Below are 121,896 nucleotides of genomic sequence, written 5' to 3' on the forward strand. Positions count from 1 at the left end.
AGAGCCACCATCATAGACCATGTGATAAACCATGGTCTATCACGGAGAGAGGCTGGTTAAAGAGTCCAGCCTAATCTCAGACGGTCAACCGTGGCTTCCATTATCCGGAATTTTCAACAAACCAACAGGTAAGTAATGCATTTCACAAGGGCTTCTTCTATCATTACTGTTGCTATGTCCCACAGTAACTGTAGGCCACCAGTCCCAATGCAGATACATCTGTATTTTTGTTCCTCTAAAGGATGCAACATCTTCCTCCCTCTGGGGGAAGAGGAAAGCTCCTCAGTGAAGACCAAGAGCATGCCATTGTAGGATTGGTCATTGCTGATAATGCAATAAAGCTGAGAGAAATTCAGACCAGAATTGTAGAGGACAACCTGGCATTTCACAATGTGGAAAGCATCAGCCTGACTACCATTGTTCGGACTGTGACCAAACACAGAGTTCGAATGAAACAGTTGTACACAGTTCCTTTTGATAGGAACAGTGAGCGGGTCGAGGAACTCCGGCACCAATACGTCCAGGTATGGTGTCTATCCAATATGTCTTGTTCTATAGTGAGTTTTACACTATGCTCCTCTACATGTTAACATGGGTTACAGTCCTTTTTATCACCTTTATTTAACCAGGTAGGCAAGTTGAGAACAAGTTCTCATTTACAATTGCAACCTGGCCAAGAAAAAGCAAAGCAGTTCGACACATACAACAACACAGTTACACATGGAGTAAAACAAACATACAGTCAATAAAACAGTAGAAAAAAAATAAGTATATACAATGTGAGCAAATGAGGTGAGATAAGGGAGGTAAAGGCAAAAAAGGCCATGGTGGCGAAGTAAATACAATATAACAAGTAAAACACTAGAATGGTAGATTTGCAGTGGAAAAATGTGCAAAGTAAAGATAGAAATAATGGGGTGCAAAGGAGCAAAATAAATAAATAATTAAATACAGTAGGGGAGAGGTAGTTGTTTGGGCTAAATTATAGATGGGCTATGTACAGGTGCAGTAATCTGTGTGTGTGTGTGTGTGTGTGTGTGTTTGGCAGCCCAAATTTACTTTCATTAATGAATTGAAAATAATCTGTAGTCCGACTACAAAGTGCATAGTATCCACCTCATGGAAATTATAACTCCGGTTTCGAGTGGTTTGCTGTGTGTTGGATTCAATGTATTGGACGAGAAAGGTTGTTAACCTCACTAGGGTATGTGGGACGGTAGCGTCCCACCTCGTCAACAGCCAGTGAAACCGCAGGGCGCCAAATTGAAAACAACAGAAATCCCATAATTTAAATTCCTCAAACATACAAGTATTTTACACCATTTTAAAAATACACTTGTTGTAAATCCAGCCAAAGTGTCCGATTTCAAAAGGGTTTTACGAGGAAAGCACACCAAATGATTATGTTAGGTTAGAGCCAAGTCACAGAAAAAGACAGCCGTTTTTCCAGCCAAAGAGAGGAGTAACAAAAAGCAGAAATAGAGATAAAATTAATCACTAACCTTTTATGATCTTCATCAGATGACACTCATAGGACTTCATGTTACACAATACATGTATGTTTTGTTCGGTAAAGTTCATATTTATATGCGTTACTGTCTCACTTGGCAAAAAGCCAGAGAAAATGCAGAGCTCCAAATTCAAATTTCAAATGAATTACTATAAAATTACTATGAAAATTAAACTTTCAATAAATCACACATGAAAGATACCAAATTAAAGCTACACTGGTTGTGAATCCAGCCAACATGTCAGAATTCAAATAGGCTTTTCGGCGAAAGCAAACAAAGCTATTATCTGAGGATAGCACCATTGTAAACAAAGAGAGAGAAGCATATTTCAACCCTGCAGGCGCGACACAAAACGCAGAAATAAAAATATAATTCATGCCTTACCTTTGACGAGCTTCTGTTGTTGGCACTCCAATATGTCCCATAAACATCACAAATGGTCCTTTTGTTCAATTAATCCCGTCGATGTATATCCAAAATGTCCATTTCTTTGGCGCGTTTTATCCAGAAAAACACTGGTTCCAAATTGTGAAACGTGACTACAAAATGTCTCAAAGGTTACCTGTAAACTTTGCCAAAAAATGTCGAACTACTTTTGTAATACAACTTAAGGTATTTTTTTACGTAAATAGTTGATAAAATTGAAGACGGGATGATCTGTGTTCGATACAGGATTAAAACCAACTGTAGCTAGCTTTCTGGTCCCGCGCTTCTAACAAACAGGACACTTCGAGTGACCCTCCTTCAAAATGGCCGTACTTCTTCATTACACAAAGGAATAACCTCAAACAATTTCTAAAGACTGTTGACATTCAGTGGAAGCGGTAGGAACTGCAAGAAGGTCCCTTAGAAATCTGGTTTCCCAATGAAAATCCATTGAAAAGAGAGTGACCTCAAAAAAATAAAATCTGAATGGTTTGTCCTCGGGGTTTTGCCTGCTAAATAAGTTCTGTTAAACTCACAGACATGATTCAAACAGTTTTAGAAGCTTCAGGGTGTTTACTATCCAAATCTACTAATAATATGCATATCTTATCTTCTGGGGATGAGTAGCTGGCAGTTTAATTTGGGAATGCTTTTCATCCAAAATTCAGAATGCTGCCCCCTACCCAAGAGAAGTTAAGGTAACAATATGCTGGCATTGTGTCATTTTGAAGAAATCATCAGTTCAATTGTGCATGTCAAATGTGTGTGGGCGGGATTGAAGACTTTTATAGTTTCCTACGAGGCAGGAAAGTTCTGGAGGAGATTATAAGAAATATGGAGAAAGAGAAGTCCAGATAGTGTTTACCTGTAATCAAGCTATTTTGAGCAGCAGTGCTGATCCTAATCACAGGAAGAGTTCATTCAATACAATTTGACTGGGTCAAATTACATGTATACTGAGCAAAAATATAAACGCAACATGCAACAATTTTAGAGTTTACTTCATATAAGAGTTACAGTTCATATAAGGAAATCAGTCAGTCCAAATTAATTAATTAGGCCCTAATCTATGTATTTCACATGACTGAGAATACAGATATGCATCTGTTGGTCAAAGATAACACCAGTCAGTATCTGGTGTGACCACCATTTGCCTCATGCAGCGCAACACATCTCCTTCGTATAGAGTTGATCAGGCTGTTGATTGAGGCCTGTGGAATGTTGTCCCACTCCTCTTCAATGGCTGAGCGAAGTTGCTGGATATTGGCGGGAACTGGAACTCGCTGTTGTACACGTTGATCCAGAGCATCCCAAACATTCTCAATGGGTGAGATGTATTTGTATTTATTATGGATCCCCATTAGCTGCTGCCAAGGCAGGGGTCCAGCAAAATTAAGGCAGTTTATACAATTTTAAAAACATTACAATACATTCACAGATTTCACAACACACAACACAGATTTCAGGCCCCTACTACACAACTACCACATATCTACAGTATAAAATCCATGTGTACGTGTGTGTATAGTGCGTATTTTATCATGTGTGTGTGCATGCGCCTGTGCCTATGTTTGTGTTGCTTCACAGTCCCCGCTGTTCTATAAAGTGTTTTTTATATCTAATTTTACTGCTTGCATGAGTTACTTGATGTGGAATAGAGTTCCATGTAGTCATGGCTCTATGTAGTACTGTGCGCCTTCCATAGTCTGTTCTGGACTTGGGGACATGTCTGGTGAGTATGCAGGCCATGGAAGAACTGGGACATTTTCAGCTTCCAGGAATTGTGTACAGATCCTTGTAACATGGAGCCGTGCATTATCATGCTGACACGAGGTGATGGGGGTAGATGAATGGCACGACAATGGGCCTCTGGATCTTGTCACGGTGTCTCTGTGCATTGTGTTTGTTGTCCGTAGCTTATGCCTGCCCATAGCATAACCCCACCGCCACCATGGGGCCATAGGCGCGGGAAGTAGGGGTGCTGAGGGTGCTGCAGCAGTATTAACAAACCGAAAGCAGTCCGAAAGAAGAAAAAAACCTGTCCTCAAACATTTACATCAAAAGGTGCAAAGTCATGGGCAAAGACACCATACATCCACATCAAATAAAGTATTTTTCTAGATCAAATCACTAGGAAAACAACCACTTTTTGTGCAGTATTAATTTATCATCCTTACAAACCATTTCATGTAAATGTACATTAAAGTATTGTACATAGGTTGGTCATCTAGGTTTGTACCTGTAGACTTTCAATCGCCATGAGGAAAAACAATGCACAAAACAGTACAATACAGTAATTGATGATGTGATGTGATGATGCGGCTCAGTTGGAAGAGCATAGCGCTTGCTAATGCTAGGGTTGTGGGTTCGATTCCCATGGGGGACCAGTATAAAACTGTATGCACTCACTACTGTAAGTTGCTCTGGATATATCCCTTCACTTCCGGCGCCGAAACGAGATGGCCGCCTCGCTTCGCGTTCCTTGGAAAATATGCAGTATTTTGTTTTTTTATGTGTTATTTCTTACATCGGTACCCCAGGTAATCTTAGGTTTCATTACATACAGTCGGGAGGAACTACTGAATATACGATTAACGTCAACTCATCATCGTTCCTACCAGGAATATGACTTTCCCGAAACGGATCCAGTGTTTTGCCTTCCACCCAATACAAAGGATCTGATCCCAGCCGGTGACCCTGTGCGACGCCGTAAAAGGGGCAAACGAGGCGGTCTCCTGGTCAGGCTTCGGAGACGGGCACATCGCGCTCCACTCCCTAGCATACTACTCGCCAATGTCCAGTCTCTTGACAATAAGGTTGATGAAATCCGAGCACGGGTAGCATTCCAGAGAGACATCAGGGATTGCAACGTGCTCTGCTTCACGGAAACATGGCTAACTCAAGAGACGCTAACGGAGTCGGTGCAGCCAGCTGGTTTCTTCATGCATCGCGCCGACAGAAACAAACATCTTTCTGGTAAGAAGAGGGGCGGGGGGGTATGCCTTATGATTAACGAGACGTGGTGTGATCATCATAACAACACACAGGAACTCAAGTCATTCTGTTCACCTGATCTAGAACTCCTCACAATCAAATGTCGACCGCATTATCTACCAAGGGAATTCTCTTCGATCATAATCACAGCCGTATATATTCCCCCCCAAGCAGACACATCGATGGCCCTGAACGAACTTTATCTGACTCTTTGTAAACTGGAAACCACACACCCTGAGGCTGCATTCATCGTAGCTGGGGATTTTAACAAGGCTAATCTAAAAACAAAACTCCCTAAATTCTATCAGCATATCGATTGTGCTACCAGGGCTGGTAAAACCCTAGACCATTGTTATACTAATTTCCGCGACGCATATAAGGCCCTCCCCCGCCCCCCTTTCGGAAAAGCTGACCACGACTCCATTTTGTTGATTCCAGCCTACAAACAGAAACTAAAACAACAAGCTCCCGCGCTCAGGTCTGTTCAACGCTGGTCCGACCAATCTGATTCCACGCTTCAAGACTGCTTCGATCACGCGGATTGGAATATGTTCCGCATTGCGTCCAATAACAATATTGACGAATATGCTGATTCGGTGAGCGAGTTCATTAGGAAGTGCATTGACGATGTCGTACCCACAGCAACGATTAAAACATTCCCAAACCAGAAACCGTGGATTGACGGCAGCATTCGCGTGAAACTGAAAGCGCGAACCACTGCTTTTAACCAGGGCAAGGTGACCGGAAGCATGACCGAATACAAACAGTGTAGCTACTCTCTCCGCAAGGCAATCAAACAGGCTAAGTCCCAGTACAGAGACAAAATCGAGTCGCAATTCAACAGCTCAGACACAAGAGGTATGTGGCAGGGTCTACAGTCAATCACGGATTACAAAAAGAAAACCAGCCCCGTCGCGGACCAGGATGTCTTGCTCCCAGACAGGCTAAACAACTTTTTTGCCCGCTTTGAGGACAATACAGTGCCACTGACACGGCCCCCTACCAAAACCTGCGGGCTCTCCTTCACTGCAGCCGAGGTGAGTAAAACATTTAAACGTGTTAACCCTCGCAAGGCTGCAGGCCCAGACGGCATTCCCAGCCGCGTCCTCAGAGCATGCGCAGACCAGCTGGCTGGTGTGTTTACGGACATATTCAATCAATCCTTATCCCAGTCTGCTGTTCCCACATGCTTCAAGAGGGCCACCATTGTTCCTGTTCCCAAGAAAGCTAAGGTAACTGAGCTAAACGACTACCGCCCCGTAGCACTCACTTCCGTCATCATGAAGTGCTTTGAGAGACTAGTCAAGGACCATATCACCTCCACCCTACCGGACACCCTAGACCCACTCCAATTTGCTTACCGACCCAATAGGTCCACAGACGACGCAATCGCAACCACACTGCACACTGCCCTAACCCATCTGGACAAGAGGAACACCCATGTGAGAATGCTGTTCATCGATTACAGCTCAGCATTTAACACCATAGTACCCTCCAAACTCGTCATCAAGCTCGAGACCCTGGGTCTCGACCCCGCCCTGTGCAACTGGGTCCTGGACTTCCTGACGGGCCGCCCCCAGGTGGTGAGGGTAGGTAACAACATCTCCACCCCGCTGATCCTCAACACTGGGGCCCCACAAGGGTGCGTTCTGAGCCCTCTCCTGTACTCCCTGTTCACCCACGACTGCGTGGCCATGCACGCCTCCAACTCAATCATCAAGTTTGCGGATGACACTACAGTGGTAGGCTTGATTACCAACAACGACGAGACGGCCTACAGGGAGGAGGTGAGGGCCCTCGGAGTGTGGTGTCAGGAAAATAACCTCACACTCAACGTCAACAAAACAAAGGAGATGATTGTGGACTTCAGGAAACAGCAGAGGGAGCACCCCCCTATCCACATCGACGGGTCAGTAGTGGAGAAGGTGGAAAGTTTTAAGTTCCTCGGTGTACACATCACGGACAAACTGAATTGGTCCACCCACACAGACAGCGTCGTGAAGAAGGCGCAGCAGCGCCTCTTCAACCTCAGGAGGCTGAAGAAATTCGGCTTGTCACCAAAAGCACTCACAAACTTCTACAGATGCACAATCGAGAGCATCCTGTCGGGCTGTATCACCGCCTGGTACGGCAACTGCTCCGCCCACAACCGTAAGGCTCTCCAGAGGGTAGTGAGGTCTGCAGAACGCATCACCGGGGGCAAACTACCTGCCCTCCAGGACACCTACACCACCCGATGTCACAGGAAGGCCATAAAGATCATCAAGGACAACAACCACCCAAGCCACTGCCTGTTCACCCCGCTATCATCCAGAAGGCGAGGTCAGTACAGGTGCATCAAAGCAGGGACCGAGAGACTGAAAAACAGCTTCTATCTCAAGGCCATCAGACTGTTAAACAGCCACCACTAACATTTAGCGGCCGCTGCCAACATACTGACTCAACTCCAGCCACTTAAAAATGGGAATTGATGGAAATTATGTAAAAATGTACCACTAGCCACTTTAAACTATGCCACTTTATGTTTACATACCCTACAGTACTCATCTCATATGTATATACCGTACTCTATACCATCTACTGCATCTTGCCTATGCCGTTCTGTACCACCACTCATTCATATATCTTTATGTACATATTCTTTATCCCTTTACACTTGTGTGTGTATAAGGTAGTAGTTGTGGAATTGTTAGGTTAGATTACTTGTTGGTTATTACTGCATTGTCGGAACTAGAAGCACAAGCATTTCGCTACACTCGCATTAACATCTGCTAACCATGTGTATGTGACTAATAAAATTTGATTTGATTTGATTTGATATAATCGTCTACTAAAATGGAAAAATAATGAATAGACCATTTCAGTTCTCACATAGAAATGGAAGGGGGTGGGGAAAGAAAAAGCGGGACAGACAAAGAGAGTGGGCTTATCGTACATACATGTGGAAGCTATGCTCATGGGAATATGAGTACTTTGCACATGAACAAACGCTCATTTGAAAATAATTGCAATTTATGTGTGGATGTCTTTGTCTTCTCTCTATTGAACTCAATTTGTCTATGGAAGTGGATGTAAGTCTCTGGTTGTCCACCAGAGGTCACAATGTCCCTAGTTGTAGACTTCTTCGTTAGCTGCAGGCGGTGCATGTTTTAGTCTAGTCTTCACCTTCGTCACTCGTCGAGAGTTTCAGAGGGTCTTACCATTTTCTGATCTTGTAGTTTTAACCTTTTCCAGCCATGTAGCCACCGCTCTACGCTGTCTGGTCTCAATGGTTGATTATTCAGGGTGCAGCTAGGACCACTTTACCCACCGGCAGCAACCAGGCATGTTTTGATCTTGTTTTCATAGGTTCCCAACATTTTGTAACATTCAGCTTACGCTGTCTGTCACGCTGGTCTAATGTAAATTGCGTTATGAGTCCTTTAATTATGGTTGCAATCCCGCTAACGGGATGATATGACAACAGCCAGTGAAAGTGCAGGGCGCCAAATTCAAAAAACAGAAATCTCATAATTAAAATTCCTCAGTCAATCATGTGTCTTATACCATTTTAAAGGTAATCTTGTTGTTAATCCCTCCAAAGTGTCCGATTTCAAATATGCTTTTCAGCGAAAGCACTACAAACGATTATGTTAGGTCACACCAAACCACAATAAGCACAGCCGTTTTTCCAGCGAAAGACAGCTTTCACAAAAAGCAGAAATAGAGATAAAATTAGTCACTAACCTTTGATTATCTTCATCAGATGACACTCATAGGACTTCATGTTACACAATACATGCATGTTTTGTTTGATAAAGTTCATATTTATATAAAAAAATCTGAGTTTACATTGGCGCGTTACATTCACTAGTTCCAAAAACATCCAGTGATAGTGCATAGCCACATCGTTTCAACAGAAATACTCATCATAAATGTCGATGATAATACAAGTTATACACATGGAATTATAGATATACCTCTCCTTAATGCAACCGCTGTGTCAGATTTCAAAAAAACTTTACGGAAAAAGCAAACCATGCAATAATCTGAGACGGAGCTCAGAACATTGGTAAAATTAGCCGCCATGTTGGATTCAACAGAAATCTGAAAATACATGATAAATGTTTCCTTACCTTTGATGAACTTCATCAGAATGCAGTCCTAGGAATCCCAGGTCCACAATAAATACTTGATTTGTTCGATAATGTCCGTTATTTATGTCCAATTAGCTACTTTGGTTAGCGCGTTTGGTAAACAATTCCAAAGTCACAAAGCGCGTCCACTCTAACGTGACGAAATGTCCAAAAGTTCCGTAACAGTCAGTAGAAACATGTCAAACGATGTATTGAATCAATCTTTAGAATGTTGTTAACATACATCTTGAATAACGTTCCAACCGGAGAATTATATTGACTTCAGTTGAGCGATGGAACGGAGCTGCCTCTCACGTGAACGCGCGTGTTCAATGCGTGGTCACCCCATGGCAGTGGTGAATCATTCCTGTCTCCTTCGGCCCCCCTTCACATTAGAGTCATCAGACAAAGTTCTATTGACTGTTGACATCTAGTGGAAGCCGTAGGAAGTGAAAACTCATCCATATCTCGTTGTAATTTCATTGGGAGCTTGGTTGAAAATATACCAGCCTCAGAAAAAATCCAAACAGGAAGTGGAACTTCTCAGATTTTTGTCTGCCATATGAGTTCTGTTCAGAGTGTTTTCTATCCAATACTAATAATAATATGCATATATTAGCAACTATGACTGAGGAGCAGGCCGTTTACTCTGTGCACCTCTGTGCACCTTTCATCCAAGCTACTCAATACTGCCCCTGCAGCCATAAGAAGTTAATTATTGGGTAAAAAGGGGGCATTCCATCACGTTGACACGAAATCTGTGCTCACGTGGGCTTGGTTATTGACTTAGCAAAAGTTTATGAAAAACAATTCTCATTTAGAAGGCTAAAATCACATTTTATTTTCAATAAAGGTTCTTAAACGAATCATTTATTTTATTCAACATTTAGATGCAAACATGATAACTAGAATGTGTACACCCTCAAAGATACAGTTATAAAGTTATACCATCCTTAATGATATCACAAAATAATACACTTTTGACATGATTACTGTTTGGATCCCCACCAACCCTTTCCCACATTCTTTATGTTAGAAATATTGTTTCATTATCCGCTTTTGGATGTTGGAATTTTGGCAGCAAATTCTCTCTCTGTTGTAACAAAGGGATTTTTAACTTCTCCATGCTGCAAAGGCAAGAGAGAAAGTTTACGACCAGTCGTTAAGTCATAAAACCGGCCCAACTCCTACAACGTAACCTACATTTTGGTAGGTTACAGACTTATTCTAAAATAGATGAAATCGTTTTCCCCCCTCATCAATCTACACACAATACCCCATAACAAAAAAGCAAAAACTGGATTTTAGAAATGTTTGCTAATTTATTACAAATAAAAAACGGACATATCATATATACGTAAGTATTCAAACCCTTTACTTAGCACCTTCGGCAGTGATTACCGTCTCGAGTCTTCTTGGGAATGACATTACAAGCTTGGCACACGTGTATTTGGGGAGTTTCTCCCATTCTTCTCTGCAGATCCTCTCAAGCTATGTCAGGTTGGATGGGGAGTGTTGCTGCACAGCTATTTTCAGGTCTCTCCAGAGATGTCCGGGCTCTGGCTGGGCCACTCAAGGACATTCAGAGACTTGTCCCGAAGCCACTCTTGCATTGTCTTGGCTGTGTGTTTAGGGCCGTTGTCCTGTTGAAAGGGAAACCTTCTTCCCAGTCTGAGGTCCTGAGCGCTCTGGAGCAGGTTTTCATCAAGGATTTCTCTGTACTTTGCTCTGTTCATCTTTCCCTCGATCCTGACTAGTCTCCCAGTCCATGACGCTGAAAAGCATCCCCCAGAGCATGATGCTTTCCACAACCTTGCTTCACCGTAGGGATGCTGCCAGGTTTCATCCAGACATGACGCTTGGCATTCAGGACAAAGAGTTCAATCTTGGTTTCATTAGACCAGAGAATCTTGTTTCTCATGGTCTGAGAGTGCTTTAGGTGCCTTTTGGCAAACTGTGCCTTTTAATGAGGACTGGCTTCCGTCTGGCCACCCTACCATAAAGACCTGATTGGTTGAGTGAAGGTTCTCCCATCTCCACAGAGGAACTTTGGCGCTCTGTCAGAGTGACCATCGGGGCCAAAGAGTTCGAACTTGGTTTCATCAGACAAGAGAATATTGTTTCTTATGGTCTGAGAGTCTTTAGGTGCCTTTTACTGAAGAGTGGCTCCTGTCTGGCCACTCTACCATAAAGGCCTGATTGGTAGAGTGCTGCAGAGATGGTCGTCCTTCTGGAAGGTTCTCCCATATCCACAGAGGAACTCTAGAGCTCTGTCATAGTGACCATCTGGTTCTTGGTCACCTCCCTGACCAAGGCCCTTTTCCCCTGATTGCTCAGTTAGGCCGAGCAGAGTAGAGTCTTGGTGGTTCCAAACTTCTTCCATTCTGCAATGCTGCAGAAATGTTTTGGTACCCTTCCCCAGATCTGTGCCTCGACACAATCCTTTCTAAAATCAAATCAAATCAAATTGTATTTGTCACATGTGCCCGAACACAACAGGTATAGTAGACCTTACAGTGAAATGCAAGCCCTTAACTTACAAGCCCTTAACCAACAATGCAGTTAAGAAAATACCTAAAAAAAAAAGTAAGAGATAAGAATAACTAATTATTAAAATAACAATAGCGGGGCTATATAAAGAGGGTACCGGTACAGAGTAAATTTGTGGGTGCACCAGTGTCGAGGCTCTACATCTCGGAGCTCTATGAACAATTCCTTCGATCTCATGGCTTAGTTTTTGCTCTGACATCCACTGTCAACTGTGGGACCTTATATAGACAGGTGTGTGCCTTTCCAAATCATGTCCAATCAATTGAATTGACCACAGGTGGACTCCAATCAAGTTGTAGAAACATCTCAATGATTATCAATAGAAACAAGATGCACCTGAACTCTACTTCGAGTCTCATAGCAAAGGGTCCGAATACTTATATAAATAAGGTATTTCAGTTTTTTTTTTTTATACATTTTGGGGGTGGGGTGGGAATTGGCTTCCATAATTACCTATCCAGTTTCTCTGAAGACTACAGCTACAGCTGCTTCATCAGCACGTCCCGTTTACACTTAAGTGATAATGCCCGAGAAGCCAGTGTTTGGAGGATATATTGGCTTTGACTCGGGCCTAACAACACCCGTGCCAATATATCCTCCACACCAGGGGCATAGCCAGAAATGTTTTCTTTTTTGGGGATAGGCCTAGAAAAATTTGTTAAGGCATTTTTTCTACTTGTTTATCACATTTATTTTGTGATGTGCACCGTATATTATTTCGTAATACAATCGTTTTATACTAGTGCATAGTACTTGGAGCAACCTCGTTACATATACAAATAATTACTTATCCCAGCATATTAAACAAGACAGTAACTTTAGACCAGTTGCCAACAACATAAAACTCATTTTCAGGCACACTTTAATCTCGATGGGCAAACAAGCCTATATTTGATGTTACCATTTATACCATGGCAAGCAGTAGTACTATAAAAAGGTACCTTACCTTTAGTAGACATATCATAAGGCGTGACCTACATCACAAGGTGCAGACGGCAAGGCTTTGAGTTGAATGTGGTGATGATTTCATCATAATCCAATGTATCTGTCTGTTCACGCTCAAAAGACAGCAAACTGAAGTGGTTCAGCCGGGCGCTTGTCATTGATGTGCGAAGACAATTTTTTATCCTAGTTGTTGTTGAGAAAAGTCTCTCCACACTGCATGATGTTATTGGAAGAGTGACAATGATCCTTAACAGAGAGTTTATATTAGGGGAAATATAATCAGGGCAGCTGTCAAGTGCACTCATTATGGAGGAAAAGTCACTCTTTCCCATGTTCATTGTGCGACTCAACTGCTGAATAAAAACAGTGAATTCAGCATCCTCAATTTATATTGCATAATCATTGCATGTGATCTTCAGCTGCTCTTTAAGGCCACAGGTTTGAGATTCTTTGAAAAAGGAGGCTGCCGCTTGCAGAGGTGTGGACTCGAGTCACATGACTTGGACTCGAGTCACAAATATGATGACTTGCAACTCGACTTTGACTTTAACACCAATGACTCGTGACTCGACCTGACTTGATACCCTCCCCAAGCCCAAATATGAAAAATGATGCTATTAAAAAAGTGTGCAGTGCATCAACTCTTCCTTTAACGGATTAAAGTTTGAATCGGACAGCAGCCAATCAAATTGTGTCAGCGGAGAAAAAGTTGCGTGTGGCAGTGCAGAGGAACGTCAGCGGGTGAATTCAGATTGAGCCATTGGAAACATGATACCCAAATTATTATTTTCGGATATACAGACTACGCTGTAGTCAACAAAAAACGGATTGTAACTTGCAAAACATGCAGGAAGAAAATTACAGATGGAGGCGCAACAACTTCCAACTTTGTTCGACATTTGAAGCTGCACAAAGAACGGTAAGTCGTGGCTAATATAGCTGACAGCTATATATATAACCTTGCTAGTATAACATGTAGGCTAACATAACGTTAAATCAATGAGCCTCCACACAGTCAGCCAATGCTGGAACTTGATCATTGCACCCAAGATTGAGACCAGGCAAGATTGTGCTACTGCCACGCTCAATTATTTTTTTATATGGTTACAGATTTGAACAATACCAGATGAACAAAAGTGTCACAAGTGAAACACAACAGTCTCCAATCTCACAGTTCATGGAGACCCGTGTAGGGCAGTACAGTATGAATCATCCACAGCAGAAAGCTATCAACAATACAATACTGTCCGACCTGGTTATCGATTGCAACTTGCCTCTGTCTATTGTGGAAAACAAGAGTTTTCATCACTTTCTGTCAGTGGTTGACAGTATGTACAGCCCAGTGTGTCGTAGAACATTGACATCAAAAGTAGAGAACCTCGCTACAGAGAGACGTTCAAAACTGAAAACTCAGTTGAGCAACACAGACCATGTTTCAGTCACAGTGAACATTTGGTCTGACCCGAAAGATGAGGGGTTTCCTTGGTGTCACTGTGCACTGTATGGAGAAAGATGGAGAGAGGATTCAGCTCAAGTCCTATCTCTTGGCCTGTGACCGCTTCAAAGGCCCACACATGGCCAAAATAATCTGTGAGTAATTTGAAGCCATATGTGGTGAGTACAGCATTAAAGATAAATTGTCATTAGTGACAATGCTGCCAAAATGAGAAAAGCATTCACGGTGTGCTTCCCCATTGAACAAGAAGATGAAGTACATGACGAAGATCACCTTGATGACCCAGAGCTCTGGAATGACCTAACCCTGGAAGACCAGCAAACAGTGGATGCTGCTATTGCAAAAAAGCAGCGCTTGCAGTGTTTTGCCCACACTCTCCAGCTGGTGGTGGGAGATGGCTTGAAAGAAACAAAAATCAGCTCACTGCTACATACAAGCACAACATTCAAAGAGTTGTTTGAGGCTGAATTTGGGGAAAGAGGCACCCCAGCTGCTGTCAACACAAGATGAAACTCAACACTGAGACAAGTGAAGGCAGTTATCCAATGTGATCATTGAAAGCTCAGTTATGTTCTAGAAAAGGCTGGGTACACGGAGTTGTTATTCACAGTACGGGAGTGGAATAAGTTGAAGGAGTTGGTGGACATCCTGAGGCCATTTGGAGAAGCAACAGATATAACACAGGGAGGAAAGATAGTCACAATCAGTTCTGTTGTTCCCTCGGTCCTGTCCTTGAATCACCACCTGGAGCAGCGGAAGCCTCAAGTCCATTTCTTGAGCGGCCTGGTCAGAAGTCTCCAGGCATCCCTGAACAAAAGATTTCTTGGAATCTTCATCAATGTGAAGATGGCCAGGACACAAGATGGAATCACTGCCCCCTTTTAAGATCCAGTCTACCTCAAAGCAGCTGCCTTGGATCTGGATTTTTCTCTGATGTGGGTGGAGCACCTTGTGCTGGTCAAGGAGGAGTTGGCACAAAGAGTGAAAGGTAAATATTATTGAGTTTAATGTAACTTTTTCTCATAATTTAATCCAATTGACTGCAACAATAATATTTTTTCAGTTTAACCCACTGCATCACCAATGCTCTAATACCGGCCTTTTTGTTTCTGCTATGCTTTTACATGTTTTGCCAGAACTGATTCTGCAAGATGCTACAGGGACTGAGCAAGCTGTGCCTCTTGTTGATGAGGAAGAGCGAGAGGACCATAGTCTTGGACAAGAAGAAGGGCTGTGTGTCTTTCTCATGGCTACCCATGTACTTCCATGGAAATATAAAGTTTATTTGGAAAGTAATGAATATATATAATTTTAAAAGCATTTATGATTTGCGTAAATTTAATATACTATTATACTATTGTTAAATATGAAATGGTATTACATTTGGTGAAGAGCAAATTATGACTTGTTTAGGACTCTAAACTCAAAGTTTAGGACTTGATACTTGACAGTCTTGACTTGAGACTTGACTCGGACTTGCCTGTTTTGACTTGGGACTTGAGTGCTAAGACTTGAGACTTACTTGTGACTTGTAAAACAATGACTTGGTCCCATCTCTGGCCACTTGCATGATCCCATGTGTGTCTTCTTGAAATATTGAGTTTAACTCAGTAATCTGTCTGTCTAGAATATTGTTCCAATGTTGCCTCAGGTACCTGTCACTCTTTGATGCTGGATGTTTTCCCTAATGAAGTTGTGACTACACTGTCTGCCAATTTTACAGGCAGTGAAAACTGCCGTGATGGCCTCGCATCCCAATTATTAATATAATGCTTAATCATCATCTCTTCAGTTAGCTTGAGAACTTTACCAAAGTCTCCCTGAGTTATCTCTGAACATAGAAAAGCTGCTTTTGAGGATTTCAATTAAACCAATACAGTCCGTCACAGATAATGTAGAGCTTTGTAATCCCTTCGTAGCAAAATCCCTAGTGTCAAACAATTGACTAAACGTGACTAACAGGAATAAAAACGTATTGTTCTGGATTTGTTGTAAGAGGGCATCGGCTTCCAATTTGGTTTGTCCACAAGCCTCTTAAAAATCTGCAAGAACTTCTAAAATGACATCTAGCAGTAACAGCCCTTTACTCACTGACCCTGATTTTGAACTCCAACGTACATCCATGGATCTTTCTAGCTCGATACATGGTCTACCGGGATGCAACTCTTTCTGTACTTCTATGAATAGAGCATGTCTGTGGGAGCCACTCAAATGTGTGTAGCTGGTTTACTGTGTCAAAAAAAGTATTGACATGTCCCGACACTTTTTCCACGGTGCACAGAACCAAATTCAAACGGTGGGAGTTGCAATGCACATATACTGCTTGCTTAAATGTTTGCTTTAGTAGGACATGTATTCCTCATCTGTTCCCTGACATGACTGAAGCGCCATCGAAACAAAAACCCAGACACCGAGTGGGATCCAACTCCAGGGGTTGCAACACTTCCAGAGGAGAGGAGACGGTGGGGTAGGCAAGCATGCCTGGATCAACATGGAATTGGCGGTTGTGATTGCGGTTGTTTCTATCCTGGCGCCACCTGTTAATGTCTCATTCTGGAAGCTATCGGTAGATTGATCCAAATTATTTTCTGCCATTATTTTTCCTCCAAACCTAGCGATTGACATTTGGTTTGCCATTGCTAGAACTACTAAATGACCTTAGCTGGTAAGTCAATTCTAGTAAACTAGGCTGGTAGAGCTTGCTAGTTTATGTGCTACAAAGTTTATCCACGTGGCGTTGTTCAGGTAAACCACCATATGATTTTTTTTAATGTAACCAATAGTCGGAAGCCAACTTGATTGTCGTGGACTAGTTCTTTGTTACGTTATATTAAAATTACCCATAGAAAATAAATCTCACATGCATTTCTTTAAAAAAATGTATTTAAAAAATACATAAAAATGTATATTGAATAATAATAACATTAACTTTTTGGGGGTAGGCCTGAGATTAAACTTGGTAAACCCGTGGCTACGATGCTGCTCCAAACACCAGCTTCTCGGGCATTATCACTTTTATACAATGGGTTACCAACATATTCAAATAATGACTTACATATTTTCATTAACTTTATTTTGATGAATGTATCAATACAATTTCATCCCTCCACAAGATATCGTCCCGAAACAAATCTAGGGTTTGCTACCCAAGCCGGCTGGTCGTTCGTTCTATTGGTTCGGTTGCCAGAGACGCGACCCAATCGTTCAGTCTTTTTGTTCTATATCTATAGTTCTACATTTCCATTGCCATACTGGCTGGCAACGTTATTATCCCTTGCTTGCTAGCTAGCCAACTACGGCTAATTTACAGTCACGTCAAACAGAATAACAACAGTAGCTGCATTTGTTTAACCTGTCTAGCCCCGGGGTGCCGCTAGCGGCACACCCCCCCCCCCCCCCCCCCCCCACCCCCCACCCCCACTGAAAAGGCAGAGCTGCGAAATTCAAAAAAAGAAAAAATAAATTAATATTTAACTTTCACACATTAAGGTCCAATACAGCTAATGAAAGACACAGATCTTGTGAATCCAGCCAACATGTCCGATTTTTAAAATGTTTTACAGGGAAGACACAATATGTAAAGATGTAAATCTATTAGCTAAACACATTAGCATAATCCACCATTTTTTCTTTGTCCACCAACACCAGTAGCTATCACCAATTCGGCTAAACTAAGATATTGATAGCCACCAACCAAGAAAAAACCTCCTCAGATGACAGTCTGATAACATATTTATGGTATAGGATAGGTTTTGTTAGAAAAATGTGCATATTTCAGGTAGATGTCATAGTTTACAATTGCACCCACCGTCACAAATGGACTAGAATAATTACAATGAGCAACGTGTTTACCTAACTACTAATCAAACATTTCGTAAAAATACACAGCATACACTAATCGAAAGACACAGATCCTGTGAATACAGACAATATTTCTGATTTTCTAAGTGTCTTACAGCGAAAACACAATAAATCGTTATATTAGCATAGCACATGTGCAAACATTACCCCAGCATTGATTCTAGCCAAAGAGAGCGATAACGTAAACATCGCCAAAATATATTAATTTTTTCACTAACCTTCTCAGAATTCTTCAGATGACACTCCTGTAACATCACATTACAACATACATATACAGTTTGTTCGAAAATGTGCATATTTAGCCACCAAAATCATGGTTAGACAATGAGAAAAGTAGCCCAGCTGGTCAGAAAATGTCGTGCGCCATATTAGACAGTGATCTAGTCGTATACATAAATACTCATAAACGTGACTAAAAAATATAGGGTGGACAGCGATTGATAGACAATTTAATTCTTAATACAATCGCGGAATTACATTTTTTAAATTATCCTTACTTTTCAATACAGTTTGCGCCAAGCGAAGCTAAGTCCAAAAAAATGGCATCCTAAGCCACTAACATTTTTCGACAGAAACACGATTTATCATAATAAATTGTTCCTACTTTGAGCTGTTCTTCCATCAGAATCTTGGTCAAAGAATCCTTTCTTGGGTCTAATCGTCTTTTGGTCGAAAGCTGTCCTCTTGCCATGCAGAAATGCACATTGCGTTCGGCATGAACTGGAACGGTGCCCAGAGATTCACAGTGGCTCAGAAATAAATGTCCCAAAATCGCACTAAACGGATATAAATTGCTATAAAACGCTTTAAATTAACTACCTTATGATGTTTTTAACTCCTATAACGAGTAAAAATATGACCGGAGAAATATAACTGGCTACACTAATGCTTGGAAAAACAGTAGGTCGGTATCCTCCGCGCGCATGACGCACCAAGAAAAGAGTTTCTACCTACAGGATTTTTTCATTTATAGTGGCTGTGATTGGGCAATCGATACCATTCAAAGCATCATCGCGTAAAGGCATCCAGGGGAAGACGTAAGCAGTGTCCGTATACTCATAGGAATAACAGTGGCCTTAAAACTGACTCCAGAACAGGGGCCAAAATGTGTGAAATCTGACTCCATGTCAGGGAAATTGCTGTAGAATGAGTTCTGTTCCACTTAGAGACAAAATTTCAACGCCTATAGAAACTATAGACTGTTTTCTATCCAATAATAATAATAATTTGCATATTGTACGATCAAGAATTTTGTAGGAAGCCGTTTCAAAAATTACACGATTTCCATAAATAGTGACAACAGCACCCCCTAGCCTTAACAGGTTTTAAACTGATTTCGCCTGGCATAGAAAAAGGTGCTCTCTCATTAGGACACTGTTGTTCAGAGGAGCTAGCCAACAAAACAGCGAACACAATGGCTGCAAACTAGCTGCACTTCGTTTCGTTTGACCTTTTTTCAATGTACATGTCTTTGTGTATAGCCATGAAAATGATGCCAGCTGATTCATGACTTCGACTGGCTGAGAAACGCTGCCTGCCTCTCTCTCTCTCGTCCGGACTCGCGACCCCTACACGTGCATTGCAATGGGACAGCTGGAGATCGATTTTGAATATTGAAACAATGTTGCAAATGTCGGAGAGACAGACTGCGAGGTTTGTATAAATCTCCGCTGTGAAAAACTAAATGTTAGTCTAAAAGAATTGTGAAATAATGTCTAGATGCTTTTTATAGTGAAGATCAAGTTCATAACTTCCCTGCCCGGGTTGATGAGACAGGGGATTGCGCATTCAAATGGAACAGAATAAATAGGCATTTTAGCGCCATAGATTTAGCAGGTGGTAATTTGTGGAATAGACACCGGCTGGAATGCCTTTTTCACCAATCAGCATTCAGGATTAGACAAACCCATTGTATAACACTCAATATTTCACTTAATAAGGGAGCACAGATTTCACCTGTATTCACCTGGACAGTCTATGTCATGGAAAGTGCAGGTGTGCTTAATGTTTTATTTACTTAGTGTATGTCGAATAAAAAAATATCACGACAGGGTTGATGGAAACAGCACATTTGTCGGTAAACTTTCAAATGTCGACAAAACAAAACGTTAGACAAGGTGGGACCTTTTTGTGTCAGTAAAATGTATTATTCGAGAAATGTTGGTGCGCAAGTATTGATAAAACAACCATCATATCGAAGTCAATTTAAAGTCACGCGATAAGATATTGTGTTGTCGTCCCACTACGACTCGGGAGAGCATGCAGTTTATTAAACTCTAGATAAAATACATTATAATTAATTTGACAGGGTAGTGAAAGTGCAGGGTGATGAGCTTTGATGCTCATTTTCCAATAAATGGCGAGGGTCTTATTCTGGTGACATGATGATTGATGATGGCGGCCGTTTGACAAATAAAAATAATCTCGTTTTAGGGGATACCTAGTCAGTTGTACAACTGAATGCCTTCAACTGAAATGTGTCTTCCGCATTTAACCCAACCTCTGAATCGGAGAGGTGCGGGGGGCTGCCTTAATCGACATCCACGTCTTCGGCGCCCGGGAGCAGAACGGCAGATTTTTACCTTGTCAACTCGGGGAGTCGAGTTGACAAGGTAAGGCCAGCAATCTTTTGGTTACTGGCCCAACGCTATAACCGCTAGGCTACCTGCCGCCACTTTAGCCATAATAATCTCATCATGTTGGCTGGCCTACCTGCACTATATCTGCGAGCCGGGGCGAGATGTTGGCTAGAGAGAATGTGCCAAAACCAGTGTGGGCACAATTACTATTTCACGACAAAACTATCAGTGGAGTTGAAAATGCGATGGAAAAACATTGAACTTCAGATTTTCATTCAGTACATGAAAATGTAAACGATGAGGTACATTTTATGTTCACTAAATCATCACGCACTTCATTTTATCTGCAACAAATCAGTCTTTATGCGGAATAGAGAATATTAACATGAAAATCTGTCACCAACTGGGTGAAAAACCTAACTTTTATTGAGAACTGTATTTGTATGTTGAATTTGTGGACATTTTTATGAGTAGTAACAAAGATTCAGACACCCAGTCTACCTCTCAGCATGCATGTATACAGAACCACAGATTAAAATGACATGCCGTACGAAGCCAAAACCTGATGGTTTAGCATTCACCACTATAGCTTTACAATTTTTACATACATAAATAATCACATTCAACAGCACCATCTTGTGGATGTCAGAAATGTTTAGGTAGCAACAGGAATGAGAAACGGCAGTGTGTATAGTGTGTGTGTGTGTGTGTCAGTGCCAGGGAGGATTATTTTTATTTTTTATGAGCATGGCTTTATTTCTATTACAGCATATTGGATGACTGTCATTCATATTCCAATTACCCAGCTCAATGTAACATCGATAGGTTTAGGCTACTAACATGATACTCACATTTTCCCTGTACCCATCATCAGGTTGATACAACCAAGCCAAACCTTCATATCATGACTGCTATAATTGCTACGCACAGCCTACATTGTTGTCACGTCATAGTCAACATAGCTACTAGAACTAACTCGTTAGTAAACCCGCTAGCTACAATCATGCAGTACAGTGTACAGTCAGAAAGCATTTTATTAGTTACACTGGTGGGCCCCAGTGGCAATAAATTGATAAAACCAAAAGCTTACCTTGACATGGAAGAGTTCCAGTGTTGGATAGCCATAGCCAGATAGCTTACATAGCATCCATCTCTGTTTGAGCCGGGTGTTTGAGTAGGCTAAACTAGATAGCTGCATTCGCAAGTGAAAGTTTTTTAATCTACCAAATACAGCTATCCAGCTCTATCTCTCTCACTCTCTTTTGCTTCTCCTTAATTTTGGAAAAATTTATTTGTTCAAAACTGTTCAACTATTGTATTTCTCTCTCTTTGAGTCAACTACTCACCACATTTTATGCACTGCAGTGCTAGCTAGCTGTAGTTTATGCTTTCAGTACTAGATTCGTTCTTGGATCTTTTGATTTTGATTGGGTGGACAACATTGTCAGTTCATGCTGCAATAGCTCTGATAGGTTAGAGGATGTCCTCCAGAAGTTGTCATAATTAGGGTAAGCCAATGGAAGGGGGTGAGAACCATTAGCCTCCTAGGTTTTGTATTGAAGTCAATGTACCTAGAGGAGGACAGAAGCCAACTGGCCTCTGGCTACACCATGGTGCTCACCTACAGTGCTGCTGAGGCTACTGTAGACCTTCATTGCAAAACAGTGTGTTTTAATAATTTTTTGGGTGACATGAATATATTTGGTATAGTTTTATCTAAAAAGGATAACTTTTTTAATGTTTCACTATTTACATTTTATGAAATTCACTGAGGAGGATGGTCCTCCCCTTCCGCCTCCGAGGAGCCTCCACTGGTGTGTGTGTGTGTGTGTGTGTGTGTGTGTGTGTGTGTGTGTGTGTGTGTGTGTGTGTGTGTGTGTGTGTGTGTGTGTGTGTGTGTGTGTGTGTGTGTGTGTGTGTGTGTGTGTGTACGGGTGTGTCTTGTCAAACCAAGGACCAAAACATACTGCATCTGGCAAATGTGACACAGCAGTTTATATTTTCATATACACAGTGGTGTAGGGCAGTTTCGCGGTACCCCGCCGCAAGGTCCATGCCTAAATGTTTGCCTATATTTTTACTACAAGCCAATGTCATTATTCTGCATGAAACAGAACCAGCTGAATGTATCATGTTGCAGCAGAAGCAGCAATCTTTGTCTGTGTATGCACTAAGTGGCACCATATTCCTTTTGTAGTGCACTACTTTTGACCATGACACATAGGGCTCTAGTCAAAAGTAGTGCACTATATGAGAATAGTGCCATTTCGGTCGCACACTGTCTTGCACGCCAGTCCCCAAGGCCATGCTTTGCAGCTGAAAACCAGTGGAGTTATGTTATTTATACAATGTCAAGAGAAGGCAATTTAGCCTACTCAAGAAAGGCCACTTATTTGTGTTTACATTCAAACATGACCCATGAATGACACATCAGTTTCCAAACTGAACAGTGAAAAGTCAGGGGTGTGTGAGACAGTTTAAGACTGCCGGCATCTGTCTGAACATTGGAAGAAGAGGAGTCAAATACAACACAGGAAAATGTCATAACTACACTGTCTGTCTGTATCCAGGGACAGTCAGGCACTCAGTTGAAAAATCTCTGTCGGCATATGCTGGCTGTTTGAGAGCAACTGGCACAAGTTGAACCATCTGGCCGAAGTTCAAGAGGCATTTGAATCCAGACCATTCTCCTAACCCTCCTCCCATGCACCCCCCTAAAATTTGCTTTGGAGTAAGGCAGGAAGGTTACCAGAATCTGTGAATCATTGCAGTATGCCACTTGTAGAGAAATGAATGGTGGAAGTGTGTTGTTATTTCCATAGGAATGCATTGTTGTACTACTTCAGTTCCTTTATGGGCAGTGGAGAGAATGGCAATGGGGTGGCTGCATAAAAATACAAATGTCAAACTCACTCCCACAACACGGGATCCCCTCTATGTTAAAACATCCATGTTTAAACTCTTAGGCAGGCAGACACAGAACCATCTATATCAAACTCTCGTTTATTCTCTAATTCAACTTTACATACGAATGCCATTATAGCATGAGAAATTACTATCTGCTAATTCATAATGGCTCTGCATTGTTTGTGTCCTGGCTAGAGAATGGGCCCTCTGTGGCCTTACACAGTGGTCCTGTTCAGGGGTCAGCTGCCTCTCGCCCTGCGCTGCTCCTGCCACCGGTCGCAGTGTGAGGGAGAATAATACAGTCACAGGGACAAGCTAGTCATCGTTAACCATGTGAGTCAGCCATTCAGCACAGCCATGTTAGTCAGGAAGGATTGTAGGAACAGCATAGCAATGCACAGAAGCTGAATGTTACAGCAAAATCTCTTGTCTTTTTGTATCATGAAAATGTATACATTGCTTTTGATATTTCACAGTTCATATTTTTCTTACTTTTTAACTCTGCATTGTTGGGTAGGGCTTGTAAGTAAGCATTTCACGGTAAAGTCTACACCTGTTGTGTTTGGCACGTGACAAATAAAATGTGATTTGAAATCATTATGTAGGATATGTGACTGCCATTTTTCCCACCATAAATCAACACCACTCCTTTACAGTAATACAACAACATTATACTATGCTTGGCCTACTATTTTGTGTTATTGGTAAAACTATACAGACTTGTGTTTAACTGAAGCGTTGAACAATCAACAACTTATTTTGCATTTAACATGGGGATAAAGTTGTTCAAAAAAGTTTACTTTTCGAATTTGGTTTTCTTCGGGAGAGTAGGGGGGGCTAAAGCTTCCTCAGACTTTTCCGGGTTTCGCTGGTTGAGAAGTTTCCTGGGGCGTATTCATTACGCCGATTCTGTTTCAAAACATTTCTAAATTTAAGCAAACGGAACGAAACGGGGAGGAACCTACCTGAATTTGCCCAATAGAAACCAACTGTTTGTACTAATGATTTTACCCCTGTTTTGGTTGCCAGTGAGAGACGCTGCAGAAACAGTACAGTATGGACTGACACGCCGAAACCGTTAACTTTTGCAAAATCAAGTACATGTACTCTTTATAGGTGCATTAGTCGGACAAAGTCATAGCTATGGCGCGAGACTGCACAACACGAAGTCTGGACAATATTGATCTCTCTGCTTTGAGGGTGAGTTCTGGATATGCCAGAGTCGAATTAATTGAAATGTAGACAGAGACCTTTGTGTAAACATTGTTGCAGCAGATGTGGGTTACAAAGTTTCAATCTCTATTCAAGTCATTTCAGGAAACGTTACGTAAAATTAAGTTAGCTAGCTACTTTGTTTCAAAAAGTTAGAGCTTTCATGTCACAGTAGGCTTTTAAGAAACCATGAATCTTACAGTTTTCGGGTTCGTTTTGCTTTCAGAAGTTAATATGTTTTTGGTTTACCGGATTTACAGCTGTTTCAGAAACAACTGAATAGTTTAAAAATATATTTTTAAAGTAAGCTTTAGTAATATGACATGTCGGCATGTTACAAGTGTTAACAAATGGAACATACTTGTAGCCAGCTATGCCATGCAATATTCAATTTTAAGTGATGACCTAAAGGTCAGATATTATTCTGAACTGTGAATAAACAAGGTTAATTCAAAATGATTTTATTTGTATATTTTTGTGCTCTTCCATTTCATTTGAGATAATGTAATGTTGTCGTCTTGTTTCAGGATCCTGCCGGGATATTTGAGCTGATAGAAGTGGTTGGAAATGGAACATATGGGCAAGTCTACAAGGTTTGTAGTTTGTGTCAGACCCACTCTCCTATTCTTGTCTTTGACCATGATTACAATTGCAGATGTGTTGTCAGTTGCAATGATTTGCATTTTAGGAGCATATAGCAATATATACTATGCAAACATTGTATGGCACCCTCTTAATCTTTAAGTAAAAATAAAGAAAATGAATATAGCAATACTACTCATAATACTATAGCTGTCAGCAGTTGATTCCATGAAACTTGGTGTAGTTCCCATGAAAGCACTTACTAAGTGAGAAGAAACAGTGAGAGAAACTGTGACCTAAATTGGCTTACCAACACAAGCATCTTCAACACTCTTGGGTGGAGTCAACTTCCTTATCGAAATCAGCTTAACTGAACGCTTCAGGGATGGTTTGTGGTTCTTTAAAAAAAACATTGAGGTGTTTTAAATTATCTTGACAAAGCTGGGCCTTTCGAGTAGTTCTTGCCACGTTCTCACATATGTGTCAACTCAGAGCGTAAGGTAGCAGTTGGGTGGATACCTTAGGTTGCACAAGCCTTTTATTTACAAGAAAGGAACCTGTTCAAGATCCAGTGCAAATAACATAAAGAATATCTATCATTATCAAGTGGACATTACTTTAATATCACTGGAGAATATTACATTTCGTCTAGTTATATTCAAAATTGCAAGAAAGTCCCTACACATTAGTTAATATAGTACCAATAAATAGACTGTGAAATGTTTTGTTGATGTAGTACACAGCCTGTCAGTTTCTGCAGGTATCTCAGCTGAATTAAATACATCTCCTGTCATGTGGATCAATGTCAGAGTTGGCCATTAGTGTACAGAAGACTTCCTTTTCCACTTCTGTGTGCAGTGCACAGTTTCAGCCCCATGCTAACAGGAACAGTGACTTTACACAGAGCAATAGCCTATCCTCCCCTCAAACTACACGAAAAGTACTTTCCAAATTCCTAGCCATTCTTTAGGTTATATAACATCCAAGAAGTGTGTTTACTAGTACGGTGCACTTTAATTACCCAGCCAAACACTTTCCCTCTAATGTGTTTATTAAGTCAAGGTCGTACATTCTGTATTGTTTACATGTATGAGAAATATTGCAGATAGTTTCTTGGATTTTAATCTCTGAATCATTTTGTTTCACTAGAATAATCTAAAGAAAGCGGTGGGCCTAACTCAAAAACAATCATATTAAGTTCTTACGAATTTTATTGGCCACATGCGCCAAATACAACAGGTGTAGACTTTACAGTGAAATGCTTACTTACGAGGCCATTCCCAACAATGCAGAGTTAAAAAGTAAGCCAAATATTTGCTAAATAAAAAAGGAAATAGTGACACAATAAAAACAATAACGAGGCTATATACATGGAGTACCAGTACCAAGTCAATGTGCAGGGGTACGAGGTAGTTGAGCTAATTGAGATAATATATTATGTACATGTGGGTAGGGGTAAAAGTGACTAGGCAATGAGGATATAGAATAAACAGAGTAACAGCAGCGTATGTGAAGTGTGTCAATGTGTCATTGTGTGTGTGTGGTGTCAATATGCAAGTGTGTGTGTGTGTGTGTTTTGTGTGTGTGTGTGTGTGTGTGTGTGTGTGTGTGTGTGTGTGTGTGTGTGTGTGTGTGTGTGTGTGTGTGTGTGTGTGTGTGTGTGTGTGTGTGTGTGTGTGTGTTGGAGTGTCAGTGTAGTATGTGTGACTGTGGGTAGAGTATATTGAGTGTGCATAGAGCCAGTGTAAGGGACTCAGTGCAAAACAATTAAGGTAAATAAATAATAAAGGGGTCAATGTAAATAGTCCGGGTAGCCATTTGATCAACTGTTCAGCAGTCTTATGGCTTGGGGATAGAAGCTGTTCAGGTGCCTTTTGGTCCCAGACATGGCACTCTGGTACTGCTTTCCGTGTGGAAGCAGAGAGAACAGTCTATGACTTCGGTCGCTGGAGTCTTTGACAATTTTTAGGGCCTTCCTCTGACACCGCCTGGTATAGAGGTCCTTGATGGTATGGATTTTGACCCCAGTGTTGTACTGGGCCGTACGCACTACCCTCTGTAGTGCCTTGCGGTCGGATGCCGAGCAGTTGCCTTGCCAAGCGGTGATGCAGCCAGTCAAGATGTGTCTCAATGGTGCAGCTGTAGAATCATTTTGAGGATCTGTGAAACCATAAATAATAACACATTTATTGAAGTGGTGTAACACATCTAAGTGGTTTATAACACCTTGTGTACTTCCAAAAAGTGCATCAGATTTTGTCTGTAGCTAGGTTTCTATCCAATTTGTGACAGATTTTCATGTGAATATTCTGAAATCTGCATAAAAACAACATGCGCATTTTATCACCAGAGCTGTTTTTCCATAAAATTGACTTGTTGCGGATAAAAGACTGCGTGATTGTGATGTCCTAGTGCATATAAAAACAACTTTTGCTGTTACTGAATAAGAAATACAAGTTAAATGGGTTTCCATCGCATTTTCAACTTTACCAATTGTTTTGTCACAAAAAAAATTGTTTTAAAAGCTAAATGTGCCCACGGGTGGTCTCGGCACTTGCGTGCTAGCCAACAGCTCGCAGATACAATTCGTGGCATAGCCTACATGGTGAGATCATTATTTTTATTGGTCAAACGGCAGCCAAGCATCGATCATCATGTCACCAGAATAAGACCCTCTGTATTTATTGGAAAGGAGCATCAAGCTCCTCACAGTGCACTTTCACCACCCTATGAAGTTCATCATAACTTATTTAATCTGTAGCTTAATAAACTGTATGCTTTCCCGAGTCGTAGTGGAAGGACCAGACAACATATCATCGCATGGCTCCCAAGTTTACTTCGAAATGATGGTTATTATATCAATATTTTGGCACATAAAAGCATTTCCACCACCATTTCTCACATATAATTTTTTTCTGGCACAAAAAGATCCCACCTTGTCTAGCGTATTTTGTTTTGTCGACATTTGGAAAGTTTACCGGCATGTACTTTACTTGCATAAAGATGTTGGATGGAAACCTGGTTATTGTTGAGAAACATGAGGTTGTGGGTGTTTTCTGCAGGCAGCATAGATTCATTACATTAGTAGAGTAGTGGTTGTTGGCTACAGACAGGTAGAGGGCATTGGTCACAGTATACAGATGTAGGATCTTAATTGGATCACCCTGTTGAAATGCAGGAAATGTAAAATTTGTAGTGTATTTGAGGTTTCAAAAGGCTTCTGAAGTTTGTAATTTCTACTTAGAAATTTCAGACTTGATTTTCCCATATGAAAAATGTATCAACCCCTTACAAGAATATACATTAATTATGATCCACATAATAATTCACATTTCCAGTTGCTCAAGGATTATTTTCCTGTTGTAGCAAACTGGCTCAAATTAAGATCCTACATATGTAAAAGGAAATTCTATTTTTGAAGCCACTACATCAGGGCATCTGTGGCTTTCCTCTCCTCTCAGAATCTTGTTCTTTTTCTTTTCTCCTGCCAATTTACCCGTTCTGAAAATAGAACATCACAGGGAATGCGCGTCTGTGGAAAAGTATCGATTTTGAAATTGTTTACTGGGCTTGTTCTGAAGGCAGCGAGTCTTGTTTTTCAGTACAGTCTGAAGTCTTGGTTTTAATCATCCGTCCCCTTGGGATTTCAGTGTAGATGTCTGATCGATGCCACAGTTTTGTTCCATGTTGAATGTATAAGACGTGACAATTACTGTCAGGCTGAGAAAACAAAGAACAGTCTAGTTTGCTTCTCTGCTTCTTCGAAGGCCTTAATAAAGGACTATCACTTTATCTGTGTCCCAAAGCAATACACTGGTAAAATTAGCATCTCATTTTCTTCAGTCTTACAATACACTTCATGGTAGATCTTCAGCAGTTTGCAATGCAAAGCAATGTTGTTGTTAGCATGATGTGTGGTGTGATCTTTGGTGAGAGCAGTGGAAATAGCAGAGGTCATGCCAAGAGAAACACTGATGAGACTGTCCACCCAGTAAACTCTCTCAGATGGGTGACCTTTGTCAAATTATGTGCAATGTCTGTTCTTCAACACTCCAGTCCATAATACGTCATGAAAGATGAGACAGTATGTATCCAAATCAAATAATGAATAGCAATTGCAAGCAACACAAAATACAAACAACATATTACTTACTATTCTTTGATTATTTCTCGCTCATGGTATCTGTTAGAAAATAATATGACTTCAGTTCACAGGAGGTTGGTGGCACATTAATTGGGGAGGACTAGCTCGTGGAAACGTCTGGAGCAGAATAGGTGGAATGGTATCAAATTCGTCCAACACGTGGTTTCCATGTGTTTGATGCCATTCCATTTGCACCATTCCAGCCATTATTATGAGCGGTCTTCCCCTCAGCAGCCTCCACTGCTTCAGTTCAGATAATACTGATAATACCATGCGGTTTTATTATTCTAAGGTAGCTGGTTTGTTGTTATGCTCAGAAGAAGCTGACTTGGCACCAGTGTTGATCTATTGTTTTCAGTCTGCTATTTTCTACCCTGTCCTGTTTTGCTATTTAACACAGCATTGTTATCATCTCATTGTTAAACGCTGAATACTCTTGTTTTCTCTTGTAAGTATTTTGGATCATCTTGTTCTTATCTTGTGTCTCGCTGGTTTCATTTTTAGATCCCCCAACTCCCCTAAACTCTTCAGCCTTTAGGGTGTTGCAACTTGTATGTCAGAACGCTTTCTTAACATAGTAAATCTTACAGAGACACATCCATGCTGGTTAAAAGGGTGGATTGTAAGCAAGGGGTCACATGATGAGCGTAGTTTCCCTGAGGTCGTTTATCCTCTGGGATCTTCATGTTTTTTGGCAGCAAAATAGGATGGTCCATTTAGAGATACCTCATATTAAAAGAGGATCTTGTGTGATAGGATCTTTCTCACTTATTCCAGGGTGAACCTTATCATGTGACCTTCCTGTGTTAGTATGAGTGGGAGATGGATTGTGATTTGTTGCACCAGTGATCTTATCTGTGTCTTCTGGGGATACTGTAATCAAGGGTGTGGAATTATTATCTGTACAGTAAATGGTTTAATCCGTGCCATTTCAATTTTCAAAAGTTGCATTTTGTTTAGTTTTGTAGGGTTCAAAGATACATTCCTATTGTAATATGACTGCCTCATTGCATATAGCAATATCTCATCCTTTTGTTCTTAGGGTGGCTTCATCTAGGGCGTATTCCTCTTTGAAATGGGTACTTCCCTATCTTGCGAGATGCAAACTCATGAAGTGTGAAAAATTGGGTCAGGCCAGGCTTGCACTGCAGTGACAGAGCAAGACAGTGATGCAACGCTGGAGAGCTGTCGTCACTTGCATGCCTCCAAGGTCTGATATTGAGAAAGTCCCAGTATGTCGGGAATCATCACGAAGCAGGCAGGCTCCACTTTGACCCACAGAGAGGAAGCGTCTTTCTCAACACACACTTCCTGAACCGCAGTCGCTGTTCAAACCACTTGGACGCCTGCCTGGATCTGGTGACGTTATCCCAGTGCCCTCAGCTCTGGAAGGGCCATGAAAGGGCCCCGTCGTGGTGTTGAGATGTGGGCTCATTGTATGCGTCCCAAATGGCACCCCTTTCCCTATTTAGTGCACTAGGTTTGACCAGTTCCCATAGGGCAAAAGTAGTGCACTACATAAGGAATAGGGTGCCATTCGAGATGTGACCACCAAGTAGACCTTTGTTTTGGTTGGGAAAGATGAAGAATGCCCTCCATGCGCACGGGGTAGGAACTGTGGTAGTGGGTGATAACCCCTGCACCCTGGAGACTGGGGAGGGCAGCCTGTCTCTGGTGGAGATATTTCTGTCCAAAAGGGGATTTCCTCATTATTCCTTAACCCAACTGTGGAGCTCATAATCTCCCATCGCATTGTATCTAATGACCAAGCAGAAAAACAGGAAGTAGTGAATGAGAAAAAGCAGATTTCCATCAGAAGAAAGGCAGTGGCACTTCCATCAACACTACTGAGGTGTGATAAGAAGTGTATTGTGATGAGAGGTTCATTGCACAAGATTAGGTCTTTACCATGCAGATTGAGTTTCAGTGTTGATAGAACCCAGAAAATATCGACAGTGAAAAGATAATATAGATGGATACTTTCCATATGCCAGTAGTTAAAGTGAGCCCTTCACATTTGGTTTAGGAGCCGATCAATTTCTCTTTGTTGGATGACTTACTCGAGTGTCTCTTTATTAGAATGGGGAATGTGATTTATGCAATGCGTCCCCCCCCCCACAAATTGAATGTGTTTCAGAGAGAGCATGCTGTGACTGTGTGTTGTGTGGAATGCTGAAGAGGTTGTAGGGGTTTGAGCCGCGGGCCGATTAGTGGACAGTTTGCTCTTTTCTCTCTCCTCTCCTTTGATCAGCAGTAGGAATGTGCTCTCATGCAGTCTCTTTATGGCCTGCTTTGGATCATGTGCACATGCTTGCAATCATTATTTGTCAAATACTAATGACTCTGGGGCAGCATGCATACAATGCCAGTGAAGTTTATTTTAACAACATGAATAAATAGTTGACTATGGTAGCTTCATGTATTATTATTGAACATTAATCTGACATGTTTGGCAAAGGTTTTGCTGGCAATGCAACAAGAAGCATTTTGTAAATGGGAAATCAAATGATCTGCTACTTCTACAGTCATTTTGTGAGCTTGAGACCTAGCTATTATCCTACTGTATAATGCATGTTCAAGGTCTCAATGTCTCATATCACACTAACACAAGGAATTATTCCTCTATATTGTAAAAAAGAGTCTACTCTGCAGTGCCCACAACTGATGGTGAATTGTCTGACCACCAAAAGCATTTTTCAACCGTTTATTAACCAACTTCATTTTTTGTTTCCCTTTGAAATAGCCTCTGTAAAAGCGTGGCTTTGTATTTGGAGAGTTTGCCTGTGGCAATGGAACACAGCCAGCTTGAATGTTTAAGAATCATTTTGATCAATGCAAGACTGTGGGCCACAATCCCTCTTGTGACTAACATGTTTTTCTACAGAAGTAAAATACATCTGTAGTTATGTAAAGCATTTGTAAAAAATCCTATTTTGATCAGACTATTATCAAAGTAAATATTAGTGACTTTGCCTAGAAGTCTATTGTTAGTATTTGGTCATTAGCCCAAACAGTTTTCAGCTCATTGTTATTGTTAAAGAGAATCATATTTTAATCATATTTGATTATGGGGCTCTTGTTATTTTCCCATATGTGCTTGCTCTCTCACTCTGCTAGTCTGGCACAGGAAGTTGTGTCCATTTTAACTCCTGCCTGTGCTTTTGGGGAACACTGGCCCACATCCTAATTGAACCTTGTGCTGAGTGTCTGCTTCAGAAATCTGTTCACATGGTGTGGCCTGCTGCTGTCTGCCCAACCGCCAAACAGCAGTCTGCACAGACCGCTCTCTAGTATCTTCTCACATTGATGTCCTACAGTACACACAACTATCACAGATAAACATGGGCAGTTAATGGCAGGAAATAGCAATGAACATGCTATCACTCAAAGGCACTCAAAGGTTTGCATGTGTATTTAATTTTTATTGCAAACTGTACAGAAATGAAATAGGGGTTTATTTCAAGGCAATCTGTGAATCGGATCATTATCACATATGTGAGTGATTAGTGATCCCTCATTTCTGTTGATGTGCAAGACTGTGGTTACGTAGACGAGCATATTGTGCAACAGTGCAGCTGCACAATACTATCCCACTGGGCACAGACATCAGTTCAACATCTAGTTTTGAATTACATTAGGTTGAGTTGTCTAACGTGAATTCATTGTTAAATCAACAAAAAAAGCCACCATGTCATTAGATTTAGGTTACAAGTTGGGTGAAAAAAAAATGTAAAAATCCCTTAGGCTGATGACTTTTTGCAAATCCAAACAGTTTCCACGTTGACTCAACTTCATCACATTTCATTATTGTTGTTGAAATGACGTGGAAACAATGTTATTCAATCAGTTTTTGCCCAGTGGAATGTGATTGATACTAGACCCCAAGTTTGCATTTGTGGAACGAGTAGGTGTCCTGTCAATTGCCATTGGGATATATTGGAACAATACTGGCAAGCTACCAACAGAGAAACTCTCTAGGTTTTCCCTGATGTGTTCATGGTTTTCAAAGTTGAGTTAGAAACTCAGCTTTAGATGGGTAGCTTGGATCTAAATGGATAGCTACATCTCCTGCCTATACTCGTAATATCCATATATTAGAGTACAGAAAGCATCTTGGGAATTAAAAGACAATCAGTGTTTTCTCTCATGCATTTCACTCCCTTTTTCCTGTTTTGTTAAGGTACTCTACAGTGCCTTCGGAAAGTATTCAGACCCCTTGACTTGTTCCACATTTTGTTACGTTACAGCCGTATTCTAAAATGGATGAAATAAAACAATCTACACACAATACCCCATAATGTCAAAAGCTAAAACAAGTTTTTAGAAATGTTTGAAAATGTATTACAAATAAAAAACAGAAATACCTTATTGACATAAGTATTCAGACCCTTTACTATGAGACGTGAAATTGAGCTCAGGTGCATCCTATTTCCATTGATCATCCTTGAAATGTTTCTACAACTTGATTGGAGTCTACCTGTGGTAAATTAAATTGATTGGACATGATTTGGAAAGGCACACGCCTGTCTATATAAGGTCCCACAGTTGACTGTTCATTTCAGAGCTAAAACCAAGCCACAAGCCAAGCCGTGTCGATGCACAGATCTGGGGAAGGGTACCAAAACATTTCTGCAGCATTGAAGGTCCCTAAGAACACAGTGGCCTCCATCATTCTTAAATGGAAGAAGTTTGGAACCACCAAGACTCTTCCTAGAGCTGGCCGTCCGGCCAAACTGATTAATCGGGGGAGAAGGGCCTTGGCCAGGGAGGAAACCAAGAACCCAATGGTCACTCTTACAGAGCTTTAGAGTTCCTCTGTGGAGATGGGAGAACCTTCCAGAAGGACACCCATCTCTGCAGCACTCCACCAATTAGGCCTTTATGGTAAAGTGGCCATAAAGTAAAAGGCACATGACAGCCCGCGTGGAGTTTGCCAAAAGGCACCTAAAGACTCTCAGACCATGAGAAACAAGATTCTCTGGTCTGATAAAACCAAGATTGAACTCGTTGGCCTGAATGCCAAGCGTCACGTCTGGAGGAAACCTGGCACCATCCATACGGTGAAGCATGGTGTTGACAGCATCATGCTGTGGGGATGTTTTTCAGCGGCAGGGACAGGGAGACTAGTCAGGATCGAGGGAAAGATGAACGGAGCAAAGTATAGAGGGATCCTTGATGATAACCTGCTCCAGAGCGCTCAGGACCTCAGACTGGGGTGATGGTTCACCTTCCAACAGGACAACGACCCTAAGCACACAGCCAAGACAACGCAGGAGTGACTTTGGGACAAGTCTCTGAATGTCCTTGAGTGGCCCGGCCAGAGCCCGGACTTGAACCCGATCGAACATCTCTGAAGAGACCTGAAAATAGTTGTGCAGGAACGCTTCCTATCCAACCTGACAGAGCTTGAGAGAATCTGCAGAGAAGAATGGGAGAAACTCCCCAAATACAGGTGTGCCAAGCTTGTAGCATCATACCCAAGAACACTCGAGACTGTAATCACTGCCAAAGGTGCTTCAACAAAGTACTGAGTAAAGGGTCTGAATACTTATGTAAATGGCATTTTTCCATTTTTATTTGTAATACATGTTCAAAAACCTGTTTTTGCTTTGTCGTTATGGGATACTGTGTGTAGATTGATGATGAGAAAAAAACTGTTTAATACATTTTAGAATGAGGCGGTAACCTAACAAAATGTGGAAAAAGTCAAGGGGCCTGAATACTTTCCGAAGGCACTGTACACCAGACTAGTGAGAGCATTGTTGTGTAATGGGGTGATGTGAGTAGTTCACACCTGGTATAGCTGTGTGAATTGCTCTTCCTGGATACAATTGAATGGAATGGTAGCCTTTGATCTGCTACATATGTGCAAACAAAATGCTTGCAGTGGGTAACTCAGAATGACAAAGTAAGGAAAAATCATTTGTGTAAATGCACTGAGGCAAAAAAGACACATATGCTGCTTCCATTCTGTCCTCTTATAAAAAAAGGAAGTTGTCCTCTTACCATTGGTAAAATAAATAGCTCTGTTGTCACAAAATTACACAGTTGTCCTCTTACCATTGGTAAAATAAATAGCTCTGTTTTCACAAAATTGCATATCCATGAATGGGATTTTAACCTTTGCTGAGTTTTTTATAAATAATTCGTAGTGTATATACAGCATTGCCAAGCTTTAACATGGGAAACTAGCTACTAAGATCTTTCTCAATGATTTCCATCAATTATTCTCCATCTCCGTGCACTTTATTACAGATGTGCACAAGTGCACTGTATTACAGTTGTCGTGTCACATTCTGTCAGTGAGCATAGCCACATATGAAAGTTCAGGACCATTCCTCTCTCCTCTGGGATAGGTGATTCTAGCGTCTCGAGCAAAATTGCACGGTGCTATTAACAATACTGGATGATAAGTGCTTGCTATGCCTGTAGTCCTTGTTCTGTTTATTTTTAATTTGGAGAGTAACTGCCATAGTCATTACATTCACTCCACTGCATAAGTAACTCAAATGTATGGCATCTGTCAAAATGGCAAATTCATTTGCAAAATAACGGTAAAGTGCAATGGACGAACATCAATCTGCCTCAGCCCATTGTGCTGTGACTGAACATAGACGAGATGGCTGCAGTCAACGGGAATGTTACAGAAGCCTCTTATTGGTTTATGAGAGGCAGCTAAATGCATTGTATTGATTATGTGATTGTCCCACCTGAATGCTCCTCGCTACACTCCTGATTTGAGAATAGGATATTGACTCATATGTTAAGAAAAACATTTCACGTGGGGATTGTTTTTTTTCTCCCACAAATTGACATTCATTGCAACAGTTCTCAGGATGGACAGTGTAACTGTTTCTTTGAATCAGATTCGCAAGGAGTATTGCTTCATTTTCTCTTTAAAATCATTTTATTGAAACTCTTACACCATACTAAGTGTGACTTTTTGCTTGCCAAATCAGACATATGAAATATAGTACGCTTTTGTATGTGAAATAAGAAATGACAATCTTAGCATAGGTTATAAGAGTTGTTCTCAAGATTGGTGGAGTAAAACTGGGATTTCTGAGGTGGATAACATCATTTTGTGGTATTTTCAAGTGACTCAATCTCTCCACATGTACATGATATTCCGTAGACAACAGTCAATTGTGTTTGATGATATGAGCCTTTTTTCAAATAAACAAACAATGGAGGTCAGTCTAGTGAAACATGTACTGCTCAAGCTCAGGCCCGTGTTCCATTTTCTCGACACACTTTTCACAAATAATTGCTTTAAGAGTTGGTGTACCTAGTTTTCTGCTCCTTAGGTTCTGACACATACACAAAGTGCTCTCCTACCTCTCTCTTCCTCTTTTTCTGCCACCAGACTCAGTTACAGAAATAGCTACATTTTCCCCTTCCTCAATTTACCTCACCTGACTGGTAGACATGGTCTTAGGCGCTAGACTTTCCGTTGTGGTTGCCAGTATGGTAGTTGCCCTGTATTGAATGATGTGTATGTTTGAAAAATATATGTTTCATAAAATGCTGTGGTTGTCTCAACAATAACCTTAACTACTGCATAATGTTTGTGCAAGTAGCCCAACTGTAATTATTATACACTAAATTCATTGTCTTACTTTTTCCAATGTGTCTTGAGTGACTTTGTAACCTAAGCTTCTAGGGTCACAGTACCGAATTTGCTTAATAACTTTTAACAGTATACTCGTCATCATCATCATAGACTTTGAGTGTCCTTGATTGTCTTAGATATTATTGGCGTCTGATAGCCATTCTGTCCCTAACTGTTCCACTGACTGCCCTTGGGTCTCAACAGGGGCGACATGTGAAGACGGGACAGCTGGCTGCTATCAAGGTCATGGACGTGACAGAGGTAAGAAGGTCACTTCCTGGTTCCTGTCTCCATCCCTTGCTCCTTGCACTGAAAAGCCACCCAGACATAGGCAGGGAGGGCCACGGCCGTGGGACTGCCACTCTGCCGAGTCAAAGGTGCAAGGAGAGTTTTCACACTCAGATCAGTTTACCTTCAAAGACAGTGTTTTATTTAAGAAATGCAAATGAGGCCCGGTTAACACGGCGCACCAAAGGTTATTATATCCTGAGCTGTCAATCAGCAGGTGAGAACACTGGGAGCCATGTTTGTTCAGGGAAAGTTTAATCATCTCCTTCCCCTCAGGGCAATAAAGCTACCTGGTGATGAGACTATGTACTGTATAGAAACTGATTGATTTGGCCCTCCTGGCCCGCTACAAGAACAAAGAGGAGCGTTATTACAATAGCGCAAAGTGTACATGGCCAAAGATTTAATTAAATCCGTTTTTTTTTTTTGGCTTTGAGGTATATTTTAAACTAAGATCTTACTTTTGGGAGCTGAAGAAGGATCAACAGTATCAGTCTCTGCAGTGCTATCTGAAATTCTGTGTAGAGTGACTGAAGTTCAACACACCGCATGAAGAACAACTTATTATTTTACTCAACAAAGAATATAAGACACAGTTAATCAATACAGCACAGTTTCAAATGTATCATCATAAAAACATAGCATTAGAACTGATATTAAGTTCTCCAATATCTGTGTTTTGATCTAGACTTGCTTTTTATTAGATCAGCCTTGAATTGCTGGCTGATATTAAAGGTGTTGTATTGGCCTAATACGTAAAGAATGTCTGAGGTGCCGAGATGAGTTTAAAAGGCCCGGCTCATTGTATAGAACCCCAGAGAGTAAAAGCAGAGGAGATAACGCCACAGGCTCTCGGACAATAATCTCTCTCTTCTCAGCACACAAATGCCTTTGCCCTTTTCCTGTCCATCTTGTATTGTCTATCTGCCCAGGGCTATAATAGCAGGACATTTCCTGTAGAATTGAATGGCCACTCACTGAAGGCACAGGGCCCAGGCTTCCTACTCTCCGCTTCAACACGGCCCTCCCGACAGTCACATAACTAAACCCCCCCCCCCCCCCCCCCCATACCCTACCCTCACCCTCGCTCCCCTTCCCTCGCTCTCCCTTCATTAGTCCCTACTCCACAGGCTGCCTGGCCCCAAACCTAGGGCCCAGCCGCGGCCCGGTCACTCGCCTCGACCCCTCTTGGGGATTGAGACATTGTCCTGTACAGAGAGCAGCTGTGCCGGGTCCTTTCCGAGCAGGAATGTCCTCTCTTCTTCCTGGTTTGATTTAAAGGGAAAGGAAGGTTCAGTGAAGGCATGTGGTTGTCTCCCTTTCCAGGACAGAAAGGTACCATTCTTTAAGAGAGGTCACTCAGCTGTATGAAGGGTCAAATGCCTATCTTGAATGGAGCTGCTGTTTCTCTCAGGGTCAGGAGACAGGAGCAGGGAGGCTGTTGGTAAGGCGAGAATAGAGAGAAAAACTGCTTGGTGTCCCCATTTAAACCTGTTAAGCTGCTACCGTTTCGGGAAAAGGTCATTTCCCACTCATATTATTATATAGTAGGCTATTTTGGGTGTGTATTTGTTGTTAAATATGTGAATTGGCAGAAAACGACACTTTTATTATCCTGTTATTATTTTTGGGAGCTCAGTATCGTTATTAAACCACACAACCTATCAGCCCCTGTAAATCAAATCAAAGTCTAATTGGTCATATGCACAAGATACACTGTTAACACATATTTTACAGCATTTTCTGGAGTGAACTAGTCTACAGTAAATGTACATATTTGACCAAATCAAAGCACATTAGGCTGAATTTCTAAGATATATTCTGGGCAGTAGCTAAGGGATGTTGTGGTTTTCCTGTCAGGAAAGACAGTGTCATGTTACAGTCCATTGACTATAGGCCTACTACAGTATGAAAAACCCAGGGAATAGAAACGCAATGCATAAGTGTGTCATGCTTTTCCAAGGCTTCACACAGAAACAAATCCCCTTCAGGCCCCTCTGACACACACTACTGCTTCTTAAAGAGAAGCTGTCTGTTTCTATCTCCACGCCAAAGACGTACTCTGCTACATGAGCCCTCCCTTAGCCTTAGTGAGGGTCTATCAGTAGAGTGTATGGGAAGAAACAAATCAACATATCCTTAGTGCCCCATGCAATGTAAATATGAATGCTAAAATGGACTCCAAGCCCACATGCCATAATTGGTAGAGACTGAGCCAGTGATGAAATTATCACTGCTGTTGATTGCAATGTGTGTTGGCAGGCTTGTGGGTCACCAGTATGGCGGGCCCAGCACAAATCCACCATCTCAGGTTAACTTGAATGTTGGCTTAAAAGTAAACTGTAACTGTTATGTGCTTGGGCAGCAAGAGAAGCAGGGTTTTCACTCTCTGGGTTTTGGGTTGACTGCATTGCAACCTGCTGTTTTCCGTTGTCAAATTTGATATAAAAATAAGAATAATATCGTTTTTTGGTTTGCAGGAAGAAGAAGAGGAAATAAAGTTAGAGATTAATATGTTGAAGACATATTCCCATCATAGGAATATAGCTACATACTATGGTGCCTTTGTGAAGAAGAGTCCTGCAGGTCAGGATGACCAGCTCTGGGTGAGTGGCTGCTTTCCATCTCTGTTGATTTCTCCTCACTTCAATAATCTCATCTCAATAACGCCATCATCTTTAAGAGGGCCTGTATCTCTATCTATATGTATGTACAGCTCATACAGCTTCTTTAGGTTAGTATGCACCAGTGGAGGCTGCTGAGGGGAGGAGGGCTCATAGTAATGTCTGGAATGGAGCTGATGGAAGGGTGTCAGGAAAAAATGGGATACCATTCCACTTATTTCCGCTCCATTACCATGAGCCCCGTCCTCCCCAATTAAGGTGCCACCAACCTCCTGTGGTATGCACCAAAGAACATGGTTCCAGAATGCATAACAAGGGCCACAAGTTTTTCCTGACACCGTGACCTGACCAGGGAAACCTCACCCTCACCACGCCCTTTTACTCATCTAAAGTCCAAGTTGTATCTGTGCCTTTCCTTGTGTGCTGTACTGGATGTGCCTGTGTTTTAGGCCTAGCAGTTGTAGTAACAGGGTTCTGCTGGTGGCCTGGCATCTGTCTGAGCCATTTCCTCTGTGTCTGTGTGTGACCTTGCTGTGTAGCTGGTGATGGAGTACTGTGGGGCGGGCTCAGTCACTGACCTAGTGAAGAAGACTAAAGGGAACTGCCTGAAAGAAGACTGGATCGCCTACATCTGCAGAGAGGTCCTCAGAGTGAGTACTGCTGCTGGAGATAAGCCATTTAAATAGGACTCTCCACAAACCCCTGGGGAGATGTAAAGGTCCTGAGAATCATTTCAGAGAGCTCTTCTCATCCTATATCGGCCATATTGTAGTGGGTGCGTTATTGCATTGGGCTTGGAGCTTTTGCTTATAAACTTATGGTAGAACAGTAATGGAGGGTTAGACGATGGCTCACAGGGGCAGATAGCTGCGTAGCACGGTGAAGTCATTATCTTAAATAAAATAAACTTCCTGTGTTTATTTTTAACTCCTTTGAAGCAGTGTACGATTTCTGTGCCTGTTCTGTTGGACAGCTCCCAAGCCCCAAGAGAGAGAGAGAGAGAGATCATGTGATGTGTACAATGTGTTTGTGCATGCGTGTGTCGTGTCCTGATATTGTGTGTGTTTGTGTGTGTGTCAACACAGGGCCTGTCTCACCTCCACTCACACCACGTCATTCACAGAGACATCAAAGGCCAGAACGTGCTGCTGACTGAGAACGCAGAGGTCAAGCTGGGTAAGGACTAGGAGACAGGGTCAAAGTTCAACTCACAACCCACACAGCCACAGTGTCACTGTCTCTTCAGTATTTGCTTGCTCTCCCCTTGTAGGTGTGGTTTAATCTGTTTGAACACCGTGTCTTGTCTTTGCCAGTTGACTTTGGGGTGAGTGCTCAGCTGGACAGGACGATAGGGAAGAGGAACACCTTTATTGGGACTCCGTACTGGATGGCCCCTGAAGTCATTGCTTGTGACGAGAACCCAGACTCTACTTATGACTACAGGGTAAGAGGCCGCCATCTCTACTGGAAATGCTGTTTGTGTGTGTGTGTGTGTGTGTGTGTGGTGTGTGTGTGTGTGCGTGTGTGCGTGTGTGTGTGTGTGTGTGTGTGTGTGTGTGTGTGTGTGTGTGTGTGTGTGTGTGTGTGTGTGTGTGTGTGTGTGTGTGTGTTAGAGTTTTCATTCTGAGGCCGAACCCGACGGGGCCCGACAGCACAAATTCTGTGAATTGATTCTGGCCGGGCGGGTTTCGGTCTTAACGTGCTGTTTAGAGAAAAGAAAAGTGGTGCGTGTCTGCGCATCTTTTAGCCTAATACGGCTTTCTCTCAGCCGCAGCAGCTGCAGACACTAGCGCCGCCAGGATTCCAATATTGGCTGGGCCAGAGACATTTGTGACCATGATTCAACTTTTATTTCCTGGTGATTGAAATGTTTCAAATTGGGATACGAATAGGCTCGAGTGCACTCGGGAGAATGATGATCCGCAAGAATACGACAGGCAGTACATCTCAGTATCAGGAGAAGCCCATATTCCAATAGCATCTGTTAACGCCGATACATCCTAACATAATACACCCTATGACTGCACTGCTGATGTGCCTTGCTGGACCTTGTAAACTATCGAATGAAGACCCATAACTGACACAAATATTTTCCTAATCAAACATGCATTTAAAACAGGGCTTTTGAGCGATTATTCAAATGGATGTTTGGCAGAAAAATCTACTTTTTTAAATGTATTGTTTAATTATTCAAGGCTCCCTTTGTTATTTAATTGGGGAAAAATGCTTGATTGTATTTAAAGGCATGAATGACTTGTATGCTGTGTAATGACATAAATGAATGAATGAATGATTGATTGATTATATTGAAGTAGGCTAAGTTATGTTAAAACGACTAAAAAAGGACGCGCTCTCACAGCTTGGTGGTGGATAGATTACATAAGGCTACGTGAGTCAGGAGCAAAATAATACATTCGATTTAGGCTAAATTATTGCATTCTAAGTGTTTCTGATCAGTGATTATTAGACAAGTCATAGGCTTGGGAGTAGGACAGGCTACTACGCGACTGAAGAGAAAAATCCACTTGATAAACTACATAACATAACAAAATCTGCTTATCAGCTAATATATGAGCTAACTAGAATAAAGATGGCCATGAGCACTCGCCTTAACTTAACTAGTATTGTCCCAGCCTAATTGTGACCAAATATCCAAATGTGATTCAGTGAAAACAAAAATCTGACATTGATTGATTTATCAAGATGAGTCCCCACGCTTGTCTGTTGAGTGGATCTGACTGGATGACTCTCCTCCTCTATAGAGTGACCTGTGGTCGCTGGGAATCACAGCTCTGGAGATGGCTGAAGGAGCACCACGTAAGTGTCACCTTCTCCCTCCCCTCCTGTCCATACACATTGCAGTCTCGTCAAGGAATCTTCGCTTTCTCCTACACATCTTAGAGTTGGAGGGTTTTTTGGAGGCCATGACTAATATGCTCTACTGTAATTATGTGGTTTATTTTCTTTTAAAGGGATACTTCAGGATTTTGGCAATGAAGACAAAATATCAACTTCCCTAGAGTCAGATGAACTCGTGGATACAATTTGTATGTCTGCGTGCAGTTTGAAGGAAGTTGCGACCTAGCGTTTTCGCAATTGCTAACTAGCATTAGCGCAACTTTGGATGTCTATGGTTAGCATTGGCTCGAGAAACTTCATACTGGATGCAGAAACATACAAATTGTATTCATGAGTTCATCTGACTCTGGGGAAGTTGATAAAGGGCTTCATTGCCAAAATCCTGAAGTATCCCTTTAAGCATATCCTATGTTATTATGCTGTATTTTTACTCTTGCAAAGTTCTAGTTTTGAGTTTTGTTGGATTAACTCACTGTATGTTTTCATTCTCTCTCTGTGAGTGACTTCACACAGTTGTCAGATATTGCAGCCCATATTACCAGTCACGGACTGAATCCAAGTGTCATTGAAAGTGATTGGGCTCACAATGATGTGACGGAGGTCAGACAGTTCTCTCACGTTTTGAAATTGAAAATCCTTGAGTCAAAAAACAGAGAAACAAATTAAAGAAACTCATGACTGTTTGGTGTCTGCTAAGCCTAGTGTTGCACCATGACCGAGAGGGAGTTCACAATCACTGAATGAAAAACAAACAGTGTTGTAGTAGGACTGTGTAGTAAACACACACTACAAGCAGGCCAAGGGCAACAGGACAGGACTTTAGCCTAACATTGACAACACTGTGGAACATTTCTTCCATCCCCTGCCATGTGATTAGGCCACAATGGAGCCTCTCATAACCTCGATCCCCTGTCTGTCTGTGTGCATTCTAAATGGCACCCTATTGCCTACATTAGTGCACTATTTTTGACCAAGGCCTCAAGGGTGCCATTGGGGACGCAACCATAGTTTCTCTGTCTGTGTCTGTCTCTGTTCCCAGCCCTGTGTGACATGCATCCCATGAGAGCCCTGTTCCTCATTCCTCGCAACCCGCCCCCCAAGCTCAAATCAAAGAAATGGTAAGAAAGACAGCTCAGCTTCTCTCGCTTAGAGACACCATGCCCCACAGAGCCTCAGCAACACAGCAGGAATGTTTTCGCCAGAGTGGCCAAAACTCATACAGCCTTGCTTCGCCTTCCTTTTCCCTTACACACAGCCTTTTCTCTTTCTTAGCTAGCTCCAATAACATTACTGCCAACAGAACTGCCACAATACAATGTCCCTTATTCACCCCTTATCTTATTGTTTTTTTGTGTACTGTGGCATTAGTTCAGGCTGAGCACATATTGTTTATTGTCACGTTCTTGGGTGTAATTTTAGCATCACAGTGTGAGATGACAATCCCCACAGTAACAGTTTGACTGCATGCAATGCTCTAAAATAAGGCATTTTAGATCCAATGGGAAGGGAAGGTGGATAAACTTTTGTCTTCCTGTTCACATGTCTTCAGCAGCCTTGCTTTTTTACCTTTCGTAATGCATGAAGCCTTGTGTTTGAACCCATTGAGTTCGATAATTCAATATTAATTCATACCAGCAGCTGCATGGCAGACATTGAGAATTAATTGAGGCTGTGTGTGAAATGGCACCCTATTCCCTATAGCCCATGAGGATCTGGCCAAAAGTAGTGCACTACATAGGGGTTAGGGTGCCATCTCGGACACAGCCTGAGCCTGTAAGTTGTGACCCTCTGTCCTCTCCAGGTCCAAAAAGTTCCTGTCCTTTGTGGAGAGCTGTCTGGTAAAAAACTACCTCCACCGTCCCGCCACAGAAACCCTCCTGAGACACTCATTCATCAAAGACCTGCCCAACGAACGGCAGGTCCGCATCATGCTCAAAGACCACCTGGACAGAACCAGGAAGAAGAGAGACAAAGGTGAGGCCATGTTGTCATAATGGGATATCAGAGATCACCTAGTCTCACTCAACAACTGAGTCTGGCAGTCAAGGCTATAATTAATATCATGATTTAGTGCTGTATGATACCTTGCGCTGCCAATGACCGTGGGGAAACTTTTTGGCCTTGTTATTATTGGTCACACTGGCAGCGACAGTGAAAGTGGCAGTAAAAAGGTGTTTTGATTCTCAATCTTGTCTCCCAGTTCTCTGTTTACCCTTGTGTTTAATGTCTCTAGGCCTAGGGAGAGGCTACTGTATGACTGTCATTAATGAAAGGTTCTAATGAAGGGTTCCATTATCCACTGGTAATGTGGTGGGATTTGGGTTTAGAGGCAGCAGCAGGACTGCTCCTTGTCAGCCTTCTCACAGTGAGACTGCATACTCGTGTCATGTGAGAGGAATGTGCCTCGGAGGAAGCAGTGTTTAATCATCTCCTAGACTGCACCACACCCCCAGCGGCCTCCCTCGCTCCGTCTTCCTCCCCACGCCACATAATGACATCGTCTCCCTGCCTGCCTGCGCCCTCCGATCCTCCAGGCTTCGCCCCGATACCAAACAGCAGTTTCCTCGACCTTGTGCCGTTGGTTTGTTGGTTGGCGTTCTGCTTAACTGGTCAGACGGACAGAGAGATGACCCCTTAGAGCAGAGCCAAGCCTGTAGTGAGACCATGTGAGACGCTGATAGCGGCAGCTCATAACGCAGCAGAAATACTCAGTCATTACCCTGTTTTCATAACCTACTAGAGTTTGACTTGGAATTAGAAACATTCTCTGAGGCCAGCATATCTCTCTCTCTCTCTCTCTCTCTCTCTCTCTCTCTCTCTCTCTCTCTCTCTCTCTCTCTCTCTCTCTCTCTCTCTCTCTCTCTCTCTCTCTCTCTCTCTCTCTCTCTCTCTCTCTCTCTCTCTCTCTCTCTCTCTCTCTCTCTCTCTCTCTCTCTCTCTCTCTCTCTCTCTCTCTCTCTCTCTCTCTCTCTCTCTCTCTCTCTCTCTGTGCAATTTACAATCTCTCATGAGGCTTCAGAAGGAAGAATGAGCCTTACTTAATATGTAGAAGTATTTAGTCAATTATGACGAGCATTTTGGAATGCAATCCTATTGAAGAAAGGGAAGTGAGAGAGACAGTTCATGACGAGTTTTAGTTCCATGTGGGTTAACTGCAGGAGACACCTGGAGGGGAGACATTAGGTTGGTTTACTGATGCTTGAAACCTTCCCTGCTCAGATCATGAGAAGAGGAGGAACTGACTAGCTAACTGTGGGAACAGTACAGTATGTGTGAAAGTGTTGTACAGTTTAGAACCCTTTCCTTGTTTTCTCAGTATGTACAGTCATGTGCCTCATGGTATCATTGGGATTACATGCATCCCTCATGTCTGAAATAGTCACATGTTGTCCACAGAGGGCCCGGAGTATGAGTACAGCGGCAGTGAGGATGAGGAGGAGGAGATGAACGACGAGGAAGGTGAACCCAGGTATGATGACACAGCGTTTACACTGTCTGTAACGAAGGTCTGACGTCACATCTACGTCCATCAAACAGCCAGCTGACCCTGTCTGTGACTAGTCCTCGCTTTACTGGTTATGTAATAGCTAATGCAGGCCTTGACCCCGAGAACTGTCATAGAGGATATTCATCTGAGAGTGCACAGTGTGTGAATGCATGGACTTGTCCATGAAGACATTAACGTGTCACCAGATGCTACTGCTTGTGTTCCCTTAGCTAGACACAGAGCGTCATATGGCGGTGACTATAAAAAAAATATTTGTGTGTGCATGTGCATGCAAGTGTTCCTTCCTGTGTGTAACTCTACTCCTAGCCATGTAACCATGTGCCTCTTCACTCCTACCTGTCACTCACTATGTGCCTTGCTACCATTTCTGTCCTGTATACATAGCTCCATAGTGAACCTGCCGGGGGAGTCCACTCTAAGGAGAGAGTTCCTGCGTCTGCAGCAGGAGAACAAGAGCCGGTCAGAAGCCCAGCGACAGCAGCAGGTCCTCCAGCAGCAGCTCCAAGACCAGGAGAGGTACAAACAGCAGCTGCTGGCCGAGAGGCAGAAGAGGATCCAACAGCAGAAAGAGCAGCGCAGGAGGCTGGAGGATGTGAGAGACACTCTTTAGTTGAAACACTCCGCTCCTCTCTGCAGCCCTCTCGAGCAGAGCAGCAGAGCCAAACACCTGCTGCCCAGCCAGCAAATGAGCTTGGCTGGCTAGAGACTGACGGGCTCTCTCTTTTTCTCTCTCCCTCCTGTTGTTTGTTTGGCTCAAATGAGAAGGACTCTTTTCTGTTGAACAAACCAAAGAATTGTGTTATAGAACAATATAGAGTATTATACTGTGGTTTCCAAATACGGAGGGATTGCTTTCGGGAGTGAGGCTTTTGTGTGGTTTGCTTTGCACAAAAGACGACTGACGTGATACTGTATGTCGTATTAGGTCAGCATACAGAGCTATGGTGTGTTCTGTAGTGTTTTTGTTGATGTACAGTACAGATGGATAGGGAATGATGTAATGTGCCGTGTTGGACTGTGATGTCGCATTGAGAATTGGCAGAGAAAATATATTCTGTTGAATGAGGTAATACCATGTTGAATGACGTTGTGTTGTTGTGTTACAGCAACAAAGGAGGCAGCTGCAGGATTCTGGGTTCCAATGGCCAGAGCTACAGGAGATGCTATGGAGGGAGGAGACTGAAGCTAATGACAGAGGTCTATTCAATGAGAGGAGCAAGAGAAGGGACAAGAAACAGGTAGCTGGCATTGTCATGAAAACCACAATTTTTTAAAGTAGTAGACCACCTGCCCTACCCACTCAATTCTTATCCTCTCGTATTGCTTCATGTGATAAGCAGAAACCAAACAAGTATGTGCTGATTTGATGGTCTTTTGTGCCCGATACCTAAGGAGGATTATAAATATTTATTTTATTGTGTAGTAACACTGTACTTTACAAGCTGCTACAAGCAGTAAGTTCCTAGAGTTCAAACAGCATTGTCATGGGCCAATATGATCTAGATTCTTATCTCGGTAGACATTTTCGGGTCCATACATAATGTGTGTCGGAAATCTGTGTTAACCTGGTTGTGCATCATAACACACAACACGGTAGTTTTCACTGGGACGGGACCCACTTTGTTTTGTCAGTAACCTGCTCTGGAAAAAATGCATTGTGACAAGGTTAATGCATTTTTAATCCAGGTGCAAGTTAACATTTTATACATGTTCCTCTACAAAAACTGCTTATATGCATTTGATATGAAGGGTGTTGACGCAGCACTTTCACTTGTGTCAGGTTTCAGCCCATTGGTGATTAAATCCACCAAGGTAGAAACACTATGGAAGATCAGAAAGAAATTGCCTGTGGGACCATCCTGAAAGAAAATAATTAAACATCTCTTACTTTTTTCTGCTGTATTAACATTTCCCATGATTTGAAGTTGAAGCTAGGCTGAGTGCCATGGACGAGAAGTCAGTGACAATTACAGCATCCTATAGCCGAGGTAAAGGGCTGTCATGTCGTTCTGAGGACTTTAATTAGACTGTTTAATTCGAACACTCGGTTAATTCACCTCCCACAGTTCAGTGGCTCTGGATGAGCCACACCTGCCTACCTGACTGCAGTACAGTACAGTAGATGACATGTCAGTCTGTGCGGGTCTATTACAGTCATGTTCAGTGGGATCATTAAGGTGTGTGCGGTGGTTTTGATTCTGTTCAATGTGCCATTAGCTGAGCAATAGCCCACAAATCATTCTCCGGGATGTATACAGTATGGGTGCGTTCCAAATGGCCCCCTATTCCCATGCACATCGACTTGGCCGCAGTGGACAGGGTCAAGAGTTTTAAGTTCCTCGGTGTCCACATCATGGTCCTCTCGCACCAGCACAGTCATGAAGAAAGCAACACAGAGCATCTTCTACCTCAGGAGGCATGGCCCCTCAGATCCTTAGGAACTTTTACAGCTGCTCCATCGACAGCATCCTGACTAGTTGTATCATTGTCTGGTATGGAAATGGCACCGCCCGCGACCGGAAGGCCCTACAAAGAGTGGTGAGGACGGCCCACTGGGGGGTGAACGTCCCAGCCGTCCATGACGTACATGCCAGGCGGTGTCTGAGAAAGGCCCGAAAAATTGCCAAAGACTCCAGTCGCCCGAAATAAGGAATGTTCTCCGTGCTACCGTCTGGCAGGCGGTACTTGTTCAGATCAACAGACTCCTTAACTAATTCTATTCCCTGGCCATAAGACTGTTCAATTGCTAACAACTACTGCTCTCTCTCACACCTATGCTGCTGTTCATTGATTGTTGATTTCCATTACCATCTATCTATTTATCCTGCTACTGGCCACTATTACTATTTCATGTACTGTATATATTACCACTAGTATATTACCAGAAGTAATAATAACAGTCACTATTCAACCCTGTTTACGTGTATGTATGCCTAGCACGCCTACACTGTCACTCTTGCACACACACTCACTCACTCACTCTCACACACTAACACCCACAGAGTTACACTATGTGTTACACTATACCACTATGCACACACCCACCCACCACTTATGTTTCTGCAATAATGTTTACTATTATGATTAATACTGCTACCAGTCACTTTACATGTGCATACTGTATCTACCTTAAATACTCCAGTATCCCTGCTCATTGTAAATGTGGTATTGGCACTGATCCTGTATATAGCTTCCTCTCCTATTTCTTATTTCTTGTGTTTTCTTTATTATACAGTGCATTCGGAAAGTATTCAGACCCCTTGACTTTTTCCACATTTCTTTACTTCACAGCCTAATTCTAAAATGGATTAAATACAATTTTGTCCTCATCATTTTTCACACAATACCCCATAATGACAAAACGAAAGGTTTTTAGACATTTTTGCAAATTTATTCAAAATAAATAAACAGAAACAACTTATTGAGAGGACTGGGGCGAAAATAGCCAAAGATTTGTTTTTTGAAGTTCGTCCAAGTGTTTCTTGCACAGAGATTTCGAGATCCTCTGTCCATCTTTCATCACTCAAACTCTCCTGTCGGATTTATCTATAGTTATGCACATGCGCAAACAGGATTTATTTACAATTATAAACTGGGTGGTTTGAGCCGTGAATACTGATTGGTTGAAAGCCATGGCATATCAGACCGTGTAACATGGGTATGACAAAAAATGACCAAGACCTCGGGGGTTTGTGGTATATGGCCTATATACCACGGCTAAGGGCTGTGTCTTAAAAACAGCCCTTATCTGTGGTATATTGGCTATGTACCACTTCTCCTCAGGCCTTATTGCTTAATCATAGCAGTCAAAACAAGTTAAATAGATATCCATTGATGGAAAATTATCAGGTGTGTTTAATAAGGGCAAATATATTTTCTCTTGCAATTTATTCTTAAGCTCGCTATAATTATTATTTTGATGGAAAAACAAATTTTGCTTATTAGTTTACGTCATTACAAATTACGTCGATATTCCTTCTTAATTCGCTGGATAGCGTTATAGAAAAAGGGTTTATTGGATAAATGTGGCAACTCCGCTCTAGCTGCGGAAAAAAAATGTAGGCTCTAGTTTTCAAGCCTAGGGGACGGGTTTTGAGAGATCATTTGTATCGACATTTAAGCGAGACCTGGCAACCCTGTGTGCATGACAATAAAACTTGAACAATGAACAAAATAGAACACATGCATGGACCATTTAACAAACACATGCATGGATCATGTCAAGATACACACATAGGCTGCATCCTAAATGGCACCCTATTCCCTATATAATGTACTACTTTTGACCACCTCTGATCAGAAGTAGTACAATGTATAGGGAACAGGGTACCATTTGGGATGCAGCCTTGTATGTATCTTGACGTGCTCCATGCATGTGTTTCTCTTGGTGAGAGTGATGTAGAAGGCAGCTCTAATGAGTTTAGACAGAATCCTGGAGAGTGGCCCGGCTACCAATTAATTACAGATGGTCAGTAGGGCTGATTGCCTGGCTGTGCTGCTCTCTCTCCTCCTGTCTGCCTGTCTCAGCTGTAGCTTACATGGGTTTCCGCCGCCTCATCCTCAAGCATCCTCAAGCGCATCTGGAGATGCAACGTGTACCATTTAACATCTATTGACTAGAAAATGTTTTTAACCCATTCTGTGTTAACCCAGGGGTGAAGAACTCTCTGCACACTTTTGATTCAGCCATTCACTCTATCAAGGTCATTTAGAGTTATGTGGACTAATTTTCATGGTTAAATATTTAAAATAGGGGGGTTAAGAGCCTTATGCAAGCTAGCTAGACACTGAATATTTTAGGTTTTTCACCAGGATTCAGTCATTGGATTTCCTCAGTCAGAAACCTTGACGTTATCACAAAAACAAAATCTCTCTCTCTCTCTCGTTGAATTGTAGCTGGAGGATTGTGGCACACAGAGGAGTGATGTCGGAGGAAGACCTGCAGGTTCTTTAAATGAACAGGTAATAACTGCCTTCTGTTTTTTGTCACTCAACCTGCATAGAACGAAATGCATCAAACCGTGCCATGAAATCACTCCAATCTTTATGAAAGACATGGGTGGTTATTGAATTCAAATGTTTTGGTATGAATGTTGTGTCTTGGTCTATGGGAAATATTATGACTGGTTCTGCATGAAACGGCACAGAGTGTGAGAACACCGGTGTGTCAAGAGCAAGTTTGTTGCTGTCAATGAAGGAGTAGAGAAACTAGAATGGTGAAAAATTCAATGTTTAGACTACCATGGCGGATTTTAAGGTCAAGACCTTGTTTCTTTCTCAGAGTATACTATGGCTCCTGTACCACAGGTCTTGTTAAATTCTTCTTCTCATGCTATCCCACACTTAGCATGGGTAGCTAAAGGCCACATTCTCTTAAGGTCTGTTTCCCTAACTTCTAATGATGATAGATACGAGGCTAACTGGAAACACAGTCAATCCTGCGTACTCAAAGGCAACATAAAGACTATGTACTGTAATGTACTGTAGAAGAAAACACTTAAGAACTCTGAACGGCTCTGTTTGACTTTTAAACCGCAAGGAGCCGTGTACTAAAAGGCGTCATTTGCTTTTAAAAGGCATCGACTTTAAAGTGGCATCTAAAGTAATTCACAGGAGGAATCCTATTTAGGCGCGACGGATTGTAACTGCTTGATATGTGGATGCAAGTGCAACCCCCTACCGCGATGTAAAGAAAAATATGTTTGAAAAGCAATGAAAAGGAATGCTTAGGCTTACAACAAGAAAATAAAAAAAATTGCCCATGCTACCGATAACTATATTGGTCCGGACAGGACTAGTAAAGGCCCAGTGCACCACTTTTGTGAGATTTTAATATATATGTATTTTTTTATTCCAATTTTTCAGGGGGTGCTGTAGCACCCCTACTTCTCGCGGCTATGGTAGGGAGAATAAAACAATGCATTCTCAATGCATTGAGATCAAACGCAGCCTATGTGTTTATCACTTGAGTATGGAATCCTGTCTCCTCGTTTGCTTGAGAAAGCCACTGCTGTGCCGAACAGCCAGAACCCTATTAGATTATTTATGTATCTCGATTCACAATATCCTCATTGTAAACATTAGTCTTGATCCCCGTGATATAATTCCATGGCTTGTGTTTAGTCTTTAAATAGCATGCAGTGCCTGGAGAAAAAGGCTCTCCTTGCGTTTGTCAACGCTGGTAAAAGAGAGTAAATGCCAAGTAACATGAAGGGGCTTTTTGTTTCTCATTTAATCTGATTTAGCAAATAGCATGAAATTATGGTGAACTCATCATAAATCATAGATGAAAAACATCCACGCTTATATGGGTTTACAGGTGTGGAATTGATTTAGCTCAACTTCTCTTTCTCTCTATGTAGTCTTCATGTCAGTGTGACCTTGTAATCACTTCATTGAATCTGAAGTGAAAAAGCATGACATACAGTTAACAGTGGGAGAAATGTCCTTGGTGGTTTACTATAATAAGAAATTCAGTTGATACTGTATTTATGTGCTTCTTGCGGGTGTGTGTGTGTTTGGGGGCGAGGGCTCTATGTGAGTGTATGTGTGTGTGCTTTTCATGTATGCTGATCATAAAGCCTGGGAGTGCCCCTCCTGAAACAATACCTCCTCCAGTTCTGACGTCTGGAGAGAGTTTAGCCTCGTTACAGTTTCAGTTCCAATGAAAGGCTCCTACTGGGCCTGGATCTGCTAGCTACAGTAGAGGCTCTATTGAAAGCAGCTGTTTCCAGGCTGCAGCATTGGCCACATGGCCTTGTCATCTATCTGTCTTGGGGCAGTACTGCAGGCACGGGATGAGGCTGCTGAATGCCAGTGTCCTGTATTTGTCTCTGTCGTTGTGTAGAGGAGGACCGAGCCTCCACCTCCACTGCCTCATCCTCAGCAGCAGCAGCAGCAGCAGCAGCAGGGTAAAAAGTTCCACCGCACGCTGCCCAAAGACCAAACGCAGCTGCTTTCGCTTCAGCACGACCACAGGCACAAACAGAGGGAGCCCCAGAAGGCTGCTAGTGCCACGCCTATCTGCCCTGCAAATAGCCAGTGCAAAGCGGTAAAGTCCCCCTTGTCCCACTCCCCCTGTCTCCCCGAGCCCCCCCTCACTACCCGCTGCCTCCCTCTCTCTCACCGCCCTGTCTGTATCACTATTTGTCTAGTGTTGTGTTTGTTTGCGTTTGTGCATTAGTGTGCCAGATAGCTATTAGTCACTCAAAGAGAGATTGGAAGTCTGTTTTGGGTTATTAGTTATAATTCATAATCCAGTATGCAATAATATAGTCTGACTACAGTATCCAGGGGTCTGGTTCTGACTGTTCTTGTCCATGTTGCTCAGATGGAGATGGAAAGGGGGAAGACCTCCGACAGCTATCAGGTCAACCTGAACAGAGTGTTGGCTGGGCTGCCCCTTCCCCTACACCCCCTTCCTCTCCCCCTAAACATCCATACCAGACTGAGCTCCGGGAGCAGCTCCAGCCCCTGTACCCCTGCCATGCAGAGGGCCGCCATACAACAGGTACAGTAGCCCACTCCCCATCCCCTGCCCAAATAACCGTACCCTTCCTAACACCACCAATCAATTCAATCAGTCAATATCTTTATTTGCCCCAGTTTGGAAAATCATTACGCAGCTAGGCATTCACAATATGCAATATGGTGTACTTACCTCATACATTATATGTACTGGCGACATCAACACCATCACCACTTGACAGTGACACATAGTTAAAACAGCTGCCTAAGAGATTCAAAGTAAAGGGTTAAATTAGCAAACAAGTCCAAAAATAGTCCCACATCTCTATATTAGTAACTGCAAACGTTAGATTAAAAATCTCTGTAAATGTCACAATTTATTTAGAAGTTATGACACATATTTTTGCAAGACCCTATTGACTAATCAAATGGGTGTCAAGGCTTCAACATATATTTTGATCATTTCAACATTTTGAAAACCAACGTTTTGTACTCTCACAGTTTTTGTCAGCTCTTCTGTTGGGAAGGTATTAGTCAAGGATCTATACATATCCTATGCCATCTTGTGCTTTGTGGTTGATAACTTAGTTGTCCTTCCTCTTACTTTATCCAGAACCCAAAAACGATTACTTCCTTTTTTCCATCTTGTTTGTCCTTCAGTACTCAGAGTCTCTGTCTCAAATAGTACCCTATTCCCTTTATATTGCATCCATAGGGCACTGGTCACTATAGAGAATAGGGTGCCACTTGGAATGCGACCAATGTGTCACTAAATAAAGTAATCTAACCCAGAGTCGTATGAATATATAAAAATATAGTTGGCCTGATCTAAACTAAGTGTCCATTTCAGAATGCCAATCTTCACTCCAGTCGAGATGCCCCTCACAGCAGCTCTATGTCTGACATGGCCACCACTCCCATGTCTCCTATGTTTGACGATGTCTTCTGGGACTTCCAAAGCTCTATGGAGTGCCCACCAAAGGTCTGTCCATCTATCAGTGTGGTGACATGTGTGTATGTTGTGGTGTGAACACACACATGTTGTGTACATACTGTATATACACGTGTACATTTACACATGCTGTATGCAGAGGTCCAGTCAAAACCGTTTTCTTTATTTTTGCTATTTTCTACATTGTAGAATAATAGTGAAGACCTCAAAATATGAAATAACACATATGGAATCCAAAAAACTTAGTAACCAAAAACGTGTTAAACAAATCTAAATAGATTTTAGATTCTTCAAAGTGGCCACCCTTTACGTTGATGACAGCTTTTCACACTCTTGGCATTCTCTCAACCAGCTTCACCTGGAATGCTTCATGCTGACCACATGTTGGCTGCTCTTCCTTCGCTCTGCGGGCCAACTCATCCCAAACCATCTCAATTGGGTTGAGGTCGGGTGATTGTGGAGGCCAGGTCATCTGATGCAGCCCTCCGTCATTCTCATTCTTGGTCAAATAGCCTTTACACAGTCTGGAGGTGTATTGGGTCATTGTCCTGTTGAAAAACAAAAAATGATAGTCCCACAAAGCGCAAACCAGATGGGATGGTGTGTCGCTGCAGAATGCTGTGGTAGCCATGCGGGTTAAGTGTGCCTTAAAATGTAAATAAATCACAGACAGTGTCACCAGCAAAGCACCCCCACACCATCACACCTCCATGCTTCATGGTGGGAACCACACATGCGGAGATCATCCGATCACCTGCTCTGCGTCTCACAAAGACATGGTGGTTGAAACCAAAAATTTCACATTTGGACTCATCAGACCAAAGGACAGAGTTCCACCGGTCTAATGTCCATTGCTTGTGTTTCTTGGCCCAAGCAAGTCTCTTCTTATTATTGGTGTCCTTTAGTAGTGGTTTCTTTGCAGCAATTAGACCATGAAGGCCTGCTTCACGCAGGCTCCTCTGAACAGTTGATTTTGAGATACTGTTACTTGAACTCTGTGAAGCATTTATTTGGGCTGCAATTTCTAAGGATGGTAATTCTAATGAACTTATCCTCTGCAGCAGAGGTAACTCCGGGTTTTCCTTTCCTCCTCCTCTTGAGAGCCAGTTTCGTTATAGCGCTTGATGGTTTTTGCAACTGAAATTGACTGAAATTTTCCATATTGACTGACCTTCATTTCTTAAAGTTTCTCTTTGCTTATTTGAGCTGTTCTTGCCATAATATGGATTTGGTATTTTACCAAATAGGGCTATTTTCTGTATACCACCCCTACCTTGTCACAACGCAACTGATTGGCTCAAACGCATTAAGAAGGAAAGAAATTCCACAAATTAACTTTTAACAAGGCACACCTGTTAATTGAAATGCATTCTAGGTGACTACCTCATGAAGCTGGTTGAAAGAATGCCAAGAGTGTGCAAAGCTGTCATCTAGGCAAGGGGTGGCTACTTTGAAGAATCTCAAATATGAAATATATTTTGATTAGTTTAACACTATTTTGGTTACTACATGATTCCATATGTGTTATTTCATAGTTTTGATATCTTCACTATTATTCTGCAATGTAGAAAATAATACAAATAAAGAAAAACTCTTGAATGAGTATGTGTGTCCCAACTTTTGACTGGTACTGTATGTGTGGTCAATGTTTCTATATGTGTCTGTCTGTGTGTGTGTGTGCCTGGTGAGACTATATATATGTGGTGAGACTATATATATATATATCTGGTGAGACTATATATGTATATATATATATATATATATATATATATATATATATATATATATATATATATGTGCGTGTGATATTATCTCTTAGGGGGTTCTGCTGTTGTTGTTTTTGTGATTATGTTGATCATGCAAGCTTAGAGGAAGTGGAATGTTCAGCACGAGTTTGGCAGTGCCCCCGGGCTTCCTATGGCACCCATGACTTAAAGCAAACACATTCGATGATGTGATGCACATTCTGTGTTTCCAATAACAAACTCTCACAACATTTCTCTAGTTCAGGTATGGGTAACTTTGATGGGGTTGGGGACCACAACAAATCTGAACTCATCATGGGGGACCACAGTGGCTCGCGGGTCTGCGTATCTACCTCCATACCCTCACATGCAGTCAGAGCCCGGCTTTAGCATTTTGGGGGCCCTAAGCGAAATTTTGTTGGGGGTCCCACGCCACCTTGAAACAACAACAAAAAAGTGCAACACAGCGGAGAGAAAACATTGACATTTTAAACATTGATGTTTTAAAGTGAATTTCCTACAGAAGGTACTGTAGGTCCGTATCACAGAAAGAACAAAAAAAAGAAACACTTATGAAACCCAGAGCTGCTAGTAAGCCCTGTTGAAGGAGTGTCAGTAGTCAGATGGGTATTTTCAGAATGACTTCCTCTTTCAATGGGTGTAGTCTTCCTTTCCTCTTATGTGATGATGTGACACATGAGAGCAAGGTGAAAAGGTTGTCAGCTGCAGGGGACCACGTTGAGAAATTTAAGCATTAGTCACATGGACACAAGGCCCGAGTGCCTGCTTGACATATGTTTCTTCTCATGAGTTTGACTAAAGTTGTAGTTCTTAGAATGTAGCAGCTATATTGTAATTAAATATCGACTTACTATAGAAGGTGATACAGTCCAGGTTGCCTCATTTGGATCAGTTCCACATACTATATTGTTTCTGCGGTCCTTACATAGTATGCAGTGGTTTGTAATGTCCTAATATGCAGCATGCTTTGTTGAAGGCAGTCAGGCGTATACTGTGTCCTCACATGTCAAAATTGTATTTTGAAGGTTCCGGAGCGTACAACATCGAAATTCTATTGTAAAGAGCTGATGAGTCATCACCGGACTTCGTCAAGGTACGTTTTTCACCACATCACACATCATTCTCAGGGAGGGATCCTACCAGTCACAGGGTGAATGATCCATAGATCAGCTTTGACAGGCCCCATGTGCTTAGGGGATCACTTCCACTGGCACTCTTTGGACATTTGATATCTCTGTTACATCATTTGAAGTATAGAGCATAACTTGTGTGTCACCTCTCTCCCTCTCCTGGTTGCTCTTTTCTTGTGGCAACAGGTCACAAGTCTTGCTGCTGTGATGGCACACTGTGATATTTCCCCTGATAGATATTGTTTAAAATTATTTGTGGGGCTGTGTAATCTGAGGGAAATGTGTCTCTAATATGGCCATACATTTGGCAGAAGGTTAGGAAGTGCAGCTCAGTTTCCACCTAAATTTGTGTGCACTTAGCCTGTCTTCTCTTGAGAGCCAGGTCTGCCTACGGCGGCCTCTCAATAGCAAGGCTATCCTCACTGAGTCTGTACATAGTCAAAGCTGTCAGGTGTTCTGCTACTGTGTACTCTCTGTTTAGGGCCAAACAGCATTCTAGTTTGCTCTGTTTTTTTGTTTATTCTTTCCAATGTGTTGGTTATGTCTTATTGTGTTGCTGTCCTGGGACTCTGTGGGGTCTGTTTGTGAACAGAGCCCCAGGACCAGCTTGTTTAGGGGACTCTTCTCCAGATTAATCTCTCTATAGGTGTTGGCTTTGTTATGGAAGGTTTGGGAATCGCTTCCTTTTAGGTGGTTGTAGAATTTAAAGTCCCTCTTCTGGAGTTTGATAATTAGCGGGTATCACTCTGCATGCATTATTTGGTGTTTTGCGTTGTACACTGAGGATATTTTTGCAGAATTCTGCATGCACACTCTCAATTTGGTGTTTGTCCCATTTTTATGAATGATTTGTTGGTGAGCGGACCCCAGACCTCACAACCATAAAGGGCAATGATTCAAGAATTTTTAGCCAGATCCTAATTGGTATGTTGAATTTTATGTTCCTTTTGATGGCGTAGAAAGCCCTTCTTGCCTTGTCTCTCAGATCGTTCACAGCTTTGTAGAAGTTACCTGTGGCACTGATTCCTCTCCCTCTCCCTCTCCCTCTCCCTCTCTGCTGTCCAGTGGGGGCCCTCAGTCTCCTGTGGAGAAGGGTGGGAAATCCATGTCATCTCACGGAAGCTCCAGCAGCAGCTCCCAGTCAGGTCTGTGTCCTTGTGTCCTCCACAATTACTCACTCGCTTCACCTCTCCCTCTCTCTCTCTGTCTCTAAACCACTCACTAGAGATGGGTTCCTTTCAACACATCGATTCATAGTAGATCCATCAGCTGCATAGTGTTACTACATGGACATGGTGATCTACAGCCTGTGAGAAAGCATTGGGTGTTTACAAATCAGACTATAACCACAATACACAGGAAATTTCTCACTGGAACCTAAACATCCTGTCAGAGTTGTTCTCCCCATGAGTTGAAAGTGTTTGAAAGTGAAACTCTGAACCATGCACTGTGCCACCGGCTTACTGTTTGGCTTTGAAACAGAAAAATAGTTGAAAGTTTTACCTAGTTTTTTGTCTTTAGGAAAGACCTAACAGGTGTCTAACATTTTCTGTGTAGTGGTAGCATTGGCCTGTACTCTGTCTGTTGAGTAGTGCAGTGTGTTTTGGGGTGTGTGGGAGTGTATGAGGGCGTGTGGGTGAGTAACAGGGCCTGTGGTAGAATGGGTGTGGGGAAAACCAGTACAATTAATGGTTAGACAGACTCAAAATAAATGCCTTTTGGATGGCGAAAGAAAGAAAGAAACACTGGGTAATATGTTCAAAGATCCCTTTTTTACCAGTAATCGTCAGTTTTAAGAAAACAGTTCAGGAGCCTCCCACACAATATGGTAAATAAATGTCTTTGTTTAAATGTAAAAGGATTTCATATACTCTATATGAAGAGGGAGCAATAGCTCAAATAGAGTAGTGATAATGATACATTTTTATAGTGCTTTTCCAAGTCCTTTACAAGGGCTTTATATTTTAGCATTCAGGAAGTAAGCCAGAAGAAAAACAAGGAATCCCATACAATGTATCCTCATGCCTTAGTCCTTATCTAGACTTGTTCATCATACTAGCAGAGCATACTGAGCATACATAGTTTGAGGAAAGATCACATAATGAGCCACCAAAGCTATCTAGAGTATCTGTATGGCTCTGGTAATATTTAAAGAGAGTGGACAACATAATGAAATGTGAGATAGAGATTTTCCTTTGACTCTTTCAGGTTACTTCAAGCTGGAGAGCCCTATGCTGCAGAGCCGTCTTCAACAGTACAAGAAGTCTCAGGAGACTTCTCAGGCAGCCCTGCTGCAGCAACATGTATGTACAGTATCTATTGGGGTTGGGCTATATTACGATAGCATCGTCTATCGACGATGATTGACAGCCATCGTCGATGGTTTAACCTATTTGAACTTGACAGAGTGGAGAGAGAATTTCACTCATATTGTTTCTCTCTCTCATGTCGGATGCATGGACCTTATAGCCTAAACCAAATTTCTTTATAAAGGACACTCCTTAACTATCTTATGTCTGGCTGTAGAATTTTTGGGCTATACTCCCTTCTCTCTCCATACGATAATAATACTACTTTGGGCAAGACTAGCCTACACTTTCATTGTTTTATGCATGCGTGGCTTTCTCCCGATCAAACAACAAATGAATCTAATGGACTTCCATCTCATAAATGTATTTGAATAGCCTAAAAACTTAAGGTAGCCAGGGGACTAATAATGAGAGAGAACAATCTGTATCAATAGTCTATAGAAAAAATCGAATGACGAGTTCAATCAAGTTTAAGCTTATTAAGAAATAAATTACCTGTGCGGGCCGGAAAAATCCCCCCATGCGAGCATAGCCACGGGAAGTAGTTTGGGGGTGCTGCAAATTATTATTATTATTATTTTTTTATTTTTTTTTATTTTTTTTTCAGGTGGCACAGCAGCACCCTACTTCCTATTGCTATGCATACAAGGTTGAAAACAAAATTGTTAAAGTTATGAACAGTAGCCTATTTCCAAAGATTTTAATAGCCTAAGAAAGAATTGTCCTATAGTTGCCACTTTCAAAAAGAACAAGAATAAAAGTCTGAATCTATAGGCTTGGGCATATGCTATTCTCAATCACAGCTTTATGAGAGATAGAACAAACCATAGGCCTTTTAAGAAAAGAGGATGATGCAAATAAAGCAATTATAAACCAGTTCTGAAGACTGCCTCTATCCAGCCCATGATTTATAACCTAACTCACTACGGTATAGACTGTCACTCCATCGACCCCCCACACACACCTACCTGGCCATGCTGAAGCTCCATCAGAAATATACACAAATATTTGCCTCCACTTAGCCTCTGACCAGGCTTTCAACAAGATTATTTTTCATGAAGTTGTAGCATGCAAGTTTGTTTTAATTAACTTTTTCAATAAAATGTTTTTTGGGGTTGGCCAATAGGGGCCGATACCATCATATATCACAATGTTTTACTAGTACATCATCAAGATAGGACAAAGCTTGACATCGCCCAACCCTAGTATCTAAAAAATAATAAGAATGCAATTTAGATGCTTTTTTCCAAAGTGAGAGTCATGCGTGCATACATATTCGCGGTCCATTGGGAATCGTTCCCACAATCCTTTACTCGTTCACCCACATTAGATTTATAATGTCGTTTTCAGCCATGATTATCAGAACTCTTCCAGTGGAAAAAGTTGTTATTTTCATTATTGGCTCCAGTTGCCCTGTGGTTGTGGAAAATATTTGCATTTGGTCACCAAGTTTCAAGGCAATCACGTTGGTCTCGTCTCGGTGTTCGTCAGATGTCCGTTACTGTTGTTTGTGACCGTCTGTTAAAAAAATTAAAGGTAGGAGACTGATGAATCCGATTACCTCTGGATTTGAATTAGGAGAATCTATCTGACCGTCTAACATCTGCTTTTATCAAAACAAAGAATTCCTCCTCATCGACTCATCTATATAAATAGTCTCATCTAAATAGTGTATCATTCCTGCTTATCCGTTCTAGACCAAATAGTGCGTCTTATGACTAGGCCTATTGATTTGATGTCAGAGGTATGCCATTCCGAGAAGTAATGCCAGTTAAGATTCCGGTCATTCCGACGGGACCAGAGGACAAGGCAGCAGATGGGAACCCCGTTCTGTCCCATCTCTGATTCCCTCCAGAGGACACACGGTGTCCTTGTGTTTTATTCAATAGCATCCAGCCGTTTGTCATCATCTCGTGACAATTATTCCTATACTCAATTAGCATTAGCAGTCCTGTGTTATTGCATAAACGTTTCTGTCTCATGAATCCTGATGTCTGGTGTTCTATCTCTTATGTTGTGCTCTGTGTTTCTGTCTCAGGGCTTCGGCCACTTATCTGGGGTCAAGTCCAATCTCAGTCCGTTTGTCAAGGCAACAGAGTACTCCTCTTCCAGTGATGAAGTCGGGAGTAGTGACGATGAGGAGAAAAACAGGTGGGTTCACATAGGGCTGTGGCGGTCATGACATTTTGTCAGCCGGTAACTGTCATGCACATAAGGGCCAGTCTCACGGTAATTGACGGTTAATTAACATCTCCAGGCTTCCATGCATGGCCTACAAGCCACTGATGCGGACATTTGGAACATCTACATTTTAAAAAGTAAAAAAAAATCCATTTAGTATAGCCTACACCATCACAATGAACCCATTATTTATTTTAGGCCGGTCTAAAGAAACATTATGATATGAAGAAATTGTAGCCTATTTCAGAAGAACAGAATAGCTAATGAGTTGTCCTTATGTTTGGCCCTGATCTGGCTGTGCCATACACTTGCAGACAAGATTTTATTATACTTCCAGTGGCATTATTTTATGTTATTTAATAGAAAGAAGAATACAATTGAACATAGCTGAATAAAATAGAAAGTATATTTTTCCTAAACGATTTCCGTGAGAGTGCGCAGACATGCGGCTATTCTGTGTTGAGCAGTTAACAAAGTGATCAATTGAAATGCTTAATTTAGAGTTATTTATACGACTTTAGTTGTGTTACAAACCTTAGGCTATAACTTTTGATTTCTAATACATTCTAAGGCTGCATGATGCGACTAATGATGACTTGAAAAAGGTTGCATGAAAGGCATGCGCTTTGCTCTGTTTTTTGGGAGGCTGCACACACTTCCTCTGTCTCTCATTCACAATTTGACAAGCACTTGATAATGTTCTCACCCATCAGACTATTCTCTATTTAATCTATCACATATACTAAATAATATATGTGTAAAATTTGTTTTGATTCAGAACGGGCTGTTATCGGAACAGGGGCAGGGGGAAAAACATGTTACCGTATGCACTTAAATAGCGAATGGAGGACGCTTTTCCCGCAGTACATGCCAGCCAGGTCGGCTACTCCGGTTGTAAAGTGAAGCAATGTGCTTAATATTAGGAAAGTTGAGAAATAAATATAGTAGGCCTAGCCTATAGAAAGCTGATGGGATCCTCCTCTCTTTAACAAAGGCCATCAAAACTCAGTTCTCATGCAATTGCATAGCAAAGCCTATAGAAATGTTGAAAAACGTGTGCTTATACGAACACTTATTTCATTCCATGCATCAACCAGCTATGAGGAGCTGGCTCTCTCTGCGCAACAGGTGATCCCATTCCGCTAAACTCTAAATGCCCGGGCCCTCATGAAGTGTTTGATTTTTGATTGCATTTGCATTGATGTCAGTTTAATTAGAGGGACAATAGAGGCGATAGGAAGTTTGGTAGGCTACTATTGACCATCAGTGGCATCAGAACGCAGTTTTGGAGAAGCCTAGTTACCGTGACTCGACGATCACATGGAATTTGACTGCGGTTATGACTCGTGACTGCCGGTGTGGCGGTAATACGGTCACCGCAACAGCCCCAGGTTCACCTGGACTGATTGATCGATTTATTTATTTATACTTATACAGCCATAAACGGCAGGGTAGCCTAGTGGTTAGAGCGTTGGACTAGTAACCGAAAGGTTGCAAGTTCAAATCCCCGAGCTGACAAGGTACAAATCTGTCGTTCTGCCCCTGAACAGGCAGTTAACCCACTGTTCCTAGGCCGTCATTGAAAATAAGAATTTGTTCTTAACTGACTTGCCTAGTTAAATAAAGGTAAAATAAAAAATAAAAATAAATAAACAAGCAGTATACAGTATAACCTCACCAGCGCTCACTGACTAACATACTAGTAGAGCAGCAGGCAGCCTAGCGGTTAAGAGCGTTGGGCCAGTAAACGCAAGGTCGCTTATTCAAATCCCTGAGCCAACTAGGTGAAAAATCTGTCGATGTGCCCTTGAGCAAGGCACTTAACCCTAATTGCTCCTGTAAATTGCTCTGGATAAGAGTGTCTGCTAAATGAATAAAATGTACTAAGGTTGAGTAAAATGTTTTGTTAAACGTTGCGTGAGCCTCCTCTCTCTGACTGCTGTTGTATGTGTTTCTCCAGGTCTCCATTGAGTAATGGGAAGGGCAAGTTCTTCCGAGGAGCCCCCGATGGGATTGTCCTGCAGCCCCATCATAATCTCAACCAGACCCCGGTATACATACACACCCTTCTGTCTACACACACCCCCACATCCATACAGTACTACCTCTAGGACATTTTGTGTAAAAGTACACTCACCTCTTAGCTTTGAGAGCTTAGCTTCTCTCACTTTATTTATATTTATTCTGCACTTGATGAAAACTCATAACAAATAAGTTTCAAACTCTTAACATTGAACGGGATGATGTTCCATGCTTTCCATCGATATTTTAGTCAGATAACAGATGGTGGTGTCCATTTGTCTTCAGGTTCATACCACAGAGTCAGCTTCATTAAATCAGTCTAATACGTTGCTTAACATGGCTTTCCTGAACTGCTGATTTGGAAATTGGGTCATAGTCAGAGTTCAGGCTTGTTGTAACAGTGTAGATGCAGTGTGAAATCTCATTACTTACTCACACAGGCAGCAGCATGCATTGACCCAAATGGTACCCTACTCCCTGGCTTATAAAGTTCACTATTTTTGACCAGAGCCATATAGACCCTGGTCAAAGCTAGTGTTCGATATAGGGAATAGGGAGCCACTTGAGCTCAGCCGTGTCCCCGGTCCTGCGTGAGTCATTTGCATGACAAACACTAGAGGGCACTTTGTGCATACGAACTAAAACATGGAGCAGAGCAGAGCCCACTGATGCCGTTCTCCCACAGGCCCCTCAGAGCCTCCTCCTCCACCTCCAGTGATGAATGCAATGCCACTTGGCATGGTGTAAGCAGGGCCTGATATCCTTGTTTAACTCGCCCACTTAAAAAAAACTGTCATTGGAGACTTAGTGTCATGAAAACCAATGCCTTCCTGCCATAAGACAGCGTTAGCATTGGCATGTGTGTAGATGCCGCAGCCTGTTCCTCCACACAGTGTTGTTGTGACACAGGGAATACAGAGTGACAGACGGGCAGTAGTAACCAGGGATTATGCCGCTGTTCTGCTGTGTGTCTCTTCTCTAAGCAGAGCAGCGTGGCATCAGGCCTTAAGAGTGGCCAGCCACTACACAGGCCCATGGCTATAGGATCAGAATGCAATGAGAATTACCTTCTCCCTGATCTTCTGCAGAAGAGCCCGGGCCATGAGCCCCTGGGGCAGCACGGACTGCATGACGTCATCTTCCCCCAGTCTCCGAGCGGACGAGGACCGCACTTTGATGTGAGTTCTCTAGAGGTCATAAAATGTTTAAAGGCCCAGCGCAGTCACAATTCTGTGTTTTGTACAACAGCTGAAGAAACTAACACTGTACAAGTGTGAAAAAAATGTAGCAGTGTTATTTCCTAATAGATGCTGCTTGAAAATACAATCTACATAGGACGTTCTAATCAGTCTATTTTCATGGCCTGTTTGCATGTGCGGGATTTCAAAGAGAGTTCCAAACCTCTCTGCCAATAATAGCTAGTTTTATATTTTCATCTCCCCACTGAAGACCACTCCCAGACAGTCCTAGCAAAATTCTTGCTTGAGAATTTTGTTCTTGCTAAAAAGCCACTTTTGTCCATTTTAATGGAAAACTATTACAGTAATATGCATAATTGTTACCCAGAAATGATTTGATATTGATATATGTGCCTTTAAGAATATGGGACTTTAAGAGTAATACGTTATAGAGTGCAGTGGTTGGATCACTGAATTTGTATTTGATGTGAGTTTATCTTTCTCCACTAGGGGGAGCTGAAGTAGCAGTTTTAGACTCGCACTCCCCCTTCCATCTCAAGATTGATATCAAGCCTACTGGAAGTCTTTGATTTATTGTTGTTGATGTTGTTTCATTTATATGAATTATGATTTTGGATGCCTTTTGCAGAAGCCTGTAAACAGTCCTCCAGGGAAAAGCATCTCGTCCTCCTCCTCCTCCTTCACTCCCTTCATTGACCCCAGGCTGCTGCAGATCTCTCCCCCTCAGAGCCCAGTGGGCTATAGTCCCAGTGAGTGCCAACATATACACACTGATACACACACACACATTTTGTATACACACACACACACACACACACACACACACACACACACACACACACACACACACACACACACACACACACACACACACTATGCTACAACGGAAATGCCCCATAGACATTCTAGCACTGCAGTAAATCACTGCATGCTAGGGTGGTCTCTAAACAGCATGCTTTGGTCTATAAAAAGGACTATCTTATCATAAATCTCATTCAATGTATGTTTATATGTTAGTGTATTGTAAAATAAGAGGGGACAGAGGGGAGGGATTCGCTCACATATGTTTTTTCTCCTGTACATGTTTACAGTAATTAGCATAAGATCAGATGCCTGACATCAAAATGACGTCCCGTGGTTGTTAATACGAGTATTGGTTGTGCTTTTCCCCTCCAGCGAGTGGCAAGCCGCTCGCTAATCAGGAGCCAATCAGGAGAGAGGGGCACAGGAAGGGCTCCGTGGTTAACGTGAACCCCACCAACATCAGACCCCAGAGCGACACCCCCGAGATCCGCAAGTACAAGAAGAAGTTCAACACCGAGATCCTCTGTGCTGGACTGTGGGGTACGCAACAGTTAAACACTCGACCCCTAGCCCTTATCCCCTAGAAAGGCACCTTTATAATAACATTGAGATCGACACCCAATCTGATCCCAACCCCCATCCCCTAGACACTTACTGTGTTGATCTGAAAGGATTGGATATGTATTACTGTGATATGGTAGTAGCTCTACCTTACAATACTGTCTAGAGCAGTGGTTCCCAACCTTTTTTGAACCGTGGCACACCTCACACCAAAGATGTCCCTATTAATAATGTATTTAGTGGTAATGACCTCCATCATCTATTTCCATGTGTAGCAAGTGAAGTGGAAGATTTCTTAACAATGCCAAATGGAATAGAAATGAAGGAATTAAGTTGGCTAAATGAAAAGGAGTAGGCTACAATGATCAACCAACAGGTAGCCTGTTGTTTCATATGAATGGAGTTGTAGACGAGGACGCGGCAAAATAGCCTCAATTAACCTTGCTACTTTAGCTAGCTAGCTGGCTAACCTAGCTGGCTACTGTAGCTAGCTAGCTTCTTTAAAAACGATTTGATGCAGTCAAAATAGGAACTACCAGATGGTATGATAGATAACCTATGGCAGCAACAAGTTTGTCTAATTAGTATGAGTCGGTTTGGCTACATTCTCTCACTCTCTCCCTCCCTCCATACCACACACATAGACTGTCACATACACCGGCCTCTGCTCTTCTCTTGCCCCTCCCCCACCATTCTGCTTAAACAAGCAGAGCACAAAGCACCGGCTCTCTCTCGAGTCACTCAAGCAAGTTTCCATTAAAGTTTCTAGATAAATAAAAATGTAAACGTGTATTTTGACTATCCGGATATCCGAAAAATTTTCATAATGTTTTTCGAAATAGTGAAATCATTTAAAATGCCCATCCCTAGTTTGTTGCTGAGGCTTGTGATGTTGAGGCCTAACACAGGGGTATGGTGTGTTGGTCCAGGTGTTAACCTACTGGTGGGGACAGAGAATGGTCTGTGGCTGCTGGACAGGAGCGGTCAGGGGAAGGTCTACTCTCTGATCAGCAGGAGACGCTTCCAACAGATGGACGTTCTGGAGGGCCTCAATGTGCTCATCACCATCTCAGGTAATTACACTAGTTACAGTAGTGCCACACACAAGTATATACTGTACATCTGTCACACACACAGATAAACACATACACACACACACACACACACACACACACACACACAGATAGGCACACCCGTACACACAAATAGTCAGTCTTGGAATGTTTTTTGCACCTACTTTTGCAGCCAATTCTCTAGACCTCTAAACCCCATTACTGTCCCCTCTCTGTCAGGTAAGAAGAACAAGCTGAGGTTGTACTACCTGTCGTGGCTACGGAACAAGATCCTACGGAACGACCCAGAGGTGGAGAAAAGGCAGGGCTGGACCTCAGTAGGAGACCTGGAAGGATGTGTGCACTACAAAGTCGGTGAGTATACATTACCTGGCCTTAGATCATGAATGTGTTACGAAACCAATATCTAGATTACGGATATTGTTGCACTCGCTTTGTCTAGGCGTCGTAGGCCTAGTTACATGGTCTGTAACCTGAATGAATGTGCATTTATATGAGAAATCAGCATATGCACCTAGGTGTTGAGTGTACATGTGCCCAGGGAGACAGCAACCTTGCCTTGGTCCAGGGCCAGCTCTGTCTCTCTTGACCTCTTGGTCGGCCTGTCCAAGCTGATTCTCATTTGTTCAGATGGTGACGAAACATAAATATGTACAAATAGGAAAAATACCAAAGGCATGCCCGAACTAAAGACTCAAAAACAAACGAAAGGCCTCATGGCTACCAAACAAAACCAGCAGGCTCACGGCTTGTAAGATGGGACACTGACTGACTATACCATTAATTGGCTGAACCTGATGTGCTTGTCAAGCCTTGGCTCAGCATCGAGACACGGTTGCTGCCACCTGGGGGATGGAGGGTGGAAGTATCTATGTCCTAACACTAGCCCCCCCCCCCCCCCCCCCCCCCCATATCATAACAATAGCGTCACGGCTGATGTGTTGAATCAATCTTTCATTGTATTGCATGACAGGCCTATATGAGTGATGTTAAACACTGTAGACATAGCACTGCTTACCAAAGGTTTCTGTGTTGTTGTATACAGAAAGCAATGAGTATAATACAAGCAAAAAACTTATTTCGAGATGATTTGATCTATTCTCTGAGTATCTGACTCCATTAGAGCACAATAGGTCAGTGTGTGAGATTGTGGGTGCATGTGAACTGGGTGTGAGGGAGTGATCGTGTGTCACGGTGTAGTGCTAGTGCTGAGCTCAAGAGATGTGAGCCTCTCTTTCCTGCGACTCTTCCTGAGGTTAGTAAGAGTGTTGACAGAGTGAGGACAGCTCAGGGACTCCAACCAAGGAACGATGTGATGTCATAGTGAAGCACACACTGTCCTTCCCAGCACTCCCCTCTGTATTGTTTCTCATAGTCAGAGGCATGCTGCTATTGCCTCAGTGAAAGGCAATTGGCTTCCTGCCTTTCAAATCTTAGTTTACACAAGGGTTTCGTCCTAAATGGCACCATATTCCTTACATTGGCCTTGGTCAAAAGTAGTGCACTAAATATGGAATAGGTCGCAATTTGGGGCACAACCAAAAACCTCTTTGTTGAGATTGTCTAGTGATCATTAGTTCAAGACCACTGACACGTAAGTATTACAGACTGATCTAGTGAAAGCCTTTATCTTGTTCTGTTTCCATTATGAGAGAAATCGCTAATCCTAATTGAAATCCCTGCTTTTTTGTTACATGTCATTTCAGTTCGATATGAGAAGATTAAGTTCCTGGTGATTGCCTTGAAGAATGCTGTGGAGGTGTATGCATGGGCTCCCAAGCCTTACCACAAGTTCATGGCTTTCAAGGTGAGAGTCACATCAAACATGTATGGAGGAAAATAAGCACATCCACATGAAGAGAGTGGTCGGATATGATATTATTAATGGTGTATCACTACAAGACTACTTTCCACTACCATGGTGCTTACCAATGGAACAGCAAGAGGAACTTGCAGGCTATGCTCAAACCCTACACCCCAACTCAAGCGTTCTGCCACCTCAGGTCGGGAGGGAAGCTCCCGCTCAGCCTAGTCCAAGCTCTTCTCTGTCCTTGCATACCAATGGTGGAAACAACTTCCCCCTTACTAAAATGTAAAATGTCAACATTACCTTTCAATTGTCTTCTTATGTTCTCTATGGCGATGTCCTTTCATTGTAGCCTGGGTGCCACTCCTTATGGAATTGTCATGACCATGTTTGGCTTGGAGTAGGCATAAGCACAAACGGATCTGGGACCGGGATACTTTCGCTGTGAATCTAGAATGCTCTAATGATAGACAAAGAGAATATGTAATGCTATTAAGGTCACCTTGACAACACTGTCCTAGTTCTGAACTCTCCTCAGAGGCTTGCCCTACTTCTTACACATCTTTCTGGAATGAACCGTTTTAATTATTTCTACTCACTGCAGAGAAACCATAAAAGATATGAAATATACTAACCTTGGTGGTCACCGTGGGTTAGCTCCTAGTGTTAGCTTCTGGGTGTACAAAACATTAGGAACACCTGCTCTTTCGATGACACAGAATGACCAGGTTAATCCACGTGAAAGCTATGATCCCTTAAATCCCCTTTAATCGCTGTAGATGAAGAGGAGGAGACCGTTTAAAGAAGGATTGAAACAATTGAGACAGGGATTGTGTATGTGTGCCATTCAGATGGTGAATGGGCAAGACAAAATATTGAAATATGGTTTTGAATGGGATATGGTAGTAGGTGCCAGGCGCACCGTTTTGATTGTGTCACGAATTGCAACGCTGGGTTTTTTACACTCAACAGTCTCCTGTTTGAATCAAGAATGGTCCACCACCCAAAGGACATCCAGCCAACTTGACACAACTGTGGGAAGCATTGGCATCAACATGGGCCAACATCCCTGTGGTACGCTTTCGACACCTTGTAGAGTCCATGCCCCAATGAATTGAGGATGTTTTGAGGGCAAAAGTTCCTAATGTTTTGTACACTCAGTGTATGTCTTGACCAGGAAGAACTATTGGCTCTAATATATAGAGTATAGTTATACTCTATACTATAAATATAGTGATACTGTAAACTCTTCCGAAGTCATTCGTAATGTCTGTCCTTGTTGTGTGTATCCAGTCGTTCGGCTCGCTCCCCCAGAGGCCTCTGTCTGTGGACCTGACGGTGGAGGATGGACAAAGACTCAAGGTCATCTACGGCTCCCTGTTGGGCTTCCACGCCATCGACGTGGACTCGGGGACGCCCTACGACCTCTACTTGCCAACGCACGTGAGTCCTCCACCCCCAACTCATCCTTAACCCCAGCCTCTTGTAAACTCTCCCACGCCCCCTCCACCCTCTCCCCACCCCAGCCTTCTTTCTCCCTCTCAGGGCCATGCAGCCTGGGTCTCTGCCAGACCTCCAGCCTACAGTTTCTGTGTCTCTATTCCATAGCAGATAAGCAGCTCTTCTCCTCTGCACCCACGCCAGTCAGCGTGATCTTTTGTTCTGACTCAGAGTTGACGTGGGTAGAAGCTGTTTGCCACCACAGCCAGTTGACTAATGCGGTTGATACAGTATAATATCGACAGGATGGGTTTGTGTTTAAGCCAGGCCTGCTACTGTCAGTATCTGACCTTGTGGCACTTGTCTTTGGAGCAGCAGGCAGCCTAGCGGTTAAGATCGTTGGGCCAGTAACCGAAAGTCGCTCTGGATAGGAGCGTCTGCTAAATGACAAAAAAATTACTCAAAGTTCAAATGCAAATGGTTTCTCGAAAAGCCCCTCATAGAAATTCTGCTCTGTCACGGTATAAGCTCAAACATCACTTACCTCAGAGCAAAGGAGATACAGTGCATTTAGGGCGCTTTTCCTCTCGGGGGCAAACAGATTTACTGAAAAATAACTCAAGCATCACTCCAGTAATCTACCGCGGTCACAACAGTTGTCTGAAGATACAGGGAGGTCAGACTTGGTCAGTTATCAGTTCATCTCAGTGGTAGCTGTGTTTGGCTGACTACCAGGAAGTGAATGAGGCTGAGAATGACTGAGTAGCCAGCTGAACCAAGTGATGGATATTGTGTTAGTTAGAACTTCTAACCCCTCTATGAGGCTCAAGATGTAGCAGGGTGGAATAATGCAGATGTGCAGATTGTTGCACTCTTAGTCACTGTGGACAGGGGAGCTGAGGCAGCCTCTACTCTTACTGATGAGAATCCCATACACCCACACAATGCTGCAGAGAGCTGCTGGGAGCTGAGAGCCAGAGCAGAGGAAGAATACATTCTCAGAAGGAAATTAGCTCTATTACACACTCACAATACGCACTCACACACACATACACTTGCACTCACTTTTGTGCGTACATCCACACAAATATAGACTTGTACACACACGGACGCACACTGTGCCACCTCCCAGTGCTGTGCCCTCAGAGGTGTGCTGTGGCTCTATCCCACTTCTCCCACTGTGCTGGCCCACATAGCTATCATTGGCTGCTTCTCTTTGGCCCCAGTCTCCAGCCATGTGTGCTACTTTTCACCAGATAGATAGCTCTAAAAATACCTCGGCAGCGCCGGCAAACCATGTGCCTGCTAAAGTGACCTGTTATTCTGCCATTTTTTCTCATAACAGTGATATATTTAGAGAGCACTACCACACACTCGATAACACTGGTGCCTTAGTCTTTTACACTGCAGCGGAAGAGAAGAGTCCTTCTCTTTTACCCGATCACTCGCTCTCACATTCACTCTCGTATTCACTCACTCTCACTGACACTCACTGGTCCGCTCATTCTTTCCTTCACACACACACACAACTTTTCTCCCAGATACGTTCTCCCTGCTGGCTGCTGTTGATGATGAGATGATAAGGATACCGAGGCAGCGGATTAAGATAGCGCTGCGTCTGTGGATGCCAGTGTTGATGCTGAGGATTGTGGTGGCACAGCCACAGCAGCATGAGGACAGCGGGTGGCAGCTGGGGGGACAGGCTATCGGCCGGGCAAGTATGGGGCTCCTGTGGTGACTAACACTGGTCCTGTGGTGACTTACACTGGTCCTGTGGTGACTGTGACTTACTGTACATAGAAGCTTTTGGGGTTGTTTGAGGTGTTGGTTTGTTTGGGGATTTGGGGTTTGAGGTTATACCTGCTGTTTAAGCTACTAGTCTAAGCCAGTACGTGGACTTGCTTATAGCAGCTCTTATGTAGAAGGACTTTGTTATAATCTTCTTATACGAAGGGGTCTTTTTGGGGTTATTGTAGATCTCTTGTGGTCTTAGAAATGTTGTGTATGTGAATGTGTGAATGTTGCACCCTCAAAGAGATAACAGAAACTAAAAGACAGTCTCATTGTTTGAATGTTGGCTATTATGCAAGTGCTTATGAGGGACCTGGGGGGGGGGGTCAGAAGTGGCTCCCTCCTCCGCCTCGCTGCCACTTATTCAACCCAAGATGCTGTTCAGTGGTTATATTCATAGGTTGCACCTCCGTCACTCGGTCGCGTCATGCCATTGTTATGAACGTTCTCAAGCCGCCCTCTATCAGCGGCGCCATAGTGGTGCCCTAAAGTGGTGATAAGCCCGGTCATTCTGGACAGAGGCTAAATTACACTTTAGTGCCTGGCAATACGATGACATTGCTAAAGTAGTCAAATATTTATTAGGAAACAACTTTGCCAGCATTATCATGTCATCAAATTGACTTTAGACAGATGGCAATGTTGTCATTAGATAGCAAAGCAATGCTAACGTTAGCTAGCTAAAATCCAGTGGCCTCCCCTCAGTCTTAGCTAGCTAGCTAATGTTATACTGCATCTAAAGTCAATATGGTGACATCAAAATGATGACAAAAGGTTTTCCTATCAATTATTTGCCTCCTTTTGTATGTTATTGTATTTCCAAGCCACTTTAATGCACTTTTGATGAAATCTTCATCAGCGCTCATTGACGATGCATTGAGTAGTATCAGGCATCAGTCCAAAACGAACGTTCAAAACAGTATTGTGACGAAACATGCAACCCTTGCAAGCTCTGCATCACATCTCAGTGGAGCTCACCTAGCCATAGCAACAACACACATTTGGGTACCTGAGTTGCATCCCAATGTCAAGGGAGAAAGAGCTGATCACTGAGCGTCTTTGGCAAATGAGATTGTAATTAAAGAAATTAAGTGAAAACATTGTATGGCAATTAATTAGCTGAGACAGAATCAATTAAGCGTTGTCACCCTCTCTCTGTTGCCACCTGTAGTCAGTGACTCGGCTGATTCAACATGTTGTTTAGCCTCAGTTCACTGACTCTGAACCAGCCTCTAATCAAACAGAATGAATCCAGATGGTTCCAGGGAGGGAGAGTGGGAGTGTGAGGGAGCAATGATACTTTGTTTTATTAGCCAATGTTATCTGGTAGGCTTAGGCGATATACCGTATATACCGTATACTGGGGTATTTAGACATACCGCCGGTTTCATTTTAATACCGGGGGCTGCAGGGGTGTGTGCTACGCCACAGCTTATAAGTTAACTATCCAAGATGTGCCTAATAAATGATGTCCAGCTCAGGACTCCAGCTATGCATTTGGATTGCTAACTTGCCAGCTCAGTGGCTAGATGGCAAGATCAAGCTACTTGGTTACAGCAGAGACAATCCAGACCCTTCTGGATCAAGATCTATATCTCTTTTTAAACTTTTTTTTATTTTAAGGAATAGCACCGCTTGTTCCGATAATACCCGGTATGGTACAGAAATAGTATGACGGTATGAAAGTCTTGATACCGTCCAAACCTCTTAGTTGGTTTATTAGGAGGATTACCCCTGGTGATGTGGATGTAGCTGGGTGAGTACTGCTGTTGCTGGTAGAGATGATGAGGTTATTATGGATGTGTCTTAAATTGCACCTGTCAGGCCCATAGGGCTCTGGTCAAAGTAGTGCACTATATAGGGGATACCATGCCATTTGAGACGTAACCCATCTTATCATCATCTCATCTCATCTGACTGTGTGTGTTTGTCTGTCTTAGATCCAGGGTGTGATCCGGCCCCATGCCATCATCATCCTACCCAACAGCAGTGGCATGGAGGTTCTGGTGTGTTATGAAGACGAAGGGGTCTACATAGACACCTATGGACGCATCACCAAGGAAACAGTGCTGCAGTGGGGAGAGATGCCTGCATCTGTCGGTGAGTTTCTGTACATCGTAGCCACCCACCAAATCAAAACCTGCAGGCTGTGCGTGCGTATGTGTGTGCGCGTGCTTGTTTGCATATCTCTTGAAAGACGGGGGAGAAAGAGAGAGAGATTCCAACTCCACTCGGATTGAAAAACTAGCGCATATAAGTCTAGATTTGATAGACCTGCAGACGCAGACCGTTTTAAAAATAGAACATGTCTCTTGTATTGACCCTTTTTGTTATGCAGCAAGCAAGAAGTTAACCTTATTTATTGTGCCTGGATCACTGGGTACAACGAGGAGTCAAGCTGGATCCAACCCTTCTAGACAGATTTGGGACAGTGGCTCTAAAAATAAGATGTTCTGTTCGACTCATTTAGTTGGGTCCATTGGCCAGGTCATTATTCAAGGGGAAAGGGTGTCTGTGGGGAATAGATGCACAGACAGGACAGCGCTCAGCCGAGTCTCGACCAGAGTATATAGAGTGTAAATAAACTCTGGGTGTAGGCTCTAAAGAGGAGAGTGTGGTAAAGGGGAACCTATTGATTTTCATCTCTAGATGCGTCTCGAGATTGGTTTACAACATGGCACTCACTGAGAGGCAGAAACCCTTGGAGGGTCTAAAACCCTGAGTGTGTACTCTAGTGACTAAGGGTGCATCCCAAATGGCACATTATTCCCTATATAGTGTACTACTTTTGACAAGACCCTTATGGGCCCTGGTCAAAAGTAGTATAGGGAATAAGGTGCCATTTGTGCCTCAATCTAAGTCTGTGATGGTGTGTGTGTCTCCACAGCCTACTTGCAGTCCAACCAGGTGATGGGCTGGGGAGACAAAGCCATCGAGCTGAGGTCAGCTAACACAGGCAACCTTGAGGGAGTCTTCATGCACAAGAAGGCCCAGAAACTCAAATTCCTGTGTGAGAGGAATGACAAGGTAAGACAACATCCCAATATCACCAAAACATACCTTGGGAAAAGCTCACATGACACCCTACTCCCCCCATATTACTTTTAGGGCTTACATAGGGCCTTGGCTAGATACAGAAAATATGTCCTAGCCTACTGTATGTTGTTCATAGTATTGTAGGTGTTGAATATTATACTGGAAGTTGTAAGTGTTTAACTGCTTCATCTATTTTCTGTGTGAAGGTGTTCTTTGCCTCAGTGCAGTCAGGTGGCAGCAGCCAGATCTACTTCATGACACTGGGCCAAAACTCTCTGTTCAACTGGTGAGCTCTGGGGCCTGAAAGCAACAAACATTCATACAGGGATCATCTCAGAAACAACATGAATTATGCTCAGATACAGTCCTCTTAAAAACTGAAGTTACACTTTTAGTAATACAGCTACAAAACCCCATGCATATGAGGATACACCATTAGCAATTAGCATTAATTTATTATTTTTGTGGCTAAGGCCAACACATTGATTTTATGCTGGTTATTTCAAGTCTCTAGCTCTAGTACTTAAGAAGTGAATATTGCGCCTTAATAGCCATACACAGGGCTTCTTCTTTATGTTTTGAAATACATTGGCAACCTACATTTGAATTCATATTGATCTCAATATCACATGGACTGAAAAGCACAATTGCTTCTTTGTTTATATCCAGAATGCATCAAAACGTTTTTTATTGTGATTGTTGGTATATTCATCATTGTATTATTAGCAAGTGCCATTGTTGGTGTTACATCCTATTTACCATCCAGTATTATTTGCAGGTATTATGTGCTTTTAAAGTTGCACAGTCAAGTTGCACTTCAGGAAATTAAAATCAAATGTTCTTCCTCTAAAGGGAGTGACAAAACAGAAGTCCCTTATTAATGAAGAGTGCATTAGAAAGACTACAGAGATTAGTGGGCTAAGTAATCGTTTTTAAATGTAGGCACTGATATTGCAAATTGCTTGTCCTTATTTCTCACTATGAAGTCAATTTACGGCCCTTGCAATTCCAATGGTGTATACTTAGTTTTACGGTCTCCACTTTCTAGTCGTAATTTAGATGACCAAATAGGCATTATATACCCTGTTGCATCTCTTGATATAAAACAGATCATGTTTTGCATTAAGTCGTTTTTAAGAGGAAGAAGAAAAGGATCATGATGTTGACCTCGTGCTATATAGGTATTTTTGTACGTAAGTGGATGTACATATTATTTGCACTGTTTTATAGATATTTTATATCCACTGGTCATCTCTATGTACAGGTTAATGGATTTGCAAATGATCTAGCCCTTTGCACTATGACCACTTTTGTAAATGTTCAATGTAAAATGCTTTATTGTCATGTGTACTACATTTGAAGTCCTTTTGAAGTCCTTTATTTACAAAATTTGATAGCTTCACATTAAATAGAGATTGCATCTGATTTAGATCAAGCTAAATCTTCTATTCAGTATGTCATAATCTAAAAATGATGTAATAACAGCAATAGGCTTTTAACTCTTTAAATTATAAAATATATACTCTTTTGTAAAAAAAATAAGTTGTTAAAGGACATTGAAATAATTGATCTGTACTACAAATGTGAAATGTAAACTCAAATCAATTGTATTTTTTTCCATTTTTATTTTGTTTTGCTTTTTATGCCATCAAATGGAGCTCAACATTTTCATTTCAAATCCAGTTTGGACAATTATAGTTACTTTATCTTCAAGATAGAAATACTGCAGCTGGTTCTGTATGCATATTTTGAACTGAAAAGGAACTTTTTCAAGGGACAATTTGATATGATGTTTTTATTTTGTTGTTACCAAAAAGCATCTCATATTTTTACGTGACTCATGAGGTGTATTCAACTGACAATATATTTAGGTTAGAAGGAATAGCCAGTTAGGTACTCAGTTTCACATAGCAATTATTTGAACGTATATATTTACCCTATAATGATTTCCATGAAGTTTCCATGAACTAATGCTTTCATTGTCATTGGTCTAATTCGCAGATTTTTTTTTTTACTTACATTCTGACTGAGATTTGTAGTCAAGGCAAAGTGGTAAGGAATCAATCAAATTGAGTTTTGACTAAATGTTTTTATTAATAGATCGGTTTTAATTAAGTATTTTTGAAAATAGTAACAGAGCACTCAGTTGATATCTCATTCATTTGGCATGTATGATGCAAATGTTATAATTTGTCAATTTCAAATAAGAGATTGAATAGGTAGATTTAAACCATTTAAACTTTTTATCCTGAACTTACATTTGAACAAGCTTTTCCTGTTTTCTTATGCCTAAGTAGAACTTGTGACAGTGAGTCACTATATTGTCCATTTGTAAACAGTTGGTAAATATTTCTATAAAAAACAGGGATTTTAAGCAAAAGTTGTGATATCAGACATGTTACTGAGCTAAATAATAGTTTATCAACTGACAGTTATATTGCAGTTGGGGATTGTGAGTCATAGCACTCACTGTGTCATTTCCCCTCCTATCCACCCCCATATTTCCGGAAGTGCTCTTGTATGAAATCATGGGTTTGCTTATCCTATTGAGAGGTGTGTGCTGTAGGAAGGACTGAGGAGGTTGATGATGGTTTGTGTCAGGTGTGTGTCGTGTAGCTGTGAAGATTCCTCTCTGCTTTATATGATGCAGAGCAAATTGAGTTTTTGTTCTCGGGAATTTGAGTAAGATGGAGAAAGAATTCCGAAAGGTTTTTGATGTTGAGTGTAGTTGATGGTTATATGAGATTTTACTGAATAGACTGGTAGACCAATCAGTCTTGACCCATTTTTCCCCTACAATATATATATATATATATAGTGTCCCAAAACAATTTGAATAAAGTTGACCACTTTATATTGATAAATATCCACAAAATATATTGTTTCCTTACCTGTTATTTTTCCATTTTGTTTTTGAAATTGTATTGCAATATCATTTGTATTTTATTTTGTCCTTTCTTTTGTCTTACTTTTGCTTTATTTTTGCACTGGAACTTTCTTATCATTTTACAGCATGTACTGTATACTCAACCCGTGAAATTAATTAGTAACACTAATTGAGGTGTTATTATATTTTAAAAAACTGTTGAACAATAAAAGATGTAGACAAATTATTGTGATGTTCAGTGGTTATTTGAATAACATTGGAACAATATCAACTTACCAAAACGATACATTTGGAGGTAGTCTAGAACTATGTCATTCTTATGGTTATACTTTAAGAACAGCAACTAGAGTACGGAAGAGGTTGTTTCAGTGGACCGACCTTTTAACGCTCCCAAGTTATTAATGTCACACAACACCTGTGCCAATCAGTGATCGAGCTGGGAGCTGAAACAGGAAACATGGGTTCCATCTTCACCCGGAACCAAGTCTGACTGGCAACATAGTAATAGGGACTTCCACACAAGAGCTATTTCTTACATATGATGCATTCCACCTGCACATGATGATTCAAGACTTCTATTTAATTTCCACATGCTTACAGTATTCCTGTATCTGCTGAAGCAGTCACAGTGTTTGGGCAGCATGCTAGCTAGGGGCTGGTCTATATTTGCGGGTCAAAGTGTTTAGTTCTCTGGTTAACTGTGGAGTCAGCTGTGTCAGATGGAAGGGAGGTAACCTGAGACGGGCCCTAGCTCACTTCCTCAACCAACTCTCTCCTCAGGCTGTCAGACGCTGCTATAGTGGAGCTGGTGGCTCTCAGTCCCAGCCACTGCCATGGCTGCCTCCACCCACCTAGCACTCCCCCTGACACCCCCCACCACCACCCACCCACCCCCCTCCCGTCTGGATACCACCCCTGTAGATGACAGTTGAGTGGTGCTCAGAGAAGGACCCTCTGCGCCCCCTTGGTGAGCAGGGAAGAGAGTGTGCCAGGGAGAGGAGCAGAGAGAACCGTTTGTCTGTATGTCCCTGCCTGTCTCACACAGTACAGTCATCACCCATTGGACTAGTAGCTGCACAGCGGTCCACTGGTAAGGTCTCTGCATGGTGTGGGGCTTTTTATTTTCCCCAGAGGAACCATTAGTTGCGTGGTCTAGGGGTCAGGTGTTGGCACAGCTTAGGATCATCTGGTTTATGTCACCGGATCCTTACTCAAAATATGTTCTGGTTTGTGTTCAACTGTTTACTATACATAAAGCTGTAAAGCTATCTATCTCTTACCGACTTTAAATGGAAGGTACATTTGCATGTGTATCTACTGTATCAATCAAACATGAAATCTTAGCCTGGTAGTCATGTCAAATTTGAATGAATTAACTGTTTTACTTGTGATCAAACCGTATAAGGTGGCAAATCTAAAAGTTGTGTGGTGAAAAATGTGTTGCATTTGCTGGGATTTAACTTTGGAACTGCAAAAGTGTGTCAATTATATAGTGTGCAGCGGGGTGAGCCAGCTTGGCATTCCAGAGTGCAGTGGGGATGATGGAAGGGGCCAGGATGGGGTGGGGGGTGTGGGGGGCTTGGCCAGGCCAAACATGCTTCTGCAATGCACTCTGCAAACTGAGAGCTCTGATTGGCCGGAGATCATGTGCTCCTCGCTCTAAATTGGTCCACCTGTAGACAATTCCGAGACCTGTTGGAATTGTTGACTTGTGCAATGGCTTGATGATTAGAACCAAGTCAGTAAACAAATATTCAATTATAGCCTACGAGTGTTTCACAATATCAGTAGTAGCAGTTGGCTGTATGTACAAACTTTACTAGATTCTCAGCGGCCTTGTGCAACCTAAACATGTCAGGAGTCTGATGACTTGCAAATCTTTTGATATCTTTTCAACAAGAGAAACACCAGAATGTCACATGACAAAATTTGCTGACTTATTTATGGGAGACGTCCCCTCCAGTCATTCTACTTTGAGATTTGCGGTTTTGAAGTCGTTCAGTTTGGTTGATGAACAATTGCATTACTGTGGACGTGGGTCACTAACTGGCATTCTGAACATGTTTATTCTCACCAGGTGTTATCTGGTATTTTGACCTTGCTTTAGTTAATTTGAATATGGGCTCGACATGACCATATCAGTGTGTTAAAGCCTGGATCACTACCCTGTCTGATGATCCCTCTTAATAACTACCTTAATAAGATTCCAGCATCCTGCCCAGTACATAGGCTCCTGCTGGACATAAGCTGCAGTATCATTACTGAGTTGTGTTGTGATGGTTGGGATGGAATGTATCCATGACTGGACAATGATATGTGTCGGTATTAGAGAGGCAGCTGCAGTACAAACAGAAGGCTCCTATGGTGGCAGACTAATGGATACAGGGTCATTCCTACAATGTGGTGCCTTTTCTGTCCTCAGGAAATATCACTTTAGTGTAACATTTCGAAAGGCTTTAAATATAAGGTCGGGTGTCCTTTACCTTAAAAACATTCAAATATGGATCTTGAAAGGGAATTTAAGCATTTTAAACACTTATGTTTCAGGGGATGTAGGCATTTTGGAATGATCCTGGGTGTTATTCATCAAATTCCACGATAAATATAAGCCATAAAATATTCAAATATTTAAATATTTTTAAAAATTGTCCTCGTTAAATTCTCTCTCATCAATAACTTATTTTTTCATGATTACTGTATTTATTATTATTTTATTTCAGATTGTCTGTGCGTCCCTGATATCACTTTCCACCCTGTTAGTTTGTTGTTGTTCTCCATTTAAGAAAACAACCCCTTCCTACAATGGCACCTCATTCAGGAAGTGTCATCATTTCTTTGGTTGGAAAACAATGGTGCAAAGCTAAATAAATACAAACACTCAGTTTTATCTATTTGTCCACCCTCTTAGGCTAAATTATAGAGACATTTTTATTTTATTGAAATGTTAAAATATGTTTGATAGAGAAGTTAAAATCCTGTTCAAGTGTTCACCATTATGCTAGCTCAATCTTGCTCACTCACAGAGCTATGGCTAATTTAGGCTCAAAATGTCCACTCTGTTAGACGTTCCACCCTGTTAGGTGGTGCTCTGAACAGGTTCTGAACAGGTTGGAAAATGAACACACACTTTTTTTCTCTGTGTCTGAGCTTGACCAAAAGTTACAAGGTCCAAAATGCACCACATTGTAGGAATGACGCGACTACAGTGGGAGATTATAGTATGTTCCTCCTTCCAAAACTGGATGTTCAGTTTGGCAGGCCTAATAACAATTTTTGGTAACACTTTACTTGACACCCAGCGTCATAACACGTTATGACACGGTCATAACCATGCCATAATATGTCATAACAGCTGACACAACTTGTCAAAACCTGTCATAATATGGTCATAACACTGTCATGAGACATATATTTACACCTGTTGTGACATATATTGCGTTATTTTATGGCTGGTTATGACACCTACATAAGAGTGTCAAAACCCACAAAACCTACCACACAAGGCAAAACATTCCATCACACCATAGCCTACTTGAAAACAGTATGTTTCTGTTATATAACATTTTCTGAAATTGACGATATTCCTTTATCATTGGAATTGCGCACACATTGATGTCAGACAAGCACCTACCCCAATGCTCTGTTGCTGATGACTGGAATGAATGTAGGAGCATAGGAGGAGGACAAGACACCCTATTTTTGACTGACGACTATCATAAGGGCATGTACGAGAGAGGCCTATCTGGCTTATATGGTATTGATGGTCATAATGGCTTCTTGACAGTGTCGTAAAGTGTATTTTTTTAGTCCAAGTAAAGTGACACATGATAGTCATAATGCTTCTCTACAAGTTATATGTATATTTTTTTTTAAAAACATGACTATAAAGAATTCATTCAACAACAAAGGATTTAAGAAACCAACTTTAAAAGGAAAGGAAACTTCTTGCCAGGGAAAAAGTGGTGTCATAACCAGCCATAAAATAACGCAATATATGTCACAACAAGTGTAAATATATGGCTCATGACAGTGTTATGACCACACTATGACACGTTATGACAAGTTATGTCAGCTGTTCTAACATATTATGACATGGTTATGAACGTGTCATAACGTGTTATGACGCTGGGTGTCAAGTAAAGTGTTACCCAATTTTCTACGCATGATTTGAAAGTGGCTTAATGTTAATTATACTGTATAAAGCTGAAATAAGACCTAAGCAAAGAGACGCTCATTACTTGTGCCTCTAGTTTCAGAGGGCATGCATGGGTATTGAGACTGGCCTTGTTTATGCCTCTAAACACTCCAAAGCTGTCAGATGTCAGATGTCGTGCCTCTCTGGTAATGTGTAGAGGAAGGTGTGAATTAGAGGCCTGTATTTTCACGTTCCCTCCTTTGCATATTCCCTTCTTATATTTATGGAAGCCCCCCCATACAGGGTATGCGGGAATGAGCTACCATATATATATTCCCTCCTTTTATAAAAAGTGGGGTTGTTGTTTCCTATTATGAGGATATGGAATGTGTTTTGGAATGGATGTGTTATTTAAAAGGACAATGCGAGCTGAGCAAGCGAGGGGATGACCAGGGTGAATATGTGAATTAAACCCACTGTCGATTTGGGACCGCACTTTGGCTCCAGTGGACATTCCAGGCCAGGCCAGTGGGGGAAGATTTATCTTACGCCATGTGTTTCTAAATCCAACACACAGAAGGCGAAAAACAAAATTAGATTGTGGCTTAGCTCGGGTTTCCTCTCGCCCAGAAGCTCTACTCTAACTAGTAGCTAGACAGTCCTCCAGGCTCAGGGTGGGCGCTGAAAGTTGGTAGAGGCCCAGTCACTGGATCTCCTGCAGGGCACACTGAGAATATCATGCTGGCCTGCTGGGTGAAAGCAATGCATAGTGTCATGTGCATGTCTCAAACAAGCCCCCTTGTTATGTAGTTGAATTAAAATTATGTTGTATATAATAATTAACTACATTCATACATATGACTTAATCATTATGTGAATAAATGCAACAGGCCCTGTACGTCTCTGGAGGATCTAGTCAAGGTAGCAAGCCTTGCATCACCTCTTAATATGACTATAATGAACATGTGTCTATCTTGCACCGTTATGCAATTATTAAGAGATACAAACAGCTAATCCTGGCGACCAATGTTCTTGAAGTAATTTAATGAGTCAAGTACACCAGGGATGCCAAGGTGGAACCCAAGCATATACAGTGCATTCGGAAAGTATTCAGACCCTACATTACAGCCTTATTCTAAAATGGATTCAATTGTTTTTATCCTCATCAATCTACACACAATACCCCACAGCCAGAAGAGGGCTGGCCACCCCTCAGAGCCTGGTTCCTCTTAAGGTTTTTTCCTAGGATCCTGCCTTTCATGGGAGTTTTTCCTAGCCACCGTGCTTCTACGTACATCTGCATTGCTTGCTGTTTGGGGTTTTAGGCTAGGTTTCTGTATAGCACTTTGTGACATTGGCTGATGTAAAAAGGGCTTCATAAATACATTTGATTGATTGATAATGCCAAAGCAAAAACAGGTTTTTAGAAATGTTCGAATATGTGCACTACCGTTCAAAGGTTTGGGGTCACTTAGAAATGTCCTTGTTTTTGAAAGAAAAGCAATTTTTTGGTCCATTAAAATAACATAAAATTGATCAGAAATACAGTATAGACATTGTTAATTTTGTAAATTACTATTGTAGCTGGAAACGGCAGATTGTTTATGGAATATCTACATATGCGTACAGGCCCATTATCAGCAACCATCGCTCCTGTGTTCCAATGGCACGTTGTGTTAGCAAATCCAAGTTTATCATTTTAAAAGGCTAATTGATCATTAGAAAACCCTTTTGCAATTATGTTAGCACAGCTGGAAACTGTTGTGCTGATTAAAGAAGCAATAAAACTGGCCTTCTTTAGACTAGTTGAGTATCTGGAGCATCAGCATTTGTGGGTTCGATTACAGGCCCAGAAACAAAGTACTTTCTTCTGAAACTCGTCAGTGTCACGATCGTCATATGGAATGGACCAAGGTGCAGCGTGGTGAGCATACATTTTTCTTTATTATAAATGTCGCCAACAAAACAAGAAACAACAAAAACGAACGTGAAGCTTACTAGGGCTATACAGACCACTAACAAAGACAACTACCCACAAAATACAAAAAGAAAAAATGCTGCCTAAGTATGATTCCCAATCAGAGACAACGATAGACAGCTGTTCCTGATTGAGAACCATACCCGGCCAAAACATAGAAACACAGAACATAGAGTTTCCCACCCGAGTCACACCCTGACCAACCAAACATAGAGAATAAAAAGATCTCTACGGCCAGGGCGTGACAGTACAAGAAACTGAAGATCTCGTACAACGCTATGTACTACTCCCTTCACAGAATAGCGCAAACTGTCTCTAACCAGAATAGAAAGAGGAGTGGGAGGCCCCGGTGCACAACTGAGTGGATTAGAGGACAAGTAGATTAGAGTGCCTAGTTTGAGAAACAAACACCTCACAAGTCCTCAACTGGCAGCTTCATTAAATAGTACCCACAAAACACCACTCAACGTCAACAGTGAAGATGCGACTCCGGGATGCTTCTGGAAGGTTCTGGAAGGTTCTCCCATCTCCACAGAGGACCTCTGGAGCTCTCTGAGTGACCATTGGGTTCTTCACCTCCCTGACCAAGGCCCTTCTCGCTCAGTTTGGCCGAGCGGCCAGCTCTCGGAAAAGTCTTGGCGGTTCCAAACTTCTTCCATTTAAGAATGATGGAGGCCACTGTGTTCTTGGGGACCTTCAATGCGGCAGAAATGTTTCGGTACCCTTCTCCAGATCTGTGCCTCGACACAATCCTGTCTCGGAGCTCTACGGACAATTCATTCGACCTCATGGCTTGATTTTGCTCTAACATGCACTGTCAACAGTGTGACCTTATATAGATGGGTGCATTTCCAAATCATGTCCAATCAATTTAATTTACCACAGTTGGACTCCAATCAAGTTGTAGAAACATCTCAAGGATGATCAATGGAAACAGGATGCACCTGAGCTCAATTTGCAAAAATTAAACCTGTTTTCACTTTGACATTATGGGGTATTGTGTGTAGATGGATGAGGAACTTTCAAAATGATTTATTTATTTTAGAATAAGGCTGTAATGTAACAAAATGTGGAAAATTGAAGGGGTCTGAATACTTTCCAAATGCACTGTACTATGTGTAATTTAAACTATATTCACCAATAGACCTACTAAATTATGAACATATAGTCAGTCACAGAATTACTCGGTAAATTCAACTAATATGATTTATTAGCTACAAAAGAATGAGTGTTTTACAACACTCAAACAATTACAGTGTACATGAAATACCTTATACATTACAGAATAAGACAGTGTAAATGACTATCAACTAAATAGGACTTAAGGTGTGTGACACACACAGGAGCTTGCTAACAAGTTCTCAGAAGTATGAACAAATTCACTCTCCTTTTAACCAAATTCAAGATTAAACTCATGCCCAACCTGAATTCAACTTTCTTTGCACTTTGCTAGTCAAAACAATAAGTAGGAAAACACACCCAGATTGTAATCTAATCCAATGATTTTAAATGATACAACTGCACCCCTGTGTCGCTCCTCTTTGAACCATCTGCAGTCCGACAAACTGAATAACACAGATCTCTGTAACACAGTTTCTCTGTAACAATAAATCCATAGCACTTACAGTACAATAGAACATATCAAAATTCTTCGCTTTTTGTGAACTCCTAAAGCAATACAAACATGGCAATATAATTTACAGTAACAGTCATTTAGCTGATTCAAGTTTCATCAGTCCAGTGACCGCAGGACATCCGTGGGAACGTTTCCTCCCCGAGATTGCCACAGATATGGTGTGGCTCTCTCCTGTGAGATGCAAATATATGGCCAGCCATCTAAATAATGTATTGAGACTTCATGCTGGGCCTCAGCGCCTGCAAGTCGCTAGTTGCGAGTATCACCTTCTCAAATTTTCCACTACAGTTAGATTTCACGTATCTGATACGTTGAGGAGATGAATCATCTGATCAGACTGGGTGGTCAGAAGCAGATCTCCCTGGTGACAGGGTGGGTTTCCCTCCTCACTCGATCGTATCGAGAGGTCCAGTATCATTAAATGGAGCCTCTGTTTTAAGGGTCATATGTCACTTAAATCACACGAACAACCCCATCTTGTCACGCCAGCTCCTGCTCTCCCTCTCTGGCGCTCGAGGGCTCCAGGCTACCCTTCATTACGCACACCTGACACCATCATTACGCACAGCAGCGCTCATTGTACTCACCTTGACTCCTTCCCTTTGTTGATTGCCTCATCTATAACTGTCTGCTCCCCTGTTTGTTCCTGGTGTCAGCATTGATGTCGTTATTTTGTCCCCTGTCCAGATGCTATTCCTGTCCTGTTTCATGTCCGTTATTTATTAAATGTTCTCCCTGCACCTGCTTCCTGTCTCCAGCGTCGATCCTCACACATCTCTCTGGAATGTTGGGATTACCTCAGGAAGCAGGGTTCCATGAATTTTCCTCACAATACCGTGACATGGTGGAGCACTTTTCTTGTTAGTCTAAATGTATCTGCTTTTCATTGTCAATTTAACCCCCCTGCTGTATTCCGGTCGAATTGGACCGATTTACAAGTTTTCTCTCTGAAAAATGCAATTAATTTAATCTGATTGTCATAAGGTTCCATGACTTTGTCCACACAGGGCATCTGAATAAACAAACTACATTTAGATGATTTTCATAACATTTTGGGTGTTTTATTTAACTTTTGTACACCTGTGGTGTTCCCGGTCAAAAATGACCGGTCATTAGAAATGAGTGGGTGAGACTATAATTAGTGGATAAAATTGAGTTCAGGCACATGCCCATTCATCAGATGGACACACTTCCTCTCCCAGACCCCCACATGCATGTATGTTTGAGCACACACACACACACACACACAAACCTCACTCCCCTTCTTGGCTTCCATAGCAATCCCCACAGGAACCTTTCCCCAATAGAATCTTTCCCCCATGGGAACCACACCTGTTGGCATTCACACAAACAATCACAACATTGTTTCAATAATATATAGAACTTTTCTCGCACCTCTGGTATATAAAGATTTTTTGAGGCCTTGCTCACAGTTCATTCTGTGGCAGCGCAATGACCAAACAATATACTCATATCTTTGATCATGACACTCGTGAGGAGGAGAGTGTCCTTGTTAAACTTTGACACAAAGTAGTCTATGATAAATAGCACAATATGTTTCATCTGAGTATTTGTTATAGTCAAAATAATCCACACATTATGCTTTTCTTTACTTAAAAACGAGTTGTATGAGTTCAAGTCAATGAGGACCTACAGGCCATAAATAGCAAATAGAAGTTCAAAACCTGTAATGTTCACAAGAACCTAAGTTGATAAAAAGATCTAACACAGCATTAGGTGATAATATATGTATTATTATGGATTTATAATCAGCTATAATGAGGCGGTCATTTTGGACCGAAGAACAGAATGAATTTACATGAAACGAACACAACAGGAGGGTTAATCATTTTCTCTGTGGCAATCAGCAAATGTCTCATTGTCTTAGCGCTTGGCGTGGAAGACGAAAAAGGAAAAGAGAAGTCTATTTTGTGTTTCTTGTGTTATGCTTGTCCTCTTTCTCTTAGCAGTGTGTCTCTAAAGCAGTGATAGGTGTTGTTGTTTTCCTGCAAAGCATTTGGAAGTGTCATGTTGCTACTCTGATGGGTTGTTGAACCTTCCCTTAATGCTGTTGATGAATTGTGTGTGTGTGTGTGTGTGTGTGTGTGTGTGTGTGTGTGTGTGTGTGTGTGTGTGTGTGTGTGTGTGTGTGTGTGTGTGTGTGTGTGTGTGTGTGTGTGTGTGTGTGTGTGTGTGTGTGTGTGTGTGTGTGTGTGTGTGTGTATGGATTGTATCCATACTACACAGGAATAACCTGAAGTACCATATTTCTAGGAATTTCTGGGTTTCCTGGAATGAGCTGGTTCAGTCTACAGCACATGATTTACAAGCTGAGCTCCCACTGTGTGCCAATGAGATCCCCTTTCTGTATAAATAGTCAGAGGCTCATGCCAGTATCCATCAGCAGGGTGATTCTGGGAGATTAAAGGAGATGGACAGTGCCTTTCTGGGGTAAGCAACATGAGCTTCAGATGGATAGATTGTTATGTAACCTTTACCCACCGTGATGATCACTCAGTCGTGAGCTTTTGGGGCAACACACACACACAGACAGACGGACGGACGGACGGATGGACAGACAGAAGGACACACACACATACAATTAAACTTGGCGTGCCACATCACAATGTTGAAGCAGGATCTCAAGGTGCAGTATCCTCAGATGTTTCATTTGTGTACAGAAGCATACAGTTGGTCTGACGGAGGGTTGAATCGTGTTAGCTTTAGGACCTATGGTGTATAGAATTAAATAATGATGTGGGTGTATAACACATATAAACATCTGCAGTTCATGCTCTCCCTCCCCTCTGTATAGAAATCAGCACCTATTGGACACAGTGATAATCCCCCTTGGAAAAGCCTGAAACATGGCACAGTAAGTTGGAAGGACATAATGACTAAAGGTTTTCAATGAAAACCAGTACATAATTGAACCTAAAATATTACATGGGGTTGAACAACTGTGTGTGTGTGTGTGTGTGTGTGTGTGTGTGTGTGTGTGTGTGTGTGTGTGTGTGTGTGTGTGTGTGTGTGTGTGTGTGTGTGTGTGTGTGTGTGTGTGTGTGTGTGTGTGTGTGTGTGTATGAAGCATCCAGAAGAAGACCAGTAGCATGTCCCTGACCATCTCTAGCTCCTCCAGAGCAATCTCTTCCACCTCCACCTCCTCTTCCTCTTCCTCCACCTTGGTCCAGCAGCAGAGACACTCCAGCCTGGTTCAGCCCCTCTGCATCAGCCCCCAGAGGGTACCTACCTGACACACATGCACAAACACACACACAGACACACACAGACACAAACGCACCATATTATAGCTATGCTGATGATTTGCCCACCACACCTTCACTCACAATATACAATATATACATATTCATAACAAATATATATATTATGTCATTAGTGAAAGTATTCACACCCCCTTGACTTTTTCCACATTTTGTTGTGTTAGACCCTGAATTTAAAATGTATTAAATTGAGATTTTGTGCCACGGATCTACACACAATAACCCATAAAGTCAAAGTGGAATTTTGTTTTATAATTTTTTACACATGAATTAAGGAACAGACCCTTTTTTACATTTTTGCCTAAAATGACATACCCAAATCTAACTGCGTGTAGCTCAGGACCTGAAGCAAGGATATGCATATTCTTGATACCATTTGAAAGGAAACACTTTGAAGTTTGTGTAATGTTAAATGATTGTAGGAGAATATAAAACATTAGATCTGGTCAAATATAATACAAAGAAAAAAAACATGAATGATCAACAACCACTTAAAAGAATAATGGGGAAATATTGTATAATCCAAAGTTTCTTTGTTAACACAATTTTTGAATGACTGACCCATCTCTGTACCACTACACACATCCAATTATCTGTAAGGACCCTCAGTCGAGAAGGGAATTTGAATATCCCTTTGAAGTTATCAATTAAGCTTTGGATGGTGTATCAATCAGCCGAGTCACCACAAAGATGCAGGCGTCCTTCCTAACTCGGTTGCCAAAGAGGAAGGAAATCACTCAGGGATTTCACCATGAGGCCAATTGTGATTTTAAAACAGTTACAGGGTTTAATGTCTGTAATAGGAGAAAACTGAGGATGGATCAACAACATCGTAGGTACTCCACAGTACTAACCTAAATGACAGAGTGAAAAGATGGAAGCCTGTACAGAATTAAAATACTCCAAAACATGAATCCTGTTTGCAATAGGGCACTAAAGTAATACATAAAAAAATGTGGCAAAGAAATTAACTTTTTGTCCTGAATACAAATAGTTGTTAAAGGCAAATCCAACAGTACACATCACTGAGTACCGCTCTTCATTTGTTCAAGTATGATGGTGGTTGCATCATGTTATGGGTATGCTTGTCATCGACAAGGGAATTTTTAGGATAAAAATAAACATAATAGAGCAAAAAATTTAAAATCTATGGCAATACTTGGAAATGGCTGTCTAGCAATGATCAACAGCCACTTAAAAGAATAATGGGGAAATATTGTATAATCCAGGTATGCAAAGCTTTTAGAGATTTACCCAGAAAGACTCTCTAATCTCTGCCAAAGTTGATTCTAACTTGTATTAACTCAGGAGGTTGACTACATATCTAATTAAGATATATTAGTGTTTTTATTTTTTTTATAATCTTAGCATTTTTCTTCAACTTTGACATTACAGAGTATTATGTGTGGTAATTGACAAAAAATATAAAATAAAATAAAATCAAGTTGAATCCCACTTTGTTACATAACAAAATGTGTAAATCGTCAAGGGATGTGAATCATTTCTGAAGGCCCTGTATATAATATATGCCTTCAACTGCTCATTGTCAATATGTTATGGACCCACAGACAATGCATGACAGTGTTTATTTGTGTTTTTAAATCCACTAGTTGTTGTCATATCTTTTTTCTAGACACAGAGTCCATCATATTCCCAACAGCATTCAGGGAGTGGTGGAGTGGCTCCTACTTTTGTCAAGGTAATACAGGATACATCTTCACCCCCATCTAGTGACTGAATATGGAACTGAAGCATGGATTTGTCTGGTTTGGAAATAAAGGTTGAGTCAAAAGTTGAGCTGGACTTGGCCCTACATACATTTTGTGAAGGTTTTCTCCTACCTACATCAGAACTGTGAACAGAGTTATGATCATTGTCATTCAACACATGGATTGACACCTGCTCTAGTTCCTTATGATTACATAGGCATATGACATAGCTTTGCAGTCAGATGATGAGAAAGGCCATTGCCTTAATTGCTGTCAGAGGTTAAAAAAATATATATATATATATGTATATATTTCAAAAGTGTTCTTGTCAGTTTGTTAATGATTGTGCCCTAAACATCTGGGCACATGCTGTATGTGTAGAGGGCTGTATGTGTAGAGGGCTGTATGTGTAGAGGGCTGTATGTGTAGAGGGCTGTATGTGTAGAGGGCGAGGTGAGGAGAGAGGTTAAGAGAGGAGGGAGGAGGGGCTTGATGGTGGTGTTGTGTGAGTCTCCGCAGCCACCCAGTCACTTTGATCCAGTTCTCTTTGTGTCCAGTGTCTCCACGACGTCAGCACGGTCAAGGGTCAGTTGGTGGTTCTAGAGTGCCGTATTCGTGGGACGCCACCACTGCAGGTTCTGTGGTATCGCGAGGAAGAGCAGATAGAGGACTCTGCTGACTTCCGCATCCTCCGAAAGAGTGAGTGGCAGAGTGCATGGTGGCTCCATCGGTGATGGGAAATACACACAGACCAAAAATTGCTTTTGACCCAATGGCTACACACTGGTTGAATCAACGTTGTTTCCACGTCATTTCAATGAAATTACATGGAACCAACATGGAATAGACATTGAATTGATGTCTGTGCAAAGTGGGGAGGCACTAAATAGAAATGATCTCTAAACGTTCTCCTTCTTTTTCAGAGGCTACTTCTGCATCAGTGCCAGGTGAGTGGGAAACATACCAAAGGCCCACTGTTGACTATTGTTGAAGGGCACATTTACCAGTGTCTTCCATCATTATAACATTAACATGATACATTGGTATTAACATGATACATTGGTGCTGGTATTGGTGTGCCATTCTCATGTGTCCCCTCCTCTACTTCCTCCATAGAGGAGCTGTGTACCCTTGTCATCACCGAGGCCTTCCCAGAGGATTCTGGGGTGTTCAAATGTATTGCTGGGAATCAGTTCGGAACAGTATCATGCAACGCCATACTGGAGGTGTACATTGGTGAGCAGAGACTAGTTACAGAACTGGTCAGACGCGCAAGACTACTTTTGTGCTTTTACTCAGTTTTCTTCACCGCTCTAATCTACACACAATCCTGAAAAACATTCTGACAATGTGATGTCTCTGTGTCCAGACCTGGAAGAGCAGATGGAGAATGAGCAACCCACGGATGAGCAGCCCTTGGAGTCTACCAGGCTGGAACATGATGAAGTCCCCTCTTTACTACAAGACGTAGCCGCGATTCCCCCTCCAGAGTGGCCCGAGAGCCCAGTCTGCGAGATTGACCCCCCACTGGAAGAACAGTGAGTTCAACTATTTTAGGCAAAAACCCTAAAATGGAAAGATGAGGGGCCAGTATGCTGATGTGGGACAGTATTTATGTATCAAAATACCTATCCATACGTAAAAGTAAACTTTGTAGAAATGATCACATAGGTAATCTATGAAATCGCAGGGATGCAGAGGTCAGAAAAATATTTCCCTACTGTCAATTCGATTCAACTGCCACAAGAGGGGGCTATTGCTTGTTTTGAAGTTGCAGGTAGGCTGCTATAGTTTGAAAGGTTTTATGATCTAATTCTCAGTGTCCGTTCATTAATTACGGTAAGAGATTACCGAATTAAGATAGGTACTACAGCGCAGCTGATTGTTTGGTTTGTAGATGTGTTTAATTATCATCTTATTGTAATAACAGGGAGGGGCGTATTTAGCCTATTTGTCTTCAATTTTGATTGGAAACAAATGCAAGGAACACATTTTATTCCATGTTATTAAATAGCACTATTATAAGTGCTTGTGTGTAGGCCAGAGAGGCACACCGAATAGGGGCGACTGTGACATGTAAAATTAAAATAAAGGCAGGTCAGGTTATGGTGTCGTAAATTAGGGGTAGCAGCACAGCCGCGCTCTGAAATCAGCTGAGAGTCGCGTGCACGTTATTCTGCATATTTGACGTGGGTGTACACAATCTATACAGACCTTTTGCTCTCCGACTCATATCAGAAACATTCAACTCTCTGTAGTTCAGCCTATATTGAAGTTGAAATATTGAGATCTTTAATCTAGTACCTTTTATCCAGGTAAGTTTAATGTATTGTTGTTGGATTTTTTAAATTTTGTGTCACTCAATTGGTGATAAATTTGTCACAGGTGCAACTGATTATAAAAGTTTGTCCAATTTTGTTTCTCTATTTAAATGTGTGTGTATGTGTAAAACCTTGTAATATGCACTGGTAATTTTCTAAATGGTTAAATGCAAATTACCTTTTTAATTGGATGTTACAGTATTCACATTTCTGCATGACTTATCAGTGACTCACTCAGTGAGTTGGTTAAATTGTGTATTTGAAGGGCTGTGTGGTGTCAAAGTGAGATCTCTGTAGAAGGCTAAAGTGTAATAGAGCTCTGTAGAGACCCCAATCATTGTCTATAATTTAAGTGTGCATACCAAAACTAGCCCAAGATATACTCTTCATTAAGGAGCCTAATGTTACCGTTATTCAAAAAGACCTCATACACTACTTTACTAAAAGTATATGGACACCTGCTCATTGAATATCTCCTTCCAAGATCATGGGCAGTAATATGGATTAGGCCTGGCTCACAGTCGGTGTTCCAATTCATCGCAAAGGTATTCAATGGGGTTGAGGTCAGGGATCTGTGCAGACTAGTGAAGTTCTTCCACACCGATCTCGACAAACCATTTCTGTACGGACCTCGCTTTGTACATGGGGGCATTGTCATGCTGAAACAGGAACAGGCCTTCCCCAAACTGTTGCCACAAAGTTGGAAGCACAGAATTGTCTAGAATGTCAATGTATGCTGTAGCTTAAGATTTGCCTTCACTGGAATTTAGGGGGCTACGGTCCCATTCTGTGTGCTTGTGTGGCATACCACTTTGCAGCTGAGCCACTGTTGCTCCTTGATGTTTTCACCTCACAATAACAGCACTTCGAGTTGACCTGGGCAGCTTTACAATGGCAAAACGTTTATGAACTGACTTGTTGGAAAGGTGGTGTCCTATGACTGTGCCACGTTGAAAGTCACTGAACTATTCAGTGAGGCCATTATACTGCCAATGTTTGTCGATGGCGATTGCATGGTTGTGTGCTCGGTTTTATACACCTGTCAGTACGGGTGTGGCTGAAATAGCAAAATTCACTAGTTTGTTTCCACATACTTTTGTGTGTGTCTATATAGTGTGGTATTTTCGGAGGTAGACTGGTTCTGGCCACCAAATACTCGATCTGAACATACAGTTGAAGTCGGAAGTTTACATACTTAGGTTGGAGTCATTTAAAACGTGTTTTTCAACAACAAGACATTTGTGGAGTGAACAAACTATAGTTTTGGCAAGTCGGTTGGGATATCTACTTTGTGCATGACAGAAGTAATTTTTCCAACAATTGTTTACAGACAGATTATTTGAATTATTCACTATCACAATTCCAGTGGGTCAGAAGTTTACATACACTAAGTTCACTGTACCTTTTTAAACAGCTTGGAAAATTTCGTTACATGATATCATGGCTTTAGAAGCTTCTGATAGGCTAATTGACATCATTTGAGTCAATTGGAGGTGTAGCTGTATTTCAAGGCCTACCTTCAAACTCAGTGCCTCTTTGCTTGACGTCATGGGAAAATGAAAAGAAGTCAGCCAAGACCACAAAAAAACAGGAAGGATAGGCGTTCTGTCTCCTAGAGATGAATGTACTTAAGTGCGAAAAGTGAAAATCAATCCCAGAGCAACAGCAAAGGACCTTGTGAAGATGCTGGAGGAAACGGGTACAAAACTATCTATATCCACAGTAAAACGAGTCCTATATCGACATAACCCGAAAGGCCACTCCGCAAGGAAGAAGCCACTGCTCCAAACTGCCATAAAAAAGCCAGACTACGGTTTGCATCTGCACATGGGGACAAAGATCGTACTTTTTGGAGAAATGTCTGATGAAACAAAAATAGAACTGTTTGGCCATAATGACCATAGTTATTTTTGGAGGAAAAAGGGGGAGGCTTGCAAGCCGAAGAACACCATCCCAACCTTGAAGCACGGGGGTCGCAGCATGTTGTGGGGGTGCTTTGCTGCAGGAGGGACTGGTGCTCTTCACAAAAAAGATGGCATCATGAGGTAAGAAAATGATGTGGATATATTGAAGCAACATCTCAAGAAATCAGTCAGGAAGTTAAAGCTTGGTTGCAAATGGGTCTTCCAAAAGGACAATGACCCCAAGCATACTCCCAAAGTTGTGGCAAAATAGCTTAAGGACAATAAAGTCAAGGTATTGGAGTGGCCAGCACAAAGCCCTGACCTCAATCCCATAGATAGAACATTTGTGGGCAGAACTGCGAGCAAGAGGCCTACAAACCTGACTCAGCTACACCAGCTCTGTCTAAGTTAAACAATTTGAAGGCAATGCTACCAAATACTAATTGAATGTATGTAAACTTCTGACCCACTGGGAATGTGATGAAAGAAATAAAAGCTGAAATAAATCATTCTCTCTCCTATTATTCTGACATTTCACATTCTTAAAATAAAGTGGTGATCCTAACTGACCTAAAGCGGGGGATTTTTACTAGGATTAAATGCAATTGTGAAAAAAAGTATTTAAATGTATTTGGCTAAGGTGTATGTAAACTTCCGACTTCAACTGTGTATCGATTCTCAATTGTGATACGATTCTAGAAACAGAAAGCCCTTTATTTTCATATCACATCAAAATAATTTCACAAATGCAAAATACACACTTACTGTACACCATTTTAACCTGCTTTATCACTGTTGCGGCCGACAGTATTTTTCAGCGACATGTTTCTGGCAGCCTTCCTTTACAGTGTTCAGAGTATGCTAGATAGCTAATTAGCACAGGTGGTACCTCTGTCTTCCGTCTGTCTTCGGTAAATACACACTAACTTTGAGATATGGCTGTGTGTGAACACTAACCCTATAAAGGCGTATGAATTTACCATGCCATTTTTTGAAAATGGTTTATTTCTGATATGAAAGATAAGGTCCTTATGCTTCCTCCTAATTTCTAGCAAAGGGTACATGGTGATCGTGTGTTAGTGGTGGTGTAAATCCCCAAATATACTTTGACTCTAGCCTCTTCCTGTCCTACCATGGAATCAACATAACTCTCACTCTTTCCTTTTAATGATTCCCTTCAAAATGAAAATAATTTGAATGTCAGTGGGAGAGATCCCTTTTTTTGACAAGAGGGAAAACTGGATGCTTTCCAGGCAGTCACACAAAGCTCTGAAAGGACCAGCGCACTCAATAGCATCTCTCTATTTACCAGTGTCCCCTTTCTGTTGGATCACAGTCATACCATTCCAATGTTCCCAAAGGGGAGGGAGGGCTTGTTCAGTTGGAACTATTTGAGTTTCAGATAGATCATGTTTAGTCCCCGGAGCCAGTAAGACTCCTTATTCTACAAGACAGACAGTCATCTGATTTATGAATTTCTTTCTGGATTGTTTTTAGCATTGTGAGAAGAAATGTTGTAATATGGTTTAGGATTTGAAATGCTCGTCACAGTATTGGATGAGGGTGTCGGTGTTCGCTGTAAAAGAACTGCACCTGCCAGCTAATGTCAGTTAACACTACAGGCTCCTGATTTAGCCCCTCAAACGTGAATAGCAACATGTCCACTACTCTCTTGTAGGTCATGTGGACAGTGTTTGTGTTCAATACATTTTTCCTTTGAGTGTGTAAGGCAAGACATAAAAAACATACAGAACATTGAAATTTTCATGGTGAATTTACTCTGATTATTTACTATGCAAAAGGGGGCACTGAAAATGCATGATCCACCTAAAAGGCTGTGCGTGGGTATAACAATTTTACTGTAGTAAGAAATGTTGTTTCTATGGTCACCATTTATCCTGTTAACTTGAGTAATGCAAATTAAGTTACCAAAGTGTTTCTCCTTGCAGGTCTCTAGAGCCTGAGCTACAGCCACCTAGTAAAACCCTAGAGGAGCCGTTCAGTCCAAGTGAAAAGAGTATCCACTGCTCAGAGGGTCAGAGGTCACCTGAAGCCCGCACGCCCACTCCACCGGCCTTAAAAATAAAAACGACCCCCAAACTGTTCACTCCCAGCAAGCCCAGCTTCCAGAGCTCAGGAGACTCTAGAGGCTGCAGTATGAGCAGCAGTGTGGCTGACCTTCCCACCTTCACCCCCAGCCTCTTTGCCCCCAGTGCCTTCAACTATGCACGGCCACGCCAGTTTATCCAGTCCCAGCCGGCCTTCCAGGTCCCCAGCTATGATGTAGCCCAGGCTCTGCCTCAGTCCAATGGGAACAGCAGCAAGGCCTCTCCCTCCTCCTCCAATCTGAGCTCCCCCATTTCCACTCCTGCATTCTCACAGCCGCCGGTGTTTCCCCATGACCCTCCCGCCGCCGCTGCCCAGCCCGTGTCCCCCTCCCGCGCCCCCATGCGCTCCACTATCACACTCACCCCGAGGGTCCCCAGTGCTAACACCAGTGTCAGTGTCCCAGCCCCATCTGAGCCCAAGTCCCAGTCCTCTTCAGCTGCCTTCCTCTGCTCTGTCCTGCCCGCTCAGTCCACCCCACAGTACAAGCCTGCACCCATGTCCATTCCCCAGCCTCCATCACCAGCTCGCTCCTCTCACTCCCCCAACCCTCCCAGCCCCCTGCCCAAGCCCCACTTTGATGCCCCCCTGCACAAGGCTCTCCCTACTCACAGCCAGCCTATGAGTCGGTCTCCCCACTCCCAAACTCCCACCACCGTTTCCATGCCACAGCCCTCCTTTCCTCCTCCCTCATGCGTGTCTCTGCCTCCTAGCTACAGAGGGACCCCAAACATGTGAGTTGCTATATTTTGAAACGGTAAATAAAATGCCTGAGTCTTAGCTAGTATGTTATAGCAATTCACCATACACTGAATATACAAAACATTACGAACACCTTCCTAATGTTGAGTTGCACCCCCCACCCTTGCCCTCAGAACAGCCTCAATTCGTCGGGTCATTGACTCAACAAGATGTCGGAAGCGTTCCACAGGGATGCTGGCCCATGTTGACTCCAATGCTTCCCATGGTTGTCAAGTTGACTGGATGTCCTTAGGGTGGTAGACCATTGTTGATACAGATTGGAAACTGTTGAGTGTGGAAAAACCCAGCAGCTTTGCAGTTCTTGACACAAACTACCATACCCGTTCAAAGGCACTTAAATATTTTGTCTTGCCCATTCACCAGTCCATGTCTCAAGGCTTAACAGGCTTAACCTGTCTCCTCCCCTTAATCTACACTGATTTTTAAGTGGATTTAACAAGTGACATCAATAAGGCTCAGTCTGTCATGGAAAGAGCAAGTGTTCTTAATGTTTTGTATACTCGGTGTAAATTATGATTTTTAACATTAATGGTTGATTAATATTCTGTCTGGCTTACCCTCTCCAGCCTTCCCAAGCTGATCCTGAAGAAGGCTCCTGTCCCTCAGCCAGTGTCCCACAACTCGGATGAGCAGATCCAGGGTTCCAAGGACGCGCTGATCCAAGATCTGGAGAAGAAGCTACGTACCAAAGAAGCCCGCAGGAGAAACAGCCAGGTATCCATTAAAACAAACTAGCCCGGAGTCAGTGGGCAGTGAAGTGTTTGTAATTTGTGTGGATATACTGCATGTATGTGGATAGGGAAATGTATGATGTGATTCAGTGTCAAGACAATGTTATAATCTAAGTGTTGTCTTAGTTTATTCCCTAACCACATTAAATAAGTACTTTTCGACAACGTGCTTGTTTACTCCACTACCACATGAATGCTGTACAAGAAAACGTGTGGTTCCCTTCCTGATTTGAACCCATACAGCATACGTCATCAGACTATTTGATCTCACAATGTGGCAACTATGTAAGAGGGAAATATGGATTCGTAACTTATCATCCTCTCGTAGTATTCCTGTATTAATTAATTAAAGGACATACAATATCCTTGACGCCATGTGCATCAAGCGGGATTCTCAACTTTGAATAGATACTTCAGTAGAACCTAACTTCCAATTACTAGAAGCTTCAGTGGAATCCCTGGGACTTAGTGGACCAGTGTACTATGATCAACACAAGGCAGCTGTTGTGTTGGAGTAGACCCAATAACATTGGAGGCTGCTCTATGGACAGACCTACTTACACAGCCGATCCCCAATTCACTTTCTACCTTATCCATAACCCTTTGACCTTTGCAGATCTGAAAGGTCTGAATAGGTATAGCAGTTCAGTGGTGGGGCATCCACCATATTGCTGCCAATGAGTAAGTTGGGACCATAGACTTAGATGGACAACTCATCTTTGTATCTGTCCCATTGTGGCGTCTGTGAGAGCACAGGCAGCGCCATTGAAGCCATCTCCATTTTGAAGTAGTACATTTTCTTCTACTACTTCTGAGTTGGTAAAAAAAACTCAGTGTGCATATGGACACCTGGAGTGTGTTTGAACAGGTATAAAACTAAGGTTGGAAATTTTACTGCCACCTGCAGTTATGGAATGTTTTCTCATATGTATAATTCATCGGCTGATCCCTCCTGATGACCTGGATGGAATTATTTGATCCTTCCTTAACCCATAGGAAGTCCCACCTAGTTGAGTACCTCAAAATGGTGAAAGTCCTCAAGTGCGCTGCCCATGCTAAAACAGGCTTTTGGGCACTAGAGTTGTATATGACTGCAGCATACTGGCTCAGCATTGGCTGGTTTACGGGTACTATACGGTATATGGTGTAACCGGTGGGATTTGAACCCAGGTCTCCCATGGGAGAAATCAAGGTCTTGACCTTTTCAGAGCAAGAGGAAATTCCTTTTTGGGCCGTCACTGATTTTCAAGTCTTAGGCGGGGCTATCTCATTACATGACGACTAGCAACCATGACCGACTCATGTTCGCAACACTGGCTGGCTATTGGCTGGTTTGCTGGTACTATATAGTATACTGGCTCACCATTGGCTCGTTTAATGGTACTAGTATACTGGCTGACTATAGCCTGGTTTCCTGTTTGTCCCCTGACAGAAGTTGTCCTATGAGGAGCGCATGGCTCGACGGTTGCTGGGTCCAGATAACGCTGCCTCTGTCTTTGACTTTGAGAATTCCTCCGACTCACAACTCGACCAGGTATAATCTAAGTTATTTTAGGAAGTACAATACTTAACTTTTTCATTTCAAGGATCCATACTTTTGTCATGCTACTGTATGTCTTTTGATGTTCTACTAATACAGATCACAAGTTTCTCAGGCTTGGAGACGTTACTAATACTATGTGGGGTTTAGATGGGATGTTCCCGCTATTATGTGTGACTAGTCCCCTGTCATTGTAGATCAGCCCTCAATCCTTCTCACACAATGGGGCTGGGCTCCGGCTCTGTCCTCATCAGTCACAGGAGAACTGCACAGCCCTCTTCCAAGAATGCAGCTAGAAATAGCAGGTGTGAAGACTATGTGCCATAGCAGCATTCTCCCAGGGATATGTAGTGTTAGATGCCAGAAAGAGACCACACACAACAGTACAACACGTGTGCCCACACAACGGTACAACACGTGTGCCCACACAACGGTACAACATTCCCCCATCTGGCCACCCCTATATTCCTAGGCATAGTGTCATGTACTTTGAAATATTTATCAAGTCTGGTTATTCAAGAGGTTTTATTAAAGTAATGCCTTTTCAGGATATGTAGTCTTGAACATAGACCACCTTTACGGGTGAACTTGAGTGTTGGCTAGTGTAGAGGCAGTGATGAATCCCTCTCTATATACAGTATGTGAATGCTTTTACACAGGTCCATGGCAAAAATGTTATTCCCAGATCTCTCTGTCCTCTCTTGCAGCCAGGATCACCAGAGGGACGTAACACTGGAGGAATATGGTAAATGTCACCCACAGTCGGCAAAAGCATGTATATACATTTATAATGCTTTAACATTTGAGTAATTTGGCAGACATGCTTACCCAGAGCGACTTACAATAGTGCCTTTATCTTAAAGGAGCAGTTCACTATTGTACTTCTTGACGTTAGATGGTTCCTCACACTGACAGTAGTCTATGGGCTGGGAGAAACTGTCTACCCCCTCTCCTCAACTGAACCACTGATTAGTATTCTTTAAACCGCCACTACAAACTTCAGCTAACCTTATTTTTATTTAAACATGCCCCCATCAATTCGATAGATTGTTAGCTTGTGGTGGCTAAGGTTAGCTGAAGTTTGTCGTGGATGTTTAAAGAGCTGAACCATTGATTAATTTATTTTGGCCCATAGACTACATTCAGGGTGAGGAACTGTCTAACATCAAGTTGTAAAATAGTGAACTACTCCTTTAAGATATCTCAGTTATTTATTTAAAATACTTATTTAAGAGGTAAGGTTTCAGACCTTTTCTGAAGATGGACAGGGACTCCACTGTCCTGACTTCAGGAGGATGCTTATTCCACCATTGGTGTGTCAGGACAGAGAAGTGCTTTGACTGGGCTGAGCAGTAGCTTCCCTCCTGTAGGGGTGGGAGGGCAAAGAGAGCAGAGGTGGCAGAAAAGAGTGCTTGGGTTGGGGTATTGGGTTTGAGAATAGCCTGAATGTGAGGAGGGGGGGAGTTCCCCCTAGCTGCTCCATAGGCAAGCACCAGGGTCTTCAAGATGATGTGAGCTTTGACTGGAAGCCAGTGTAGTGTGTGGAGGACCGGGGTGACCTGGGAGAACTTGGGAAGGTTGAACACCAAAAGAGTTTTGCTCATACTGCATATAAATACCGCATATACACAATGAAGCAGTAGATGAGGAGACCAGAAAGAGAAGAGTGCTCCACGTGAAGGCATGTGCGAATGAGACCTGAGGCTTAGGGCTGGGTGGAGGGTTGTCGGATCCAGGTTGAGTTTCCTGGCGCAGCCGTGTGCTGTTTCCATTGCCTACCACGGGCTCCGGTTCCCCCCGGCCATGCTGTAAGCGGGACAATAATAGACTATGAACTGAGTGAGCTGACATGTCTCTACGGCTATGATGTCTTCCTTACTGATGTTTTCTGGGATTGCTTTGTCTGCCCATTATGATGCACAGTTGGAAGGTGAAGGGCACCTGCTGTGTTACTTGAAGTGAGATGGTTTAGGATCCATGTGTGGACCTTTTGGCCATTTGTTTATGTTAATGGGGTTTTCTGAACCATGGGACGGCATGAATGGAGATGCAGCATTTGATGTTATGAATTAGTTCAATTTGCTCTTTGAATCTGAAAAGATGAGAAGTGAGCTCTCTTGACTGCATGAAAACTCAATCATTCAAAGTCAGCCATCAAAGGCGCAGTTATGAAAGCTCCTCTGTTCCTACCCCCTCCTTCTGCTCTCACTTTCTCCTCACTCCTTTCTTTCTCCTCTCTCCCTTTCTTTCCTCTAGGGGAAAACACCATTCTGGTACTGATGGCAACGAGGGCTCGGCCATCCAGGAGAAATGCTATGCCCCACGTTTCATCCAGGTCCCCAAGGACCTTACAGTGGAGGAGGGCAGGTTCTGCAGGATCGACTTCAAGGTACAGCACTGGACACGCTGTAATCAGTTTAGTCATGAATGTTGATGAAATGGATTATATGTAGCTAGCATTCAACATTTTTAGAGCTGGGATCTATTTCCTAGGTAGGAACTTATTGATGAGGTATCTTCTGTAAAGACCTCGTTAAACTTTGACACGGACTCACGCATCAATGTATTTAAGTGTAATGCAATTAAAGCCTCTGGAGTCCAAACATGAAACCCAATATCACATCTGGACAGAATAACCAGGTTGTAAAAAGCTACCCTGTACTCTCCTCCCTCCTCTGAGCAATCACACCCCCCAACCAGGGTCCCTGCACTAAGCCCTCCATAACCCCCTAGTAGTCCACACTCCAGTCCACACACTCCCTGGGTCCCTCGCTGCTCAAGGCTGTGTCCAGGGTCATATATTTATTAGTACATACTGTAGCAAAACATTTTGCAACAAAAATTGTTTCCATCTTCTTCTGTTTGATGTTGAACGAATGCACCCCTGGCTGTGTCCTCAGGTGGGAGGTCTGCCCACCCCAGATGTGACCTGGTATCTCGACGGGAAGGCCATCCGCCCGGACGACTACCACAAGATGCTGGTGTGTGAGAAGGGCATGCACTCCTTCATCATTGAGATTGTGACTGTGCATCATGCCGGTGTCTACGAGTGTATGGCCAGAAACCGCGCTGGGGAGAACCACTTCTACATAAAACTGGAGGTTATCGGTAAGAGCTGTTTTTGATTACTGTTTTCTGTCAAATAATCTCCCATCTCTTAGCTTAGCATTGATGCTCTAACACTGCTTTACCCCCTCTCCTCTTCAGCCCAGGAGATGCTTCGCCCCCCCACTTTTGTCCAGAAGATGCTGAACTCTCGTGCCCTGGAGGGGGACACAGTGAGGTTAGAGTGTAAGGTGGCTGCCTCCCCTCCACCAAAGCTCTTCTGGAAGAAGGACAAAGACATGCTGCGCATTGACCCCACCAGGATGAGGTTGATGGACCTTCAATTCCAAGTTTGAATCCTCTCAGAAGGAGAAATGCTCACAGTAGAGATTGTAATTTCTGACAGTTAGCTGACTTGAATCTAGCTGAAATTGTGTTTGTTAATTAGCTGATTTAGTTTTGCTAGTTAAGGTGAACCTCTGTTAGCTATAAGTGAGAGGTGCTGTTGATACCATAAGAGAGTAACCCCAAGCATGATGTGTCTTCCAGCCTTTACCAGGATGGTACTGGAAGTCAGTGCCTGCTCATTGAGAGGCTGGTCAAATCTGATGCAGGCTGGTACACCCTGTCTGCCATCAACGAGGCCGGCATGTCCACCTGCAATGCCAGACTGGACGTAGGAAGTAAGTGGACCGTTTGTGCGTGTGTGGGTCTGTGCTTATCACACAACAGTGTTTAGTTAAGAGATCCAATTGGCTCATCTCTGTCCGTTACCCATTACTGTATGTAAATGTTTCAAGACTTAAACTCAAAAACACCACTGACTGCTGTGCCAGTCAACCTCTTGTGGCCCTTCACAGCTATTAGTGTGCTGACATCTGCACTAGTGGGACAAAGGCAGGGATTACCGCGCTGTTTACATCAGCGACAGACAACGCTGTAACCTCGCACTCAGAATGTGCGGTATGACAGGACATTGAAATGGCATACTACACTACTGTACTATAAACAGTGGTGGGAAAAGTACCCAATTTTCATACTTGAGTAAAAGTAAAGATAATAGAAAATGAAAAGTGAGTCACCCAGTAAAATACTACTTGTGTAAGTCAAAAAATATTTGGTTTTTAAATATACTTAATTATCAAAATTAAATGTAATCGCTAAAATATAATTATCAAAAGTCGAAGTGTAAATCATTTCTAATTCCTTATATTATTAAGCAAACCAGACGGCACAATTTTCTTTCTTTTAAAAAAAATGTACGGATAGCAAGGGGCACACTCCAACACTTAGATATCTTTTACAAATTAAGCATTTGTGTTTAGTGATTCCACCAGATCAGAGGCAGTAGGGATGACCAGAGATGTACTCTTGATAAATGTGTGAATTGGACCATTTTCCTGTCCTGCTAAGCATTCAAAATATAATGAGTACTTTTGGGTGTCAAGGAAATGTATGAAGTAAAAAGTACATTATTTTCATTAGGAATGTAGTGAAGTAAAAGTTGTCAAACATAAATGGTAAAGTATAGATACCCCAAAAAGCTCCTTAGTTAAAAATACTTTAAAGTACTACTTAATTACCAGTGTTGTGTAAAAACGTATGTACTGTAGCAGCAAGGGGAAATTGTCTCTTACTCAATATTTGTAGTACTTTCTGCTGTTACGATGGACTGGCAAATTTCCTGTAATTTCTCCCGTCGTCCTGCAAATACAGTAGTTGCCATGGCGGTGCAAGTTGTAAAGGCTGATAGAAACCCATAACAGATGTATCATTACAAGGCTAGGAAAATGAGGGGCTGCTGTATTATATTCCTCCTTGATCACATAACATGCCATCTGGTATGCGGACCGAGAGCGGCCATATTGAATTTTAACTGTTCAGCCTAGCTAGCTGAAGAAGTAGTCTGAAATTTATCGGTCAGAGAGAGGGCATATACTTGCTCTATCCTCTGCAGGGTTACTAAATGGAAAAACTGACTCTTCTTTGCTCATATGATTCTCATCGCGATGATGTCAGGCCCCAACTGTGCAGCAGGATTTAGCTGGACACTTTGCTGGCCACAAGGAAAGCTGGTCTTTCGACTCCCAAGGTTAACCTGTAATTGGAGATGGTGCTTAATACAGCAACGCTGGCAGAGAGGGCTACGACGCCAGTCTCACAGCACAGGCATGCCTCAATGGCTCTTGTACAAACCTTAATACCGGAGCAGTTTATCTTTGGAGATCTTTTTAGGAAAATCTCTTAGGATAGCAGCACATTCTGTGGATGAAGAGGTCCAAACATGATTTCAAATTCCTTATAGTAGGCAAACCAGACAGTACAATTTTCATGTTTTTAAAATAATAGGTTGGTAATATTTGACATTGACCGGCTTTATTTTCATTTTGTTTTATTACCTGGCTCAAATGCAACATTTCCATTATTATTGCATTAGAGGTTCAAGAAGCCTGTTCTTAATATATCTTGATCTTTGTATTCCATTCTGTTTACTCTTCTGTCTCCAGCTCGCACCAACAAGCCTGCCCCCCCTACAGGCAAGCATTTTAAAATCCCCCTCAGCCATCTCCCCGTCCTGACTCCAGACCCCACCCCCCAGCACACGGTCCCCCTGTACGAGAGCGAGGAGCTCTAGACAAAACTACACCAGGAGTGTAATAATCGTGGATGTGTGTTGTGCTCCTTATTATACCTGCCTGTGTCCTACCACTGAGGCTGTCCTGTTGTCTGTGTCTTGGGGAGGAAAGCAATTGAGGTTTTGAGGAAGCGGGTAGATGGACTCTCACATTTTGCCCACACTGCCTCAGTCTCAATCCAGGACACCTCAAAAGACCCCGCATTTGTCAAATGCACTTTAGTTTGAGCCCTTCTGGTTTTGTGTCAAGGGCATGCTGGTCAGATGCGGGTTTCCCAACCGCACATCCTCTTAGTGTGGTGTAGCCTTCCTGGCCGGTGCACTTGACTTGGCACAGACCTTTGTCAAATGCTGTCCTGTGGTTTGCTGTTCTAGTGGATAGAGAATGAATCATGTATCGTCTCCAGACATGTAACTATCTTCGGTCCTTCACGAAAGCATCGTTTTTATGACGGCTGCTTCAAGTGAGAATGTGTGTCGGTGATATTTCTGTTTTTTAAAGGTCAAATGGTTTCATTATATAAGCTATTTATTGGACAATATCTTCTAAATGTAAATGGTTGCCGTAACACCCAAATTTACCACAACCTCAAGGTCTGATCCTGACCATAGAAAAACATTTTGAACAGTGTATGATGTGAAATTGAATGTATGTGTAATAAAGTTTTCATGACCTAATTACAGGTGGTTATTTCACTTTGAAAATAAGATATCAAATTGAGTTCATATACACTGAATAAAAACAAACTATGTAAAGACATGTTTCATGAGCTGAAATAACAGCCCAGAAATGTTGCATATACACAAAAAGCTTATTTCTCACATTTGCTTACATCCATGTTAGTGAGCATTTCTCCTTTGCCTACTGTCAGGTGGCTGGATTAAGAAGCTGATTAAACATGATAATTACACAGGTGCTCCTTGTGCTGCGGACAATAAAAGGCCACTCTAAAATGTGCAGCTTTGTCACAACACAATGCCACAGATGTCAAGTTCAGGGCATGTGCAATTGGCATGCTGACTACAGGAATGTCCACCAGAGCTGTGGCCAAATAATTGACTGTTAATTTCTCTACCATAAGCCTCCGTTTTAGAGAATTTGACAGTACATCCAACCGGCCTCACAAACGCAGACCATGTAACTACGCCAGCCACATCCGCCTACGCCAGCCACATCCGCCTTCACCTGTGGGATCAACTGAGACCAGCCACCCAGACAGCTGACTGGGTTTGCACAACCGAAGAATTTTGGCACAAACTGTTACCTGTCTCAGTGAAGCTCATCTGCGTGCTCGTTGGCCACACTAGGTTCGTAACCGACTCCAGCGGCAAATGTTCACCTTCTTTGTACACTGGAGAAGTCTGCTCTTCACAGCTGAATCCCAGTTTCAAGTCTACCAGGTAGATGGCAGACAGTGTATATGGCATTGTGGGTGACTGATGTCAATTTTGTGAACAGTGCCCCATGGTGGCAGAGGAGTTATACGGGCAGGCATAAGCTACGGACAATGAACACTATGGCAATTTGACTGCAGAGATACAGTGACGAGATCCTGCGGCCCATTGTCATGCCATTCATCCGCCGCCATCACCTCATGTTTCAGCATAATTCACAGCAAGGATCTGAAAATGTCCCAGTTCTTCCATGGCTTGCATATTCAAACATGTCACCCATTGAGTATGTTTGGAATGCTCTGGATCGGGGTACGACAACGTGTTCCAATTACCGCCAATATCCAGCAACTTCGAACAGCCATTGAAGAGCGGGACAACATTCCACAGGTCACAATCAACCTGATCAACTCTATGCAAAGATGTCGCGATGCATGAGGCAAGTGGTCACACCAGATACCGACTGGTTTTCTGATCCACGCCCCTACCTTAAGGTATGTGCCAAACGGATGCATATCTATTCTCAGCCATGTGAACTCCATAGATTAGGGCCATTTTAATTTTTCAATTGACTGGTTTCCTTATGAACTAACTCAGTAAAATCTTAAACTGCATTTACATTTTCCAGTGTAGACAACTTATTTGTGAAGCATTGTAGCCATTAAGTTTTGTAATTTATATATAAAAAAAAATACAATTTCATCAAAACATTTGAAACACTTGATATTCAAAGGACGGACCTCTGATCCCAATGTGTGAAGTGAAAAACTGGCAATATAAGACTGACACAGGTCCCCTCGAAACAGCATCTAGCAACAGGAAGTCAACCCTCACTGGACCGTTTACCTGACAACCTTTTACGACGAAGACTCTTCTATCCTGTTCTGATGAAAAAGGCCCGGACATTTAAAACAATAAGAGACGACATAACGTTTCAGTACATGAATGTGTATTGGGCTCCTCTTGGCCGTCTTCTTCAGGTGAGTCAGAAGGTGACTGACTCCGTAACTGTTGAGGAAGTGCTTGGCAATAGAACTGCTCAGGATGATGTACTCGACATACTCATTCACACATAGTAAAAAATAAAAAGGAATTCATGGTGGTAGTCTCTCGCTTTAAGTACAGTCAGGTCCATGAGATGGCTATGGTTAAATCGCCCATTTCTTGGGGGAAGAGTAATCATGGTGTCCACTTTCCTTAGACTGCAGCCTTGAGACTATGGTTTCCCAATCAGTTCAGAGGGAAAAGTCTGACATCTGAGCGCTCAGATCTCCACGTCGCTCTCCTTGTCGTTGTCATGGTCACCATCATAGAACTCATTGGCTGCCTCCGGCCTGTAAAGAGAACATAAGCCGTTTAGTTCCAGATTGTTCAAACACCATACAATTCACAGTTCACACAGATACTACATGCAGTTAGACCAAAACGGGTCACATTGATTCCATTACTAATATGTTCCTGTGTGTCACAAAGCTGACTGAGTGCATTCACCTGGAATAGTTGTCCTCTGAGCCCCTCTCATCTGGGTCTCCCTCGTCAGTACGCTCGTAGCTCAGGATGTCGGAGGGCACGTCGTGGATCTGGACACTGGGGGCGTGGTTCAACATCTTCAAGTTCTCAAAGACCGTCGAACGTATTTGCTCCAGGTACTAAACAAACAGGAGGAAAATAAATCACTTAAACTGGAGAGAATCATTTTCATGGTCACACATATTCAATAGTTTGAATCCTTGTTGAAAACATTATGTCGACTGTGTTTCAGGAATACAAAAAAAAACAAGAGGGAGAGAGCATGCAGTGCATTCTCAAACGTACCTGTCTTGAATTCTGGTTCTCTATCCTGGTGCTCACGTCTGGGTGGAGTGTGAAGTCTGGAGCAAAATACTCAAAGTACTCTGGAGGGATGAGAAAGAAAAATATCACATTTTTTTAAATGCAACAATTTTTATGATTTTACTGAGTTACAGCTCATATGGAAATCAGTCAATTGGAAAAATTACATTTGGCCCTAATCTAAGGAGTTCACATGACTGGGAATACAGATATGCATCTGTTGGTCACAGACGCCTTAAAAAATGGGGGGGGGGGGGGAAATCAGAAAACCAAGCAGTATCTGGTGTGACTACCATTTGCCAGATGCAGCGCGACATCGCCTTCACATAGAGTTGATCAGGCTGATTGTGGCCTGTGGAATGTTCTCCCACTCGTCAATGGCTGTGCGAAGAAGCGGGAACTGGAACACGTTGTTGTACACGTCAATCCAGAACATTCCAAACATGCTCAATGGGTGACATATCTGGCGAGCATGCAGGTTTTCAGCTTTGAGGAATTGTGTACAGATCTTTGCGACATGGGGCTGTGCATTATCATGCTGAAACCTGAGGTGATGGCAGCATATGAATGGCATGACAACGGGCCTCAGGATCTCGTCACGGTATCTCTGTGCATTCAAATTGCCATCGATAAAATGCACTTGTGTTTATTGTCCGTAGCGTATGCCTGCCCATACCATAACTCCACCATGGGGCACTCTGTTCACAACGTTGACATCAGCAAACCGCTCGCCCACACGACGCCATACACACCATCTGCCCGGTACAGTTAACTGGGATTCCTGCGTGCCAGTGGCCATCGAAGGTGAATATTTGCCCACTGAAGTCAGTTACAATGCCGAACTGCAGTCAGGTCAAGATCCTGGTGAGGACGACAACCACGCAGATGAGCTTCCCTGAGACCGTTTGACAGTTTGTGCAGACCCACAGTTTCATCAGCTGTCTGGATAGCTGGTCTCAGACAATCCCGCAGGTGAAGAAGCCAGATGTGACGGTCCTGTGCTGACGTGATTACATGTGGTCTGCAGTTATGAGGCCGGTTGGCCGTACTGCCAAAAGCTCTAAAACGATGTTGATGTGGCTTTTGGTAAAGAATTGAACCTTTTATTCAAATCAAATTGTATTTGTCACATGCGCCGAATACAACAGGTGTAATCCTTACAGTGAAATCCTTTCTTACAAGCCCTTAACCAACAATTCTTGGTCTTTTAAATTCCTCAAGTAAAAATAGAAAATAAATCATATAATTAAACGGCAGCAGTAAAATAATAAGCGAGGCAATATACAGGGGGTACTGGTACAGAGTCGATGTGCGGGGGCACTGGTAGCAGCAGCGTAAAAGAGGGGTCTGGGTAGCCCTTTGATTAGCTGTTCAGGAGTCTTATGGCTTGGGGGTAGAAGCTGTTAAGAAGCCTTTTGGACCTTTTTTAGGACCTTCCTCTGACACCACCTGGTATAGAGATCCTGGATAGCAGGAAGCTTGGCCCCAGTAATGTACTGGGCCGTACGCACTACCCTTTGTAGTGCCTTGAGGTTGGAGGCCGAGCAGTTGCCATACCAGGCAGTGATGCAACCAGTCAGGATGCTCTCGATGGTGCCGCTGTAGAACCTTTTGAGGATCTGAGGACCCAAGCCAAATCTTTTCAGTATGATGAGGGGGAATAGGCTTTGTCGTGCCCTCTTCACGACTGCAAGTGTGTTTGGACCATGACAGTTTGTTGGTGATGTGGACACCAAGGAACTTGAAGCTCTCAACCCAACCTGTTCCACTACAGTCCCGATGATGAGAATTGGGGCGTGCTCGGTCCCCCTTTTCCTGTAGTCCTTCGTCTTTATCACATTGAGAGAGAGGTTGTTGTCCTGGCACCACACGACCGGGTCTCTGACCTCCCTATAGGCTGTGTCATCGGCAAACTTGATAATGGTGTTGGAGTCGTGCCTGGCAACTTTTTTTAATTTAACCTTTATTTAACCAGGTAGGCTAGTTGAGAACAAGTTCTCATTTACAACTGCGACCTGGCCAAGATAAAGCAAATAGTGCGACACAAACAACAGCACAGAGTTACACATGGAATAAACAAGCGTACAGTCAATAACACAATAGAAGAAAATGGCCTATATACAGTGTGTGCAAATGGTGTGAGAAGGTAAGGCAATAAATAGGCCATAGTAGCAAAGTAATTACAATTTAGCAGATTAACACTGGAGTGATAGATGAGCAGATGATGATGTGCAAGTAGTGAAACTGGTGTGCAAAAGAGCAGAAAAGTAAATAAAAACAATATGTGGATGAGGTACGTAGATTGGGTGGGCTATTTACAGATGGACTATGTACAGCTGCAGCGATCGGTTAGCTGCTCAGATAGCTGATGTTTAAAGTTAGTGAGGGAAATGTAAGTCTCCAGCTTCAGCAATTTTTGCAATTCGTTCCGGTCACTGGCAGCGGAGAACTGGAAGGAAAGGCGGCCAAAGGAGGTGTTGGCTTTGGGGATGACCAGTGAGATATACCTGCTGGAGCGTGTGTTATTGTGACCAGTGAGCTGAGATAAGGTGGAGCTTTACCTAGCATAGATTTATAGACCTGGAGCCAGTGGGTCTGGCGACAAATAAGTAGCGAGGGCCAGCCGACTAAAGCATACAGGTCACAGTGGTGGGTGGTATAAGGGCTTTGTTAACAAAACGGATGGCACTGTAATAGACTGCATCCAGTTTGCTGAGTAGAGTGTGAGCCATGACCAGCCTTTCAAAGCACTTAATGGCTACAGACGTGAGTGCTATGGGTTGGTAGTCATTTAGGCAGGTTACCTTAATGTTCTTTGGCACAGGGACTATGGTGGTCGGCTTGAAACATGTTGGTATTACAGACTGTCAGGGACAGGTTGAAAATGTCAGTGAAGACACTTGTCAGTTGGTCAGAGCATGCTCGGAGTACACGTCCTGGTAATCCATCTGGCCCCGCGGCCTTGTAAATGTTGACCTGTTTAAAGGACTTATTTACATCGGCTATGGAGAGCGGGATCACACTCCGGAACAGCTGGTGCTCTCATGATTGTTTCAGTGTTACTTGCCTCAAAATTCAAAAGCTACTCGCACATCTGAGCAATCTTATTTGCAGGTGCATGGCAACAATTGAACAAGATGAAGGAAAAAGGAAACCACATACAGTCCGTTTTTTTAGCCCGGAAGCAACAGAGGGCTCCACGAAAGAAAAGAAACGATGCAGGAGAGGCAAGCGGTCGAAGAGGAGACCAGGAACACAGGCCGTGGACACGGAGCTACAGCAGGACACGGTAATTAACCTCTCCAAAAAATACCTTACTGACGCTCAAGTCTCAGTCTTATCTAAGGGCCTCTCTTTTGTACCTACATGTACAGATAAACCATTCAATATACGAAAGTAGATCTGTTTAAATTCTTTCGAAAGATTAAACTTAAGCATGTGTTTTCGCAAAACACTGATTCGGGCCTAGTAACACATCAAAGAACTGGTACCCATTTTAAGCCCAAAAGCAAATTCTGTCCCATGGTTAACAACTCCTTGATTAATACCTAATGTAGGTTAGTCGAACAAGAAGCCATGTCAGTATATACGAGACAAACAAACCACATTCAGAAGAATCTCACTGGAACAGAAGAACTGGCACTCAATTAATGAATGAAAGATTCATCTTTGGTTATAAAACCTGCAGACAAGGGGGTGCTGTGGTTGTTTTAGACTATGAAAAACATAAAGAAGAAATTCAGAGACAACTCAGCAATGAACGTTTCTATAGAAAACTGAGTGTTGATCCCACACAGGTGTTCCAAAGGGATATATGCTCTAATATGGAGCAAGCCCTATTAAACAACCTTATCTCAAAACCTGAATATGAATATCTTTGCTGCAAATGTGCCATACGTCCATGCTTATACATTTTACCGAAATTACACAAACCTAAAACACAACAAGGCAACTATCCAGGCAGACCAGTGGTTGCAGGAATAGGCTCAATGAGCCATTGTCGAACTTTGTAGACTATTTTATTAAATCTCATATGCAATCATTGCCATCATATGTAAAAGACTCTATAGACTTCATAAACAAGATCTCACCAATAACGGGTTTAAAAGAAGACTGTATTTTGGTCACATTAGATGTGGAGAGTCTATATACCAGCATTCCCCATGTGGGGGGGCTGGCAGCACTAGCACACTATTTGGGAGAGAGATACTAATGAATATCCACCAACAAACTTCATTCTGGAGCTGGCTGAATATGTTTTGATGTATAACTATTTCAGGTTTGATGATGAATACTACCTCCAAACGAATGGAACATCGATGGGCTCTACATTTGCTCCGAGTTATGCTAACCTCTATATGGGTCTTTTTGAAGAACGTTTTGTTAATAATGAAAACGAGAATCAATTTTTGAATAAAGTCCTGAAGTGGTATCGATATATTGACGACATTTTTTGTATATGGGAAGGAACTGAAGAAGAGCTGTTATGGCACTACTCAAATGACATTGACCCTAATCTCAAATTCACTATTGAACGTGACACTCAACGTGTTCCTTATCTCGATATGTGGATTGAGAAATCAAATGGAACCCTGTTTACAACCCTGTATAGAAAAGAAACGGACAGAAATACTCTATTACAGGGTGACAGCTTCCACCCTGAGCCATTAAAAAGAGGACTTCCAAGAAGCCATTTTTTTTTTGACTGCGCCGTATATGCCACTCCACAGAGGATTATCTAGAAAAAGCAGCGGAGATGCACATGAGGTTTCTAAAAAGAGGCTATTCGTCACAATGTGTGGATGAAGCTCATAATTTGGCATTGGGAAAAACACGAGATGAACTGCTACAAAAAAAGACCCGCTAAAGCTAAAGAACACTCCATTATGTTCACAACTACATATACTTTGAACTCGCGAAAAGTGGGAGGTGTGGTCAAGAAACACTGGCATATTTTGGACCCAGTTTTGCCAGCTGAATTTAAATATCCACCACTTATTGTGTATAGGAGAGGTCGCAATTTACGCGATAAATTGGTTCATGCCAACTGCCAGCCACAAAAGAAAACCAGCCAAGCTCTTTTACGCCCTCTACCAAATGGTAGCTATAAATGCAGAGGATGCGCACAGTGCAACAATATGAGGAAGTGTGAATATTTCTGCCACCCACACACAGGAAAACGGTTCCAAATAAATTACATTATTACGTGTTCCACCACCCATGTTATTTACATGATTTAGTGAACATAAAAGTTAAATCAGGAGAAACGACAGGGATTATCCAGTCGCTGTACATTTCAATGACCTGAAGCATGACATTTCCACCTTTAGATTTTGTGGCATAGAGAAAGTTAAGATAGGGGAGGAATAATAGAGTAATAATAGTCTGAGTAAAAGAGAATGTTTTGGGATTTTCACCCTCCAGACATTATTTCCTAAAGGACTTAATGATGAAATGCCTATGTATGTTATGTTGTGAATTTGAACATGAAATATGTGTCTATTGTAGATCACTCTGACGTTTTTCGTAAGATGTACCCAATGACTAATGAAAACTTGCTATGTTCTCATTGAGGTTTTACAGACGTGTTCAATACGCCTTATTTATACACTTTTGTAATATTTATGAAATGCATATTGTTATATTTGGTAGCACTTATTTGTTTTTCCTTTGCCTCCAACCCCCTCCGATGTGTAGAACGGATGTGGGTGGGGCCAGGTCTACATAAGGGTGCAAATTTTAAAAAAATCACAAAAGCTCTGACGAAGGCCGTGAGGCCGATACGTAAGCTTATTAAATATCAGTGTTACTTGCCTCGAAGCGAGCATAGAAATAATTTAGCTCATCTGGTAGGTTTGTGTCACTGGGCAGCCCTCGGCTGTGCTTCCTTTTGTAGTCTGTAATAGTTTGCAAGCCCTGCCACATCCGACGAGCGTCGGAGCAGGTGTAGTACGATTCAATCTTAGTCCTGTATTGACACTTTGCCTGTTTTATGGTTCGTCGGAGGGCATTACCGGATTTCTTATAAGCTTCCGGGTTAGAGTCCCTCTCGTCTCTGTGTGTGTGTAGTAAAGGTGGTCTAGAGTTTTTTTCCCAGGGTGAGTAATTGCTGCCCTGATATCAAGAAGCTCTTTTTGGTCATAAGACACAGTGGCAGAAACATTATGCACAAGTTACAAATAACGCGAAAAAACATACACAATAGCACAATTGGTTACGGGATCGTAAAACGGCAGCCATCTCCTTCGGCAATATTATTATTATTGTCGCCCAACACAAGGTTCACCTGTGTAATGATAATGCTATTTAATCAGCTTCTTGATATGCCACATGGATGGATTATCTTGGCAAAAGATAAATGATTTGGGTTGTAAACAAATTTGTGTACAACATTTGAGAAATAAGCTTTTTGTGCATATGGACATTTTCTGGGATATTTTTATTTCAGCTCACGAAGCATGGGACCAACACTTTACATTTTGCGTTTATATTTTTGTTCAGTGTACATCATATTATGTCAATATAATATCAAACCAATGTACAAAAAGCTTGTTCACTTACCACTATAGGGCAGCTCATCACTAATTGGCTCATCGACTAGGAGGGAGGTCTCATAGGTCCTAGAATGGCGGAAGAGCAACAGAGTCTTTAGTGGTTCCATGTACACTGTGAGACCATTCTCTCTCGGTCTCCATTAAAAACAACTGTCACCTAACCTCTACACCAGGTGTATTCAAGGTCCAGAGCTTGCTGGTTCGGTTCTACCTGATAACTAACTACACACACCTGGTGTCCCAGGTTTAAAATCAGTCCCTGATTAGAGGGGAACAATGGAAAAAAGGCAGTGAAACAGGCTTCGAGGTCCAGAGTTCTACACTATAGTTCAGTTACAGCAATGAAATAAATGAGTACTCACCAGCATCTGGCCACATTGCGTACTGTGTACCCTCCTCCTCCCAGCACCAGCAGGGGAATCCTGAAGCTCTTTACAAACTCCACACATTCCCTATAGGAAAAATAAGTACCCTGGGTAAGAGAGTTTACCATATCCTGGCTCCTGTGTAAATTGGTAAGGGATTTTCTGTAATCACTTAAAAATGTGCCCTTCTACCAATAGGTTGCAGTATATCCTCATATTATAGAGTACATTGACTTCCTTCCACCGAACCTGAATCCTTATCACTACAAAGACACTTACCCATGGCCTCGTATACTGAGGTTGAAGCATCCTAGTCGGTCACAGCCCAGAGAGTCAGCTCCACACTATCAATGACAAGAGGTGCATGTATGAGTCCCATATTCAATACCACAATCCATGCCACTCATGCAAAAACACAAATGATGATCTCTGGCTGCCAAATGCTCACCTGAAGAACGATACAGGTTGGCTGGTAGAAGTCCACCACTTGCTTAATGACTGGCTGAAAGAGTTGCCTGTAGCCTAAGAAACAAAGTGCTATAATGATAAGGTATTGGACAAAATGAAGAGAATTCATCCTTTCAAGCATTCTTGCCAATTATGCAATGTTTTGCTCAATTGATCCCCTATCAAAAATCAGGAAACATCTGTTGTTGGTTATTATCCAGTATACTATCAGACCCTTTGTAACACATTTTAACACTCATCAGAGAGATGTTAATAGTTTAGACGTCAGGCAGCATAACACATATCTGATGAAAGCACTCCCCAGAGAGCCACCCTGAGTGGGGGATCCAGAAAGGACACTACTCACTCTGGTCATCGATCCCATCCCGGAGAGGCACGTTCAGGCAGTAGTAACGACCGCTCTCAGCCCCCACCTCATACATGTCACCTATGGGACAAAACATACAAACACAATTTGTTTATCAAAGAATAAGCTCATTAAGATGGCTTTCACACCATATTGATTTGGAGCAGTTTTCCATAACTTTGCCGTGTTTTCCCCCTTATTTGGACTGGTGTGAACAGTATCCACACTAAACAATGCACGATGGTTCGCTCAAAAAGGGTGGTCTCAGTCCATATCTATATGTACCGTGGTGCGGTTCGCTGCAGGTGAGATCACAGTCCGGACCAAACACAGGAAAAGAACCAGAGGCATGCATTATTACTGGTTGTTTGACTGCGAGCATTTGATAAAATGCTATAACTTGATAACTCTGAAACATTCTGTGAGTAGCGGCGCATTTATGAACACATCTGATGCAGATTAGGGGAGATGGGGGGCTATACCGGGGATATAGGCTATTGAATAGCTTATTCACGTTGCACTTAGAGTAGTTATTGCACCGTTTCCACATGTCGTTGGAAGACCAAAGCTAAAGTAATATGACGTTTGGGACACACAAGTTATGCTTCTGGATAATCATAAATGGATTTAACGTGAGCATTTTCGGCAACAAAACAAATGACTTGCATGAACATGTGATTCTGTTTAGGCATTTTAGTTTGTTTGACATTTGGCAATGTGAAAGCAACCGGACCAAATGAAAAAATATATAAATAAACAAACTGATTCGAACTATAGTTCAGACCTGTGTTTACCCTAAGACACCTATATTGCCCCATAGAGATATTCAATGATTTAGTCATTATGACAAACTGTCTCTCTATTTCTCAATGAGTATTCTCACTGATTTATAACAGACACTCATATGGCTTGTCTTACCTGTGCCTGGGAAAAAGTAGTTTCCATACTTGTGGAAGGACACAGTCATGACCCGATCAGTCAGGTAAAAGGCTTCCTGCACCCCATCGCCATGGTGAATGTCAATGTCTATGTAGAGCACACGTGGGTGGTATCTAAAGATACATTTACATTATTAGTTGTCAGTGATCCTTAGAGGGACATGAACCCAGAAACAGAGGGAAAAAAACAATATTTAGGAAATAGTCAAATACAAAGACTGTAAGGGTGCTTTACTCTTACTTCAAAAGCTCCAGTATACTGATGACAATGTCATTCACATAGCAAAATCCAGAGGCCTAAAAACAAAAACGAGTGAAATCATGACATCATAAAGAGCTGTACATAGGCATATTAAAAGATGACCAGAGGCCGTAATAAATTGTAAATTGTCTTGACAAAGAAACAAATGCATGTCGCATAATTCTTACCTCAAATTTCTTAGCATGATGAAGACCCCCAGCCCAGTTGATGGCAATATCACATATCTGCAAAACAATGGCCCCGATCAATACTCAAATCACAAAGCCTGGTCGACTATTTACCTGGCTCTGTAAATTGCTGAATTGCTTGCTTGGCCTAAATAAATATAGCCTACCAGTAGATAGAATACATTTATAACATAGTCCTGACATGACAAAAAAAAGAAGCTGAGCTTACCATTTTCCCTAAAACAAACTGACCTTCACAGTGGTACAACATGGTGTGTGTGCGCGTGCACATACCTTGTGGTTTAGCTGTGTTGCTCCCTGTAGTGACGCTCCGGTATACCTGGAGCAGAACTCAAACAGGCCCGGGAATACAGGGCTGACAGAGGACACATGCATTACCACACAGATATATGTGTACGTCAAACAGATATTGATAACAAGTTGCACATTACAGTGAGCATAATATTACATCAACAACAGTCTGTATTATGACACATTATGTATTTCACAGTGTTTCATTGTCCTCAAGTCACACATGAATCCACATTTACACCAGGTTAGCAATGTAGGCTAATACATTATAGAACCCTCAAACTCAACTCTGGACCTCGAAGCCAGTTCCACTGGGTTTTTTCATTCTTCCCCTCTAATCGGGGACTGATTTAGACCTGGGACACCAGGTGGGTGCAATTAATTATCATGTAGAACAGAAAACTCCTTGGCTCCAGACCTCATATACCCCTGTAATAAAATATAGATAAGACATTCTCACCAGTCATCCCCCACATTGAAGGTGTTGAGACTCTTTGTGAAGCCCTGCATATTGTTGGGGCTGACCTTCTGAAGAAAGTCAATGTAATCTTCTGAGTGAAATCGGCACATGTCATGTTGGGAGGCTTTGTATGGTTTGAAAACCTATAAAACAAGGACCAGTCAATACATGAACATGGTGTCAAGAAGGACATGAAAGAGTCTGGTTTCATCTGGTACTTTTCAGCATGTTTAACATCAGCAGGACTTACCTGCATCTTTTTGTATAGGCCATAGTGCAAAACAAGGCTGTGCGTCAGAGAGAGACGATGGGGTTTCATCGGATGACCAGCACCTTGATAAAGAAAGAAAAAGCAAAAATCATGTTTGAGTTAGTGTTATTCTCTTCTATGCAGTTATCAATTTCTTCTATGCAGTTTTCAATTTCTTCATTTCTGTGTGGTTCTGCATGATGCTAGCTATCATTCATAACCTACCTAGCCAGGAAGAATATAGAATAAAACATCTTTACTCTTGCAAACACACGACTATTAGCTAGTAACCTCAGTTAGCGAACACGTTTCGAGTTTGCGGCGAGATCTAGTGACCTGATTGCTAGAATAAATAAGAATATAATAACGTTACGATCAAATCACTAATTAAAAAGGAAATAACTGTCTTACCCTAACCTTATTTATCTAATAAACTAGCAACGTTAGCCGGCTTGCTAATATGCTATGCTTGAGTCTAGCTTTGTGTAGCCAAAACCTTACCATAATGAAAGTTCCCCACGTCCGGATCATAAAAATATGCTGTTCTGTTGGACATTGCAAATTAGCCTTATTTTTTTTATACGGTTCACTGGGTGTTTGTTACTGTAAATATATAGTTGCTTCATTTAGCAAGTAGCCACCCTTGTAAACGGCGAGTAAAACGTACGTCATTGTCCAGCGACAGTTAAAGGGGGCGAGTAGAGTAGCACCAAAGATTTGTATAACTAACCCAAGATAGACCACAGCCTGTCGTTTCCAATGGGAGCAAATGAATACTAGTGGGCAGAACAAGCAAGGAGCCAAGCACGAGTTAGCGAGAGCCTATTGGCGCGTTCTAGCATTTATTTGCATATTTCCGTTAGGGAACGCCTTACGCCTTGTGAAGAGCGCGTGTGCAATAACTCAATTCGCCTTCGCACTCCTACTAAACAACGCATTTTTTTTTTTTACTTTGGCAAAGGGTAAAGTCTACAAAACTTGGTCCACTCTGTTCGTAACATATTTAGTTTTGGAAACACAAAACTGTATTGAGATCAAATGTGTAATCGATTAGAAAATTAGCATTATATCGGCCAAAATCCATCTCGCTCTATCTTATTTTTATTTTTTATTATTATTTAAAATAAATTATCGCTCTATCTTCTCCCACTGCCGGTCTCTGGGCTTCCTCTCACCACAATATTTGGTAGTAAGTGGAAACGCCAATTATATGCTTCACATTTATACATCCGGTGAAATATATGTCTCATTGTTCTATCTGTGGTACTACTGTGAGGCTCTATTCAAATCAAATTTCATTGGACACATACACGTGTTTATCAGATGTTATTGCGGGTGTATGGAAATGCTTGTGTTACTAGCTCCAACATTGCAGTAATATCTAGCAAGTAATATCTAACCATTTCAAAACAATACACACAAATCTAAAGGAATGGAATGAAGAAAATATTTGGACGAGTAATGTTGGAGCAGTATAGACTAAAATACAGTAGAATAGAATACAGTATATACATATGAGATGAGTAATGCAAAATATGTAAACATTATTAAAGTGACAAGTGTTCCAGATTTGACTTTTTGTAGCAGGTTAGAATTTTTGAAGCAGGTTAGGATAATTAATGTAGCAGGTTAGAACAATTAGTTTAAGGCTAGGGAAACAGTTAGGGTTAGCTTAAATGCAAAATAATCAACTTTTGACATTAATTTGACAAAAGCTGGATAGCTTCTAGCCTTGACCAGCAGCATGGCTAGAAGGGTTCCAGCCTTTGTCAGAATTTACTTTTCATAGCAGGTTTAGGAGAATAAACGTAGCAAGTTATGAGAAATAGGTTAAGGTTAGGAAAATGGTTAGGGTTATAGTTAGCTAAAATGCAACAACAACAAAAAAATCTACTTTTGATGTAAATTTAACAAAAGCTGGAATCCATCTAGAGATAGAGGACTCATCTTTGTATCTGTGTCATTAAAGCGTCTGTGACAGTGCCATTGAGGCAATCTCGATTTTAAAGAAGTACATTTTCTTAATTGGCTGATTGCTCTAAGCTCATCGGAATCCCCACCAAGTTGATTACTTTAAAATATTGGAAGCCCTCAATGGCAATGTCCATGCTAAAACGAGTCCATGATGAGTACTCTATCTATCTCTATGACAACCGTCACTCCGATAT

The 121,896-nt window shown here is 42.1% G+C and overlaps 3 protein-coding genes and 1 long non-coding RNA gene across 9 annotated transcripts; 3 read left to right on the top strand and 1 right to left on the bottom strand.

Annotated features, from left to right (window-relative positions):
• Positions 1-13,073: 13,073 nt before the first annotated feature.
• Positions 13,074-16,346, top strand: LOC129856714 (uncharacterized). Its single transcript, XR_008759800.1, has 3 exons — positions 13,074-13,460; positions 13,652-14,985; positions 15,134-16,346. It is a non-coding gene; the product is annotated as an uncharacterized LOC129856714 (long non-coding RNA).
• A 2,337-nt stretch (positions 16,347-18,683) lies between these two features.
• LOC129857859 (mitogen-activated protein kinase kinase kinase kinase 4-like) lies at positions 18,684-78,824 on the top strand. 6 transcript variants are annotated; one of them, XM_055926505.1, is made up of 32 exons: positions 23,895-24,544; positions 25,084-25,149; positions 37,099-37,155; positions 39,663-39,788; positions 40,346-40,456; positions 40,892-40,982; positions 41,120-41,250; positions 42,569-42,623; positions 43,705-43,783; positions 44,467-44,639; positions 46,062-46,134; positions 46,558-46,765; positions 47,280-47,411; positions 51,070-51,135; positions 53,021-53,224; positions 53,504-53,683; positions 54,491-54,622; positions 57,384-57,451; positions 58,554-58,633; positions 59,697-59,791; positions 61,836-61,948; positions 63,939-64,029; positions 64,987-65,178; positions 65,828-65,948; positions 66,376-66,543; positions 67,494-67,637; positions 67,857-67,991; positions 69,344-69,444; positions 70,738-70,887; positions 74,616-74,775; positions 75,563-75,702; positions 75,918-78,824. In XM_055926505.1, exons 1-32 carry the CDS (start codon positions 24,488-24,490, stop codon positions 75,999-76,001), a joined length of 3,783 nt encoding a protein of 1,260 aa, XP_055782480.1. In that variant the 5' UTR covers positions 23,895-24,487; the 3' UTR covers positions 76,002-78,824. The 6 variants fall into 6 exon arrangements, with proteins under 6 accessions (XP_055782486.1, XP_055782485.1, XP_055782480.1 ...); XM_055926506.1 differs by having other exon boundaries at positions 23,898-24,544; positions 65,089-65,178; XM_055926507.1 differs by lacking the exon at positions 64,987-65,178 and having other exon boundaries at positions 23,897-24,544.
• Positions 78,825-79,519: 695 nt separating this feature from the next.
• On the top strand, positions 79,520-107,059 carry LOC129857860 (palladin-like). The gene is made up of 17 exons (XM_055926512.1): positions 79,520-79,688; positions 89,163-89,222; positions 89,436-89,589; positions 91,262-91,327; positions 91,895-92,036; positions 92,261-92,284; positions 92,454-92,573; positions 92,707-92,875; positions 97,512-98,402; positions 98,997-99,144; positions 100,594-100,695; positions 101,409-101,446; positions 102,958-103,090; positions 103,602-103,809; positions 103,909-104,074; positions 104,296-104,429; positions 106,254-107,059. The coding sequence occupies exons 2-17, from the start codon at positions 89,215-89,217 to the stop codon at positions 106,379-106,381; spliced, it is 2,631 nt and encodes an 876-aa protein (XP_055782487.1). The 5' UTR covers positions 79,520-79,688; positions 89,163-89,214; the 3' UTR covers positions 106,382-107,059.
• A 1,375-nt stretch (positions 107,060-108,434) lies between these two features.
• Positions 108,435-120,459, bottom strand: LOC129857861 (histone deacetylase 3). Its single transcript, XM_055926513.1, has 15 exons — positions 120,230-120,459; positions 119,729-119,811; positions 119,479-119,621; positions 119,001-119,082; positions 118,707-118,763; positions 118,519-118,574; positions 118,258-118,391; positions 117,340-117,420; positions 116,974-117,047; positions 116,805-116,869; positions 116,523-116,612; positions 116,168-116,226; positions 109,589-109,668; positions 109,265-109,422; positions 108,435-109,107 (listed from the first exon to the last, which is right to left on the bottom strand). The coding sequence occupies exons 1-15, from the start codon at positions 120,282-120,284 to the stop codon at positions 109,038-109,040; spliced, it is 1,287 nt and encodes a 428-aa protein (XP_055782488.1). The 5' UTR covers positions 120,285-120,459; the 3' UTR covers positions 108,435-109,037.
• Between the last annotated feature and the right edge of the window lie 1,437 nt (positions 120,460-121,896).

The sequence above is a fragment of the Salvelinus fontinalis genome, chromosome 6, assembly GCF_029448725.1.
Source record: "Salvelinus fontinalis isolate EN_2023a chromosome 6, ASM2944872v1, whole genome shotgun sequence".
Taxonomy (NCBI): Eukaryota; Metazoa; Chordata; class Actinopteri; order Salmoniformes; family Salmonidae; genus Salvelinus; species Salvelinus fontinalis.

Bases quoted from the DNA above. Each gene is read 5' to 3' on its own strand.
- LOC129857860 (XM_055926512.1), top strand. The intron at 89,590-91,261 runs GTACCTACCTGA...TCTTTTTTCTAG, and splicing joins TCTGCATCAGCCCCCAGAGG to ACACAGAGTCCATCATATTC. The intron at 101,447-102,957 runs GTAAATGTCACC...TCTTTCCTCTAG, and splicing joins CGTAACACTGGAGGAATATG to GGGAAAACACCATTCTGGTA.
- LOC129857861 (XM_055926513.1), bottom strand. From the start codon at position 120,284: ATGTCCAACAGAACAGCATATTTTTATGATCCGGACGTGGGGAACTTT. The intron at 118,392-118,518 runs GTAAGAGTAAAG...ATGTATCTTTAG, and splicing joins AGTATACTGGAGCTTTTGAA to ATACCACCCACGTGTGCTCT. The intron at 109,108-109,264 runs GTGAATGCACTC...TTCTCTTTACAG, and splicing joins TCAGAGGACAACTATTCCAG to GCCGGAGGCAGCCAATGAGT.
- LOC129857859 (XM_055926505.1), top strand. From the start codon at position 24,488: ATGGCGCGAGACTGCACAACACGAAGTCTGGACAATATTGATCTCTCT. The intron at 46,135-46,557 runs GTATGATGACAC...CTGTATACATAG, and splicing joins GACGAGGAAGGTGAACCCAG to CTCCATAGTGAACCTGCCGG. The intron at 46,766-47,279 runs GTGAGAGACACT...GTTGTGTTACAG, and splicing joins AGCGCAGGAGGCTGGAGGAT to CAACAAAGGAGGCAGCTGCA.